At 45.0% G+C, this 139,851-nt stretch overlaps 14 protein-coding genes, 1 non-coding gene and 1 pseudogene across 19 annotated transcripts; 7 read left to right on the top strand and 9 right to left on the bottom strand.

Moving 5' to 3' along the window:
* Nucleotides 1–21,061: 21,061 nt before the first annotated feature.
* On the top strand, nt 21,062–22,589 carry LOC117897337. The gene is made up of 3 exons (XM_034806111.1): nt 21,062–21,755; nt 21,806–22,207; nt 22,468–22,589. Exons 1-3 carry the CDS (start codon nt 21,116–21,118, stop codon nt 22,566–22,568), a joined length of 1,143 nt encoding a protein of 380 aa, XP_034662002.1. The 5' UTR covers nt 21,062–21,115; the 3' UTR covers nt 22,569–22,589.
* A 10,076-nt stretch (nt 22,590–32,665) lies between these two features.
* Nucleotides 32,666–59,668, bottom strand: LOC117903057 (segmentation protein Runt). 3 transcript variants are annotated; one of them, XM_034814804.1, is made up of 5 exons: nt 59,064–59,668; nt 58,781–58,997; nt 46,863–47,063; nt 34,670–34,832; nt 32,666–33,853 (listed from the first exon to the last, which is right to left on the bottom strand). In XM_034814804.1, the coding sequence occupies exons 1-5, from the start codon at nt 59,451–59,453 to the stop codon at nt 33,532–33,534; spliced, it is 1,293 nt and encodes a 430-aa protein (XP_034670695.1). In that variant the 5' UTR covers nt 59,454–59,668; the 3' UTR covers nt 32,666–33,531. The 3 variants fall into 3 exon arrangements, with proteins under 3 accessions (XP_034670695.1, XP_034670692.1, XP_034670693.1); XM_034814801.1 differs by having other exon boundaries at nt 32,678–34,610; nt 34,674–34,832; nt 59,064–59,661; XM_034814802.1 differs by having other exon boundaries at nt 32,679–34,607; nt 34,674–34,832; nt 59,064–59,660.
* Nucleotides 59,669–75,677: 16,009 nt separating this feature from the next.
* On the bottom strand, nt 75,678–77,130 carry LOC117895132. Its single transcript, XM_034802552.1, has 3 exons — nt 76,491–77,130; nt 76,039–76,440; nt 75,678–75,778 (listed from the first exon to the last, which is right to left on the bottom strand). Exons 1-3 carry the CDS (start codon nt 77,128–77,130, stop codon nt 75,678–75,680), a joined length of 1,143 nt encoding a protein of 380 aa, XP_034658443.1.
* Nucleotides 77,131–78,446: 1,316 nt separating this feature from the next.
* LOC117894299 (mitogen-activated protein kinase kinase kinase 7) lies at nt 78,447–86,081 on the top strand. The gene is made up of 9 exons (XM_034801268.1): nt 78,447–78,941; nt 79,007–79,306; nt 79,366–79,545; nt 79,613–79,748; nt 79,814–79,995; nt 80,059–80,475; nt 80,547–80,595; nt 84,921–85,366; nt 85,430–86,081. Exons 1-9 carry the CDS (start codon nt 78,873–78,875, stop codon nt 85,673–85,675), a joined length of 2,025 nt encoding a protein of 674 aa, XP_034657159.1. The 5' UTR covers nt 78,447–78,872; the 3' UTR covers nt 85,676–86,081.
* Nucleotides 86,082–86,431: 350 nt separating this feature from the next.
* LOC117903225 (kelch-like protein 9) lies at nt 86,432–89,248 on the bottom strand. Of its 2 annotated transcripts, none has more exons than XM_034815128.1 (4): nt 88,721–89,248; nt 87,764–88,637; nt 87,353–87,718; nt 86,432–87,281 (listed from the first exon to the last, which is right to left on the bottom strand). In XM_034815128.1, the coding sequence occupies exons 1-4, from the start codon at nt 88,841–88,843 to the stop codon at nt 86,821–86,823; spliced, it is 1,824 nt and encodes a 607-aa protein (XP_034671019.1). In that variant the 5' UTR covers nt 88,844–89,248; the 3' UTR covers nt 86,432–86,820. The 2 variants fall into 2 exon arrangements, with proteins under 2 accessions (XP_034671019.1, XP_034671029.1); XM_034815138.1 differs by having other exon boundaries at nt 87,788–88,637; nt 88,721–89,247.
* An 806-nt stretch (nt 89,249–90,054) lies between these two features.
* Nucleotides 90,055–91,392, top strand: LOC117903253 (splicing factor 3B subunit 4). The gene is made up of 3 exons (XM_034815159.1): nt 90,055–90,175; nt 90,239–90,322; nt 90,389–91,392. Exons 1-3 carry the CDS (start codon nt 90,142–90,144, stop codon nt 91,294–91,296), a joined length of 1,026 nt encoding a protein of 341 aa, XP_034671050.1. The 5' UTR covers nt 90,055–90,141; the 3' UTR covers nt 91,297–91,392.
* A 1,293-nt stretch (nt 91,393–92,685) lies between these two features.
* LOC117903242 (ceramide synthase 6) lies at nt 92,686–102,164 on the bottom strand. Its single transcript, XM_034815148.1, has 6 exons — nt 101,539–102,164; nt 93,987–94,107; nt 93,698–93,919; nt 93,298–93,635; nt 93,081–93,225; nt 92,686–93,010 (listed from the first exon to the last, which is right to left on the bottom strand). Exons 1-6 carry the CDS (start codon nt 101,721–101,723, stop codon nt 92,819–92,821), a joined length of 1,203 nt encoding a protein of 400 aa, XP_034671039.1. The 5' UTR covers nt 101,724–102,164; the 3' UTR covers nt 92,686–92,818.
* On the top strand, nt 95,701–96,460 carry LOC117903264 (josephin-like protein). Its single transcript, XM_034815170.1, has one exon. The coding sequence runs from the start codon at nt 95,779–95,781 to the stop codon at nt 96,409–96,411; it is 633 nt and encodes a 210-aa protein (XP_034671061.1). The 5' UTR covers nt 95,701–95,778; the 3' UTR covers nt 96,412–96,460.
* A 1,155-nt stretch (nt 102,165–103,319) lies between the features above and the next one.
* Nucleotides 103,320–110,959, top strand: LOC117899631 (transcription elongation factor SPT6). The gene is made up of 6 exons (XM_034809831.1): nt 103,320–103,477; nt 103,661–103,745; nt 104,296–104,525; nt 104,595–104,714; nt 104,786–104,943; nt 105,024–110,959. Exons 1-6 carry the CDS (start codon nt 103,439–103,441, stop codon nt 109,966–109,968), a joined length of 5,577 nt encoding a protein of 1,858 aa, XP_034665722.1. The 5' UTR covers nt 103,320–103,438; the 3' UTR covers nt 109,969–110,959.
* Nucleotides 110,960–111,268: 309 nt separating this feature from the next.
* LOC117903686 lies at nt 111,269–112,985 on the top strand. Its single transcript, XM_034816024.1, has 3 exons — nt 111,269–111,387; nt 111,449–111,644; nt 111,708–112,985. The coding sequence occupies exons 2-3, from the start codon at nt 111,450–111,452 to the stop codon at nt 112,920–112,922; spliced, it is 1,410 nt and encodes a 469-aa protein (XP_034671915.1). The 5' UTR covers nt 111,269–111,387; nt 111,449; the 3' UTR covers nt 112,923–112,985.
* Nucleotides 112,986–114,911: 1,926 nt separating this feature from the next.
* Nucleotides 114,912–116,810, bottom strand: LOC117903687 (probable cytochrome b5). 2 transcript variants are annotated; one of them, XM_034816025.1, is made up of 4 exons: nt 116,623–116,808; nt 116,455–116,543; nt 116,306–116,374; nt 114,912–115,387 (listed from the first exon to the last, which is right to left on the bottom strand). In XM_034816025.1, the coding sequence occupies exons 1-4, from the start codon at nt 116,728–116,730 to the stop codon at nt 115,297–115,299; spliced, it is 357 nt and encodes a 118-aa protein (XP_034671916.1). In that variant the 5' UTR covers nt 116,731–116,808; the 3' UTR covers nt 114,912–115,296. The 2 variants fall into 2 exon arrangements, with proteins under 2 accessions (XP_034671916.1, XP_034671917.1); XM_034816026.1 differs by lacking the exon at nt 114,912–115,387 and adding an exon at nt 115,482–115,584 and having other exon boundaries at nt 116,623–116,810.
* Nucleotides 116,811–117,332: 522 nt separating this feature from the next.
* Nucleotides 117,333–120,982, bottom strand: LOC117903684 (annotated as a pseudogene).
* A 730-nt stretch (nt 120,983–121,712) lies between these two features.
* Nucleotides 121,713–125,069, bottom strand: LOC117903685 (DNA topoisomerase 3-beta). Its single transcript, XM_034816023.1, has 5 exons — nt 124,666–125,069; nt 123,815–124,562; nt 122,694–123,744; nt 122,227–122,620; nt 121,713–122,163 (listed from the first exon to the last, which is right to left on the bottom strand). The coding sequence occupies exons 1-5, from the start codon at nt 124,754–124,756 to the stop codon at nt 121,820–121,822; spliced, it is 2,628 nt and encodes an 875-aa protein (XP_034671914.1). The 5' UTR covers nt 124,757–125,069; the 3' UTR covers nt 121,713–121,819.
* Nucleotides 125,070–127,196: 2,127 nt separating this feature from the next.
* LOC117902433 (probable G-protein coupled receptor Mth-like 1) lies at nt 127,197–134,811 on the bottom strand. The gene is made up of 2 exons (XM_034813811.1): nt 132,637–134,811; nt 127,197–129,658 (listed from the first exon to the last, which is right to left on the bottom strand). The coding sequence occupies exon 1, from the start codon at nt 134,697–134,699 to the stop codon at nt 132,639–132,641; it is 2,061 nt and encodes a 686-aa protein (XP_034669702.1). The 5' UTR covers nt 134,700–134,811; the 3' UTR covers nt 127,197–129,658; nt 132,637–132,638.
* Nucleotides 134,812–135,861: 1,050 nt separating this feature from the next.
* LOC117902527 (60S ribosomal protein L17) lies at nt 135,862–137,737 on the top strand. Its single transcript, XM_034813957.1, has 3 exons — nt 135,862–135,909; nt 136,169–136,259; nt 137,165–137,737. Exons 2-3 carry the CDS (start codon nt 136,179–136,181, stop codon nt 137,642–137,644), a joined length of 561 nt encoding a protein of 186 aa, XP_034669848.1. The 5' UTR covers nt 135,862–135,909; nt 136,169–136,178; the 3' UTR covers nt 137,645–137,737.
* Nucleotides 137,738–138,406: 669 nt separating this feature from the next.
* Trnaf-gaa lies at nt 138,407–138,479 on the bottom strand. The gene has a single exon. It is a non-coding gene; the product is annotated as a tRNA-Phe (tRNA).
* Nucleotides 138,480–139,851: the final 1,372 nt, after the last annotated feature.

Below are 139,851 nucleotides of genomic sequence, written 5' to 3'. Positions count from 1 at the left end.
ATCTTTTCTGCCGGGGGGCTCCGATTAGAAAAGGAACGGAACCCCTTCCGTGCGGAAGACATGAATATTATACGATACTATGCAATGGCAATTAGTGTTAAGCGAATCGGTTAGAGATGTCCAAAATAGCACATTCTTTAAATATATATATACACCATATGCATTAACTAACAGAATCGAAGTAAATATGTATTTAATTGATGTATACCACGGGAAACACCAAATCCACAAGATTCAAACAAAATAACTAAATATATGTATGTATGTGTACTTATCATGTAGCAACGATGCAAAGATCTCACATACATATGATATACATCCAAAAATAAAAACTGAATTTTGTGCTGAAAGAAAAATAACAAAAAAGAAATTATTTCTTTGTAATGAAAATAAATAAATGTAATTACAAATTTTATTTGAGAAATGAACAACATTGAATCAGAGAGAAAGTCCGTAAAGATTTCAATGAACATTAAATTCAACAATTATATTAAATAAAATTATGAAAAATTAATAACAAAAATAAATCCTATGGTTTTTGGCTTGGGGAAGGAAATGGATTATTGAACTGGTGCAATAGAGTCATTTCAGTCAGCTTCAATAGTATCTTGGCAGTCAGCGGAGTACTTTTATAGCAGCCCTCTGTTTGAGTAATCCCACTCTACTAAAATGTGCTTTCTAGGATTTTGAAATTCCTGTCATTACAAACATTTGTATGTACAAAATAGTTGTGTTTGGTTTTTTGTAGCAGCAATCAAAATTTTAGTTTTTGTTAGTCTGCTCTTCATTCAAGTGCCATGGAGAGTGTTTCTGTAAACGCGAGCCCAGGGGCCTCGAAGAGATCATCGGCGCGCGAAAATGTTGCCGCATCCCTTGGAAGATCGATTTCAGCAACTTACATATCTCAGACATCTCAGACATCTTTCAACAGCGCGGCGTCCACAAGTTCTCTGTGGAACTCGTGCCAGCTATCCTCGGAAATATCTCTGCGGACGGCGTTTGCTGATTGCGCCACTTCGGACTCGGAATGTGACATTGACTTGTCGACGAAGCTGTGCCCGAATAATGGTTGCGGCAAGAAGGCGAATTGCGTCAGTAAGAAGATACGCACTGTCTTGAAATCGTTGAACTCGGGCTTAAAATGGGTTGGGCGAGTAGTCTCGACTCCTTTCTACCTGCCTGAACCTGAGCCTAGAGCGGCAAACAACGAGCGGAAGACCAGAACAAGATGCCAAGAACAGACATAATCCGTCAAGAAATACAGATTCCAAGTTCTTCGATAACATCAAATCCACAGTAAAATACATACAATATCAATAAATCAGATCCGTATCACTCGATATCGTTGCTTTTCAAAATAAATATTTAGCTCTTTATCTACGTGTGCAAATACTTAAGAGTTTTCAATGGCTTTACCATCTCTCTCTGGCCAATCAAGATTTTCCGACGCTGTTAAACACTTTAACGACACCTGAGGGGACAATGGCCAAAGCTAAAACTTAGGGCCCAATCCATATCCGTGTGCCCTGTGTACGAGTATATCTAGAGTGTGGTTTAGATTTTGCGGGAAACGTAATTTTCTGCTCAATTTATTTCACATTGTGGCATCCAATTAAGCTGCAAACCGAGTGGTGACCCGGCAAGGCGGATGGCGGGCGTACAGGCAGGAAAATATCGCAATCCAACCAGAACGTAGAGCCGTAGTTGGAGCTGGAGTTGGAGCTGGAGCTGGAACTGGAGATGGAGCAGGCAGAAGACTATTCGCGTAGTCGATAGGTGGGTTTGCTCTCACCTATCCTAGGATGGCCATAAAAATACACTAAAGTAAAAGATGAGAGCGGCACATGGAGAAGTGTGGGTAGCTCGCGTAGAGTGTTGCAGGACGCGAAGCGTAACAAATGAGTGGAGAGCAAATGGAGAGGAAGCGGTAACCGCAAAAAGGTAGCCGTAGCCGGATCCGGACAGGCACAAACGAGATTAAGCAGCAGATAAATAAGAGATCGATACCAGACTAGAGGCAGTGGCACGGCATCTCACAGATGGTGATGGAGTGGAGAAGAGAGGAAGAGTACTAAAGGGACTTCCACCCATTGGAAAAAACTTTTTAATTATTTCCCTGCTGAAGATGTTTCGCATAACAAATTAGCCCAGCCCCGAGTAACGAGTCCCGAGTCTTGGGTGCCGGGTACTGTGTACTGGGAGCCCAGCGCCCTAAAGTATGCAGCCGTGTGTGGGTAGGGGGTGAATAATTAAAAATTCTACCCATTACTTGCGATGCTTGATAACATTTCAAACAAACACCAAGACGCAAATGTATACAGAGTCATATGAGGCGGCACGGCACTCCTCGACATTGTACGAGTAGCTAAGCTAAGCGCCAGGAAGGTCTAGAGGAAACCACTTGAGACGCTGATTTAGTCCTTCGCCAGGCATTCTTTAACCTCTCCCACCCAACACCACAGCACAGAACAGAACAGCACAGCCCAGAACCCAACCCCATGGTACGTGTGCTGCCTCGCATATTAACACGTTTCACATGGGTAAAATCCAAATCCCGTGGCGACCATCGCCGGCTCAAAGAGTTAACCGGAAGAGGAGGAGCCGACTTGAGTTGAGTGGAATGGAGTGGAGTGAAGTGGGGAATGGAGTGGCGCTGGAGTTGAGTGGAATGGAGTTTTAGCTGCTGGAGCTCCTTCATTTGTTGCATGTTACTTTGCCCCACAATAAAATTCATTTTTATACCCGGTACTCGAAGAGTAAATAGGGTATATTGTATTTGTGCGGATAACGGTTGTATGTAACGCACAGAAGGAAACGTTTCCGACCCAATAAAGTATATAAATTCTTGATCAGCATCAATAGCCGAGTCGATTGAGCCATGTCTGTCTGTCCGTCCGTCCGTCTGTCCGTCTTGTTTGTCGGCTAGTTCTCAGAGACTATAAAAGCTAGAGCCACAAAATTTTGGCACCAGACTGCTGTATGCTCACACTGAAACCAGTGTATTTCAAAAATGAGCCCCGCCCCCTTCCGCCCCCGCAAAAGGGCGAAAACCTCCCAAATCTACAATTTGAAGATAACAGAAAACTAAAAATGCCATTCCGTAGGGAATGACCATATCTATCATATCACCAAATTGGGATCCGATTGGATCATTATTATAGCCACAATGAAGAAATTTTCAGTGGCCAAACCCACCCCGTCCCGCAGCTTATAGCAGCACACTCTGCTTCGCGCAGTTTATGGCCTCTGCCCCTGACACATCTCTGCCGCTGCCTCTGCCTCTGCCGCGACTCTGCAGTGTGTGTCTATAGGGGAGGGTGGCGAGCTAAAGGAGCGTGTTGGCGTGAGTAGTGTTGTTGATGTAGATGACAGATGAAGAAAAAATGTAAAATTTGACAAATAACCGCTAAGTTGCAGATGTAGTACTGAGTGCCGGGTATAAAAGTTGTGACGCGTAAGAAGCGTCTCACACGTCCCTTCTCGTTCTTATTAGTCATTTGTCGTTGCCGTTGCTGTTGCCTTTTTGCCTGGCCTTAATTAAGGTGATAAACAAGCAAACCGAATGGGATCTCGCTCTCAAGTAGAAGATGAGACGAAACAAGATGAGACATCATAAAAGTTTCAAAGTCTCATAGGGGCCGCTCAAGCAGTTTTGCGGCTAATATCGAAGGGGAAACTTTTCCCTAAGAGGCTTTCCTCCTGCCAAGAAATGTATCACAATCTCTGTTTTGAGGGCTAGGGAACTCTGAGTATCTGCTGCTATTATAACTCGTGGCATAGTTTCTGTAAAGTACTTACTCTCCTGGCGAAAATATGCCTTTGGCATATATACTTTTTGGCAATGCAAATGTTTTAGTTCTTGTTTTCTGCTTTAGATCTTTAAATTCTTTCGAAGAGTGTTGATGATACGCTCTAGCGGTTATTGAAAATAAAAGCTGGTTTCCAATTTGGATATCAATCAGTGAGCAAATAGTATTAGACAGCCTTCCAATATTCTCAGTGCCACAAAATGGCTTTATTCAATCATTATATTGGCGTTAACACAGCCATGAATGTTATCCCCATACTTGACTGTTTTCTAATGAAATCTTTATAGCTTTATACATATACGGGAGACTTATAGAGATTTATTCTGCCTGTACGTATGGTCGTATGGTGCTCAAGCAACCCTCGCTGGCCTTACGGCTTACACCTGCTGGCTTCTTTTATTGGCCCACTCATAATGGAAATAATCTTTTCAGCTCTTGCTTCATTTGCTTCACATTTGCCGCATACCTACCCCTCCGTACCCATTGGTACCCCTTTTCCGCATGTACGAGGCCATTCAAAACTTTCTCTCTCGTCTCTCAATTATGCATGACTGTTCGTGTGTGTGTGTGTGTGTGTGTGTGTGCAAATGAATATGAGTAGGTGTACGTGTGGGTGTATATTTGATTATGATGCCAATTAGAAGGTGAAAAGGAAGCGTACGAGTGTTCAGGGGCAGTGAGTGGTGGGGGTGGGGGGTTTAATATAGGAAGCCCTTTTTTTGTTGTCTTGTTCTTCGACCGGAAGGAAGTTCGCTTAATTAGCGGCGGCTTCCTTTCACCGAGAACTCTTGCTCTGTCAAATATAAACTTTCTAATTAGAAAATTTGTAACAACACCAAGAGTAGAAGCAGTAACAGGAGCAGCCATTACTGTACCACCGAACTCTCTGGCCGGCCCGCCCCGTACTGCTTTCAGTGACCATTAAAATAATGCAGTGATTTCTGAGGTTAGCACAGAATTATGCAGATCTCTGGCTCAATCCCCTGGAAATCTGTTCATGAAAATATTTAACGGCTTGTACATTCTTGCACCTCTCACTCGGGCACTGCTCACACCCATACAGCCACATCCACATGCATATATGGACATACATACATACAGTATACAGCCAAACAAAAGGTATGAAAACATTCTTCGTTGCGGTTTTCCCATTGTGCTTTTTTGTTTCAGCATTTTCCGCTTTTTGGATGTTGCCGTTGGCGTTGCACATTTTTGGCATTCGCGCTTTGACAAGGCAGCGCCACCCATGATCCTCGAACCCCCTTGAACCACCAGCCAGCCCCCCAACCCAACCGATAGCATCCTCACGGCACCCTTGCGTGGCTTTTCTGCATTATAGTTGTTGTGCTCGTATTTGTTTTCCCCCGCCAACTGACTGACTGAATCCAATTCCCTTCATTTTCCGCCCATTTTTTTTTTTTGGTGTGTTCTTCCCTGCTGCTCCTGCTCTTGCTGCTGATGCTGATGCTGCTGCTGCATTGGGTTTCTGGTCGAGCGGAAGGAATGCAGTGCAGGGCAGCTCAGTGTGGACAGGTGGCTGCTGGGGGTCAAAAGGTCAGCGCGTAAGTACAGCCAACGGGCGGCATTTCAGAGCACTCTTTGGCGTCTCTTGGGTTAAATTAATGAACAGTTTCGCTATTGACGAATACAATTAAAGTAAAGATTATCCAATACCATACTAAATCACTTTTGTTTTATTCATTGATCCCATTTAAGTATCGCGAATTCACCTTACAGATCCAAGACCACTTTCTATATACCTAATTTGTGTGTGCTTTATGGCTTTATGTACATATATTTACAAGTAGATAAATGCACATTTATGTATATGTATGTACGTATGTATGTACGTATTTATGTGGCTGGGATATTTGGCCGCAATCAACTGCGTCTAAGCCCGTGTGTCACCTACAGCAACGGCCAGCAGCAGCAGCAGTAGCTGGTAATCATCTGCCACATTTGCGTCCCATGTTGGCGTTGCACTTCTGCTGTGGTGGATTGGTATGGTACGGGATGGAATGGAATGGAATGGGATTGGCCCTTTTGGGGGGTGGCGATAGGAATGCGGATGGTCAGAGGTCTGAAACATGGGAAGCCGAACAATGTTGGACATCGGTTTAAAACTGTCAGGCAAATCAAACTGAACTCTTAACGATTCGAGCACGTATTCAATATGGTTTGTTAGTGCGGCCAGGCGCTGACGTCATGGGTAGCGGTAAAGCAATCTCCCCGTAGGACGGATACATACTACATATAAGTAGTACATATAGTAGTAGGTAGAATGGAGGCTGGGACAACGCTTCGAGCTTCGGTTTTTGGTTGGTTTTTGTGTGTCGAGCAGAGGGCAGGGAGGAGTAATGGTCCGAAATGCCGAATATTGATTTGAATCAATTAATTCGTGCGGTTGTCGCTGGAATTACTCCCTCGAATCTAATTAATTTTAATGCACGACTACACACACGTACACACACACACACTCATCCGTTGACAAAGTGAAAGAGAAGGATAAAACTAAAAATAGAGAGAGATGGCTGGAGAAAGAGAGAGCGAGAGAAACATGTCAAGCGACACTTTGGGCAACATTTTAGGCGCAAAAGCACGAAAATTTATATTGAAGTCGAATTATGCAATTTGCTACTAAATTGATTGCATTTGCACAGCTGCTTCTCACTCACTCGCTCGCTCGCTAACACTGACTGCATACAGCCTTCTCTCTCCATATGCTCCTGTATGTGCAACCGAGACAGAGAGAAGTAGAGCGAGTGCAATGGCGAATGTGCCCGGGCCCTGGCTGCCGTCTGCCGTCTGCCGTCTGCCGTCTGCCTGCTGTGCATGATTGAATTTCCTTTTAAAAATTATAAATAAATAATATACCTACACCGAAAAATTCGTAGCCATCCATTGAGTTTAGAAAACATTTTGTTTTTGCGGTTTTCGGACCGCTGCCCCTCCACAAAAATGTTCATTATGTGGTCTCTGAAGATCGAAAATGGCACTGGAATTAACTACCTCAACTGGCTGGGAGAGGACTCAAGCCTTGAGAGGATTTATAATTGTTTCTTATGAATTTTTGAATACTCGTATACCTTTCAATGCCACTGGAGGCGGTGCACATTGACCGCTCAATTTATATCTAAATTAAATCTGTATATGGGTTCGAATCTCAGGCATCTATTTTACCCACATCCAGTCCACACTGAAATCTAAGATGTCATGAACAGCTGCCATTTGTTAGAGTATTATCTAGTCGATCTCACTAGCACCGTTCTTCCACTGCTCATATTTCATTTGATATTAGATTTGGCATATTTTTTTACTAATTCTGGTATGCTCTCAATTGGGGAAATAAAATCATATTTCATGTTTAATAAAATGCATTCGCATGCATTATTTTATTCATTATATTCCAGCATATTTGTATTATTTTCTAGCCGAAAGTGGGGGCAGTGGCAACGGCAATGGCAGCAACAAAAACAGCAGCAAACAACGACAAAATTCAAACATTTGACTATTCAAAGAGTTCGAGAACGAGCCGGAGCCCATACCCTACCACACCATCCGAATCCCGATTTGACCACTCCGCACATTTTGGGCCAGCACAAAGAGCGAAACGCGCTTACCACACAAAAGGCCAACACACACATAAATGCACATTTATTTAGATATAGATGTATGTACATACATACATATACATATTGTACATACATATATTCAGACCAGAACAAATATTGTTCTGGCCATGTTTTTGGGGCACACACAATGTCGACAATGTCCAGAGCGGACAACGCCGGGAGGCATTGCAGCGGCCAGAAATGATTTTGATTTTGATTTTTCGGCAATTGCAATATAAATGCGATCATTTTAAAACAAAATGGCGTCCGCAGAAACAACAAAAACCAGACAACCAGCCATGAGAGTGTGTGTGCCTGAGTGGGTAATACCAAAAAGCAGAATGCCAAAAAAAAAAAGAACACAACAAAATTTTAATGTATGATATGATTTGAATAACATTTTTGATGCCGCGCCGGGAGACCCCAACAAGGGGCCCGACCGGCGTCCCACCCGTGCGTGCTCCACCATGAAATGATTTGAAATCGTTTTGCGGTTTTTACGAGTTGCAAATCATTTTAATTAAAATATCAAAATTAGAAAATGGAAAATGATTACATTATTCATTAGTTTTCATTACGCATGTTTATTTATTAGCAGCAAGAACAGCGCCGAAAATCGCGGCATAACAAGTGTGGAGAGTGACTGGAGGGACGGGGAACGGGGAACGAAAAAAGGCAAAGGGCTTCCAGGTTCTAGGCTGAAGGGGGAACCTTGGATACCCTACAGGGAACGATTATGAAACCTAGTAAATGGAAAAAATGTGCATAGACTGGCCAGAGAATCAATCATTCACAGCATTCGTCCTTGTGCGAGCTCCTGAAGTCAACTGAAGATCTATGTTTATATTTCGTTTCACTCCCTGTGGCTCCATCTGGCAGGCAACATCCTGCGAATCGCGAAAAAATCCAAGTAAAGAAGAAAAATATTTTAATAAGCACGCAAAGCTTGCGAAAGTTTTCTTAAGAAAAATGCCAGCGAAAAGAAAAAATCTCAAGGAACTTCGGGGTTGTCTGCTCCTTCTCAAGGAGTAAGTGTGCAGTCGCGTGTGTGTGTGTGTGTGTGTGTGGATGAGTCTGCGCAGAACCCTCTATGAACTTAGACATTCACCCCCTTGGCAGTACGCTTCCATGGGCTCCTGACTTCCAAGTGCAAGTCCAAGTCCAAGACACTGCTCCCTCAGAGGCAGAGGCGAAACTTTTTGGCGTTTTGGCGCCCGTGCCCACGTTGTTGTTGCTGTTTACAGGATATTTTTTCCTTGGATTCTCGATTTTTTTCGCAGCTGCTTCAGAGCCAAGACGCCAGATGGCGCCAGGCCAAAAGCTTTTGCGATTGCCTTCCTTTTCGCTGAGGTATTGCGTTTTTTCTTTTTCTTTATATTTCGATTGCAGCAGTAAATTACAAATAATTCTTTATTGATAGCTGACATCAATATTTTGGGCACTGGCAGAAGCACACACCCACACATACACTTACGCAGCCGCAGTCTGGCTAAGGGTAAGTCGACCCACACACTCACAAAACCCGACACACACACTCGAAGAGCGGGCAGGCAGGCGTAAGGCATTTCGACCAATTATAAGTTGTGGTTAACCGCAACATTTATTCAAGAAAATTCTCAACACGGATGGGCCTGACGTTGCGGGCGAGTGCGAGCGGGATGTGCGTATGGATATGGCCCAGTGACAGAGCGAGACAGTCAGAGGGTGGGTGGGCGAACGAGAACGAGAACGAGCCAAGTCATTGGATAGGCGATCAGGTGGTGACGCATTTCTTTTGAGGGTTGTGTGGGAGACAGCTCTAAGGACTTGCCACTGGCACTGGCATGGGCACTGGCATAGCGAGGAAAGTGGTGAAATGCCAAGAATTTCGAATGATTTCCCCTTTTTTGGGCTGGCTTTTCTTTGAGAATTTTCCAACGGAAAAACAACTCCAGATATTCTTCTTTTTTCTTAAAGTTCGAACAAATTATGCTTAAATACAGACATGTCTAAATTAGGCACTACAAGTAGAAATTATCTTGAGAAGGTCTTCGCAACGAGACTTAAAAATGTATCTACATATCTACCCCTAGTCTTAATTTTGTTTGTTCTTTGTCCCCTGATATCCTCCATCCATCTTGTTACCGACTGCTTTCCATTATTCTTCATCTTACACCATTTCTACATTAGAGTTTTCCTCTCCTTTCCCTACGCCATCTTCATCCTCACACTATCCACACCAGCAGAAGCAGCGGCAACAGCAGGGGAGCAGGAGCCTGCTTCAGAATTAATAGTTTTCCAAGCTGAAACGAATCGCCTTTCAAGTCGCTAACCGCCGACAATATGTTGGACCAACGGCAGACAACAAGGACTAAGAGGGGAAACTTTAAGTGAAGGACTTTACCATCTCTCTCTCTCTCTCTCTGTCCCGCTTGCCCTTTGTCTGCCTTTTCGCCTCTTCTCTCCGCACCACATAACCATCTAACCACATCACAGTGCTTCCAGTGAGGAGACAACAACGAAGCTGTGACATTAGTTTAACGCCAAAATCCATTAAAAATCCATACTAATATATGTCAGGCTAAGGCAGCGAGTGCCACAGCGCATAATGAGTGACGTGATGGTGGAGGGAGGGTGAGGGTAAGGGTGAGGGCTTGATGGTGGTGCAAAGCTGACAGCTTAAAAGAAGATACCACACACATGCACACACACACACAGACACACTTTGTGTGCTGTCTTTGCACTTTTCCCAACACTCTTAACTTACCCCCACACCCACCTATGTACCTTTTCCGTTTTCCGCTTTTCCGCTTTTTCCACTTTACCTTTTGGCTTAGCAAAGGAACGACGTCGATTTTTCAAAGCCATCGCATCGCACTCTGTCCCGGCTGTGGCCACGCTGCACTAATGACAACTATGTATCCAGCCCTGCCTGCGCCACCCTTTCTTCCAGCGGAACTGGAACCAAAAAATAAGAGTTCTGCAATGCTACAGTAAAATCTGCTTCAGATATAGGTAAAGGTAAAATATCATCGTCACAAATCTAATGTCTAATAATTCGAGACAGTGTTATGGAAAAGCAGAGATGAGTTTCTTCAGCCTTTGCCTTGCATTTTGCAAAAGAATTTTGTATAAATTTAAAATTCACTTAAAGCAGCTCCAAGGACAACGTTGTCTAGCTATACACACTGCAGGTTTCACTTTATCTTCTTTACTTTGTGTTGCTATTGATTTTATGAAATTTTTATTAATAAACATTCGTGGCAAATTCCAGAGCAGATTGTCTTCCGGCGAACAGCCCACCAGCTTGAATGCAGAGCGGAATTTTTTAATACAAAACGCCAAAAAGCCAGAAAGAGTGAAATCTAAAGCTGTTGCTGAAACTGAAGCGGAAGCTCATCGCACAAATACTACAACATCTAGTAGAAAAAAGGCTCCACAAATCAACGTAATTAAATGCCCAAGGAGCAGTCGTGGATCCTGGCGGTTGGTTGTTGTGAGAGCGGGGCAGTGAATTCCCGAGAAAACCGTCAGCAATTAAAATGGCGCTTGGTCCGTCAGCCAAAAGACTTCAAAAAATGCCAAAAAGTTCAAATACTAATGAATTATCCTTTATTAGGATAATGTATGATGTGGTTCCTGAAGAGTTTGCCGGCTTCGCAGTTCCGCCTTTGCCCTCGCCTCTACTCTTCATCTTGCCATCTACCATGAGGGGTGCACAAGGAAAAGACGGCCAAGAGGGGGAAATGGACGAGTCCAAAAGTCGGAAAAAGGTTCATGTCGACTTTTTGCCAGACTTTTTCTCTTGCCAAAGAGCAGAAGAGTGCAGAGTACACTCACTTATTCATTTATTTTGTAACATGTGTTTCCATTGGGAATCTTTCTTCTCTTCTAATCTTTCTTCTCACGAAATATGCTTGTTTGGTTTTTCTGTGAAGAGTTTATTGGAAATTGTTGACTCATATTTTCTTCTAGCAGTTAAAGTATCAACAATTCGTTGAGCTCGTGAGTTTTTCGCAAGAGTTTCTTGTTTAGCGGGGATCTGTTGGGCTGCTGCTGTCCTGGTGGGGTTGGGTTTTTTGTGAAAGTCCTTGGAAGAGGTGGCGCTGTAGCCGGGGCCCTAGGGTGGAGTGGGGGTGTTGTGGGGCAGGGCGCCGTTTGCCTAAGAGGCTGGCAAGCTGCGGCTGGGAGCTGTTGGCAATTTATGAAAAGAGCCAAATTAATCAGACTAATAACGAAAACACGTCGAGCCGAAGAAAAGGCGTCTAGGCAATAGAAATGGCCGAAAAGGGGAACGAGAGAGGGAGCAGCAAAGAGTACGAGAAAATAAGTGAGGGACAGAGACAGAGAGAGAGAGAGAAAAAGGGCAAGGAAGAAGAAACTGCGGGGAAAACTTATGCAAAGTTTTCTTAATGAAAAGATTTACGATGGCAATACTCAAAATTAGCAAAAACTGAGGTTGTGGTAAACAATAAACGGCCTGGGGGGTTGGACGGTTGTCAAGGGATGGATGGGGAAGGGGATGGGGAAGGGGATGGGGAAGGGAAATGCTTATAAACTTTTTACTACTTGCCAAGCGCATGGCGGTTACCAGAAAGGAAAACTTTTAAGAAATGTTTCCATCGAGAAAATATGCCAAGCAGCCGACTGGACCCCCCCGAAGCAGACATGCTGGTCAGGATCGTCATCATCGCCGCCGTCATCCTCATCGCCATGGTCCAGGAATCCAGGACTTCTGCTGAGCTCCCGCTCCTTGGGCAAACCCAATTAGTGTGTAGTCCAATTTGTGGCCTCTGGCCATACAGAAAAATGTACAATTCTTGAACAAAATCAAATTAATAAACTCTACTACTCGATTGCCATGGAAACATGGATATCAGCTCGTCCTGCTCCAGCTGTTCCAGCTGCTCATGCTTCTGCTGCTGCTGTTTGTGGCCAAGGCTTAGACATTAACAATAGGAATCCACAAGCTTCGATGTCAGTGTGGACTGAGCAGGATTGTATTGTTGTCCAGAGGTATTGAATTGTGCACAATTGATTCGCATAGATTTATTAAAATATTTCGCATGAGAGAGCCTTATGATGTGTCGATGCTGATGCTGTTGATGCTGATGCTAAGGATGAGCTGAGCAGAGCGGGTATGCTGATCAATCAAGTGGAAATTCATGCAGTTTTAATGGTGTGCCGTGTCAATTTTAGCAGCTTACTAAAAGTAAATTACATTTTGTAAGCTTGTTAAGAAATGTTCTACTTGTTCTATAATAGTTGTAGGTGTTCTCCAACGCGTGATTCGTTTAATGTCTTCGGAAAGTTCGTTTCCTCGTATTGATTCGGTGCCCAATTTTGCAGGCCGAGAACCTACGGCAGGGCTTAAACGACTGCAAACAGCCCGTTTTAGATGAAAGCCAAAACAAGAAGTCAAAGGGTTTGTTGGTCGCCACGAAAACCGACAAAAGGAAATGAGTTTGCAAAAAGAAAATATGAAAAGGACAACCGCGTCGACGACAACGACAACGACAACGGCGACGGCGACATTTAAAACGTGACGAGTCGACAATGCCATGCCCACCACCCAATGCTCATGCTCATCCGCAGTCCTCTTGTGGATCCCATATCCCGGCTTAGACTGTTGCCTGCTATGCAAATATTTGGCTGCTGCCTTCTCCTATTCTTGCCCAGGCACAGGCCCCGAGGCGCTGACTCCAGCTTCAGCTCCAGCTCCTGGGCGGGCTCCTGACTGCTGCTGCTGATGCTGTGGCTCCTTCATCATCTGCTGCTGGTGCTGGTGCTGGTGCTGCTCCTTGTCTGGCTGCTCGTTTCAGCTTTTATTTTTTTTCCGCCTCTGCTGCCGCTGCTGATGTTGTTCTTGTTCTTGTTTTTTGGTATTTTGTTCTGCTCGAGTTTTTACCGCCAACACAAGATTTAATTAAACCAAAGACTTGATTTATGAACGAAAGGATTCGATGTCCGGGGCAGCCATATTCAGCCCTTGGGTTTCTGGGGTTCGGGTTCGTGCTTGGGTTGAAAAATGTCGAGCAAATGGGGCGCACAGACGGAGGCCGAGGGCACGGCTGCTGAAAAGGAGTTTAGCCGGCCAAGGAATAAGCACGGAAGTCGCAGCAAGTCTCTCTCTTTCCCTCATATTGTTTTTGTAATAATGATTTGGCGTGCAGAATGGCGGAGTGGGTAGGGCAAGAGGAAGAGGGAAAGCACAGCAGCTGAACGGGCCGTTAAAAGCGTTCACAGCATTATACCATACAACATATAAAGAATTGTTTTCCATCCAGCACAATCCCAACGCCCAACACCCAACTCCCAACCCCCGACCACCGAACCGATCCCATCTCCATCGCTGGCAATATTTTCTATTGTTTTAACCCTTTTTTTCGGGCGTACACGAGTGCATGGGTGTACGGGTGTACGGAGTATATGGGTGGCCCCGCAATGCCCTGCTTGTTGTATTTTTTATTTTCTGCCGCCGCTGCTCGTGCGGAAGTGGAAGTGGGATTGTGGCCATTGCCTCGGGAATCGATTTAAAACAAGAACGACAACAACAGCGCAACAAATACTTTATTCAATTGAATTTACGCTGCAGAAATTTGTGAAAGCTCAGACTTAAAGCAGTCCAGGGGAAATCTGGTGGAAAGCCAGCGATGGCCATCGAAGATGAAGATCCAATTTGAGAGCCACTGAAGAACGAAATTAACTTCAATTTGTAAACTTATATTAAACGAGAAGGGACGTGTGAGACGCTTCTTACGCGTCACAACTCTTATACCCGGTACTCAGTACTACATCTGCAACTTAGCGGTTATTTGTCAAATTTTACATTTTTTCTTCATCTGTCATCTACATCAACAACACTACTCACTCCAACACGCTCCTTTAGCTCGCCACCCTCCCCTATAGACACACACTGCAGAGTCGCGGCAGAGTCAGCGGCAGAGGAAGCGGCAGAGGCAGCGGCAGAGGCAGAGGCAGTGACGTGTCAGGGGCCAGGCCATAAACAGCGCGAAGCAGAGTGTTAATGCTGCGGGACGGGGTGGGTTTGGCTACTGCAAATTAATTTCTTCATTGTAGCTATAATAATGATCCAATCGTATCCCAATTTGGTGATCTGATAGATATGGTCATTCCCTACGGAATGGCGTTTTTTAGTTTTCTGTTATCTTCAAAATTGTAGATTTGGGAGGTTTTCGCCCTTTTGCGGAGGCGGAAGGGGCGTGGCTCATTTTGAAATACACTTGTAACAGTGTGAGCATACAGAAGTCTGTATGCAAAATTTGGTGGCTCTAGCTCTTATAGTCTCTGAGTACTAGGCGCTCATCAGGACGGACAGACGGACAGACGGACAGACAGACAGACAGACAGAGACTCGGCTATTGATGCTGATCAAGAATATATATCCTTTATGGGGTCGGAAACGTTTCCTTCTGTGCGTTACATACAACCGTTATGTGCACAAATACAATATACCCTATTTACTCTTCGAGTACCGGGTATAAAAAATATACAGCTTCATGGCTGAAAAAAAACGATTAAATACATTTTATGTTGATATAAAATTTTATTAGTAGAAAACAATTAAGAGAGAACAGAAATTAAGTTCATTTACATATGTAGTACTTCAATCAAGACTTTTTTATCGTTTTTTGTTGTTGTTGACAAATACGAAAAAGCATGCCCTTTCCTGCCCAAAAAAATCTGAGTAACTCTTCTGGAAAAAGCGTAATTTTCTGATTTATTTATTTTCGGCCCGGCAAACCAAACAAGCCGGGCCTATACAAAAATTAAAATGAGGTCATAATCCACATTCAATCAAACAAATCAACGCGCGATCACGCACAACCAACCGACTATACTAGGAATCCGAAAACCTTCCATTTTACTAATTCAGGGCTTGAACCTGTTGGGAATTATTTATTTGAAAAAGAGGAGGAAGCTTAAAAAAGAAGGCAATGTCGGGCTTGCCGGAAGAGAGAGAGAGACGGATATAGAGATTGTAGCTGAAGTGCAAATTTATTTATCCATTCTGTATACATACACACACACATTTTCACATCTGCACAACTTCTCACACCACACACGCTCTTTTAGCAGCCAATCCTCCTCAGAGCCGAAAATTGCACGAGGCAGAGTGAGAGGGAATGAGCAAGCTTTGTTTTGGGTTGCCGCAGGGTGTGGGGGGTAGGCACTTCAAATTAGTTTTGTCACTCTGCCAATAATATTGATCCAATCTGTCTCTGATTCTGAGATCTGATCCTCTACGGAACTGCGATTATTCAAAATGTTGACCCATGTGGGTCAGAAGGGGGCGGCACTAATTTTCTAAATACTTACATACACTTGTATGTGTGTGTGACATCCACAGCAGTCTGGATGCAAAGCGTACTTACGGAGCCTTAGAATTCCCAACTGTTTATTTCAGATAAACAGAGTGCAGATGCAAAGGAAATACAAATAAATACATTTAAAGAAACGATTTCTGTACGCACGGTTCTTATCCGTAGTTTTTCGCAGTGCCTGCGGATTCTTGGGTTGCTGCCCACAGGAAATAATATTCAGAAAAATAGCTTCGAAAGAAGCTGAGTGTGATCGGACTTTGAACACGCACGAACATGTTTATTAATTTTTAATTTTTGCCTCAAAACGTGGTCAAATTCTCCATGCCACGTTGCTCACAGCTGAGAATAAGCTTATACAACGCTTTTTCTGCGGTCATTTCGCCGCCGGCTGTGGTGGAATGGGCTGAGGCGTTGCATGTTTGCGTCTCATGTCCTCCGGTCCCAGGTTCGATTCCTGGTGAAGGCTGCGTATATTCAAATAGTTCGGGGGGGCCAGCATGGAAGAAGAGACGATTGACACTAAGTAACAATAAAATGCAGCAGACAAAAAAATAGAAAAAAAATCAAATAAAATGTAAAAAAAATAGTAAAACTAAAAAAGAAAAAAAAAATTTTTTGTTTTCTTTTTCAAGAATATTCTAACAATAGTTATTTATTATTTCGGATAATTCTCATCATTATTTTAGTGCACATATGTACATAGGCATAAAGAAGACTTCAAAAGGTAACTTGAGTAGATATTATTACAAAATGCTACTCGAAAAAGCATCGCACATGAGTTTTAGGTTGTATTTTACTTGAAGTTTAATGTTATATTATAAAATACACTTATAAATACGAAAAATGCTTGTCTCCAGGGTAGGAAAGAAAATGGTGCATAATTAAAAATAAAATGTATTCAAGCCACAGTTCCCTGTCTGATTGTTTGGTGCTACTAACATAAATAAATGTACATATGCACATGGCTATAAGTTTACTGGGGCTTTCTTTTTCTCTCTCCTCATAATTGTATGGCTTTGTAAAAGGGAGAAAGACATATGCACATACATAATTCATTGCGTTTACTCTTAAGATTGCACTGACCCCAGCCATGACAAGTGGGCTCCTGCATAGGTGGGTGGATAAGCTGGGAGTTGTGATGGACCATGGCAGCGGGGGATGGGGGTAGGTCGACGGGGCTGACTTGTTGACCAATTGTGTGAATTATGTGCCAAGTGGCTGTCTGGCATATCAAACAAATCGTTCTGCCATCCCAAATTCGAGTTCCGAGTACAAATCGAGGCGCCAATCGCGGCCGGCAATTGAAGAAAATTAATCAAAGCGGCAAGGGCTCCCCGAAGGTGGACGAAGGCCTGCCGCAGTGGCCAGGGGGGAGCTAAAATGATTTATGTGCGAGCAAATAATTTGGACATAAAGGTAACAAATACTTTGATAATCATAAATCACAACAACACCGCTAGGCATTCATCTCACCATTCCCCCTCTGCCACTGGCACACACACACGCACAGACCGCACATTGGAGCGTAAGAAAGATAAATGATATTAAATATAGTAGCTGGAGACGCCTGTCCCCCACCGGTCCAGGCTCTGCCCTGCGAAGTAGTTGACCGGACTAATGTGTGAAACATTTCATTTCGTTGCCAGGAGTACAAACAAATTGCCTATTGAATGATTAAAGGCCCACAACGAAGGCGGTGATGGCAGCGACACTGGCAACCGATGGGCGAGAGATGGGTTTGATGTGGCCCAAAGATGGTCCAACCGGCAACTGAAAGTGAAACCATCGTGTCACGCAATCTCAGGAAATCTGTAATACTGAAGAACTGAAGAAGAAGGCTGAAGGCTGACATGTCTGGGTAGCTTGACACGTTACTTTCTGCGCGATTATATAGCTAAGTCGAAAAAAATAAAGAAAATGAAAGGACTTACATACCTCAGAAATAAATGATAAACAGGGATCATGGGTACTACGTATATTATTGTAAAAACTCCCTGCCATGTACATATGTTTTCACTTAATCTAAATCGAAAGACAATCACGAGTCAAACTCCATGCCGCAGATTCGCCTCAACTGTCGTGTCACGAGCACAACCCATGGGTCCATCCTCGATTGTGAACAGGACTTGTCCTCTATCGCCTTTCATTTTGGGATTCGCGTGCGCACATCATAAATCATCGAGACTGGCCCTAGCCTGGCCTGGCCTAGCCTGGCCTCAGAACATATGAATTAGAAATTGTTACGCAGCCCTCAGACATGGCCAAGAGAGTGGAGAGTGGTGGGGCAGGGGCAGTTGTTGGGCAGGGTTTCGGGGCCCTGAGATGCCTGTCAACGGCATTGTCGCTGCCAGGACGTGTTGACGTGCATGAAATTCTTACGGTAAAGGATTTCATTTCATTTCATTCGTCTTTCGTTTCATTTGACTCTCGCTCGCCTGCCGCACGACTGAATCCAAGGCCAAAAGGAAAGGATTGCCAGCCCCAGCCCCAGTCCCATTCCCATTCCCAGTCCCACACAGCTGCATTGACTCACGTATATATTTTATCTATAATTTTCACAACAATTTTCGGCGCACACGAACCTTTTGGGGATAAGAACTTGCCACAGTACTCCAAGCCCCAACCCCAGTTCCATTCCTTGATTTTTAATTTCCACCCCACTCTCCTTTGAGGCCTGTTTATTAGTCTGCGTTTGGCGGCTGCTCCTTGGCCATAAATCCTGCAACGTGTCTTGCATTCAATTTCTCGTTTCAGTCTCCTCTCAACATTGTTTCTTTTCCTCTCTCCTTTCGTTTGTTTTAATATCAAAGATTACGCGGGGCTTTAAGTCCTCTACGAGAGTCGCTTGGTTTGGCCTTGTCTTTGGCCTTTACACGCCAAGTTGTACCAAAATCAAGGCAAAATATGGTCCTCCATAAAAGCTCGAGTCTGTTATGAATGAATACAAGGCAGCAGCATTGGCGAATTTCTTTTTTATTGTGTTTCTGTGCGTGTTGTTGTATTTTCAATTTTCCCCAGCAATTTTTTCAAACATTTGTGGAATTGTCTGGATGTTGGGGCGTTTGGCTGGCAAACAGCTTAATGGCTCCTGTACTGAAAGAAAATGAATAAAACTTCATAAAGCAGCAAAACAAAGCCAGAATTGATATACGTACATAGTTTGATAGATATTATTGCACACGCAGGCGACTTTCACATTTGTTAAGCAAAAGCTGCACCTCAAATTCCAGCGAAAGCTTCAGGCATAAACCAATTTGGTGTAAGTAGATATCGCATATCTGGAAGCCATATACAAATATATATCCTAAATTTTCTGCATGTCTCGTAGTTTTAGCCAGTTGAAAGGTCTTCAAAGAGCAGCGGTAGCAAAATTAAATGGCCACAACATAAACAGAATGGCATGCATTAGGTGTAATATTCTGCGTTTAACAGCAAATATTTAAGTATCAGTTAAAAGTCGTTTAATTTAAGTATCAATCGAGGAGGTAAAATATGAACAATACAGTGGGAGACGGAGTGAACAGCGTACCTACTCGTTCCTCAGTCCAAAGTTCGTTTTCCTCTTTAAAAACGCGGTGGAACAGGGCGGCGTCGATGACCTCGGCGAACTCTTCGATGTTGTCAATTTGGCGATACTGGTCCTGATCCTATCGAGCAAATCCCTGTAAGCATCGAAGAGGAGCAATCCGCTGACACGGCGTGTCAGTTCAATGAGTCCAGTGACGGTGGCGACGAGCAGCCTCCCGACGAGAGCGAGTACGATGAGGCGCTCACCGAGAGTGGTGGCAATCTGGTGGCCCTCAAGCCGGAGATATACTCGCTATGCTCTGGACGACTGTACAATTACTTCACTACCAAGCTGGCAAGGGGCGAGAAGAACGATGATCCAGGCCATCGATTGGTAAGCCATGAGATGCTGACTAATAAGCCAAGGCGCGTCAGAACAGCTACTTCGGCCTGCGCGAACTACTCATCACGCTCTAGAGAAGGCCTCCGAATCGTTCGGATTGATTTTCGTCTGTGTACTGGAGAGATTTGAAGATAACGAAATCCAATGCTGTAAGCTTTATGAAGCCAATCGGCAACGACTGCACAGAGAACTCCCACACTGGCGCCAGCTCGAGGCCAGAGGACTGGTCCCGCCGACAAGTGCCGCTGCGTAGGTCTGCCTAGGCCTGTAGGTTTAAGAAATTCACCGCCACAATTGCCATAAGAGTTCCCCAACATCATGGAAGTACTCGCCGCGAGTCAACGATCGCGTCTTTCCAGTTAGTTGATTGCGTCTCCGTCGCCACAAATGCAGAATGGATCCATTTGCATGCCGTCTCTTGACCACTTGGCTATTTCCCGAGCACAATAAGCTTTGGCATGGAGAACGAACATTCACGCCTTTCACTCCGTCCTGATCTTTCAACTATTGGTGGCTACAACTTCTGGCACTGTCGAGTTTTTTTGCAATTTATTCGGGAGTATCAGAAATGCTTTTGGTTTTGATTTAGAGGTGGAAGCTTTAGATAAGCCTCTTGCGATAGTATGCATATTCACTCGATAGTTCAGATATCGAAGCGATAGCCGAATGCAATATTTAAATTAGTGTCATTAAAAAGCTGAAATGTATGGAATTTCTTCTTCTTCGGCATATCGCAGTGTATATATTTATGTATGTTAAATTTACGTTAATATATTAACAAATAAAGGAAAAATAAATCAAGTTCTTTTACAACGGAAAAGTCTTCAAAAGGTCATGTCTAAAATATGTATATAAAAAAATATTCATAAATATATAAATGTCCCGTACCTATCAGCACCCATTCTGCCCGGCCTCCGACCAGCCGCTAAAACACAAAATTAAAATCGAAGCAACGAATTTTCATTATTGCGCAGTTCAGCAGAGCAACCAATCCACATACACGCACGTGTGTACAAATGTCCAAGCGCTAAAAAGCAACAACGCTTGCACCAATTTATTTTTTTTTATTGCACGAACACTTTCAGCTGCACCAGCTGTGTGGGGTACTCTCAACGCAAAGCCAACTGAGAACGTGCGCTTGCATGAACTGAAACTTATGCATTCATGTTATTGAATGGATATTGCTGAAACCGTGAGCAGTTCATTTCTAGACTTATTATTGGGATTCCATTAAATGAAAATGATTTCGTATGCTCATTTATACTTGTTTTTCTACAAAATAGCTTTATTTTGCGCCATTTTGGCATTCCAGTAAAACCGATATCGTTAACCTATCGATAGCACAGTTTTAACATTCCCTGAAACTGTGGCGAGCCGCTTCGTTGGCTGCAAAGTGAAAAGAATTTTCATACCTTGTGTTCTTTTTCTTGAATTAACTGATACTCAACGATCAACGCAGTAATGTCGGACCATCCACCTGAACGTACTTGGGCTGAAGTGCTGAAGGAGGGCCTTGCAACACAATATGCTTCTGCCACGGCTTACTTGGCTCAGGCGTCTGAGCCGGAGGCAGGTCAGCAGGAGTCACGTGCCTCTTCTGAGTGGATCGGCGACTCAACGATGGAGCAAGCTGTGATGCCCAACCGCAACGGGGCACAGCCATCACCATCGTCGGACATTGGAGAATCTCCAGTAAGTGGCGTAGAGAGAATCCTATTCGACACACCGCAAGACGACAGTGAAATTCATTCGCTACTGGACGAGCCAAATGTGCTGCACGAGCTTGTGCAGCACACACCCATTCTACAGCTGCACGAGTTGGAGCCTCTCCGAAATATTTTCCCTAGCATAAACAACGTCACGCTGACGCAATGGCAACTGGACGCTTGGCGCATGCCCATGCCTGCCACTGAGCTGATTACGTTGCCACCACCGGGCTCAACTGTGCAACATGGGACTTGCTCCTACTGCTTGAAACCACTGCTCCTGCAGGTTCCACAGCAACCTTGCTTATTGTTTCCGGAGCCATGCTGCGCCGTGCGACTCTGCTGCTCGCCAGAAAATCCGTCGAATGGCAGCCAGGACAGTGTCGGCTCCAATGGTAAGTAGATTAAACTTAGATGGTGGCTTCTTCATCCTCTCCCCTTACAGTGCGTCCGACAAATCATGGCGGTGAAACCGGTGGCCCACAACCACAAACCTCAGTGGGACCGATACCTGCCGCAAACGTGCAAGCGGTGGCTCCGATTGGTGCCCGTTCGTCTTCGGGCCCAGCTCCAGGCGGGCAGTGGCCGCACATCGCTGAGAGCGGCTGGCACCGCGCTCGTGCACCCACCAGTGCGCCGAGACAAGTCGCCATCGTGCAGCCGATGGCTTCGATCGGTGGCTGCCCATGGTCGGGCCCAGTTCCAATCGCCAGCCAGCTCTCGTTGTCCCAGCGAGCCCGCCGACGAATGGGCCAGAATCCGTTTCTCGCAGGTCACCACGACTACAACACCCCAATGCCAATGCTCGACCCTAACGCAGACTTTCGCCGTTGCGACTACTTTTTGGGTGAGTGTCTGACGCACCTTATCAAAAGTGCAAGTCAACTAAATACATACATATATGATGCATGGAATTATCCATGTTTGGAGGAATGTCCTCTTTCCCATGGTGGCCCTGGAGAGGTGCACCGTTCCAACTAATTCATAAATAACTAGAACTACACCTGCCCCTGCTTGTGATTGTCTTTGCCAATACCGACTTCTACGAGTATATGCGTGTTATTTTACATCACTTGCTAATCCAAAAACTACTTTTCTTGCCCACAGCCGGAGACGCCAATGACGAATCCAACTCCAGCCAGTTGACGGTGACCAATGGGGGAACCGGAGATGGTTACATTGTCCGCCTAAACAATGAAAATTTGTAATCAGTTCTTATTGATTCTTAGTTTGCTAGTTTTTAAATCTATTTTTAGCTGCTGCTGCTCACAGGTCAAAATTATATCAATGAGAGAGACTTGAATTCAAGTCTTAAATCAAATTTTAACAACAATTAATATTGATATTTTTTAAACTATAGAAGAGATCTATAGAGAGAAATGTTGATCACAGCACTTACCTGAATTAATGTTCCTTAAACAGAAAGAATCAAGCACAGAATCACTTGAACAGAAACGAAATGTAATCTAATTGTAACGATTAGTTTAAAAATTGCCATTTTGGTATCCACCTAATAACAGCCTGGTGATAAATGTTCAAACAAATCTATTATATAGATAATAAAATGCATAGACTCTGTATAAAATGATAATATATTTGTATTTGGCTTAAACGAGACGATTTGTAAGAATACAAATATGTATGTACTATTTTCGTTCTAAAGGAAACATAAACCATTGAGTAATGGAATGTCTACATGTAATCCTGCCCAGACCAAATATATTTGTACATAAATATTACAAAAATGTATCATGACATTTCATGGTTATTTTTACAATATACTCATAAGTATGTATACTAATTGCCATAGTCGTTGTGGTATTTACTTGTGACTGAATAAGAAGAAATAAGTAGATGTCCGTCAAGGGCAGACGGAATACAAATCGAAAAGGAGACAAGAGAGCTTCGCTCCATTACAACTAATACATCCATACAAATATGTGTGCTTAGGCGGGAGCATATGCAAAAGGAAAAGAAGAGAGGACACAGTGAGTTCTGAATATAACAGACTGATTAGGAATCGCAATATACGTTTGCCAAGTATTCAATTAAATTGTCTTAAAGTTTGATAATATGAGAAACATCTAATAATCTTCGTAATCTACTCACACATATATTTATGTACATTTGTACATACATATAACTAATATAGGTCTTGTACCAACGGTACTACTGTCTCAAACACAACTAACCAAATCACAATCTTTGTTATCAATGCCATCAGAAATCCTATAAACATAGCTACATCCGGTAAACTTATCGACAGAAAATAGTTCCTAAAATTAAATCACAAGGAGCGTGTAAGCATAAAGGAAGTAAAAATAATAGAAATAATAATATTCACTTAAATCGCGCTATAAATAATTCTAAGTAAGCGAAGAAGAACCCCAAATGTGAAAATTGTTAGAAATGAATTCTTAACTCCCAGAAAAGATAAAAAAGATGTCTCTTAGCAAGTTTGCAGCCGTAAAGGAAACCAACTTTGACGATTCAAGCTCTAATAGCTGTGAGCATTGGTCAACATGGGGCCCCAACCACCCACGATTTACGAATGGATAGATCAGCAATTGCTCTATATCATTATTAAATATTTATGTAGTTGATCTGTACATAAATAGGTATCAACTTTTAAAACCCTGTCTTGTTTTGAGTCTGCAAGTAAATTTATTAGTTCTTGTGACAAGCGACAGGGTAAAGGTCAAGGCCAAGTGATTATAATGCCTTTAATAAATAGTAACTGTGATGGTTTCATATCAATTTGAATATCTTAAACGATATTATTGAATATCCCTCTTGAATGTAGATAGTTAAGTCTATACATATATGTATAAATATATAAATTTATGTTTGAAGCAAGGAAAGTAGTTTATTTTAATTTTTGCCATTTGTATAAGTACTTTTCGTGGTAGAAGCCTCCAATTTTTGAGCAAGGCTCATCAATCTTTTAGATTTTCGGCAATCTCCCTCCAGCTGTCCTCTAGCTACCCAAACAAATAAGAAGCTAGTTATGCATTGTAGGCATTTCAGATAATCCTCCGACTTCCGACTGCCACAACGCGGGCATTTGATTAGTCAACAGGCGACTGTCCCTCCGGCTCTGCAATGCCAAATGAAAACTGCTAAACTCCAAAAGCTATCCAATCAATACGGAAAAATCTTGAGAGCAAACTCAGCGCCAAATGAATTATTTATTTGGATTTATTTGAGGCCAAGTAAAACAAATGACCCACGACAACAACAATCGCCGGCCGCCTACCAGAAACATAAGAGTGGAAAGCCCTCCTCCTGCCACCCCTGCTACTTCTCCTCCAACTCCTATCCACCCACATATACGCTTACACAGAAAAATAATCGAGGAAAAAAGAAGAACACGGGAAAAGAAACCGGACGGAGAGTGGAGAGCTGACAACAAAGCGAAAGTGGCATAAATAAATAAAGAGCAAAACACAAAGCATATTAGGCTAAGCTACTTGCGATTTCCGTTGCACGTCCGTCCTGCTATAAAAATGCGGAAGCTGATTAGCCAGCTCGCGCCCAGAACCACCCACAAAAACCACCTCCAACCCCAACCCAAAACCCCAACCCCAACACCATAGCCAAGAAAAAATGAACTCCGTGGCAATATTGGATAGACGGCGGCGAACGAACCATTCACCAGACCCTTGGACCCCAGATCCGGGGTGGTTGGATTTTATGAGGCACGAAAATTTACAACGCCTCTGGGGTTGTCTTCAGACCCAAAACCAAGACCAAGATGAGGACCAGCACACAAGAAAACCAACAAAATAAAAAGCGAAGACTGTATAAAAAAAAGACGAAAAGAAAGAAGTTGCCAAGTCTCATAATCGAAATTGGTCACAGGTGGCCCGAGTCGGTCGAGAAGTTGACCAATACCCGGGCAAGCCCCAGGCCGGTAATGGGGCAGGAACTGGGCTTATTGAAATTAAATGTGCTGGCCAGCAGATAATACCCATTTAAGGCGTGTTTAGTTAACTGGAGTTTGATTTGGGTAACCCCTCGCTGTGCGTCCATCCTGTCCCATCGGAGGTAATTTATTGTGAAACTGAAGCGATTCTCAGGACATTCGATTAGAGATTGGCGTATGAGCGATAACAAAGGTTAAGGCTTCAATCAAAATGCCCACTCCCTGAAGTAACTGCTACTGGCCACGTAAATTAAGAAAAATTACCAAAAAATGGACAGACATCTCTCTCCTCTGTCCTGGCCTGACGAATGTGTCAACTCAAAAGACAACATGACTTCGCTGTTGGGCTTCTGTGTTCCTTTTGGACTAAATTTTTAATCAAATCAAAGGACAGAAATCATTAATTTTGCTTCAGCAAGACACTTGGATCATTTCTCAAAAAAAAGAAGAGAATAAATAAAGCAAGCAAGAAGAAACGAACCAAAAAAAAAATCCAATTTGCATGCATAAAATCTTAAAGTATTTATTGAGGCCGTGGTGGATTCTTTTCATTGGGAATTGAAGTATATTTCCCACTTTAAAGAACTGAAACCCATTATCCGAAAGACTGCAGAATATCCCGAACAAACTAATGCCGGAAAAACTTCTTGGAGGCTGAAATTCCCTCTCTAGATGGAACATAGTCATCCATCCATCATGAGCAGATAATCTGTGACAGCTGACTCATCCCGTACGGTAGTGATCCTGGCAGGGACCAGTGCTCCAGTTCTGCAGAGTCATCTATCACAGCGAGCTGATCTTTAATTATTTGAACGATTGAATTGACACTTGTAATAGTTTTTGCACTCTTCGCCCCAAGCTCCCACATCATTTTGGAGCTGGAAACATGTGTCCCTGACACAACATGGAGCTGCATGGAGTAGACCAGTAGCCCTGCCCCACGCCGAGGGCTAGTTGCGATGGACGGGGATGCTGACGAGCGGACATTGATAAATCACATATGGATGTGAGCTTGAGGTTGGGGCATGGACATGGGCCTGGTCATGGGTGCCATAGCTACATATTCATACGGACATATGTACATACGTATACGTTCCGCTGTTGTGTTATTTCTTTCCACTTTTTCTGTTGTTGTGTCCAGTGCGCTTTGCGGGAGGGGGTTTTTTGCGAAAACGCGACGTTGCAAACAAACCGGGAACTGGGAACCGGGACCGGGAACCAACCAGTCAACCAGCCCCGCCATACACCGGCCCAAAGTGCACACGCTTTTCTGCAGCGACATCAAATTACGAACTCATTATTGTTAGCGACGACAATGGGGTACCAGGGTTTTCTGGGATACATGTACCTCTGCCTCTGCCTATGCCTCTGCCTCTCTCTCTCCCTCACCCTCTTCCTATTGCTTCTCCTGTAGCTGGAGAGGAGCTCGGTTTCTGGGAGTTGGACTGGGATCCTCCTGGTTTCTGTTGGTGTTTGCATTTACCGAAAAATACTTGAATGAAAGCAGTAGGGAGCCGGGAACCGGGAACCGGGAACCCAATCCCAATCCCAATCCCAATCCCATTCCCTAGTCTGAGTCCATGGGATGAGGGTATTTGTTGACGTTGATAGCGAGCTATGCGCGAATGAGCTGGTATTTTTTGCTCTCTCTCTCTCTCTGTGCCCCCTCCCTCTATTTCTCTATTTCTCTCGCTGTGTAAGCGAGGCAAACGACACCGAGAAACGAAAACCCACATCAAACTGACCAAAATGCATGGAATGCCTATGAAAATTGTAAAGCGTTGTTGCATTGTTGGCAGCGACGTATAGAGTCCCGTACGTTCCGGTATTCGACTGCACCCAAAGAGCACCCACACCCACACCCACCCCACGCAATGCTCACACCCTTGGAGGAGCTCCACCCACACGATGACCCCTAGCGCTCATTAAATGACACTCACAGGGAAGAAGGCGAACAGAAATTGCATGCTATAATGCACACAGGGCATCAAGCTGCGAGGCCTGCATTCTGCAGAGGCAGTGGCATATCGCAAGAGGCGTGGCATTGCATAATTTTAGTTTTTCCATTGGAGGCGCTAAAAAGCCAGAGAGGCTACCCGTGGCTCCCACCGTTTGCTCCACCCACGCCACGCCACGCCACTCCACTCCGCTCACTCGCTCGTTCATCAACATATTTGCCCTGTTTCTGTTGTCACACGCAGAGCCAAGGGGGGCTCACGATTGGGGTAGGTGGCAGCTTTGTTTTACCCTCCTCCCTAAAAGCCACGCCTCCCCCCTGCACCCACTGTCTATAAGTTTTTGTGCTGTTTCGACAGCATCGTGTAGTTTATGGCATAAAATGTGCCGGCCGTAACATTTAATGGAACTTAAATATTTAAGTAAATACAAATACATAAATACTTGTGGGTAGGCTATGTTTAAATAATTGTTTATTATGTAGATCTTTAATATTTAATGGTTGTTTAATGTGTAACTCTGCCCAAACAACGGATTGACGAGAGCTCTCGGACCGGCGTCCGCTGTGTTCTGCTCTCCGTTTGAGTAGTTCTAGGAGTGCATCAATTCCATTCTGATGGATTAATCATGGAATGGATTACAGCTTAGTAATATTTCCGCCAAGCGAAACTGCGTTCCGTTCATTGTGATAGTGGGTATCATCCGCCTCCCCCCTAGTTAGGGTATTTCGCTCAGCGACCATAACTCGATTGTACTTTTACCTTATACCCGTTATAGTTTTTGTTTTTATCATGAGCGTGCGGGGTCGAGCAACAGAATGTGGGTAGAAAAGGGACGGAAAGCGGGGCAGGAGAGCATGAGGGAGTTTTCGTCTAACGTATTTCGTTTTCGTATTTGCGAAAAACCGTGAAAATTACATGCCGCTGACGCAGCGGCGCCGTCACTCATGACCTGCCTTTCCATGTCCTCCCACACCGACTCCACACCATTTGGGTGCACTTTTATTTTTCCCCGAATTTTCAGGAGGAAGCCGTGTGTTTTATTCTCTCTCTCTCTCTCTCTCCCTTTCTCTCTCCATATCTTCCCATCTCACTCTGCTGATACGGCACGAAGTTGTCGCTGACCGCAACATCGCATGTTGTAGGTGCGCCAATGACGCTGATTTTGTTCCTGCGCTCGCTGCTGGGGCTACACATTATTAACAGTTCCTGTGACAAAGCCCCACTGAAGTGGGGCTACAGCTTCAGCTACGGCTGCGGCTCGGCTCGGGTACAGCAATGGGGTGGCGCGGGGGGTCGCGCGGGTCGCATGGTCGCTGGTCGCGGGTGGTCGGGGCACGCCACCTGTCATGTTGCAGGCAAACGGGGCGACGCTGTCGTTTCGATGTCCTTTGCCGGCCGTTCGCTGTCCAACAAAATGTTTTGTGGTTCCCGTTGCCGTTACGAAGTTTGTGACGCCGCCGGCTGGTTGTTGTTTATTCTGGCTTCTAGAAAACTGCGACACTGACATCACCCACTCATTCTACATACAAATTTCTCCTTTATTACGAGCACGAGTATGGTGGGTGTGTGTGTGTGTGTGTGTAAGTGTGTGTGTTGGCGTTTAAGTGAAATTGAGAAAATCTCATGTGTTTTCACTGGCTCTCTTTGTTGTTGTTTTCAGGCGGTGTTCGGAAGTGCCCTTTAAGTGTGTGCGTGGAACCGCAGTTTTCTGGTCAGTTCTCGCCTGAAAGTCAAGAAATTGGTCAGTCCCCACCAATCCGCCAGGATTAACAATGCACAGGTGAATGTTTGCCAGCAATCGCTGGACAGGATGGCGCTCAACCAATATTGATATTGGATATTCGGATACTGTTTACCCTCTTAATTTTTTACTAGTTCTTTTGCCTGTCCATTTTCATCTGTGCAAATTGTTATTTAATTTGCACCTTAAAAACCTGTTTAAACATTCAAATACTATAGGAAGTAGCACACTCTCGCGCACTTTTCAATGTGCAACATCAATTGCCACCTACAAAGCACATGCCTTGCCCCAAAACTGTGAACACCCAATACCATTTGCATTTGCACTTCGATTTCAATTTCCATTCCACCTTGCGACATTTCTATTACATTCCCCGCAGCATCCCCAAACTGTGGAATGCGGTAATTACGGACCAGGCAGCAATTTATTAATAATAAGCAGTGCAATTAGCCCTGCAAGTGATTTCATAGCGAGGCGGCGGCGGCCTCTGAAGGAGCTCTCTCTATCTCTGAGAGGTGTTTGGGGAATATGTCAAGCCCCGTCCATGCATAAATGTACATACATACATGTGCATATGTATGTATGTAAATATGTGTGCATGTACATCCTTTGGTGTTTGTCGTTTGTGTTTTTGCGTGTGTGTGTGTGTTGCGTGTGACAGAGGCGTCATAATAAAGACACCTACCCATCCACCCAGAGATCCAAGCAATTTGCAGTAAACTGAAGTCAGACGATGATACTCCTCGTACTGGGGCACATGGCACATGGTGTGGGGGCGGCAAAGACAGTTAAATTTATTGCATGTGTGTGTACGGAAGTGTAAAGTGTGTAGGTGGGTGGACGGGACGGGGCGGGGGTCGGCGTCTCTAATGATGGCATAATTAGCAGCAAACGGTAGATTGGGCTCTGCTCTGCCCTCAAGTGTCTATATGGCTCGCTCTTCCTTCCAAGTTTTTGGCATTTGATAATGACATAAAGTCAAATTACGTGCAGGAGCTAGCGGCAGGCGGCAAGCGGCAGGCGGCAAGCGGCACGTACAACCAGTGGATGGAGGTGGCAAAGGCACGTGGTGCCGGGTGGGGAAACATGTTAATTGAAAGCCCACTTATTGAAATGAAAACGCGATTGAGAGATGCACCAGAGAGTGTGGTTGGCTCTCCATCTCCATTTTGGATACAGTCTCAGGCCGTGTCTGCTCGCGTGTGTGTGTGTGTGTGTGTGTGTGTGTGTGTGTATCTATGTGAGTGGACAATTGTGCACTTGTGTTGCCAGAACGCAACACACAGCCACACTCAGGAGTGGCCATAAAATTTTCTATTTAACGCTTGAGCAACAGTCCCACACAAAGAGGACCCAGGACAGATGCTTTAATTTCGAACCTGTTCAACCTCAAACACGATATGAAAGTTTTTGGTCTGTCCTTTGTTAAAAACAATCTGCCAGAGAGAGACAGAGAGAGAGAGAGAGAGTGGGAGATGGGTGGAAAGGTGGAGAGTCAGTGTCAATGCTGGTTGTCCTGGGCAACAGTTTATTAGGTTGAGTCCTTGCCATTTCTTAAGATTGCCAGTCGCCTGCCGCCTGCCGCCTGCCGCCCACACTTGGCCCGTGTCGCCATCGAATGCCAGTCATCATTTGAGGCAGAAAACGGGTAGCCAGGACAACGTCTCCAGACAGCGACAGCCAACATTTGATGGCAGCACACAATTCTCTGATTTTCTATACGACAGCAAAAAAAAAAAATGTAGAGGAAGAAAAGAAAGAAGAAAAAACTCAAGGAAAATAAGTGAAAGATAAGTAAAAGACCAAAACCCAGCTGGGTCTGTCATGGCCAGTGACCAGCCGGCCCAGGATGATGGGATGACAGCCAGTAGAAGTCGGTGTCAGAAAAGGTGACACGACGAGACAAGGTTGACTTGATGACGAGGGAGAGTGGAGTGGAGTGCAGAGTGGAAAGTGAAGTGAAAGGCCACCAACAGGCAGGCAGTCAGCCAGCCAGCCAGCCACCCACCCCCCAAGTGCCAGGCCTTGGCCTTTCATTTTATGTTATTCATTTTTAATTTCTTTTTCTCCTTTTTTACACACAGTTGCGTCTAAGAGTGTGTGTGCCAGAGGGGATGCATGTGTGTGTGTGTGTGTGTTTTTTGGGCTTGGGTTAAAACTCACATTTGAGTATGTTAATTTTCGTATTTTAACGACAAGGATCGGGTCAGGAGCCCGGCACGGGTCCCAGGATACGTTGACGATTTGTCAGTTCCAAGTCATAAGGCAAAGTTAATTTTCTGCCATTTGTTTCAGATTGGGGCACGGTAGATGAACCTTTTTCTTTACTTACACATGATACTCGTCGCATCCACGTAATTGGATTGAGGGGTGTTTGGTGGTGTCACATGTGGGTCCGGGATTAGTGGAGCAGTTGACAAATGAGTTGCCTGGAATTATCCTCCAGAACAAATATAGAAATTTACATACGAAATTGGTGGTGGGGGCAACAAGTAAAGAGTATTCCTTCGATACTAACTAGAAGTATAATTGGAAGTAAAAAGAATATATATTCAAAATATAACTAGAAAGTTCAAGGAAAACTGAGTTCCCATCCCATCCCAACCATTATTTATTGCGCCTTTCGCAAGAGTTTCGGCCAAGTGGTGACAAAAGGCTTACAAAGTTCCTGAGAAAATAAGAATAAGATAAATAATCTGAGCTGAAGACAAGCGATTACATTAAGACCCAAAGCTCGCAAAGAGATAATCCGTTCTTTTTTTATTTTCGTTGCCGTCTTAGAAGCCATTCGCTAATTGTTTCTATGCTTCATTAGGCGCAGGGGGAGTGGGGGAAAGTGGAGAAAAGAGCGGGTTAAAGGGAATTTACTTTCTTGGATCGCAGCCAAGCTCATTTAATATGAGCTGGGAAAACTCATTCATTATTCCCCGAGACTTAAATAAGCTGCCAGGGCAGCCAGAGCCAGAGCCAGAGCGAGTGCGAGAGCCAAAGCGAATGCCAGATTCCCCGGGAACATACTCGTATCACAAGTTGAAAGTCTTTTGCCTCTCCTCTCCCTCTCCATCACTCTTTCTCTTTCTCGTCCTTTTGGCCGAGAGACCCTTTTCCAGGATTTTTCTGTTGGCTGGTTTACTTTTAGACGCTTTTTTTCGCTTTCAAGTTTGACCATTTATTTAAACTTTTTATTTAGCGAGACTTCTATTTGCGCCAAAGTCTCTACAGCAATAAATTCAATTCTCTTTGGGCTTCCTCCCCCCTTTCGCTCACAACCTCTTGTTAACCCCTTTGATGGGTGCACCGGGTTGGGCAGAAGGTGAATTAATTTTCTTAAAAGCTTTTCTTGGCGGCGCTGATTATCCAAATCCCATTCCCCAATGCCATTCGCTCTTTATGCATCTGTATGAAGGGGATTGGACCCAGTCTACATGTATCAGCATCTGTGGCATTGCTTTCTTTCAAAGATAATGACGGAAAATGTCTCTAACATGGTAAAAATAACTTCAATCGATCGAATTCGAGTACTCTTTCCTGCTGGTTGATCAGTTTGAAATTTGTAATTGAAATTTTTATTAACGAATCTTTGGCACACTACTCGAAGTACCCTTACATATATACAAATTTGATCTCTGACTGTCTCGTGTGAGTGTGTTGCGTGTGAGTGTGTGTGTGTGAGTGTGTGTGTGTCTGAGCTTAAATTTATTTTTAATAAATTTTAAAATATTTGTATTAAGTTTTCTCTTCTTTATACTCGTATATTAGTTGTATGTGTGTATAACTATTCTCTTTTTCTTGCACAAAAAAAAATGTTACATTATATATCTTAAATGTCTATGTCTATATAATTGTTGCAAATATTTCTTTAGACTTGGAGCAATATATGTTTGTTCAATGTACACAGATCTGGTATCTACATATACGTATATGTACAACATAATATGCATACATATGTATGTATGTAGCACTATATATTAGATGTTATTTTCTTTTAAATAATTGCCCCAGCCTTGAACTATTTTTATATATTTTATTGTTATTTTTAGTTTGTATTTTTACGCTAGGGTCATGCTAATTGATTTAAATTCGATATGTGAGCCGCTTAGACTAGGGGTTGACCCAAAAAAAAAAAAAGAACAACACACAAAAAACATTACATAGAGCGAGGGTTGCTCAATGAGTTTGTCGCCGAATATGTGTGGCTTCGATTCTGCTGAGTAACTCTCAATCCCCGCACTGCCTGAACATCTTCTATTAGCTCTCTGTAATACATTGTGAGGGCAATGCGGCATGGAGTGAGTTTGCCAGAGATCTTGCCAGGGGGAGTCACAAGTCCATGGAGCAACCCTCGCCAGCTGCGATATGGCGACTATTCACACAACACCACAACCGCAGTTCGCTCTCTATCTCTATGTCTCTCTCTATAGCTCTCTCTCTCAATCTTTCTCTCCGTTTGATTTGGGTCTGGTCTCCCGTGCATCCTTCGCATCGATCCCATGCTCGCCCTGTCCTTGCGCCGCCAGGCAAGTGCCCAGCAAGGCGGCCGCCAGCCGCTAGTAGGGGCGCCACACATCCGCCGACGGCTTGGGAGTGCGCGTCCGTATGGGGCCGCCCCCACTGGATCCAGAGCCGGAAGCTGAGCCGCTGGCCGATCGAGAGGTGGTGCTGACATCATCCAGATCGATAGTCTCCACGGGCGAGGGCGAGCGGCGCGTGGAGCTGACCGGCGGCGATGAATTCGGATTGGCATTCTCCGCATCCGGTGGATTGTGCGTGATCAGTGTGACACATCGCTTGATCAGATTGACACCGTCATGGTCGCCGCCGCTCATCAGCGAAGTTGCCGAGTCCTGCTGGTGCTGCTGCTGCTGCTGGCTTTGCGACTGAGCCTGAGCCTGAGCCTGGACCTGGGCGGGAGCCGCGCTGGCTGCTGCCGCCGCTGCGGCGCTCCTTAACCATGGCAGATCGCTGTAGCTGCCGTAGAGCTGGGTGTATAGCCACTGGCTGGACTGCGGCAGGAGAGGGCTCTGCAGGAAGAGCTGGGCGGCCAGGGCCGGATTGAAGCTGTGCGAGGGGGCAAAGTGATTACCACCGGCCGCTGCAAAGCCACCAAATAGCTCCGATGGATTCTTGCTGCGTTGGATGAGGGCTGTGAATGCGCCACCCGAGCCGGGCGCTGTATCCGTCAGCGATCCGGCGACTCGTCCACTGACCGCACCCTGATTTCTGGCATCGCCACTTGGCTGTGTGCCGGGCTCCGCTTCCGCCTCTCCATCTGGTTCCGCTTCTGCCTCAGCCTCAGCCTCAGCTTCCGCTTCCTCTTCGTCGTGTGTGAGCGGAGAGCTGATGCTCTTCCGAGGCGAGCCCGTCACCGAAATGCTGTCGCTCTCGAATCCCGCATCGATGTTGCTGCTGTTGTTGTTATTGTCGTGCTGCAGCGAGGTCAGGATCGTGGGTGGAGATCGCGGAGAGCCCAGGGGACAGTGGATGGGTGGCTGGACAAACGCACTCAACGTGCCACTGGTCGTTGTGGTGGGTGATCCCTCCGGACTGGTGGTACTGTGTGCGGCACCCACTGTTGCCAATTGCTGCTGCTGCTGCTGTTGGTGCTGCTGCTGCTGCTGAGCGTCTGCTGGAGGGAATGGAAATAGTGAGATTGATGTATATTAAATGGCGTATTTTTCACAGCACTCACCGCTCAATCCTCTCAAGCCGCTGGCTGCCGGAAATGCCGCATGATGGCCAAAGAATGGGCCTGCTGGAAAACCCGCCGAACGTCCACCCAAGGCCATGTGCGCACGCCAATCGGGCGCATGCAGATGACTGTGCATCCCCACCAAATGGTGTGCGAAGCCTGGAATGGGAAAACGACCACATTGAGATTAAATCAATTAAGCAATGGAATTGTAGGGCATTCGAAAGATCTGATCCATAAAATTGATCAAAGTCCTATTCCCATAAGAACTGGAGATAACCGCAGTTATCTCAACTCAACTTAATGGGTTCAACCATTTAAAAAAAAACCCTCTATATCTTCTCAAATACCTAACCAACTTCGATGGAATAATCGTTAGTCTAAAGATTCATAAATTTGTAATTAAACAATAATGTTTGCGCTATCTTGGCAGCATATTTAAATATATTAATTTACTTTCAAGACGAATATCTTCAAGTGCCACATTTCAGATTGCCGTCGTTGACTAACGTTGAATTTTTGCGAATTGGATCGCGGAAAGCATTTGAAGGACTTAAAAAAAGTGTAAATTCAAGGCTACATCAGTTCCTGCCTAAAAGCCGCTCGAAATGGCCCAACAAGTCGGACGCAGGCAACTATCCAACCGTCCAACGAACACTTTATCCGGAAAGAAATACAGCGCTCAATGAGTGGCTAGCATTTTAGCATCACTTTGCATATTTGAAGGCCTTTTCAGATCATACATATGTGCACGCCCCCTTGCTGTACCCAACTGGTGCTTGGCTTTAAGCACACTTCAAGGGTATGAATAGGAGCATGAAGGTTATGCCAACTACATAAATCATTCGAGAGACTGCCAAGTGCAATGCCAAGACCAAGACCAAGACCAATAACCAAAATCTCAAAACCAAAAAGAAAAACAAATAAAAAATAGAGAGAAGCAACAACAAAACCAGGACAAGACCCAGACCCAGAAGCAGAAGCAGAAGCAGAGTCTCTCTGCTTGCAAAGCCGTCTCGACCACATATAGCCCACTGTGCAAGACCAAAAATGTTGCCGCACATTTTGGTTGCTGCAAAACAACATTGGCAAAGGCCTCCATGGCGGATGGATCCGGATCCCTCCACCCTCCACCCTCCACTCTGCAATGCTCACAGGCAGCCATTGCTGCTTGCTGCTTGCTGCTTTCTCCTGCTGCTTCTTTGTGTGCATGTATAGGGCTGTGTATTGTGTGTGCGTATGCAAGTATGTTTGTATGTATAGATGAGTGTGTCCAATGGGGAGCGCCACCTGCCGCTGGCCGCCTTCCGTCATGGGAGTCGAGACCAAGACAAACTCCTAAATAAATTCATTAAAATTATCCCCCAAGCAGGGCGCCGTCCCACTCGCTCGCTCTCTCTTTCTCTCTGGAAATGTATTTCCCTATCTCCGTCTCGCCCAAGGCTGGCTGGCTAGCTGGCTGGCTGGCTGTGTCCATGCGGCCGCCATCAAGTGGCAGCCCACATTTGTGGGCAAGTGGAAGGAAGCCAGTGCACTTCTGCCATTGCAGCAGCCTCCTTCTAAGAGGCAGGCTCACACACAAACACAAACACAGGCAGTGGCAGTGGCAGTGGCAGTGGCAGTTTCAGTAGCAAAACGCGACTGTGACGCTGGCTGAGACTGCGGCAGTGGCAGAGGCAGAGCCAAAGACGTTCGAAAGGAAGGGTCTTGGTTTGGGGTAAGGACAAATGCCGAAGCTTAAGAAAACCGTCAAGGCAGCTGACAAAACAGCTCTGAGAATTTCTACTCTCTGAGACGCAGACCGACCACAATACACTCACATGCTTTTGTGCTCTCTCTTCTCTCTTTCTCTTTCTCGGTCTCCGTCTCTATTTCTCTTTCTAAAGGCTAGGTGGCTCTATCGGTGACTCGCTAGCGTTGTCTCGCTTTAACACACTTGAGGCCAAATACTTGGCCAAGTTTTGCCAAAGTTTGCAAACCAAAATTTCACCGAAAATGTGACACCAACGAACCAACCAAACGAACCAAACAGTCAGCTACAGTGGGGGTGCCCAAATAAATAGGGATGTGGGGGGATAGGCTGAGAGCAAAGGCCAGAGCCCCCTCCCTCCCACCACTACTCACGGCCAGTGCAGTGTCTGCTGAGGCAACGTTTGGTAGGGCATCATCATCTTCATCATCGTTTACGCCTGCCGCCCCCAAATGTCTTCAGCAGAGCAGTTTCTTCTGCTGCATTACTTGATTGGCATGGCTGCATTACGATTTCCATTCTTCCATCTATACAATTCCCCACACACACTCACACACACACACACACGAGCGCATATATAGTCATTGATATCTGTACAATAGATGCAAAACTAGGTCAAGACGGTAGTCGATTTATCCCTCTAGCCCTTCTAGCCCTTTGCCACTCTGTGTCAGACGAAAACTTTTATTCAGAGTCAAAACAATACTGTGGAAACGTTTGATGGAACATTCTGCAGTAATGGGTAGACGGAGGGAAGTCGGTGCCAATAAGATTTTTAGCAACTGTTCACTGACTTCGAACATGGTGAACAGGAGAGCAACTCTGTGTAGCACGTGATAAGTCCCACGTTCATACCTGGAACGAGCTGGACAAAAATTCCAAGGAGCGGAAAGCTGGGTAGAAAGTGAGGAGCGACTCGACTCAGTCGAATCCCGCGGTTGGTGCTGCCAAAAAATGCAATGAGATAAATTTTAACTGCAAAGATGATCAAAAGTTGATGCGCTGATTCGAAGTGTGTAAATTAGTTGTAAGCTTGAACCAGTTGAGAATTTCTCGGTGCCGAAGATGCCAGCCAGCTGTGCAAGGTATAACTGATATGAGGTCAGGCCGTCAAGCTTGCAGCACAGCTTCGTCACACACAGCCTACCTTACCTAAAACTAATGGGCCATGTGGCTTTTTCTCGATGTCGTTTCGAAGCAAATTTAATTTAGCGGCAAATCTGCGAGCAAATGTAGGTAAGCAGAATGTACATATGCACCTTTGTATTATTTTTTGGCAAAGCTACAAGTCCCTATTGGGCTTATTCCTTTTTGAAACCAGTTGGGAGCAAGCTAACTTAGCAGGGTACAATGATAAAAAGGTACTTCAGGGGAGCTGGTGTCCACCTTACCTGGCAATTGTAAATTCCTCTTATTGGTGGAGAATAATCGTGCATCTGTTTGTCATAACTACATACATACATACATATGTACATGTGCATGTACCGCATTTATAAATTTATAAATTGTGTAGAATGGGATTTCATGTGAGCGTTACTAACATTTGACCAGTCTTAGGGTCATTCGATTAAGATTACGCTGCTGATAACTCGAATCTTTCTCCGTCCCTAATTATAGTTGGCGTCCAAGTGGCACTGACCATATCATTATGTGCCCTTCTTCCATATGTAAAATACGCAGTATGTATCTATTTATGTAAATATCTCTATGTATTTATTTATGTATAGTGTAGATTCTGCTCGTGTGTGTGTGCCTCTACATACACATGTAGATACATATTTACATATGTTTATAAATATATCCCAGATGGGACACTATTTTATAGTTGGGTTTTAGTTTTGTGTCACACAAAATGGCAGCAGTTACAGCCCACAGAAGTACGACGATCTGGGGCTGTGGGCCCAGGAGTGTCCTGTCCCCTTGTCGCTCCCCTCTCTCCCAGTGCACAGCAGCCATCCCCTACCCTGCTGTCACGCCTCCCTCGCACACAGACAGAGATCTGAGTAGTGCCCGCCCACGATGTCGAGTGCTACTTAAAGTTGGCAGCGGCTCCTCTGGCGACGGCTTCGCAGCAGCAGCAGCGCTCTGGCAGTGTTAGTGGCAGCGCAGCGGCAGACCATTGAGCAAATTGTGTTGCCATATAATATAGCATCATGTCGATTTTGGGTAACCCAAAACTATGTACATATACATACATATGTACAGAAGTATGTATGCATGTATGTATGCCACTGCTGTGTGGGCAATGGCCAAGCCCCTGAACACACAGACACAGAGGGCACTAGCAGAGACGCCGACAGTGGGAACACCATAACAAAAACCTAAATATGCGGTCCTGTAAGGGAAACCCTATGTGCGATAAAGGGTTAGCCGCGCTTGGTGTCAGTTTTGGGTTTGCCATTTCTACAGGTTTTTTTTTCCTCTCGTTTTTTCCTCTTTTTTTTTTGGGGTCGGGCTTTCTTCGGCACACCACGTGACGGTATTCGTCGATGCTGCTGCCTCTGCGTGGAGTATATTCCCATTTGGGGCAGGTGCCACCCACTCTCTAGTAACCCTCTCCTACGGCATTTCGATGGCTCTGTGTGTGTGTGTGTGTGTGTGTGTGTGTGTGTGTGTGTGTGTGTGTGTGTGTGTGTCGGAGCATAACGCGGTGCCATTGGTGCGCCACAAAAAGCTTTCATGAGCCCCAACGTCCTATGCTTGTGTTTCTCTTCTCTTCTCTTCTCTTTTTCGTTTGTTCTTTTTTGTTTTGTTTTTTGGGTCCTTGCTTTCGCTTCTTCTTCTTATCCTATTTCTTCACTTCGTTTTTTTTGGGTACCGCAATGTGGGGAGATATTCTGGTTGGTGGGTATGGTCAGGGGGTGGTAACTAGGGGCTTAGAAGCGCCCATTGTTGTAGGAGCGGTGGGTGTAGATATGGAATACCGAAAGTTGAGCCATTTTCCATCTGTAGAAAAGCGTGGGCTAAATTTTGCGCTGGTTCCAATGCGGTTCAGGCCTTATAAAAATATACTTAAAATATATTTAATTTAGGTACATATATTTAATGATAGTACCTCGTAATACGCGGTATTTTCGATGATCCCCAGGCCGATTGTTGGGCAAGGAGATCACGTCACGTCGAATCATGTCTACAACTGCCGCTCAGAATAATAATTTAATTGAATAACAAAAATGAATAATTAATATGAAATATTACAAATTACAATATAACCTCTTTTTTAAGAAAATCCTTTAACGAGTAAAAACAAATCAATTCACGAGAAACTAAAAAGTTAGCTGAAGTCTAAGGCTTAAGAATGTCTTTAAATCAATTCAACAAAATTGTAAAGTAAAATAAATCTTTAGTCAATATCACAACACACCAAAATATAATTCAATAAAATAATTAGAGTCCAATACCAGTGCAAAATCAACATCTTTTCAAATCCCTTCTTGGTACTGTCGGCATCTTTAGCGGTTTGCCGACGGCAAATGCAGCGTTTTCCCTGCCGCCGACGGCATTTCGACGGGGTCCCGTACGGCATGGCGCCCGGCCGAAGAGAGCGAGAGGAAGAGAGCTAGCCAAAGACCCACCCACTACTGCACCCGCCCACACCCGCAATGAAAACGAAAGGCGCGCCCAAAAAGAAACCCAAAGCAAAGGCAAAGGCAAAAACAAAACAAAAGAAAGAAAAAAACTCGACGGCGCGCAACAATTTCTCACCACAAGACGTTGCCTTGGAAAAAAGACAACAACAAAAAAGTTGGTGAGCAGATAAAAAATCAAACCCACTCGGTCTCAAACCGATGCTCTAACTCACCACATGGTCACGGAGCAGGGGACTGTGGGCGTACGGTGTGGGTTGCTACTGTACTTTGCTGCTGCTGCTTGCCAACACCAACAAACCCATTCCTCTGCCCCAACGGATTTGAGCCAGTCCGACGAATCAGGGGAAATCTCCGACGGCAGTACATGGCCCGAAAGTCACTCAAAGCTCGCGACTCACTCAAAGTGCGAGAGCGAGAGCGAGAGAGCGCCTGCGCCCGACACACACAACACACACACATTCGCGCTCGCACGGTAGCCGCGACGCCGGCAGCGGCTGGCTGAGTGGAGAGCGCAGCGAAGGAGTTTCGAGCTCGTTTTCTCTGTTTCTGTTTCGCGGCGGATGCTGCCGCTGCTGCTATTGCTATTTTTTGGCTACCGATATTTTTGGTTACTGTCGGGCGCACTTTGCGGTAAATTCTATTGTTTTTTTCATTTGTTTATTATTCCACGTTCGTTTGTTCCACCGTTGGCTATTTTTTTTTCCCATTTTATTGTGATTAACACATATTTTACAAAGTTGTTGGTTTTGTGCTCTGAGAAATGGTCAGGATTTATTCGATAATGAAGAATAAAGACGGATATGGCATAATGAAAATGTAATTGCTAATAAAGGGCTGACGTTGAGCATAAACGAATTAAGAACAGACACGGAAGAGTGGTATGGAGAATTAAGAGATGATCTTTTGCAGCGACTAAAATATAAAACGAGAATAAATTAAACACTTTGAATGCCAAAAAGAAGGGGATACCAGCAACGTTTCGGACTTATCATGGTGATAGCTGTTGATTTATTGTATACATTTTATAAGTACCAGCAAAACTATTTTTAGTCACTCAAATTTGTAGCGATATAAATTAATAACTGAGAGATCCTGTAACTATGTCTGGATAATGAAAATGATTTCATAAATAAGATCAAACACTATAGAAACCCTTTCCTGAGAAACTATATGTGAGCTTGACACCAGCAGAGGTTAATCACCCATCAGCGCATTCGCAAATATTCCCACATCAGATCACATCTTGGGCACCAAATAATTCAGCAATTTGAAGACATTTCACAAAGTACTCAATAGGCCACCCCTGCTGGCGTGGCAACACTGGAACTAACAGGACGAAAAATTGGGAGCAAGTTAATAAAGACTTTGCGACAGGCAGCTGTTGCCAATCACTTATCAGTGGCATTCGCCACAGGTGAGAGCTCAGTTGGATGTCCTTTCCCCGTCTCCGTGTTAGCAGCTCGAGCAATGCCACCCACAAGAGAGCCTCCCCCTACCCTTTGGGGGGTGGGTGTGTTTTGTCAAGTGTCTGTCATATCAGTATTTACATGTATTTGTTGTAGATTTGCAAATTGTTTTGGCAAATTTGTTGCTATTTTGTGTTCTGTCAGGAATCCCCTGGAAACGGCGGCCCCATCCATCTCTATATTCTCCTCCTCAATTTCTCCCGCCCTACACCCAACACACGCACAATACGCACAAATTTACCGTTACACAAGTGTTGTCAACACATGCGTTCGGTACCAGATTGTGGATGGAGGCGGAGAAGGAGAAGGAGAAGGAGAAGAAGGTTGAAGGCGGTAGAGGTGGAGGCGAAAGAACCAGATTGGGATGAAGAAGGGAGGGAGGCGATACCCTGATTGGGGTGGTGTGGAAGATGTGTGGTGGCCGGGTGAGTGTGATGCCCTGGCATACCAATCTAACCCACACACACACACACACACACACAACCACGCACCCACACGCGGGTTGCCAAGGCCAAGGCGTAACAGGCCGCAAGTTATTACCGAGACGCAGGGCTGCGAAAAAAAAAACATTTCATTCTTTTTTTTAGGGCAGCCTGAAAAACGAGCAAAATTTCATTGCTTCTGCCAGCCTGCTTCTGCCTCTGTGCTCTTTGGCATTTGGCAAACATATTTTCGCAAATGTTGTAAATAATTTTAAATGCACACCTTGTTGCCCCAGCGCCAGTCCTCCTGCTCCTGCGTCTGCCTTTTCGAAGAGGCATGTAAGGGGGAAAGAAGAGGCCAGGCGATAGGCCGGGTACAGGACTCTTGGGCGGAGTCCACGACCCTTGGCGTATTAGTGTCGCATTGACACGTAAATTGACATGAAATTGAATCAATGCTGTAATATGTCCTTGGGGGACGACAACCCCCCACACAGCCAGAGGGGCAGACAGAGACAGCGAGAGAGAGATGGCCCTGGGGCTCTTTAGACCTACAAGGACAATGACTTTAAAATATCTCCCTCTCCGTGTACATATTTATACATATATATTTTGCTCTTGTCAGCCAAATTGAGCTGTAGGCCTTTGGGCCTTTGCCCTACCCTCTCGGCCTCTCACCGAACTGTGACTGTGCAAATTTTGTGTGTCTGTCTGCATGTTTGATTATATGTACTAAATCATCTCATTCTTTCTTTCACTCCCTTTTTTTGGTGTCTTGCTTTGGGCGGGTGGGAGCTGCGCGTTTATTAACTTGTTTAAAGACTGCAACGTTTAACCCTTTTAAAGCCACCCCCCAAACAGCAAACAAAATAAAGCAAGGATAAAATGGAGAAGAGAAACGTGTTGAAATGGACAAAGAACATGAAAGAAACTGTTCACTTTTTGTGATTCTCCGTGACTGAGGGGGCCATAAAAAATAATGTTCATGTTTAGAGTTTTAAAGCATGGAGAATATAAAGATTTAGAAGTTCTTCCTTTATACATTTATTCTTATGCGAAATTAATATACAAATCACTAATAAACAAAAAAAAACAAGTACAGGTAAAATTTAGTGGCATTCGGATAGTTATCACCGGCATCCATATCCGCACAACTGAGTAACATTTGAAGAACCATCATAATCATTTTATTTAAATATAATTATATGACTCTTTGAGGGAGTTTTCAATTACGCATCTAGTTGCATTATCTAGCAATCTTCCACTGGTTTTTGGGGCATTCTCTTGGCTTCAGAAACAACAAGCGACTTGAAGTTGAAATAATTGATTTGATCTTCTGTCGATTGGCATTCTTTGGCTTTGAAGCAGACCTCAACACAAAGTGCCCGGACCCACAATCCCCTTACTTCTCAAAGGATAAACCAAATGTGGTGCAGTCGCTTTACAAGTGTGTGTTCGTCTGAGTGTGTGTGTGTGTGTGTGTGTATCTGTGAGTGCGTGCATGCATGTGTGTCTGTGTGTGTGGGTGTGCCAGGGTGAAGTCAACAGACTTTGATCTTTGCCCGGCGCCTTTGCCTTTGACAGCAGCCCAAACAACAGCCAGGACCAAAAAAAGGGGTTTTAAATAAATAATCTTAAATGAGGAAAAAATATACATATATTTAAACACACATACATACATACATACATACACACACACAATGCTGTGTGGGTGGGAAGGATGCTGCTCTCCGTCTGCCATTTTCTTGGAACGTTTTGGGGAAATTAATTCGAGCAGAAAATTCATTTACAACATTAGCGAGACACACACACACACACACACATAAAAACGTACACACATAGAGTGGAGTTCTCCTGCTGTTTAGGGTTTTATGACATAAATTACATCAAGCGCAAAATTTTAATATAATTTTCACTAAAAACGCAACGTGAAACTTTTTTAGTTACACTTCGTGCCCGTCAAAGGATGGGCCAAGGGCATGCGGCACGGGGAAGGTGTAATGCGGGAGGCAGCGCGTGTGTGAAACAGGATATCCGCTGCGGAAGCTACAAATTTTCCACTTTTCCACACAGAAAGTGAGTGAGTGAGGAAGAGGGTACCCAGGCACCTTCCGAGAGATGTGTATGAGAGAGGGGGCGAGAAAATGGGTAAAATTTAAGGAGATGTGGAGTGTGAGGGGGGGTGGGACTCCTCACTCTGGTGGCACTCTGTGTGTGGAAGCTTGTCACTAATGTGCTTCTGCTTACAACGCCATTTTATATTTATTTCGTTGCAACGTCTCAGGGGCGAGAAAGGGCTCAACTACTACATATTTGCCGAGTCCTTTTAATCATTTGGCAAACTTTCTCTGACACGCAGCAGCAGCAGCAGCAGCGGCGACACAAGCAGCAGAACCTTTTCGTATGCCAAAAAACGACACACATAAGTAAGCACTTACACATACATGCACATGTACACACATACACACAGACACACATGGGCGTGCAGAAGCACAAAGTCCTTTTAGTTTTTAATGTAATTTTGAGACTTTTTCAGCTGCTGTGTCACTTTGCACTGTCGTGGATAGATAGTGTACGAGCAGTGCTCTGCTCTCCTCCACTCAGCCCTAACGTCGCTCTCTCTTCTTTTTATTGTAGCTTCCCCTCGGGTACGTACGTGTACCCCTCTCTCCGTCGCACACACACACACACATAATTCTCTTAGTTCACTAGTTGTTAGCAAAAAGTTTTCTTAGTTTTAAATGATTTGCCAGGACAGTAGGAGAATGGCCAAAGGTTTCAAGAACGACAAGCGGAACTTCGCAAATTTTAAACATTTTCAAATCAATCTCTATAAGAATGATCATTTAGTGTATCGCCATTTAGTGTACTTCCATTAAATAAAATCTAGCGCATTGTGTGGTACATTTTGACGTCAATAACCAATATGTAAAAGGTTACTAGTTCAGAGCCGCTTTCAACATCTGAATATTAAGCCTAATTGCACCACTGAAGCTCTGACAACTTTCAACTGATGAAGAGGAAAAAAGAGAGCACATAAATGATGCAACATCTGAAACAAGTGAATACGCAAGCCTTTTGGTGAGATTCTCCAGCCCCTAGCACCGCTTCTAACCCCGGAAAAAAAGCAAAGGAATCGTATTGAATCGAACCAATGCGAACGTAACCACCCGCAGAGCTCTAGAGGCATCAACAGTGGCAGGCCTCATAAATTTCATGGTGAAATTGTTAAATTTTAATAAAATCAAAGCGTATCAAACGCGATTTGTTCACCAGGCGACGACTGTTTCTGTTTCTGTTTCTGTTTCAGTTTCAGTTCCTTGGTATCCCCATCCAAAAACCCAGTCACAGTCGTCCTTGCCATCGTTATCCTTGTTCGCAGTCTGGTTATATCGCGTGTTTATAGTTGCAACAGTCGCGCGGGGCTCTTTAAAATAATTTAAGGCTATGCCTGCTGCTGCTGCTGCCGCTCCTGCTGCCACTGCCCTGAGGGGTTGGCTTGGGTTCGAGGATGGTTTCGGGTACGGGTGCAGCGTACAGCGTACAGCATACGGATTCGGGTTCAAGTAATATCCAAGAGGATATTACCATCCCCCGCGAGACGATGCGCATTTGAACAGCAGCGATATCCACGAGAACATCGAAGTCAGCAAGCAGCCTTCGCGAACTGCTGCCGGGGCTGGCGCTTTTTGTGACTCGTTAAAGGATTAAAATCATTTTAATGGATTTTTCAAGCTGTTGTTTTGTTGTATAATTGTCGCCTCTATTGTGTCTCCCAGTGTTGCCATAAATAGGGCACACACACAGAGAGAACGACAGGGAACGACAGGGTGGTGGTTGTGCATTGCAAACTCGTCTCCAGTCTCTAACTGAAGGCTGACGACTTGTCCGCCCTGATCCATTTGTCATCATCTTTATGCTAATGGCTGGAGGTGTTAATGAAGCACAAGCCGGAGACAGCAACGATTGCTGGGTCTGAACATGCTGGCTGCGCCACACAGCACATGGAAGCTGTTGAAGAACCGAATAAAGACGCAAATCATGGTAGCTGTTGGTTGCTTATAAATAATATAATATCCCTATCGTTCGATAATACAAAACTTGCAAGCACTTTCCATAGATGCTTACAGCTGCAATGGATTTGTGAGTCTCCGCGAAATGTTAGCCAATCTTTTAGGGTACTCAGGAAATGAAGTTTGGCCAAGCTACCAATAACAACGATTTGCCATGGACTTCAGCGGTTTATCTGTAGTCATTAATCCTTTCTCTGCTAGTCAAATGAATAGCCAAAAATCCAAGAAAATGTCCAAGAACTCACTCCAGCAGGGGCTCATCTCATTAGTGGATATTGAGAGGCCAGAGGCCAGCGGCCAGAGGCAGAGGCTGGGATGAGTCAAATGGCCCTTCCAGGCATTTGCATGGAATTGGAAACTCTGCCATATAACGGGGGATATTCGCTTGGCAAGTCATCCAATCGGGTTATATACACAAATCTCTAATTAACCCATAAGCCAATCCAGATGGAACTCCTCCCCCTCTCTCCCTGTTGCCCTCTGCATGGCCCATAGCCTTTGGCATTGGCATTTTGGGCTTCGGTTCGTTTAACCCCTTAAAAAGGTATATTTATTTACAGCTAATTTCGCGTGCGGCCCCGCGGCTAAAATAGACAAGCAATAAGCCTGCAACACCCCCTCCCCCATCTCCCAATGCCACTGCCACTGCCTGGCTACCTGCCCTACCCCCTCTCGCCATCGCATGCCACCTGACATTGATACGTGTGGTTCGGTGTCTAACGAGCGACAAGCCCTTGAGGCCATTTGACAAAGCCGCTTAGTTCCGTTCGGGCCAGGATCCCATCCGCCCCATCGCCACCGAGTACCAAGTGGTAATGCTATCGTTTAAGTCGGGGTTTTCTCGTAGCCCTTGTTGCCGTCGTTCCTTTTGCTGTTGTTGGTGCTTACCTGGCAACTTGAAGGGCAATCCGGCCATAAGTGGATCCGGTCCAAAGCGCTGCGGCCCAAAGGCGAACGGATGGAAGCCCTGATGGCGCACCTTGGAGCGTGGCTCCCGTGGTCCATCCACGGTCACTTTGATGGCCTTCGTGTATGTGGCTATCTGTATGGGATTCGTCGAGATGACAATTGTCAGCGTGAAGCTTTTGCCTGTCAATTAGAGAATGAGAACACGAGTAGATTATCAGCATTAGTTTTAATATCAAATTTGGATATTTTCACAGATTTATTCAACGATCAATGACCAAGAGACCAAGAATCTCTTTTCTAACACTCTACAAGTCCCACCAATTTCCCTATCTTACTCATAGAGACGATGCGTTGCTGTTTGGTTAATTTGTTGGCGACCATACCAATGCAATCAATGGGGACACAAATTGCAGCTGCAACAGCAGCCGCGCCAGTCATGCCCCACGAGTTCCAGCAGCTGCCAAATTATGCTGTGAATTTATAGATTTTCCATGACCCTATGGATTGCCATGACCCGTAGATGAGTTAGCAGAGATAGAGACAGGGGAAAGGGATTGGGAGTGGGTTTGGGTATGCACACATGGAAATTAAAGTGCGGAATTTCGCGAAAATTAACCCCCGACGGGAGTTGTGAAAGCTTCATAAAAACACACAAACACACAACACAAATGCAGCCTGGCATGCAGACACCAAGCGAAAACGAATGAATGAATGAATGAATGAATGAATGGGTGGATGTGTGAGTGGGGGAGGGTCCTGGCGCTAGGGTCCTGGACAGGAATCGGACCTGCAAACATTTCTTTTCGCTTCCAATGTAATATTAAGCACCGTGCGGCGACTTGAACAGGGCAACTACTCGCATTGTGGCTGGACAGGATCCTCATTCATTCCCCCACCCATGGTCATTGCATCCTGCCGCTGCTCCCCTCACAAAACAGAACTCTCGGCATTTTTGAAATATCCATAAAGTGGAACTGCCAGACAATGCGAGAGTCGCAGGGGTGCGAATATAAAATTCATTTGCCAAACATTTTGAATGCCAAAATGCTTGAGTTAATCAACAAACGGTGAGAGGGTGCCCACGGCAGCCCAGGGGATGGCACGCAAGGAGAGAATTTTGAGGCTTTGTTTGAGGCAAAAGGGTGGCGTCTCAATTGAATATGGGATTGACCCCGATTAACCCAATGCTAAGATGAATTCATGATGAGTAAACTCATCCAACTACTTGTCAAACTTTCAGCCAAACTAAACATAAAACTCAACACAATTCACATTCATATTTTGAGCATATTCATCTCCCTCTGCGTTCCACCATCACATCATATTATCTCATATTCATTTCACTTAACGGCTGGCCACCAAAGTCATTTGCAGCTTTTGGGTCTGCACACAGCCAGACCCAGCCAAAAGAACATGTAAAAAACAAACAAACTTCTTAGATTAATATTAAATTAAACGAAGCATGCAAAAAACGCAAGAAGGCGGTAATCATTAAGACAAAAGGCAACAAACAAACTGTGAACCGACGACAGTTTTTGGGGCAAGGGCATGGGCCCACACAAATTTGAAGGGCTGCAAAATGGCGAAGAGGTGGAAGAGAACCTGGGGGTAGCCCAGAAACCCCAGAAACCTACAGAAGAAAACAAATGAACATAAACAGGCGAAACGAACCAAGAAACCCAAGAAAATGAAATGAAACTTTTTTAATTATGCGCCCTCAGATACTTGGGGCACACTGCGGGGTGCGGAGGGGGGCTTTAAGAGTAGTGAGAGAGTGGGGAAAGTGGAGAGTGGGTGGAAGAAAGAGAGTCCTGGAAAGAGTGGTAGCAGAGGATGTAACCAAAGAAGGCTCACAAAGTGGCTAAAGACAAAGGACTTGGGCATCTATTTATTTTCACTTCTTTCCAGTTCGCTTTGTGTGTGTTTTGCCAAATGAGCAAAAATTGCAAATAAATCTGTAGCCTGTGTTGGCCATCTTGCACCACCAACCAGCAGCCCTCTGGCTGTGTGTGTGGGCGTGGCATGGAAAGCAACGGCGACAAAGAACTTTTCCCTGCTAATAAGATGAAAAACCATTAAAAGTCGACACAAGTCGCGTCCATTGCAAGTTGAGACCTTCAAAAGTGGTGTAGGAATGTGGTGGTGTGGGGGGTATGGGCGGTAGGTGGGGGGAAGGGGGCAGCTGGGGCAGCTTGTGTGGGTAAATGGGTGACTATGGGTTGGGTGGGTGGGTGTTGGTGCTGCTGTTGTGCCGGGTTAAAATGTTGTCATTTTCGCAACAAAGCAGAAATTATCACCACTTTGCAAAAGGCGACGACAACGACAACGACGACGCCGCTGGGGGGGGATGGGGGAACAGGGAGAACAGTCTGCACCCTTTTCGTAGAGCTCAACACTGACTTCATGTGCGTGTGTGTGTGTGTGAGTACAGTGGAAACTAATTAAAAAGAAACCCCAAAAGATATAAGGGTTATAGCCCAAATAATTATACCAAAAGGGGATTTCTGGTAGATTCTCTACGAATTCAAGGCCGAATTCAAATTAAATTCTACAGTAAAACCTATTGAAATGGGATGGCAATGCCTTACGAGTAGTTTGCTCAATTCAGCTGTGTTGAAACCATTCCGAAATGCATATTTAATCCTCTTCCATTCACAATCTTGCACTTCGTTCTGGACGCACTGCAAAAAGCTTCACTGTATCCACATAAACATTTCTATATGTATACGTGTACACTTACTTCTGTATCTGTGTGTGTGTGTGTGTTTGTGTCTGTGTCTGCAAGTGTATTTCAGGCGCTAAGTGATGTTAAAACAAAGTTTTTGAAACGTTTAACCTTACACAGCAGCAGCAGCAGCAGCAGCAGCAGCAGCAGCCTTTGCCTGCATTTTAACTTTCGATGCTGATAATGAAGGCGAGCCAGGACCAGGACGACGGACAGCACCAAGAACAGGACCAGAGCAGTGTGGGCAGCACTGGCTACAGAGCAGAGCGGCGCAAGGACAACAGGGACACCCAACAAGGGTTCGTATGCTTAGGCAATTTAATGGCTGCTGCTGCTGCTGCTGCTGCTGCTGTTGGGTCGGGTATTCGGGAGCTGTTAATGTCGTTAGTAGCATGGCGCCATAATTATAATTTGACATAAGACAAGAAGTCTGAGGTTGACAACAAAATGACATTTTAAATACACAGGCAGCGGCAGCAGAAGGACCAGAATCAACCCTCTAGGCCCAAGGCACACAAGGCCTAAACCCCTCCCCTCCCCCACATCCTTGTATCCGTTCTGTTCTGACGACTGTGCTCGTATTTAGACACTTAACAGATCATAATTTTAACACTTTGCCTTAATGCCAAGAGCATTTGCTTAATGGCCATGGCTTGGCGAGGCTTTTCTAAAGGGTCTGGAGAACGGCACCCAAAACGCCGCCTGTCCCTGCACATATGTACGTATTCTGTGTACACATGTAGGGTAATGTAATGGCAGTCGAAAAAAGTTCCTTAGGCCGCTCTAATCCTCACACAAACTTGCATCTTGGCATTCCAGTCATTTGTAAATTTCTTAGCCATAGCTTAGACTGAAGTCTTTCGGGATCTTTAACAAAAACTCGTCCAGCCAACACCCCTCAGACGGCAACAATATCGTAAGAGTTTATTTGCATAAACTTACTTAAACTACCACTCCAGCTTGGTTGCCAAAGTGCCACTCCCTGCCCCCTTCGTTGTAGAGCCAGAGATAGATTCCTTTGCCCGGCATAAATATTCATATGTTTATTTCATGGCAAACAACTCGCAAACAATGGGCAGCGGGAACGTAGCTGAAGATGGAGCTTCTTTTTGGGGGTAGACTTGCTCCGTCTCTGAGATGATTGGGGTGCACGAATATCGCATGATTTTTGCTCTTCCTTATGTATTTTCTTGTGCAAATATAAAATCTTTTGAGTACTCTAAATGGTTTTAAATGTTTTTAGTTTTGAATGCAAGTATTCGAAAAAGGCAACACCTTTGATTTGCCTTTGCAAATAGGCCGCCAAAATATTAGCAAAACAAAAAGACAGGAAAAACGCAAATAGTCCCATTGCTATAAATAAATCCAAGCTTGCTTCTGAACATCAAAAGTAGAGTAGATCTCCCTTTAGTTAAGTGAAAAGCAACGGGAACTTATAATAATGCGCTATAAATATTTGAAGTCTTTGTACGAATTCTCTTCAGAAGACAACGATTAAGCAGTGAAGTACTGAAGGCGGAAGGCTTGCTTCGTTTTCAGTTCAATCTCTGAGAAAATTAGGCTTTAGATTCATTAAATTTTGGATCAATCAGTGCACCAATCAATAGCGGGATAGTGGCTAATGGTTATTAATATTTTTGTATATTTATATTCCTATCCCTATATCTTTCTATTATATCTTTTCCCCATCTTTATTCATCCTGTTGGCCTTTTAAGGTATTCGATTTCACTGCTAATATCACTTTCAGGAGCTGAGACTCGTTTCGATTTCACTTGCTTTAGCTTCAGCTTCAGCTCCAGCTCCAGTTTAATAATCATATACTTTTACCCTTTTAGCTGTTGGCTCTTGCTGCTGCTGTCTTGTACGTGTAGCTGTTGCCACTGTGTTGACATCCGTTTTTTTGTTGTAGCTGGCAGACGCCATAACCGATTCTGTGTTGTATGGCCATGGCCCCGGGGCAAGTGTCAGTATCAGTGGATGATGCGGCTGATGATGCTGCTGCTGGGAAAACTTTCCCACATGCCAGCAGAAAGGCAAAGTCAGAGAAGCGACAGAGAAAAAAGAAGGAAATTAAATTTCCAGCAAAGTCAAAAATTATATTGGCAATAAATGAAGACACAGCCGGCGAGTCATAGCCGTGGCTGGAGACTGGAGACGGAGTCTGGCTGTATAGCCAGACGTAACGCGCCCTGCAATTACGACTTCTCATTTGCGGGGGTGGCTGCCTCGGGGCATGGGCACGGTGGCTAGATGGGCAAATGGTAGGGGCTGCTGGGGGGCACGCAACGTTGCCAAACAGGAAGCCGGAATCGACGTTTATTAAAACGGAAACTCGAGACAACTGTGCGGCGACGGCGGCGAAGGCGGCATCAACATCAGCAGAAAAAAAAACAAAATCAAACCAGAACCGGGACCAGAAAAAAGGAAAAGGAAAGAGAACCGTGAGTAGCACGGAAGAAGGAAAATAAACGCGACAAAGACGATGGCGACAAGGACATAATTCTGTCCTTGGGGCTAGCTGATAAGCACAAAGACCACCCCTCGCCCAAAGAACAACAGCCAGCCCCCCGCACAAGTGATTCACAAAGACACAGAGCCAGAGCCCATTCCGCCGGATTCTTACAGCAGCAAATGACCAAAGCGGAAAGTGTCCCCCTCCCCGAGCCCAAAGCCAAGGCAAAGGCCGCTAAATTGCAATTTTCTAGATTTAAGCGTGAACAATAAATGTCACATAATCTGTAAGTAGCCAAATAAAAGGCCAGAGGCCGCCGGCACCCCCTCCTGCTGGACGGCCTAAGCTATTTAATTTAATTTATCGCATTTTAAACATCCAGCCTAAACAATCGAGAGCACAAAGGCAATGCCCAAAAAGGCACACAAAAATGGTAAAAATGGTAAAAAAAAATTAATATGTCTGCATATACAGCAGATTTATTGATTGCGGTTGCAGGGGTGGTGGGATGGAGGGGTGGAGGGATGAAGGGAGGGGTGCAGATCGGAGCCATGACTTTTAAATCTTTTCAGTGTTCGTTCCATAGAAATCCAATTTGTCGGAGCGGCGTGTCATGGGATAAGGCGACAGAGTAGCTGTCCCGATAAGTAGGAAACACACAAATCTCATTGGGGCAATTTATTGGCAGTGTAATTGGGTTTGGGTTTGGGGTTCATCTTAATTTATAGAAAAACTCTCGAGCTGCTCTTCCTGTCTGCTTTCCTGTAGCCAAACCTCCAGCTACCATCTCCCCACAGAGAGCACACTCCTGCCGCCACAAAAACTGAACCTTCCTCCAAGCCTCCGCCATTCATGAATGATGCGGGCAAGAAAGTCCTATGACACATTTCATTATACAAATATCAATTAAGCACACAGCAAATACTAATTGTAAGTGTGTATGCATGTGTGTGTGTGTGTGTGTGTGTGCCACCACCAACCGGAAACAAGCAACCCACACGGATCCAACCCCCAACCCCCAAAGCCATTCACTGGACTCTCATAAGGGCTGCTGTTGGCTTGGAAGGCGGGCAAATGTTAATGAAAATTAAAAATTCAACATCAAAAGCAAGAAAAATGTAAGGAAGGCAAACGCCGACCAAAAAAGTACTCCCTCCCCATCCCATTTCCCTTCCCATCCTCCAGGCTCCCACAAAAGAAGTGTTAATGTGTTATCTGATTTATTTATGTATAAGCCAGGCCCCACCGCCATCCTTCCTAATTTCCAACGCATGTGCGTGTGTGTGAGTGTGTGCGTGTGTGCATGGGAAATTGCTTGAATTTGTGTAAAATTTCGTGACTTCAATTAAATTCCATTCGATACTCAAGGAATTTGGAGAGATCTGATGGTGCGCAAGTAATTTCCGAAATTGGATACTGTATGAGAGAGAGTGTGCCACCAGCAAACAGACAAACAAATACGTGGAGTACTCATGTACAAATGCAAACACATGTCTGTCTGTCTGTCTGTCTGTCTGTCTGTCTTTCCGTATACATCGGGTGTCTGTACATTTGTATTAAATCAAATTTTAATTGCGCATACTTGTCCCTCGGCAAATATTTGCAACGCTCGCTCGCCACCGCCTTTGACTCTGGTCTCTGCCACTGCCACTGCCACGAGTATCTCCCTGTGCGTGTGTCCCTGTGTATCTTTGATTCTCCCTCTACTGACTTGCTGCTGAGACTTGCTGAGGTCTGTTCGACTTTGGCCAAGCCAAAATATTTTAGCGACAAGGAATTTAAGGCCAGCAAACAACAAACCAGACAACCGAGCCACACAGAGCTCGCCAATGCTTGGCAAACAAACATTATGAGCAAACAGACAAACAAAGAACAAAGAACATTATATAGCCAACAAAAAATGAAGCCAAAGAGACGGCAACAAATTAAGCTTTGAGACATTCTACAAAATGAGCGAATATATTAAGGAACGAACGTAGCTGAGCAATTTTAAATTTAGGACATCAAATATCTGAGGGGAGACCCTCTTTGATCCAAGCAACGATCAGTAGAAGAACGTTAATAAATTCAGAGTCTTAGAATTTAATTGAAGAATCCAAACTAATTTCCAAGGTGAGGGCAAAGCCTCCTTCTTTGGTGTGGTTTCGTTCCCAATTGGTAACAGACCAAACCGAAATGGAAAATACTCTAACTTTGGTTAGTGAGGCCGAAAGGGTGGGGCGACTTCCATCCAACATTTGCCCCCAAACTCCAAGTCTTAAAAGCATCTTGCCGCACAGCGAGGGCAGGTTGGATGGGTGGGTGACTTCTTGCCCTGGCTTATGCCTGCCCAACTTCTGTTAATGCCTAAATAAGTAGAAAATTCTGCCCCAACCCCCTGGTTCTGGTGCTCAGGGGTCGCACACAAAAGTATCTAAGCGGCTGCCTCCTAGGAAATCTGTCAAATGTCAGTGGCAGCAGGGCGCGCGCGGCAACGTTGACGTTGGCTCATTAAAAAACGAACTTGTCCTTCGACTCCCATCCAAATCCACAGACGCCTGCCGCTTGCCGCTTGCCGCTTTAGGGGCTGTAGTTGACACCTGGCCAAAAGTTTTGCTCTCTGTCTGTGTCTGTGTCTGTGTCTGTGCCTCCTCGTGGCTCCTGGTTTGGTTTTAGCCTAGCACAAAATGGCGACTTGGGCTGCGACCATTTTGGGCTCTACTGTGCTGGGTGTTTATCACATTGCTGCTATTAATTAAGCTTAACGAGGTTACCGTTCGCAACCACACCCCTACCCTACCCAACTAGGCATCACGGCGATAAAGGAGGAGGCAAAGGTGAAGGCGGAGGGGAGGGGAGACCTGACATCTTAGTGCGGCAAACTTCATAATGAAATTTCACCTTCATCTCATTAAAAGTCTTGAGTATTTTTCGGGCCGCCAAGAGCTAGTAAATTGATGCGTGTCCGTGGCAAAAGGGTTTCCAGCAGCTCTCAACTCTCAACTCTCAATTCAGAACTGAGCCACGCCCAGTTCCGCCAAGAGCCAGAGACAGATCCCGAGACATGACCCCGCAGAGTGGGCTGGCTGGCTGGCTGGCTGGCTGGCTGGTTTGCCTGTTGCCAACGCTGGGGCGCATATTTAATTTTTAATGAAGTTTAATGGAAGCCGGAAGCTTTAAAGAAAAACCAACTGAACAACTCACGAGCTCATGAACTGAGCAACTCAGGAACTAAGCAGATGCGAAGGCCACCAGGCACCAGGCACCAGGCAACGGGCGAGTCGAAGCGGAGCAAAGCTTGAAGTCAGCTAGTGTCCGCCCTGAAAAATATGCTAAAACATTTACTTCAAGAAGTAGATTCTGGGATGCTTCAGCGGATATAACTGCTCCCCCCTGTTGCTGCTGCTGCTTTTGTTGCAGTTCTTTGGCTCATGTCTGCGTAGCTGTGGTTGGGGTAGTTCCTTATTTTATTTCTAATTTAACAATTGCAAAAATAGGCAAATATTTTTGATACTTGATTCTACATTTTGATGCTGCTGGAGCAATTTTGCTAGAGTTTGTCATTAAGGGTGGGGAAATTCGGCGACTTGTGATGATCAGGAATAAGCAAAAACTTGATCGGGCTAGAATTCCATTTGTCGACACACAGCTCAAGGAAGTATTACAATCCAATGCCAATTCAAAGAACAAAAATGCAAGTAAATGTCTACGGCAGAGTGTCCAACTGCACTTCTGATTCCACATAACTCTCCCTTGCCCTTGCCCATGCCCTGAGCAGTGTCTCCACTTGTTCAGGGGGTTTTGGGGGCTGAACTGGGCAATAAGCAGGCAATAATCACTTGCAGTTAATTAACATATTATGGCAAATGCAGCAGCAACTGCAGCAGCAACAATTGCAACAAGAAGGCTTAGATGTTGCTGCTGCTGCTGCTGATGCTGCTGCTGCTGCTGCTGATGCACTTTGGTAATGCACTTCAAAGTGCTTACACATCAATGCAATGGGCAGCCTCTCATTTACATGCATATAGCAAATACAGCAACAATAATTACATGTGCCGGGTCCCACCTCGTCCCACAGCCTTCGCCTGCGCCCACACCCCCCTTTAAGCAATCTCTTTCAGGCCCATGCCGAGTGCCCCATGCCCCATGCCCCCTGCTCCGATGGTGGCAGTATCCAAGTGATTGTAATTCATTAGTAGACAACAACCAAATGCATTTCCCATGTGCCTGCATCTGTATCTGTGTATCTGTGCCTGCATCTGTGTCTGTGTGTGGATTATGCAGTTTCCGCTTCAATGCAGCTGCAGTTGCAGTTCCACACTCCCACTGTTGCACGATTGTACGGTTGCACGGTGCACGGTGCACGGTGCACGGTGCACGGTGCAGTGTTGCAATTGCAGCTGCTGATGCCGCCATTTTATCTAATTGCGTTGCCATCACTCCCACTCCCACTCCCACTCGCACTCCCACTCGCACTCCCTCTCCCAGTGCCACTCCCATTCCCTAGCTCTCCTCCAACTCCCTCTTTAATACGCATACGCCGCGTGGTCCATATCATTAAAATTACGAGTGCTGTGCACCTAAACAAAAAAAAAAGAAGAACAATTTTGTGTAGCCAAGGAACAGCGAGGGTGGGCCCAGAAGTTTACCGAAGGCAGTAAGAAATTTCATAATAGATCAAAATCATTTCAAGCAATGGAAAATATTCAATACCGAACTGAAAGTAAGACCAGCAAATAATATGCAAGTTTAGGGGGATTTTCAAAGAGGTAAACACTGTTGGCAACTTTCTATTGTGCACATATCTTTCCAGCTGTCCTCGTAGACACTCATCTGTAACGCTTCCTTACTGATCGGCCCTCATAAATTTGTTGCACAGCGCAGCGCAGCGCCCTGGAGTGTCTGCAGCCTTGACAACTGCAAGTGGCATTAGTTGTAGCAGCCAACGGCCAGTGCCAATGGGCAACAATGGACAACAATTACAATTGCAGGCTTTGCATTACTTTTTCCTAGTACAAGGGATTTGCATTTGTTTGCTAATTGAAATTAAGCAAATAATGCAGAAAGAGGGCAGCACCCCCAAGTCCTAGAGATGGAGAGAAAGAGAGCAAAAATGGAGGGGGACTTGACCCACGTAATCCTTTTGTAGCGCATTAAAACAAGAAGGGTCCCCAAAAATAGGAACAAAAAAACCAGAAAATAAAATAGAAAGGGTTTGCCTCGCTGGGTTAAATAATTTAAATCCATTTGTAGAACATTTGATGCTGCCTTTTGGCAATTGTCACGCCGCCCTTTTATATATATATTTTTTGTTCCCTCTTCGCTATTTTCTGTGTGCTTTTGAACCCCCCAGATAATTAGTAAGGAAAAAGCAACGAAACCCAAAGAGAGATCCCCATAATCAAATGTTTAAAAAAAGATTTGCCAAAGTAAATCCCAAGGAATTATTTGCCACTTGAAACGTTTAAAAATGTCAAACAAGTTTCATGGATAGACGGTCGGATGGTCGGATGGTCGGATGGATGGATGCGAGGCAAAGTCGATGCTGTTGCTGATGAGGGTGCCCCAAAAAAAGACGACTGTGACCCTCCAGCTCCCAAAAAGCAATCTCTCGCCTTTTGAGGGGTCAGACAAACTTAATGAGCAAATTGTCAAATGCCGCGGCAAAGCGAGCACTTAGACATGCCCGGGAACACCCTACCATCCCCCCGCAACGGTACAGTCTGCGGAAAAGAAAAATAACTTGGCGAAAGCGGAGACCCTGATAAAGTTGCGTAGCAAGAGGAAAAAGTACAAAGTTGTCGCTGTTGTTAGCCATGTTTTGTTGGGGATTTGAATAAACAGTTACGCTGATTTAATTTGGCCAGCAACAACAACAAAAGTCTAAGAAAAAAAGAAGAAGGAAAACCGAAAAGCGAGAAAAATGAAGAAAGGGGGTGGGGGGAGGGGGGCAGAATTCTATCACAGTATGTTGTCTGTCACCCTCGATTTGATTTTTAAATTGCGTTCGTGATAAATTGACGAAATGAACAGCAATAACGCCCTGAGAGCCCCCAACAGCAACAGCAACAGCCACACCAACCCCACTCCCAAACACGAAAAAAATCTCAAACAAAATTGACAACTGTCAAGACTGTCTGCCGCCGCCAATCCACAGAGGCATCGCCGATCCGCCACTCCCCACCCCCAATAGACACATAAAAATTAACTACAGACTACTTATCTTATTTGTTGATGCCAGTGTGGAGTCATGAGCCGCAGTCGCAGACGCAGTCGGCCGAGGACATTGCAGGACAGCGAACAGGGAGAATATACAGACATATATGAAATGCGGAGGAATCCCCAGGCGCTCCAGCAAAAAGTTTGTCAGCGGCTTTTGATGTGTCTCGCTCTCTTTTTATGAGAGAGTGTATGAGTGCGTGTGTGGGTGTGTGGGTGTGTGGGTGTGACAATATGCGTAGATAACATGCGATGACAGGGCAGGAAGCACGCAATCAACTCCAACTGATATTCTGAATGGTAATGACCAAAAACCGAAGGAGGCAAAAGCTAAAGAAAAGGGTCTTGAGGTGGCTAAAGACAGGCCACAAAATACAGAAAGTTCCTATGACCCTTACTATCTTAGATCAAAGCAAAGTTACTAAAAGATTTCTATAGATTTCGCTATCGATACTCTGAATAGGCCTTTGGGGGAAATATCATTTCAAGAAGCATTTTTCTTGGTTTTCCTTATGACTCACCTCTTCCACTCCTGCCCACAAATCGCAGATCATTGAACTTTGCCACCTGATTCTTCATCACCGCCGTACAGTTGCGCAGCTCACCACAGAAGTTCTCATCGTTGCCCGCCCGAATGGTGACTATTGTCCCATCCATGACCTCGCCCAAGGCCAGCACCTTGAAGGCAATCGGCAGCGTTTTGTTTGATCGCCAGTGCGTGGGCAATGTGGTGCAGACCTGAATCAATATTAATTAACATATTAATTATTTAGATCACATATTAATTAGCTTATGGCCACTTACCACATGGGGTGAGCCCGTCTTGACCAACTCGCCGGGATGTTCGGCGAGCAGGACGTCGACGGTGCGCTCAATGAGATTCTCTGGTGTCAGATATGGGCTTGTATCCACGGGTTTTGACTTGGCATTGTTACTACTACTATTGTTGTTGTTGTTGGTGGTACTATTGTTGTTGTTGTTGTTGTTGTTATTATTGTTATTATTGGAGGATGACTCTGCATTGCGTCGCTTCGTGGTGCTGCCCGTTGTGGTCGTCGCTGTTGGAGTCGTTTGCTGTTGGTGTTGTTGCTGCTGTTGTTGTTGGTGCAACTGTTGGTGAAGCTGTTGGTGTTGCTGCTGCTGCTGCTGTATTTGATTTGAGGTGGTCGAACTGACCTCGGCAGAAATGTGCATTATTGCAGCTGCTATAGTTGGTTCAAGGTATTCAGTTCTGCTCTGGTTTCAGCTTTGACTCCGTCCTTTCCGACTGTACACTGCTGCTGTTGTGCTCCGCTGCTGCTGCTGTTTCTGATGGTTTTTGGTTTTTGGTTTGATTTCAATGTTGCCTCAAAGAGTCGACGCTTTCAATCCGATCATTGTCAACTCATTTGGTCAATCTGGAAGATTAATGTGGATTTCGGATGAAATTCGTATGGAAAGCGATTCGTGTGGTCTGTTCTTTGAAAGAAAATTTACTGGAAAAATATCTTTCATTATTTTTTTGACACTAAGATATTATCCTGATGGAACTATTTTTTTGTTTTAGCTGGAACAAAATTAATTACAAAATAAAAATGTATTGCTCCAGCGACTAGTAGGTCTCATCAATAAAAATAAGGAATACAAATCATCATCAAAAGATCCTCTGTGCCATTTTCACTATTGACAAACTTCACACTTCACACTCAGTTTTGAAGAAACCTTTTTTCGGAACACGCTCAGTGAGAATATTAATTTTGTTTGCTCTGTAAAATCCTCTTTCGTTAATATTCCTCTTTGTTTCCAGATTCGCTGCCCGCATAAGTATGCTGAACTATTTTTGTTTTTTGTGCTGTTCTGTTTATTCATTGACAGAAAATCAATTATTATTTCACTTTAAACAGATCCAGAATCGGTGGCCGAAACTGTATCTCTGTATCTGTTTCTGCATCTGCAACTCCACCTGCATTTGTCTCTGAATATGTCCAAAAGCGAACAGGACTGGAACGAAACCGATACCAAAAACCAAAAACCAAACCAAACCGAACCGAACCGCACACCTTTGCGCACAATTTGCATTTAAGCCGACATCGGCGGGAGCAGCTCAATTAAATATTAAAAAATCATAACCAATAATGATGAAGAGCTGAATGGGAGTAAAACAAAAAACAAATAAAACAAAAATGAGTATGAGTCTGACGATGACGATGACGATGAAATGGAGTCAGCTGAGCCGTAGGCCATGGCATAAACTAAGATGTGTGACGGCAACTGTGCCCTGCCGCATGCGAAACAAAAAAAAGTTCATTTCATGTTCGTCAAATGGGGGAAAAAGAGAGAAAAATTATCGAAAGCGCCAGATGTTGCCGGCCTGTGTTTGGCCACCAAAAAAATCAACAATGCTCTCTGTCCCCCATACACACAGATCCCATGCACTCCTCGTACACATAGAGGTGGGTTGGTGGGCTCTTGTATAAATAAAAATCATTTTCAGTACCCAACCAGTCGCGTTTGGTTTTCGCTACGTTATTTTTTACCAACTACTTTTCGGATTACCTCGTTTAAGGGCATTAAAACTTTGCTCTGGCGTTTGTCAGTTGAAGATTGCAATTGGAGAAGTACGCAAAAATCTTTTATTTTGGAAAGTTTTTCAATGCCTAAAGGCAAAAATAAAGAATTTAAACGGTGCAATAGATTTATACACATTGATTTATACACATATTTATGCGCATATGGGTGTATTCTCTGCACAATCAAAAAATCTTATCATATTCATAAATATAAATTTATAAATATCTGCAAGTGTGATTTTTCTTAATTTATTTTTATAGAACGCTTGGGTCGGCTCGATCAAATGGCTGCTGGGCAAATGATCGTTTAATAGCTTATAATAAGGAAGGTAAAAACCAACGAGCAAGTTCTAATGGGGGAAAACACTTCTTACTACTCGTAATCGTGAAGTAAAAGCTAGATAAACTTTTCTTCTGGCTAGGTAAATATATTTTGCATACATAGATAAAAGATCATCTGCAGTTTAAGTAAATTTCGTCATAGATCACTTGAACCTTAGTTAATCGGGGAACTTTTGGTTAATGGATCTAAATATATGGAAATGGGTCTTCAAGAGTATTTAAAACTTCGCACCGTTGGAAAGCAGGCCTTTCCCTCGTGTTTTGTGTTGTAGAACCAAGTGTTGCCTGTCCATATGCTCACACACAGGCACACACATTTGCAATCTGTAGTTCATATGTATTCCCTTTTTTACAACTTCCGCTTTGAAATGTATAAAAATATGCTGTACATATTTTCATACATACAAATATATTATATGCATTTTTTTCTGCAGTTGAATCCGGCCAAATGAGCTGGCCAAGCGACTATGTGGCGACATATGTGGCCACAGATACGAGAGACAATGGCAGCGGGCCGGGCCATTGGAGCGAAGGAGGGAGGGAGGACAGCTGCAGAAGGTGGTCTATATAATTGGTTAACAAACAAGTTGGTTGGCGGGGCTAGCCACACAATTAGATCAACAAATGCAAATGAACTTTTGTGGGGAAATAACCGAATTAGTCAGTCAGGTTAAAGCACAGAAGACACAAAAAAATAACAAACGATAGTATAAATAACTTAATATAAATAATTTTGAATTGCAGCGAAATAATAGTCGAATAGCCTTCAATCAAAACTTTTAATGATTTTAGCTTGAAACTGATTCTAGCTGAATCTTTGTAGAGTCAATCCATCAGGCGTGCACGCAGATCTTCAATTGGTTTTAAAAATGGTTAAAATATACAAATAAGGCATGGCCTTCAAGCTGTGCATGAGCCTGGCATATTTAGAGCGGCTTACCACTCTTATCGTTGGTAAGATATTTATCATTCGGGTTGCGATCAGTCTCCGATGTATCGGAGGGACAAGAACAATAAATAATAACACTAAATAATAGAGCGTTTCCTGCGCATAATTCCGGTGATCCTTGGATTAAGACCAATCGAATGACAAGTGATCGATATGAAAACTTCTGAGAAAGATAAAATGGCAAAACCAATCAGAATTTAAGCGATTGCTCAATTGTTACCATATTTCTTTCTAAGCATATCTCCTACACTAATTATTGCTGATCCCGCTGATTGTACACATAAACGTTCACATTGATTCAGATTTTAAGCTCTTAAATATTTCCCTTGATCTGCCATTGATCACACTTTTTGTTGTATTCGTTGCTCCAACTTACATTTTTTTCTTTTTTGTATATCTTTTGGATCTTTCACTTGTCCGCAGCACTTGCTAATGGTTTAGAGTGTATTTTACTTTATAAAAATTCCTCTCTAGAGATTTTGATGAGGTTTCCCCTTCGGCAGGGACACAAGAAACACTTGAAAAAAATGATTTAATTTTGTGGAACTTTTAAAATATTAATTTCCAGAAATTATTATGAGCTATGGGATTTACACTAACACAGAAGACACTAGAACGCGCACACACACACACACACACACACGCGTCCACACACAGTGTGAGAGAGAGAGAGAGGAGCGGGCGAGCGAGTGAGCGAGCGAGAGCGGAAAATTGTGGCTGAGATTGAGACTCTGGATCTGAGGCTAAGGCTGAGAGACTGGCAACTCTGGCGATCGAATCAAACGACACGGAGATATTAAACTATTTTTTGCGGTAACCATGAACGCGACCACTACGAGCGGTTGGCAACGCCGACCACGGCGTCGCAGCGACGCCAGCAGCGCCAGTGGCAGTGGCAGAGGCAGAGAGCGACGACGCAGCAGCCAACGATGACGACGAGGACGAGGACGAGGACGAACGAGCTGGGGGCAGAATGTTAGCGACGCCTCATCATAATCATGGACGAAGGGTCCTGGGTCCGGGTCCGGGTCCAGCCACCCACTCCCGCTCCCACTCCAAAGCGCTACGGCGACATTACCCCGCCCCCAAAATTGACTGGAGCAGCGGCCGCCGCCTTCGACTGCTTCTTCGTTTATGTTTATTTTTTTTGTTCCTCTTGCTCTTGCTCTTGGGGTATATAATTCTTTCTTTCGCTTTTGGCTTAACATTTACCGCGAGAACCAGTAGCAGTGGTTTCTCCAAGGCAGCGACGCTGGCGCAGAAGTCAGCTGCGCTGCCAGCGCTGGCAGCGAGGCAGTCGACGACGAGGGGGGACAATGGAAAACCGAAAAAGAAGAGCTTGGGCCAAGGCAAACGAAAAACCGAAAACCAAAACCAGAAAACGTCAACTACACCACAAGCAGAAAGGCCGCAACGACATCTTCAAGTTGGTCCACCTCAGCATTCACCACACCACCCAGCCCCTCCCACCACAGACCCAGCAAGCAGCGAGCAGCAAGCACTCACTCCACCATAGCCCAAGGAGGAAGCCCACCATAGAACTCAAGCTCAATTCGCGGCATAGAAAAATTGTGCTCAATTTTTTGGCGCACCTTTCGACCAAGCAGCCAAGCAGCCAAGCACTGCGCCCAAAGACTGGAAAAAATCTTCGAGAATGAGAACAGACAGAGCTCCAGAGGGTGAGTCCTGTCTTGAGTTGAGTTTTCTGCAGCCATGGAAGGCGTTTCGGCGTGGTGAACTTTCTGTGTCTGTGTGAGGGGAGGTGGTCCCGGTCCCGGTCCCGGTCTCGGTCCCCCCTTTTTTTGTTGCTGCTTATGAATTTCCATTAGGATTTTTTCTTAGCTCGCTTGCTGCGAGCAACCCCCATAAGAATCTTGTCTTGGAATTGACTCAAGCAGTGCAAAAAAATCTCAAACTGTGTCGCAAAGAAAAAAGAAATGAAGGCAGGAAAGAAAGGAAAGCAAGTGGAAGGCAAAAGCGAAACGAGACGAGTCGAGACGAGACGAAGCCAAGCCAAGCCAACGCGGCTTTGCGGCAAGCCTCTAGCTAACCAGGAAATGCCGGGACCAGGAAAGAGAGAGAGAGCCGAGCCGAGCCCCAGTGTGACAGAAAGAGAGCGTCGGTGTTGGGGCTGGCCGCACAAGAGCGAGTGAGAGAGGTGAAATCTTGCGGCTGCCATTTGCAGCCAAGAAGACGCAGCAATAGAGCCCCCAACCCCTCCAACCCGCAAACCGAACCCACACCTTCCCCTGTGCCCCACCTAACCTTGAGTGAAAAATTGCAACCACATGAGGGTGGGGCAGAGGCCAGCACCGTGGTGCCCATGCCCCTCTCAGGGCGGAGTTTCCTTTTCGGTTCTTGACATTTCTTTTCGGATTCGGGAATTACTTGATTTTTATTTTTTTGTTTCTGCTCTGCTCCTTTCGGTCGCACAGCATATTAAGGATTCAACCCTCCTCCATTTTGCGGTTTTCTTCGCACCACGCGAAATATCCAAAAGATGCAAGAGGGAGGCGGGCGGGCTACTGTGGTGGTGGTCCTGGTGGTGGTGGATGTGGATGTGTGTGTGCTTGTGTTTGTGTTTCTGTTTGTGTCAGTCGACGGTTGCGCAGCAGCTGAAGGGTGTCCTGTGCCTGTGCCTGTGCCTGTGCCCGCCTGTGGTTGGGCATTATGAAACCGCAAGAATTATCATACGCTGCGGTCGATTACTATATCAAAACCCCTCTAATCAGGCAGCTCTGATGCTGACAGGGCAGCCGAGGCAGCGCCGCGCCGCAACCACTATTTCGGGCGGGTAACCGCAAGAGAGCCCCGCGGCCATAGACTTCTGGCCAACCAAAACTACGCGTTCCGCTCGAATTCTGGCAGCCAATGGGCGGATCTTGAGCTGTTCGAAAGACGCGCTGCTCCAAAGTAATTGCGAAAACCCACTGAGCCATGTAAAAATGGTGGAAAACGTGGGCAAAGAGGTGCAGACGGCAGAACTGTTCCACCCAAAAAGAAACACATTAAGTCTGGGCGAAAGTTGTATTACTTCTTCAGTCCGTAACAATCGTTTCTTTCCTATATTCTTATTAAGTTGGATAATGGATAAGTGGATATATTGATCCTCCTATTAATTGGTACAATTGCCTTCCATTTCTATAAATATGTTTATGGGCAATGCGAGTATCGGAACCAGGACAAGGCATTTAGAATATAAATCTCAAACCAATTTGAATACCAATTGGATATGACCAATTTGCCTATTTAAATGTAATAATTTGGTAGTAATTTTGAGTAAGGGCATTCGCTGTGGAATTAAATTGTAACCATAATCTTCGCAATGTATTCATAATCATATTCTTAGAGCGTAACCACCACCTCTATTGAGTATCAATTGGTTGGTTTATTTATCCCCCCAAATTGACTCGTCCCAATTAAGACATTTCTGCATACGAGTATATGAGTCTATGAGGAGGTTGTATGTAGGTTTGTGTGCTTATCATTAGCCAAACACTCATGCACACTGACACACACACGCACACACAGGCACGGGGCTTATCGATAACATCCTTTCACAGACCATACCCCCAAAGCTGCCACTCGCCCAGGACCTACAAAGGCAGAGTACACCAAGCCAATTAAAACGATAAACCAAAAATGCCCAGAGGCGTCACCCAAGAGGGCAAATAATAATGAGAGCTGCAAGCGTCTGAGCCAGCGCCAAGAAGTTAACGAGATATTTTTAGGGCCGAAGCTCTAGATACCCTTGCGTATCCATAAGCCCAACCATTAAATTTCTATGGAATTTAGCCACGAATTAAATGGCAAAAGAGGTATCTTCGATATTTATTTATTGTTGTGGAAGGAATTTTCTGTCTTTGTTCCTTGCCAACATCTGTTGAAAATCATAAAACCGTCGGCAAGTGTATACAAGAACTTTGCAGTGTGACGAGTTATTAGAGTCGTCGTCATCGTTCCCCCTCTAGCCGCTATGCAACGCCTCTTCCTGCAGTTTATTCCCCCACCTTCCGTCACCCAGCGCTCAAGTGCCCGTAGTTAGAGGCAACAAAAGGCGTTCAAGTTGCAAGACCGCTAAGCAACGATTCACCAACAACCACTGTACCCCACCCCAACCATCCATCCCCCCCCCCCCTCTGCGGAGAGGGCCAGGGGCAGGACAATTATGAAGCAAGTTGGTCCGCACTTCAAGGCAAAGAATGAGATTTTGTGCAAATAATTCCAAAGTGGAACGACAATGGATGGAAAGCGGCGACAAGTGGAATTCAAGTGTTGCAGGCAGGTGGGTGTGTGGGTGTGGGTGTGGGTGTGCTCGGTGTGCTCGGTGTGTTGGGCGGGGTGGTGCCACTTTTTTAATGGCCTTCGGCTCTCCACCATCCATCCACCCATCCACCCCTCTCTTGCCCCTTCCGTCGGGCTCTGTGTGTTGATTTTTCTTTTAATTGTTGCGGATTTGCATTCTGACACATTTGTCAACCTCAACGTCGGTGGCACAAAAGGATGCCCTAGGAGGGCGGAGGAACCGGGGCCCAGGAAGGAACCCTGGATGAGGCAAGGTTGGTTTATTATTTATTAACCCAAAGACACGCAAAGGGGTACGACATGTGTGAGTGTGAGTGTGTGCGTGTGTGCACGTGGAACACCGACTCAGGTCCGTTGGGATAATAATAAACGCCAACCAGTCGGCCAGAGAGTGCCCATCCCACCCACCACTCAAGCCATTTGTCAACGAGGGAATAAGACCCAACAATTCAGACACTCGCACAAAAAGTTTAGACCTTAAAGCCATGCTATCTGATTTATAAAAAATGTTTAGCCTATATTTTAGCCATATTAAAAGCACAGGAGCCTGAAGCTCATCGGGATACCTTTAGCTTAGTTTTCCATGTACCGAAATCTATTTTTGATGAGCCTCTAGCATGACTTTTTCTTTCAGTGCATATGTGTGTCATTCGCGCGACTATGAGAATGTGTGTCTGTGTGTTGAGTTTGAGTGACATGTGTCAAAACTGAAAAACTACGCGAATTTGTGTCAAATACCCTTGTCAGCACGTTTCAAGTGCTGCAACACTTTGTCCGCCCCAAACACCAACACAATGCTCTTTGCCCATTCCTTGAGAGCCATCCCACCACTGCCCTAAGCCCCATCATAAAAAAAAACAAAGATAAATACTCGCCAGGTGGGCAAGCGTAGGGGAGGAGGTGGGCAACGTTGTCGTAGTATGTGTCTGTGTGTGAAAAGTAGAGTATTCTATGCAGAACATACAGAAACAGCTCGAATGGGGGGTGAGGGTGGTATTGAAAAGTTTCGGATGTACAATATAACAATTTTCGGAATCAGATAAGTGTCCGTAAGGCTATCTTCTATTTGACTAGTCTGTATGGGCCACGCCTAGCCCAAGATGGACGTCTTCGCCGCGTTTGCAAGTGCATGTTTAGCCCATACGGACTGGTCCATGTTTGGTCTGTACGGACTAGTCCAGTGTTATTATTAGTTATATTATTAGGAGCTCTTTACCATGAGGGCTGTCCTTAAGGCTCGAAAGCATTTGCTCTGGCAATTCACTCGGATCCCCGTAAAGATTTTGTAATGCCCTCTAGCGACAATCCATCGACCATGAGGTCCATTGTGATCTCGTCCATTTATATGTTTTCAGAATTTGTAAATGTGTACACATGGAGCTGGAAACTTTGCCGTCTTGTTTTCACACACGCTGCAACTGCTATGACAATCAGAAAACTTAAAATTGTTACCCTAATAGCTCCCAAGGAGCGTCTTTTTTTTACAGTTGCCCGCGGTCACATTTTTAAAATGGACTGGAAAAGACAGCTCAGCTTATTTTTTCTCAGCGCGCTCTTTGATCAACCAACGAAAGTATTTTGTCGCTCATTTCCCGCATTCGGAATACACAATTTCAATGCTGAACCTTGAACTGTCGCAGACGGCAGTTCTTTCTGGTCAGCCATGATTTCACACCAGTTAAGGTTTCATGGGATTATGATAATGGTTGCAATGAGTTTGTTTCTTTTAAGTTACCCGCGGATCTGTACAGTGACGTTGGCCACGTCCAACAAAAATATCGATATATTGAATGGAAAAAAATGGGCTTGGCGGAGAAAAATGGGTGGACAAACACCACATTACTGGATAAGTCCGTTTCGGCAACACAGACATGCAATAAACATGTGTATTTTATAATATTTATTCTATGATGTCGATAGCTATAAACAATCTCAAAACAGTGTAACCCTAGAGCTAGCACTTTGCCCACTATGGTAACTCTGGGCTCTAAAGCGAAAAAAATTGCAATTGTAAAGTTGTCGACAGAAAATAATTCCGAAAATAAAAGCCCAAGGAGCGTGTAAGCAAAGCAGAACTAAAACCAATAAAAAAAATAATATTCACGTAAGTCGAGAAATAAATAATTGTAAGCAAGCGAAGAAGAATCCCAAATGTGAAAATTGTTAGAAATGAATTCTTAACTCTCAGAAAAGATAAAAAAGATGTCTCTTAGCAAGTTTGCAGCCGTAAAGGAAACCAACTTTGACGATTCAAGCTCTAATAGCTGTGAGCATTGGTCAACATGGGGCCCCTACGGTAAGCCACGCAGCTGTGGCCCATATCCATATGTTAAGAGTGAGCAAGCCGACAAAGAAAACCCCGAGAGCACCAGCATGGAGGAGAACTCAGACGAACTAAATTCAACTAGCTCAGACAATTCATGGATCTCCATGGGGAGAACTGTTTATCTGCCTAACACGAAAATTCCTGCGCCTGTGGCCCTGGACCGCCAGGTGAATCCAAGGAAATATAGAATGTGCTTTCCCCGGGACTTCTCCTGTTGGATGTTAACTTTCTTTCGTTTAATGTTAATGTTTATCTGAAAGTTTTTATTTTTTTTGTTTGATATTTAATCGCTACAGCGAAATTGGTTGGTCGCAGAGATGAGTCCGCATTGACCAGGTACTTCAGAAAATGTTGAACTCAAAAAGAGTTGTTAGTGTTAGATTGTTTGTTGACTTTTTGAAGTTTTTATTTTCCAAATTTTCAAACAATATTTTGCTTAGCTCCTGCAAATGATGGTATCGAATATAATAAAATTTTAATAAATGCTGTAATAAATGAAGTTATTTTCAGTTGGATATATTGCTCCCCCACCCGCTTTCTTTCAGGGTAGAAATAAATGCATATTTATGGCTTGTAAGTAGCTTCATCTGTAACTAAAAACTTCCCAAAATATTTGCAGTCCTCGGAGGTTGTCAAGTGCCACAAACACCATTCACCCCTGCCCTGCATCCCCCACATCCAATCAACCACCAAAGGCCATACACCATATCCAATCATAAATAGAAAATATAAATGGCAAAACTGCAATTCCACAATTTTCGCAATGTTCACATTAAGCGTTAGCCTGTTTCTTTTTTCTTTTTAGCAGAGTGCGTGATCTGCTTGGAGTCTATAAAGCGGGCGGGTCCATAAAAAACAAAAATCGCACTCACATCTATCGGATCGGTTGCAAAAACAAATCATAAAACGCGGTTTACAGCTCCCATGTGTGTAATCGGCGACGTTTAACGTGGGTCTGGCGACGTCTATGAGGGTTGCACTCGCTCAAATAAAGGCATCGCCTGGTTGGGGGAGAGAACGACTGAGACAGAGCCTTTTCCAATACACATACTCACATAACTTTACAATATGGATATGTATGCAGCACACTGGCGGGTCTGTCGCCCTGGGAATATTCTGCAAAGTTGCAGGTTACAAATTTTAAAGGATACAACAAAAAATGTAAAACGGATTTAAATCTTATTTTGATTCCTTCAATCACAATTTGTATATGAGAATAATGGACATGGTGGAAGGAATAAAACAGGCAGAGATATCGATACAGCCAATTTCTACTGATCTACGGGCTATTGTTGCAGTTTCTGAAAGTTTTTGGTGTGACACCTCAACACTTCTTCCTCCTTCTCAAGAAGCAATTCCAAACACCGAAGTGGACATACGTATATCTTCCCTCTCTTTGTCTGTATCCACACAAATGTACATACATATGTACATACAAGGGTCCAAGCGAGCCATAAAAAAGTGCCGAGCTGTTGGTGCGTGCTAAGCATAGTTAAAATCGAAATCCATATTTGTTTTAATGGTCGCCGACAACAGGAAGACCTAGCCGGCAGTAAGGCTGGAGACTGGCTCGAAGGATGACAATAACCATAAGGCCAGGGTATAATAATAAGCGACTAAGTGAGTGCTTGAGTGGGTGACAGTGAGCATGGGCATGGGCATGGGGATGGGGATGGGAATGAGGATGGGCCTCAATAATGACCAGAAGCGTTCAAGAAATGCTGGCCAAACGTGCTCGATATTCAATAACCACACAGGATGGCAGGGGTATGCCAGGGGGTGCGGGTCAGGACATAAAAAATTGAATTGAACATTTCCTGGGTACGAAAAGTTGGAGCGCTTATGGCAACCATGTGGGCAACCGGACAACGGCCCATGACTGACCCATTCAATTAAGCATGAAAAAAAGCGAAGATGTAAAAGGGCGAGTGTGTTTGTGTGGGGGGACAGTGGACGTGCCATGGATAGTCCATAAAAAAAGGACATCACTTAAGGAGGTTCAGAGCTTCGGTATTCGGGGGGAACACTCTGGTCTCTGGTCTCTGGTCTCTGGTCGCCGGACTCTCTCCAGGCCGCAACAAAACACGCATCACTTGTCACACATACTTAGCAGGCTAAGAGGGGGGGAATGCGAGCCTGGAGACTGGAGGGCAGAGGCCAGCCAATGGCATGGACACGACTCAGCCAAGCAAGCGCCAGTGCCCCTCATTGTCATGTCCTGGTGTTGTTATTGAGGTGTAATACAATTTTTTGCCATGATACCCCTTAACAATGGCAGAAGCGCGCGACACACGCAGCGACAGCGGAGAAACGCAATCGGAAAAGGATAACGAGGACGGTCACATATGGCGGCATAAGTTTCCCAAAGTGTGAGTGTGTGTGTGTGTGTGTGTTTGTGTGTGTGGGCTTGGGGGCAGGGCACATCAGGGTGTTGGGGTGTGGGTTTGGGTTTAGGTGTAAAGGGACACAACGCATAAACTTGCAATTGAGCCAATTTGTAAAAGTGCGGCAAGCCCATTAACAAGAGTCACGACACAGTGTCCTGCAGCATCATTGGACGGAAGCTGTCTGTTGTCCAGGGCTAAAATCGAACGGAAGCCGGAACACCTGCTCCACTCCACTCCACTCCTCTCCACCCTCCACTACACACTCCCACTCCTCTACGAATCCAGACCCGACCCAGACTTAGACGCCCCAACCTCATGGCCATCATTGAAAGGCTTTTGGCTTGGGGTTGGCAGCAGAAGCAGCAGCAGCAGCATCTACTTTGCATTACAAGCGCCCACATTAAAATTAAAATAAAGTTTTCCACTCTTCCACGAGTGGTGCGGGAGTGGGGGATAATATCCCTTTCAGTCCTTTCCTCTGGCTCGTATTTTTTGTATTTTTCGTAGGAACTACTCGTACAAATAAATCTAAAACTCGCACATTTCTGATGGATATGGACCAAGTCCAGGACTTTCAGAGCGACAGAGAGAGAGAGTGAGGCTGCGGGGGGCGGTGGTGGGCGGGTGCCCGGGTTTGGGGTCAGTGTTGCATGGTTGAGATATGCCAGGATACGGGTCCAGCCGCAGTTGGCAATTCGCAGTTTTACTCGTATTTTTGCATTTACATCAGCCCACATGCATTATGCATATATACTTACACATATGTATAGAGGAATCTACATACATACATACATACATATGTACATACATACATTTGTATATATTTACATACATATTTATATCTATCTGCGTCTGCTGTTGTGCGTGCGTGGTGCTTATGGGGTCCTTTGAATACACTCTCCCACATTGAAGTTGAGCAACGATTTAAGATGATTTTAAGTCGAAAAGTAATTTTTTTATTTTCGGTACAAACAAATGTTTCAAATTTCACATTTTATTCCAGTTTAAATATTTTTGAAAAGGTCTAATAAATACAGCTAAAATGTATGTATATTAATATACAAATTAATCATTTAAATGAATTACAGATTTTGTTCAATGCATAATTTATTATCATATTAAAATGTTACTAATTCCTGTTCGAAGCCCCTTTGCTTGAATTTCTGTCTACCCTCCAGGGTATAACATATGCCATCATATCTGCAAACAAACGAGAATGTACATATATTATCCGTGAGCTTTACTTTACATTTTCTTGTTGAATTTTCTGTTCAGTTGCTTTTTCTTTGTCCCTTTTTCTTCTTCGTTGTTGCTGTTTTTGGCTTCGCTTTGGACTTTAAAACAAAGCACAGGACACAATAAGAGGATGGCGTATAAGGGGCAAAAAAAAGCAGAGAAATGGGAAAAAAAAATAAAGTATGCAAAAAGAGTGAAACAAAAATGCTTGGGGCACAAAGGATGCAAGGGATAAAATAATATCCTTAAGCTGCAAATGCAACATGAATTTGTCTTTGCTGGACCATTTCCACATCCCCCATCCTTATCGCCCTTTCACATGCCCTCCTACACACGACCATGCTGTTGCTCTTTCTTCGAAAAATAAAAAAAGGAAAGCCATACATACTTTCGTTCATATGTACACATGTATGTATGTATATCCCCTGGAACGAGATGAGAAAATAAGCCAAGATATCTAAGAAAAGACTGTAAGATATCTTTCACAAGAAGGCGAACTAAAAATAAAGGATTCTCTTATTTTAATTAGATTAAATTCATTTTTTTTGGTCTATTATATTGATTAAGAAATAGTCAAGCGCAAAGATGTTAATTAGATTGGCAGGCACTTATTATCTATGAATTTTAAGCCTAAGGACATCAATATTTTTCGTTCACAATTAATTAAATGATTAATTCATTTAATTTGTATGATTTTAATCTACTCCAATTTATATTTTTATATAGTTTCCACTTTTCTTGCATATTATTTGAATGAATTCAATTAAGTCGTAAACTCCACGTCTAAAGGGTATCAAAAGGATACTCGAACTTTACAAATGCATGCACATTAGAGAGATTTTCGTGTGCGTGTGTGAGAGCTTTACTTTGCCCACACTCACACACACACACAAAATACATAAAGCCAGCGACTTTGGCGTCCGTTGGTCCTTTTTTGGCTTTGCCTTTTGCTTCGACACTTATTTTAATTTATTTCATTTTCATTCATGTACACCGCTTCAAATGTCCTCCTGTTCTCCTTTACATGTGAAATGTTCCTCTCTATCGGTCTGTCTGTTTGTAATTAAATAAAAACAACCTTAATGCACGGCCCACCCCCGATGGGTGTAAATTCTTCAGCAGTCTTTTAGTTTAATTGCCCTCCAGCAATGGGTACGATAATTCCAAGGTTATCCAGAAAAACAGTCCATAAATTACGGAAAAGCTAAAATATACACCAGAAAAATTTCCATGTTATTAAAGTTAATGAATAAAAAGTAAATTCGAATCTCACCTCTCAGAACTCAATTTACCCAGAGATGGGATAAATTCGAATGGGTTTGCAATTGTTGCAGAATTTAGTTTGTATAAAAAGAAAAACTAATTACACTGCCGGACACAATTTTTCCCCTTTAAACCAAGCCAACTTTTTTTAATAGATTTAGGGCTTCAACAAATTTGTTGCCTCGAAAACTCAGATAAAGTCGAAAAAAAATTATATCATCCGTCCTTAAAACTTTAAAGTGTTAAAGGTTCCTTGATAACCTCAAACCAACAGGAATGAACTAGCGACGACAAATTTTAACTCACAATGAGTGAATAAACATTAATAATAACTAATTAATTATGAAATTCTCATTTGGTATCTGGGCAGTCTTTGGTGGTTGATTGGGTGTGAGAGAGGGCAGGGGTGAATGGTGTTTATGCCAACAGGAGAATTTTAAAAGGCAAATGTCCAATTATTGTCCCGGGGAAAGCACATTCTATATTTCCTTGGATTCACCTGGCAGCCCAAGGCCACAGGCGCAGGAATTTTCGTGTTAGGCAGATAAACAGTTCTCCCCATGGGGATCCATGAATTATCTGAGCTAGTTGAATTTAGTTCGTCTGAGTTCTCCTCCATGCTGGTGCTCTCGGGGTTTTCTTTATCGGCTTGCTCACTCTTAACATATGGATATGGGCCACAGCTGCGTGGCTTACCGTAGGGGCCCCATGTTGACCAATGCTCACAGCTATTAGAGCTTGAATCGTCAAAGTTGGTTTCCTTTACGGCTGCAAACTTGCTAAGAGACATCTTTTTTATCTTTTCTGAGAGTTAAGAATTCCTTTATAACCATTTTCACATTTGGGGTTCTTCTTCGCTTACTTTCAATTATTTATAGAGCGATTTAAGTGAATATTATTATTTCTATTGTGATTATCTCCTTGCGATTTTATTTTAGGAACTATTTTCTGTCGATAAGTTTACCAGATGTAGCTATGTTAATAGTATTTCTGTAAGCATTGATAACAAAGATTGTGATTTGGTTAGTTGTGTTTGAGACAGTAGTACCGTTGGTACAAGACCTATATTAGTTATATGTATGTACAAATGTACATAAATATATGTGTAAGTAGATTACGAAGATTATTAGATGTTTCTCATATTATCAAACTTTAAGACAATTTAATTGAATACTTGGTAAACGTATATTGCGATCCCTAATCAGTCTGTTAACTTATAACTTCCATTTATCGGATTTAATATAAAACAAACCAAATCTGTTATAAATATATGCCCAAAGACGAATAGATTTAGAACTCTCTGTGTCCTCTCTTCTTTTCCTTTTGCATATGCTCCCGCCTAAGCACACATATTTGTATGGATGTATTAGTTGTAATGGAGCGAAGCTCTCTTGTCTCCTTTTTGATTTGTATTCCGTGTGCCTTTGACGGACATCTACTTATTTCTTCTTATTCAGTCACAAGTAAATACCACAACGACTATGGCAATTAGTATACATATGAGTATATTGTAAAAATAACCATGAAATGTCATGATAAATATTTGTAATATTTATGTACAAATATATTTGGTCTGGGCAGGATTACATGTAGACATTCCATTACTCAATGGTTTATGTTTATAGTAAATACATATTTGTATTCTTACAAATCGCCTCGTTTAAGCCAAATACAAATATATTGTCATTTTATACAGAGTCTATGCATTTTATTATCTATATAATAGATTTGTTTGAACATTTATCACCAGGCTGTTATTAGGTGGATACCAAAGTGGCAATTTTTAAACTAATCGTTACAATTAGATTACATTTCGTTTCTGTTCAAGTGATTCTGTGCTTGATTCTTTCTTTTAAGGAACATTAATTCAGGTAAGTGCTGTGATCAACAGGTCTCTCTATAGATCTCTTCTATAGTTTAAAAAATATCAATGTTAATTGTTGTTAAAATTTGATTTAAGACTTGCATTCAAGTCTCTCTCATTGATATAATTTTGACCTGTGAGCAGCAGCAGCTAAAAATAGATTTAAAAACTAGCAATTATGAATCAATAAGAACTGATTACAAATTTTCATTGTTTAAGCGGACAATGTAACCATCTCCGGTTCCCCCATTGGTCACCGTCAACTGGCTGGAGTTGGATTCGTCATTGGCGTCTCCGGCTGTGGGCAAGAAAAGTAGTTTTTGGATTAGCAAGTGATGTAAAATAACACGCATATACTCGTAGAAGTCGGTATTGGCAAAGACAATCACAAGCAGGGGCAGGTGTAGTTCTAGTTATTTATGAATTAGTTGGAACGGTGCACCTCTCCAGGGCCACCATGGGAAAGAGGACATTCCTCCAAACATGGATAATTCCATGCATCATATATGTATGTATTTAGTTGACTTGCACTTTTGATAAGGTGCGTCAGACACTCACCCAAAAAGTAGTCGCAACGGCGAAAGTCTGCGTTAGGGTCGAGCATTGGCATTGGGGTGTTGTAGTCGTGGTGACCTGCGAGAAACGGATTCTGGCCCATTCGTCGGCGGGCTCGCTGGGACAACGAGAGCTGGCTGGCGATTGGAACTGGGCCCGACCATGGGCAGCCACCGATCGAAGCCATCGGCTGCACGATGGCGACTTGTCTCGGCGCACTGGTGGGTGCACGAGCGCGGTGCCAGCCGCTCTCAGCGATGTGCGGCCACTGCCCGCCTGGAGCTGGGCCCGAAGACGAACGGGCACCAATCGGAGCCACCGCTTGCACGTTTGCGGCAGGTATCGGTCCCACTGAGGTTTGTGGTTGTGGGCCACCGGTTTCACCGCCATGATTTGTCGGACGCACTGTAAGGGGAGAGGATGAAGAAGCCACCATCTAAGTTTAATCTACTTACCATTGGAGCCGACACTGTTCTGGCTGCCATTCGACGGATTTTCTGGCGAGCAGCAGAGTCGCACGGCGCAGCATGGCTCCGGAAACAATAAGCAAGGTTGCTGTGGAACCTGCAGGAGCAGTGGTTTCAAGCAGTAGGAGCAAGTCCCATGTTGCACAGTTGAGCCCGGTGGTGGCAACGTAATCAGCTCAGTGGCAGGCATGGGCATGCGCCAAGCGTCCAGTTGCCATTGCGTCAGCGTGACGTTGTTTATGCTAGGGAAAATATTTCGGAGAGGCTCCAACTCGTGCAGCTGTAGAATGGGTGTGTGCTGCACAAGCTCGTGCAGCACATTTGGCTCGTCCAGTAGCGAATGAATTTCACTGTCGTCTTGCGGTGTGTCGAATAGGATTCTCTCTACGCCACTTACTGGAGATTCTCCAATGTCCGACGATGGTGATGGCTGTGCCCCGTTGCGGTTGGGCATCACAGCTTGCTCCATCGTTGAGTCGCCGATCCACTCAGAAGAGGCACGTGACTCCTGCTGACCTGCCTCCGGCTCAGACGCCTGAGCCAAGTAAGCCGTGGCAGAAGCATATTGTGTTGCAAGGCCCTCCTTCAGCACTTCAGCCCAAGTACGTTCAGGTGGATGGTCCGACATTATGGCGTTGATCGTTGTTTACGACAAGAAACAGCACACACAAAAAATTCTTTCGCCTCGTTAGAGTTTTAGGGATGATCGAAAAGAGCTATCGATAGGTTTGGAGATCCGTTTTTTCAAAATGGCGGTTGGCTTGCCTAATAGTGTTAGTTAGGATCTAGTGTAAACAAACAGTTTTGTGACTTCGAATTTGAATTTATTTCGTGTACTGGAAATTTTTTGTTTGAAATCTCTAATAGAATGTTGCGGGAGAATGGCTACAGTTACAGCACCATGAGGCTGCCCAAGTCTCTGAGTTCGTCAAATTCAGTGATGAATCGCAAGCTTTTGACGCCAGCAGCCGCCTATGCCAAGTGGGCCAGTCGCGAGTCGACAACGCCGAAGAGATGCACGGAAACCAGCAGAATCCATAATTCTAAACCAATACAGAAGTCTGCGGCAAAGGTGAAAAAGCCGAAACTGGAGCGTCTGGCGGCTCCAGAACGGTTTGAATGGGAGGACAGCTCACCAACGCCAAGTGCCCTTTTCTTGCCCAAGTCGGAATTGTGGCCGGAGGAGATGCCGGAAAATCCTAAGCAGCCTGAAGGACAAGTTGGCAACGAACCGCCTCTGGTGCGGGCGCCACCACCCTCTCCGCGTCCACGTCAGCTGCACTTCAATCAGAAGGTATTCTCACGACTCTTTGACGAGGCTGTGGCCACCAGCAAGCGGCGTCAGCAGCAAGCCAAGGCAAAACTTGCCGACGGCTTGAATCAGCGCTGCTAGCAAAGATAACCCCGACGTGGACACAGATCGCAGCATCTGATCCTTATTATTCACATTCAAACAATCAAATCTAACTTGTTTTAAGCTTAGTTTGAATGTATTGTTTAACACTGCATTGAGTATCGATGCAATTATATCGGCTCATCGGCTGCCACATTGCCATCGCTGTGGGAGTGTGGTTATTTTCACATTTGTGCATTAGCATTTAAATCTTATAGTACATGTTTTGGACTAAATTTCTTGTTCTCTTTGCAACAGTTTAAGTTCAAAATCGAAATCGATGTATGAAAGCGCACTGCTGCATTCAAATCGCGCCATTTATTTTCTGCCAGTGCTGCCATCTAGCGAGCATCCATAAATCACTTTTTATGTCATTCAAACGTTTAAATATCAACAACAGATGGCGTCAAAGTGCAAAGAAAAGGTTTTATTTAGTTAATTTAATTAATTTAACAATTTAATAATCTTTCACTACGAGCATTTAAAATAATGTACATGCGTATCGATAACTTATGCGATTTTGTAAGGCGACGTCTTCGGTTGGTCACTTTGCCAACACAGCAAACGGTCACACTGCGAAGCCAAAATCGAAAAATGAGAATTAAATTTTATTAAAAATTTGTACTAAAACGCTGCCCAAATACAAACAAACCACTCAAGTGCATCCATTACCCGCCCCATGCTGATGCGTTCCATGTGACTGTAGAGGTGAGGCCAGCCAGCTGTTGTGTGTAGTCCGCAGGCAGGCACACACGTTCCCTCCCAGACCCCGTTCGGATGTGAAGGATGTGCGCACTCGCGTTCCGTGCGAATCTCTGCTGGTCGATATAAAACTCTGTGCCTGCTCCGCCTCTACGCCATCAATGTCTGCAGGCCCCAAACAAGTCTGACTGCAAGCAAATAAACACACACAAGACTCCAGCCAGCAATCCCCAAGCATCCGGGCGGGCCAGCAGAATCAACAGCCAGGCAGCGGCATGGCCACCGCATCGTTGAATGCACTGCAGGCATTCTATGTGGACTTTAGCGAGCTAACGCTGCGAGAGGTGAAACATTGCATTACATCAATTAATAATTAAATACAATTCAACTAATTATTGGCCTTACACAGAAAGTTGGACACGGCTCCTATGGGGTGGTCTGTAAGGCCGTTTGGCGCGAAAAACTGGTGGCCGTGAAGGAGTTCTTTGCCAGTGCCGAGCAGAAGGACATCGAGAAGGAGGTGAAACAGTTGTCGCGCGTTAAGCATGTCAACATCATTGCCCTCCATGGCATCTCATCGTACCAGCAGGCCACATATCTGATTATGGAATATGCCGAAGGTGGCTCACTGCATAACTTTCTGCATGGCAAGGTCAAGCCGGCCTACTCGCTGGCCCATGCCATGAGTTGGGCGCGTCAATGTGCGGAGGTAATCCATAATATCCATGCTGCTCCTAGCCGTTGCTTCATTCTCTTTCTTTCCTTCAGGGCTTGGCCTATCTGCACGCTATGACGCCAAAGCCATTGATACATCGCGATGTCAAGCCTCTGAACTTGCTGCTGACCAACAAGGGACGCAATCTGAAGATATGTGATTTCGGCACTGTGGCCGATAAGTCCACCATGATGACCAATAATCGTGGCAGCGCTGCCTGGATGGCACCCGAGGTGAGTTCACGCTAAAAAGAGCTGAAACGTACACATCTCTTATTAATCTTTTATGAATCTTTTTAAGGTATTCGAGGGCTCAAAATATACGGAAAAATGCGATATATTCAGCTGGGCCATTGTACTCTGGGAGGTGCTGTCGCGAAAGCAGCCCTTCAAGGACATTGACAATGCCTACACCATACAATGGAAGATATACAAGGGTACGGGCAGGGGTGGACGGACTCCTTTAATCATTTCAAATCATTAAATACATTTTTCTTTGCAGGCGAACGTCCGCCGCTATTGACGACCTGCCCCAAGCATATTGAAAATCTAATGACAGCTTGCTGGAAAACAGCACCCGAGGATCGCCCATCCATGCAGTATATTGTGGGCGTTATGAATGAGATTGTCAAAGACTATACGGGCGCTGACAAGGCCCTAGAATATACATTTGTAAATCAACAGGTGAGCCTCTAAATTGAAACCACCAATTTCTTTCACTAATTCCTTGCTTGTTGTTGATCCCAGATTGTCACCAAAGAGAGCGACGGCACTGTGGCCGCTCAATATGATAGTAGTCTCAGTTCCACAACGGATCTGAGTCTCTCGTCCACACAGTTAACACCGACAACGGCGGCCAATGCCAATGCCAATGCAAATGCAACAACGACTAGCTCAACGACCGAAAATACTACCTCATCATCAACATCATCAGCAGATAGAACGCCAACGAATTCGGGGCATCTTGACAATAATCCTCAATTCCAAATGAGCAGCAATCGTTGGGACGCCATACTCGAGGAGGAGAGCAATGAGAGTCAGACGAACGATAGCTTCAATCTAACCTCATCTGTGGAGGCCACCCAGAGGCTCGAGACCATACGCAATGGCATGATCCAAATGGCCTGCACACCCATGGAACAGCTCACACTCGACGTAGATGCGGTGCGTGATTTAAATTGAAAAACTTACCCTTTATCTGCTTGATTTTTCACTCTCTCCGTTCTTCTCCTTAGAATGGATTCGATTTGAGTCGCAGCGAGAGCAGCAGCAGCAGCACGCATGGTGAGTCCACAAACCCAACTAGTGGTATTTGTTGTCGATCTTCGTCGTCGTTGTCGTCTGATTGTCTCCCATGAATCACACGCATATTGGACGCTGCATGCGATTTTGTGGCACTTGCTTTTGTTTGCGGTAAACAGAAGACCGGGAAAGTCTACCTGTAAATAGTTACATGAAAGGATTCTACAGAGAATCTCTGTTATATTTTATTCTATTATTATTTTACAGCGTTCCAGTAAGTTCAGAGTATCAGAGTTTAGACATTGCACAGCTTTCCGTTTTCTGCAATAGATTCCTTAACAAATGCCTAGAATTTGGCTACTATTTGTTATAGCCTAGAAGGCTTTCTTGCGACTTCCCAGATACAAGATTTCCGCACTTAAAAGGGTATTTAAACCTCTATCAGCCACTCGGATCGATCAGCTATAATTCTAAATGGTTTTTTGTTGTTGCACATGGCTTGGCGCATTGTCAGCTCTGGTGGTTGGTGGCACAGGCAGCTGGTGGCTGATGGCTCGTTGCTGGTTGCTGTGTAGGTGACGCATTTTGTAAACAATGCACTAGCCCCATCTCTTTCTGATTTGCCATCTCTTTTACGCACCGTGTACTCAATGAATGTTTGGTTAATTAGCCGCTGCGGTGTCTCTGCCTAATGCATAGAAAGTCTTTTTGAACATTATTCAATTGTCAATGTCTCTACTCTTGGTGTATTTGTGGCTGTATTTTTTGCTATGGCTGTGCCTGAGCTGCATAAATTATAAATATTTAGTGCACTCATTCGCAACGAGGGGTCACTATCGGCCTCCAAATGCTCTAGGAGGTTTCAACCTACCTACCGGTATGATGTTGTTCAATATTTTTGCTTGAAAGAATGATATATGTACATATGTACATTTGGGATAATTATTCAAGGTGTAAGAATTACGAAATTAATATTAGTCTTAAACAATCTATGCCATCTTTTCAGGTAAGTGTAAAGTGAGAGAGTATCCGATTCCCATTTAAGAGTTTACAGATAGCTCAGTAAATAAGGGACAATTTATAAGCAATTCATTCATTCCATCTTTATGGACATTTCATTTTAAAAGAAATCCCATTATAAAATTCCCAAATATTCTGAAAAATGATTTAATAGTCTAAATGAGACAAAAAACATTAAGATTCGATTATTTTGATACTTGTTGCTACCCATAAAATGTTCCACTTCTACCCTTTCTGGCTTACATTTGAACAAAAAAAGTAATGGACGGAAATCCCTAACTGAACACATTTTAACTGAAGTCAAGAGACATCTCAAAGTAGGTATACCTCGTTGTGGATCCCAGGGCAAAATCCGAGGCACAACCAAATAGTTGCACGAAAATTTTGCTGCACAATTAAATAATTTGTAATTTGTTAGCTAGCCTGGCAATTTCGGGACAGATTTATAGCCAAAGGCATGCTCCGTCGCTGAACAGCGCAGAGAGCACCAGGGTGGTGAACGGGGGGAGGAAGGTGGTGGGGCAGCTATATTGTACAGAACGCACACATGACGATGCCTCAGCTTCAGTCTCCACAGTCCCGCCGCCATGACGTGACTCACTCGGCAATAATCTCACTTTTATTTTGATTTCGTCTAAATGGCGCATACATATGGGCACACACACAAACGTATATATATAGATCACATACACTGTAGAGATCTACACAGATATGTATGCGGGGATATATAAGAGTCCGAAGGAGAACGTGAGGTAGCAGAGCCAAATCGTTTGGCTCTTCTTTGACACAGCCAGACCGCGGTCCCAGAGGCAATCTTACCACTCAATGCCTGCCCCCCCACACCACTAAATACGATGTATACTATGTAATATAGCATAGATATGTATAGAGTACACTTTGCAATGTGTAAATAGTAAATGCATCAACAGCCAAGTGGCCGAGGATACTTTTGAGATACTTTTTTTTCTTTTTGTACCGTAGAGTTCACTTCGCTCACTGACTGGCTAGCTGGCTGGCTGCTGCGTCAGTGCTACGAGCTACATATAGGAAAATGATTTCCATTTTATTATCCCATACCAACCGTCTCTCTCTTTTGTCTCTCCCTGTCGCTCCCTCTCTTTGGGGCGATCTGTTTGAGATTTCCCAATTGCAGATGCCAACTGCATTAATCATCGAATTTGATCAATGTTCGGGGCCTGGCATCGGAATGAATTTGAATGAATCTTCATCAGGTTTTGGTTCGTCATGGAAAATGCTTCGAGCTTCTACACGGTGTGCTGTGGGAGGATCCCCCACATCTGCTCAGAAATTGTTCATGGAAATATTAAACCCCTTTTGGAGGTTTTATGTGATCATCCATGCTGTATTTTTTTAAATTTTACTATCGAATTTTCATTATTGTCTAATCAATGTATAGTGATTATAAATATTAAAAGTACTTTACATTCTTCGGTTCCTATTCGAAATAATTTATAATATTTGTTTGAAAATTTTATTTATTAAGAAAAGTTTGTAATCCAAAGTTTAGTTTAATTTGTGAACCCTTTTTGGATCCTTTGTTTGAGCTATTTTTTAATAGCTCTGTAAATATTGCAACTATTTTATTTTCTTCGGTTAATATTTTGTCGGTATTATTGATTTTTTTAAGAATAATTTGAATTATTCTGAATAAGTCAGTATTTTTAGAAGTCGTAATTTTGTGGCCCTTCATCCATATAGGCCCATCCTTAGGCCATAAACCATGGATCAATGATGGAATCCCTTTCTTCTTATGAGAATTAAATGAGAGGGAGCGGCAACTGTCTGGATATGGAATCATAATAATCATATAATTTCATATTAAATAGATTCCACCCCTCCCTCAGATGAGTGATGCCATTTAGCGCGGCAATCTTTCTGCGGACAAAGCACATCCACTTAAGCCACCCCCAGCCGCCAATCATCGTGCGATTTTCCACCCCATGGGCTGGTGGGGGGGAATGGTGCCACAGTATACTCATTCTGGGAGCGTCATAGGCAGCCGCAGCAGTGATCCGTACCGTCTCTGCCTCTGTCTCTGCCCCATCTCGGCACCATCTTGCCACGTCTGCCGAAACGCGACGGCGTTCAGGCGCAGGCAGAAGATCCCCGGCGAGAGTCGTCTGTTTGCTTGGATGCCTCCGTCTCGGTCTCGGCATCGGTCTCTGTGTGCCTCAGTCTGCGTCCGAGCGCCGTGAGGTCTTGAGTGCTCTACGAGATGTTACAGAATTGTCGGGCGACGCACCGAAACGCGCGAAACTTCGTCAATTGCTGCCGGACTCTGGCCGGAATCGAGTTTGCGAATAACACACGCCCCAAACAGATTCATATCTGACCAAAAAAACCCCAAAACCACCCAAAGAAAGAAAAAATCAAGTGAAATTTCCAACAGTTTTACTATTTGTTTGTGGTTTGTTTTCCCCAAAAAGCGATTCAGTGGAAAATCAACAAGCACATAGAGACCGACCGACTATCTGGCGGTGTGTGCGCTCTTGTGTCTGTGTGTGTTCGTCGGAGAAACACGTCATCGGAAAATAATACAAAAAAATATAGAAAAGCAGACATTGGGAGGGAGAGATCGATCGATCTTTCAGTTGGAAACAATGTGAAGGATTTCCTACGCGTGACACATACAACAGCGCAGCCCTCTAGCTTTCGAGTGTGCTCTTTACAATATTTGTGAGAATGAAAATGATCTAGAACCAGGGTATAGACGTTGTTTAGTCAAGCCCTGAAGGGAATCGAAACGAACATTTGCCAGCCACCACAGGAATCCGAAATGTGCGACACGCGGGCTCTGATCAACACCAAACAGACCAACGATCTGCACAGTTGTTGGATCATATATAGTAGGTTATAGCCCCCCAGCCCCCATACGATTTTTGAGCTATAAATTTAATTACACATTTTATGAGTAACAGTTATAGTGGTTAAAAAGGAGTTTCTCTTCAAGTATAATTTATTAAACAATTTTATTTAATGCTTCTAGTATTGTTATACAAATTGATACAAAATTCTGGGCAATTTTAAGACCTTAAATGTTTTTGCACAATTTGCCGCATTCCTTTTTGGAATTGAAACTGATTTAGTGAACAATTGCCTTTAAATAAATAATGATTTTGAATTGAATTAATTATAAAACTGAAATTAAACATAAATATTAAAGCATTGCACATTTTTGTTCACATTTTTTTCATAATTGTATAGAACGTTTTATTTGAATCGACGGAAGGGCTATTGCTTTTCTAGGACAGATCCTCCATGCATAAGTTAGGCATCTGTTTTCCATGAAAATTCATCCGTTGTGATTTGTGTCACTCCAATTACAGCCAAAAGCGATGGCCGCGAGCGACTCACGGTGACGGACACCAAGCCGGTGATCATGACCAGCACCGATCTGACCAACAACAACGATGCCCACAGCCATGGCCATACGAATGGATTGCTGAGCCATGCCCAGGCACAGCAGGACCAGGATCTCGAGCAGGAGGAGATCATTAATTCACAGGACGTGGACGTAGATACGGATGAGAATGACGGCACCGAGCAGTCGCTGGCAGAAATACTCGATCCCGAGCTGCAGCCAGAGCCCCCCATACCGAATAATGCCGAATCGCAGTCCATCTACCGTGAGCACCGCCACATGGCCAAGGAGTACCTGAGCGTGGACACGAACCTCTACTATGCGCAGGACTTTAAGGATAAGCTCATCCTCCAGATGGATCTCGCCGAGCGCGACCAGAAACAGGAGCTGTTGCGCAAGATCAAGGACAAAGTAAAATTGCCTTTTAATATTCATGTCGAGCTTTTTATTTATTAATGTTTTATTTTTCCGCAGGAGGGACTCCAGAGTTTGTACAACAATCTGCAGCAGCAGTGGGAGAAGCTGCCCGCCTCGCGACAACTGCAGGCCAGCCACCACCCGCACTTGCATCCACAGCCCCATCCACTGACAGGCGCCTCTGTCCAGGCATGGGGCCCCAACGGTGGCCAGGAGGTGACAGCAGCAGGTGGAAACATAAGCGGCGTAGACACAGTCGAGAACGATGGCTGGGTAGTCATACCGCCACATCCCAACGCGTAGTGCCAGTGCCAGTGCCAGTGCCAGTTGAAGCCGAAACCCATTCAAATCGCATATGACTCTCTAAACAAAATAAGTTAAAGCTGTAATATCTGTAAACCGTAATTTAATCTGTAACTCTAGCTATAGAACTATCTGTGTATGTGTGTGTGTGTATTATTGTTTTCTGCTACGTTTTGTGAATCGTTTTAAGCGTTTTTTGTTAATCTTAAGTCTTAAGGTGAGCTTCGAGCTTCATGTGTTTATTTCCTTGTACGAACCGACAACTTTCTCCCGAAGGCATTCTCCGAACACTTAAATATTTTTAGGCTTAAACTATTTTATTATATGCATTATATAAGCACACACACCCGACACACATACACACACACACCAGCCACAGACATCTGTCCCAGGACAAAGATGCCAAGGAGTAGACCAAAAACCAAAATAAAATACATCAAAACACAAAAGACAAAACAAAATAATCATGTTTCTTGATCTTGGGATCATCTTTGGTATACATAAAGAGCCCACGATCTTCTTGAATGTATTTGACAGAAAAAAAGGCAGCGAAACGTTGATCGAGCCTCGTCTCCTTTGAAAACTCTTTAAAATTATGAAACTTAAATCACTGAAAAGGTCTGAAAATGAAAATCGGGCAATCATTTTAGGCCGTTCTCAGGGTCTCCAGGTCAAATGAAAATTGGTACTTAAATACCCCAAAGGGTTCTCTGTCAAAGGGTTTTCTGTTCCGTAAAGCATGGCAGCTGGAATCGGTTTAAAGATAAACTTCGTGCGAGTAAAAGTGTAAGTATTCTATGTGATATGCACTATTTTGAGCCGGTGCTTGGCACATTTATTTGTCTGTACAGGCAGCCGTCGTAACCGCAGATTGCAGGTTGCGCGTTCTTGCATACATAATTGTATAACTATTCTAGTTTTAAGTACATGTTTTTTTGTTTGTAAATATTAATGCTACAATTAATGTATGTTTTGAGAATCGTTAAATTCGTTTAGGTGTAAAGTTCTGTCAGGGATTGCCGTGAAAGAAAGCGCTGAGAGGTACGCTCATTGAGTGGGTATAGCGTCTAGTGTAGTCTGTAGTCTATAGTCTTCTGTAGTAGAGTGTACAAAATAGTAGAACGAATCAAAAAGGACGAGTACATTTAGGAATCACAGATGGGTACATAGAGGGCGGCGCATGTTGACTCCCAGACATCGGAGGGCGTGTCCCACGAATCCTTTCGATGCCACCAACACTTTCTATCCACGTTGTAGGCCATTGTCGCCGAGCTGGCCCGATCGATGGTCTCCGTGGAGTCGAGGCCGCCCACAAAGAAGATGGTGCGGCCCATCATCGTAATGCCGGAGTAGAATTTGGGCGCTGGTATGCGAGTCTCCACCTGCCAGGTATTGGTCTTGATGCTGTACGCATATATGTGCTGCACAAGCACACGGGTCTCGGCTTGGTTTTCGTGCCAGCCGCCGCAGGCATAGATGAGGTCATCGCAGGCCACCAGGACATGATCACAGCATTCGGTGGGCATTGATGCGAGCTCCAGCCAGGTATCAACCTTTGTGTCAAAGCACCAAAAGCTGGACAAAATGACGGCCATATATATGCCACCTGGAACACACACACACACACAAAAATAAATAAACAAATGCCCATCATGCAACGTGCGCGTGCAAACTCACCAGAGATGTACAGCTTATCGCCCACAACAACGCCGGCATGCTGGCTTCGATTCTCCTGTAGACAGGGCATGTACGTCCACTTGTTGTCGGCCAGCGAGTAGCGTTCCACATTCGAGGCACGGCGCATACCCTCCTCGGTGGTGTCATCGTTCTCCACAATGCCACCGACCGCATACAGATACTGATTGCCGACGGCATTCAGCGAGAAACGGCAACGGTCCAACTGTATGGGTGCTATGGTCACCCAGGAGTTTCGCAAGGGGCAATAGCGGAAACCAAATGGATGGATATACTCCTTCAGGTACACATCATAAGCACCGCCGACAATGAACAGCTCGTTGTTGAGCACGGCAGTGCCAAAGTTGCCTGCAAAGGTAGAGCACAGATATTTAGGGTAAGGATTCCAGACACATACAAAGGGACGGACCGACTCACATTGGTCAATATGTGGTATGGTTGTAAGTTCATACCACTTCATTTTGGATGGGGAAAAGCACATAATTTCATTGGTAAGACCCTTCCACTCGAAGCCACCGATCTTGAGGAGACTCAGCTCCATGCCACGCAAATTGGTGGGCAAATCCCTCACCGTCTGATCCTCCAGAGCCAGCTCGCCCTTGAGTAGACGCGACAGATACAATTCGCGTATGCGATCAAAGTATTTGGCTGGCAGCGGACGCTGCACTTTGTCGTCAATCGAACAGTTCATGGCCTCCACCACGTGCAGCTGCGTGTAGTTGATGTGCGGCCAGTTGATGAGGCGCAACAGGTCAAAGGCAACCTCATTCTCCAGCCGCTGGTCCAGGCAGTATGCGCACACCAAACGCGCCAGCTCCTGCTCACTGACATCAATCGGATAGTTGCTGCTCAGTATGAAGCGCATCTGATCAACGCTCATCTCCTTGAAGTCCGGCCCCGCCGAAAACTCCTTAAAGTGGCAGCACATGTAGCGAAAGGCACGCGCCGATAGTCCCAGCTGGCCATAGATCTCCGCCATGGTAGCCACAGCCAAACAATTGTCCAGCCCAATGCGATGCTGCAGAAAGAACGTGCAGCGATCAATCACATCCCGCACCTGGACAATGCTGGCGGCGGCCAGTGTCTCCTCGATATTGTCTATGTTGAGCTCTAGGCGAGAGGTGTATATGTAGTCTAGGATGGAGCCCAGGGCTCGCCCTGTGATGCCGTGCAGGGAAATCTTCTTCTTGCGCGTCTCGATCATGGCACTGTCGGCGAACATGGCGCAAAAGTAATCGCTGCTGGCAGCCAGTACCACGCGATGGGCCTGCAATGGAAGATGGGCTTGAGCATTGCAACTCTTTTGGGTACCACAGAGAGAGAGAGCGAGAGATAGGGCAGACCACGCACCTGGTAGCTTATTCCATCTGCAATGAGTGTGACATCGGTGAGCTTCTCTTCGAGACGCAGCTTGTTTAGCCCGCTCAGTAGGCTGTCCTCCTCGCCGCTGGTTTGTGTCTGGGCCGATGACATGGTGTACCCAGAACAGAACCTTACTCACTGTGGGTCCCCGTCACTCCCAAGGTTGGGGAAGCCCGTACGACACCCAGCTGCTGCTGCTGCTGCTTCTGCCGGTTCTGGCGATAAGAATGCGAATGCCTTGCTATAATTAAAAGTTTGTTATTGATAGCAGAAGCGCGACGGAGTCGTTCGCCAAAGGCCCTGGGGCGTCGCTGGAAGGGGGGAGAGAGAGAGTGCTGTTGCACAGTCTAACTGCTTTTTGGTTTTAGATCCCTTTCTTTTTCGGTTTCTTTGAGCACAGAATTGGCATCTTATTAATTATTATGTGTGCCTCAATTGATTTTCCTTGGAATCTTCTGGCCAAATCATTGAAGTCTTTTCTTTTTCCCCTTTTCCCCGACGTTTTTTGGATGTTAAAAATATATTGTGAATATGTCAATATATCGATATATGTACATAAAAATTTTAAAATTTTTTGTTCATAATTTTGAAATAATATTAATACGATGGCAAAATTGTGTAAAATGTGTAAATTTCATGAGAAAACAATCTAATTGATGAAACATTTCACCGATATACCATTAATCAGAAATTAGTAAACTATCTTAACCCACTTAAGCCCCCTCTATTTAAACTGGTGAACAAATTGAGATAAGCCTCGGAAATGAGCTAAAACATACTACTTGCCAATTCTCCATTAATCCATCTTTACTCACAAATTTACCACCATTTTTCCCACCCGAACTCCTTAACAATTCTTCAAGTTTCAAAATACTCGTGGGAGCATCAATTCGGGGGGCACGAAAATGGGCTAACGTTATTTTTGAATGCTGGAAAAACGAATTTTCTCGATTTTAATACTCTCAGCACTAAAAACGTAGTTTTATCCGATTGATGACTCAATTTACCAGAACATTGGCAACTTTAAAGATACGAAATCCGTTCCATGTTGCCAACATTGCCAGCCATTGAAAAAATGTTGAACGTAAACATTCCCCAATCAAGTTGAAGTGGTGTGTATCGCGCAAAAATACCAATGCAACTCTCTGTGCATCGATACTAAGAGTCGACATTCGCAGCTGCTCAGTAAACAACATTTTAACATACAATTAACAAAATAGGGAAATAAGAATTTCCTCGGTATATCTATGGTATGTTTTAATAATGAGAAGGTATATTTTGGTATATTTCTGGGGGTCACGCGGTATATTTTATTGATAAATCTCACACTGTTTAGCATCCCTAGCTTGAAATCGCCAAATTAAATCTGCATTTATATAGTGAGTTATTGTAAGTAAAATAGTACAAAAATGGCAGCGGGCCCCATTGCGGAACGTAATCAAGGTGCGTAAATAAAATCAACCTAGCACAACTGCTTCTGACACAGATTTTCACTCATATCCGCAGATGCCACAATTTACGCCGGCGGTCTGGACGACAAGGTGTCCGAGTCCCTCTTGTGGGAGCTGTTTGTCCAGGCCGGACCCGTGGGTAAGCATTGAGCATTGTTGTGATTGAACCGGCTCATCATGCATGCCCTATTTGTATTGCTTCCAGTAAACGTACACATGCCCAAAGATCGCGTCACACAAATGCATCAGGGTTATGGATTCGTGGAGTTCCTCAGCGAAGAAGATGCCGACTATGCAATCAAGATTATGAACATGATCAAGCTATATGGCAAGCCGATAAGGGTGAACAAGGCGTCGGCTCATCAGAAGAACCTGGATGTCGGCGCCAACATCTTCATTGGCAATCTGGATGTGGAGGTGGACGAGAAGCTGCTGTACGACACATTCTCCGCATTTGGCGTAATCCTGCAAACTCCTAAGATCATGCGCGACCCGGAGACGGGGAAGTCCAAGAGTTTCGCGTTCATCAACTTTGCCAGCTTCGAGGCCAGTGACGCCGCCATGGACGCCATGAACGGACAATATCTCTGCAATCGCCCCATTTCCGTTTCCTATGCATTCAAGAAGGACCACAAGGGCGAACGCCATGGCTCGGCGGCCGAGCGTCTGCTTGCCGCCCAGAATCCCTCTGCCCATGCCGATCGTCCGCATCAGCTGTTCGCCGATGCACCCGTGCAGAACATGATGACTGGACAGATGATGCCGGGCCAAATGATGCCGCCACCGATGATGGCGCCTCCACCGCCCGTGGTGCCCGTCTCGCAGAACAACATGGGCATGATAGCACCGCCGCCGCCAGTGCCGCAACCCACACCGTTCCCAGCCACAATACCGCCTCCACCACTGCCACCGATGGCGGGCGGACAACCACCACTACCTCCGGCAATGGGCATTCCGCCGCCACCGCGCATGATGCAACAAAACTCATGGGCACCGCCGGGCATGCCAGCGCCGCCACCGCGCCCACCGCCAACGAATTGGCGGCCTCCACCCGGTGCCTTTGCTCCAGGCCCCTTCGCCCGGCCCTACCAGCCCGATGGCTATCAGTACTAGCCCCCTAAGTCCTGTGTAGCCTTGAGCCCCTGTAGTTATAAAATACTTGATGAATCAGACGAAATACATTTTGTAGGCTTTTACACAGAAATGGAATACAAGCGTGACTACGATTTGAAATTGGAAGGAGCACATGCACATGGCTTTTATTGGGAATGGGCATTTTCTTGGATTACTGTGAAAACGTGCTAAAAGGAGTTCAAATCCGTAGATCGGACTGAGATGGAACTACTTGCACCCCTGCACAAGCACCGCTACACGCGATGTCTGCATTAAACTTTACGTTACGTTACGCTGCGCATGCTTACGTAGACGCAAGGGACACTGCCAATCCACAAGCCAGAGTGAGATGCCAAAACAATGCGGGAATGTTCCCCCGCGCAGCAACAGCAGAACCTCTACTTTCAATATTGTGCTTGTGTGTGTGTGTACTGCTATCTCTTTCGTTCGTTGTGGAAAAACACGTGTCGTGACGGATTCGTGTAATTTATTTTTGCATAAGTTTTATTTAATATATTGGAAACGTACAAGTACGATATTTACAATAGTTTTTTGTTTCATATTTTTTTCTGCTTTCACCAAACGAGTTTTGGTTTAGTCTCGCGACCGTGGGTGTGTGTGGGGTGGTGTTTTTTTGTTTGTTTGGTTATTGGTGCTACCTCTCTCCATTTCTTCCATATCATTCAGTTTATTTAGTTTGATTTTATTTTTAAAATAATCCTAACTTCAATTTAATTTAATTGTATGTATATATTATTATGTTTTCTATTTTTAGACCTCGATTTCTTGTTTTAGTTTTTCTTTTCTTTTGGTTTAACAAAATAGGCAGAAAAACATTGAGTAGGAAATATGTATAATAATAATAGTGGTTGGTCCTTCCGTCCAAAAAGGTTTTCTGATTTGATTTTTTAATGTCGAAAATTGATTTCCAAGAACTGAACAGAACAGATCATAAAAAGTTCGAAAATATGGAATGGAAAACTGCAATAAATATATACAAACATTCCCTACAAATTACTGGATTGTTTCTTAATGCACACGTAAGTCTTGATTGAAATTACTGAAAACGAAAGACTATTTCAAAATAGGAACAGGCAAAGGAATTCCATCACTTTAAACTTAATTAATAATTGTAAAGTAAAACTGTGCTGTTCTCTTTGGAATCAATTTTCGTATCAATATCAAATTTCTGGGACCCCATCGTCATTATTTTTGATCACTCTGTTATTTTTTCTCGCATTTATTTTGAAATTTGTTTTGGTTTTCGTATTTTATATTTTTATCTTTTCGAACTTAAAAAAAATTGTTATATTTAAAAATAATAATTAACATAAAAACGTTCTGAACTGGTTTGGTGTTTTTTTGTATGCGTTGTGTGTGTATGTGTTGTTGTGTTGTGTTTTTCTTTTATTTATATTTTCTGTTTTGTTTTTTTTTTATTTGTTGCTGTTGCTTCGTACGTCCTCCTTCACTGGGGGATTTCTTGGGGTTCCTTGGGGGAGCTCTCTCTTCTCTCCACCCTTTATTTACTTATCGCTTTCTCTTCCGTGTCCGCCGTGTGATTGCTGGCACTATGGGACTTTCGCTGGCTGACTCCACCACTGTTCGTCGATGACTTGCTCTTTGAACGAGACGACCCCCCATTGGCCTGGCGCACATTCTCGGAACTATCTGTGAGATCCTCACTATCACTGGAACGTATATCACCGGACATCTGTAACATCCGAAAGAGAATTGAAGTCATTGTCGTAATCTTCGCATTGTTTCGTTTCGTTGCAACTTACCAGACCCTTCTGCAGAGAGTCGACAACTATCTTGAGAATCATATATGTCCAGATGACGTGCAGGACCAGCAGCATCAACAGCAATGAATTGAAGATATAGTATGCTGGGAACATGGGCAGGATTTGTGGTGCTTCCACCGAAGAGCTACCATAAAGGAGAGGATAATGACAAGCGATTAGAAGGATGCTCATAAAGAGTTTATTCTCTCATCTTTACCTGTAGATAATGCGCGGAAAGAAGCCTAACCGCGTCACAATCCATACCACTGTGAAAATGGCAAAGATGGCATCGCATAGCTTTTGATAATTGGCATACTTTGTTAATTTTGCCGCCTCCAGAAAGATGTCGGCACAATCGTGGACGACCAGTACCAGAGAGCCAACGCGATGCAGATTGCACACCCAGGACAGGGACATCAGCAGCAGCGTAACCATATGATGGATAAACATTTGCCAGAAGTCCTTTCGCTTCACATCAAAGAACTGTGTTCCAGTCAGCGACCAATAGAAGGACATCGATATCATATAGTACCACCAGATGTCATTGCTAATCGACTAGTATGGATCAGAAGCATTAATAATATATTCTCAGAGTTTTTTGCAATTGCAGAACCCACCTGATGGGGATAGCCGTACCAACAGCTCTTCACATTCCAGAACCAGGGCTTGTCCCACAGCACAATCACGCCAAAGATAAAGGAATACGAATAGTAGATGCATCGCCAGGTATTCTCACAGAATTTCACCAATGTCGATGGTTTATCCTGAGCGCGACGCAGTCTCCACCACCTCTCGATCTGTCGCTCGCTCATGTCCGTCTGCTTGGACAATGGACCCAGCTTAAATGGAGAAGAAACGGAATCGTAATTTCTTTTATATTTCGCATCATTTTGTTTAATATCTTACCCATTTGTTATCCAATCTTGTGGACTTTGCATAGGCATTCTCCAGTATAGGAACATTTGCTGCTTTCTTAGGCCTAGAACTTCGAATACCCATGGACTTGCCAACCGGCGATATCCAAAACCTGTAATAGAAATTTTTAATGAGAACCATTTTTATTTATCATGAGAATTAAATATATATTAGCAATACTTAAAGAATAGTGACTGTAAGGCATCCCCAATCCCGTAAATGTTATCCGCATTCAATATTCGATCTTAATTCAAAAAATCCTTTGAAAGATCCCTGCAGTTCAGTTAAAGATTTGCACCCCCTACCAATGCGGAACCATTTTTGATATTTTTGTTGTTTTCCGATTCATTTGAATTCTGGAAAGAATCAAAATAAGTATGGCCGGTCCGTCGTCTTCACCTGTCGTCTGGCACGTGTAAAGCATTGGAAAGAAGGCACAACAGTGGAATGGGTTGGGATGGGGATGTACGACATGCATAAATAATTAGACGACAGCGCCCCCAGGGGCACCCTTCATTCTCCATCTAGAAATACTTAGTTTGGTTTTTTCGGAAGTTAATTTGCTAATGAAAACGAAACGTCCCGGCTCCAGCTCTTTTGGCACATCTCTGGGTTCCCCCCCTCTCTAGTGATGGCGATTGCGATTGGCATTTTAAACAGTTGCTTTCGATTCGTTTTCGATTGGTATGCAAAGCACAAGCCTCCGAGCCGAAAAGAGCAGCAGCAGCAGCAGGCAACAGTGAGTAAGATGATGGGGACGAGGAGAAGAAGGAATTCAAAGTTACGTTTTATTTTCGCTATGTGCTATTCTCATTCTTTCATTCCTCTGTTTATTGTCTTTGTTTTTACGAGTGTTCCAGACAATCACTAGGGCCAGAGCCATATAAATTATAACAATTAATTTGAATTTATGCGATGCTGAAACGCACACAAAAGTCCATCCACATCGAGAGAGTCGTTCGTCACTCACTTCATTCATTCAATAGACGACATTTGAATGCTCTCTGTATTTGCAAATTTATGCACCAAAATTCTTGAGTATAAGTAGGGAAAGAGAGATCAGTTGCATTGCTATGGGAACCAGTGAAAGAAAAAGCCCTTGAAAAACAAACAATTATTAATTCATTGAATCTAAACTGCGACAATGCACAACAAAACACTCCCAGATAAAATCAATTCTAGACTTTATTCTGGTTCATTGATTAATAAATTCAATTTGTGCACCACAAAATGTCACATAAATAAGCGAGGGCCATGCCATGACCTCTGTAATGCTTGCTTAGGAGGAGCGAGAGTTCGTTACAATTAATGCAATAACAAGGATTTCTGGGTGGAGTGTCTGCTGCGTGTGGGAGCCCGCATATGGTGTCACTCACGATATTGATTAATTCTCCATCATTGCCAAGCGTCTCCCTAATGCGGTGACAGGCCATGAATTGTTAATGCTCCCACTAGTTATAGGAAATAAGTTTGTAATTGGTTAGAATCTGAGGGTATGTCAGTCTCCCCCTTTTGGCGGATGCCTGCCATGTGCGTGTTACTCGATTGGATATCAATTGAATTATTTAAATTTAAGCAACGAACACACAGACAAACAACAATGGAAAAGGGCGAAGGGAAGGGGCTCACTCCCTGGCAAAAGGCAGCAATAGCAGCAAAAGCACTCTCTCAATTTGTTGTGCGTCAAGTGTCACATGTGCCCTGCTGCCACATGCCGCCGCCGCCACATATTCAAAATCAAAATTCAAGTTCAATTCTAAGTAAAATTGTATAAATAGCAAAAATGTCCGTTTCGTGTGGAATTTATCATGAGCGCCAGAGCCGGCAATTGTGCGCTTTGCATGCCCTAAACAATCTGTTTCAGGGCAGGGATCCCTACACCAAATCGGAGCTGGACGAATACTGTTATAGCCTGACGCCCCGATCCTGGCTGAATCCCCATCGATCGTGGTTCGGTTGGGGCAACTACGATGTGAATGTCATCATGTATGCCCTGCAGCAGCACCACTGTGAGACGGTGTGGTTCGACAAGCGTCGCGATCCCAAATGCCTCAATCTTGACCAGATTATGGGCTTCATTTTGAACGTGCGTAGCCCGCTGACCCAACTCTTGCCACCGCCCTTCAGAATGCGCCACTGGCTGGCCCTGCGCTGCATCAATGGCCGCTACTACAATCTCGACTCCAAGCTCCGGCAGCCCACGTGCCTCGGGAATGAGGCAAATTTCTTGAATTACCTACGCGAACAGCTGCGGCCGCACACCGATCAAGAGCTCTTCATTGTCATGACCAACGATCCGACGAAGCGAGACGAAGGCGATGATGCCACCACCAGCGCGGATTCGGAGCAGATAAGGGCCAAAGCTAAGGATAATGACCAGCGCTGGCTAAAGCCACAATTCCGAAATGCCAAGTGAAATAATACAAATTAAAAGTTGACACTTTCTATCTCAGGGTTTGGATTTTTAATCTGCTTGGGGGGTAATTTTCTGGCAGGACTTAAAGCGCATTCTAAAACAGCTTTCCATGGGATGAACCCATACTTAATCCGAACTATTCCACATTTTTGCAAGACAACAAACCAGCAATTTGGATAAATCCCAATCCATTTAGTTAGCTGTTTAGTTATCAAATCGGATAACCATTATAGAACAGCCTCCTTTTAGACGACTGACATTAAGTATACAAAATAAGTGAGTATCTCCTGGCGTGCGGTTAATGATTGTGTTTTCGGATTTTGCGCTTTCGAAAATAATGATCGGTGGTTCAGTCGTTCGATTGGCACTTTGTGATAAGTAAAATTATTTGACTGAATTTTGGATTGTAATTTAATGTGCACTCCTTCCTCCCTCCACAACTAGGGGTCCAAAGTGGCAGAGATGTTTGTATTTTTGCTCATCGAGTGCATTGACAGTGCGATTGGCGATCGCTGAATTTTATATTTTGTTATCAGTGGAGCCAACAACTAAATGTATACATATGTATATACTTTTATATACATATATAATGAATAATGTCTGTGGAATTACAGACTTGTGTGTGGTATGTGGACATGTCGTATTGTGTCGTATGTTGTGTTTTTGGGCGTATTATTCACTCGCGCTTGTCAACCGATAATACTGCCAGCACGCAATCCCTGATTAGTGGGGGTCTAAATATATACATTTATATAGATATCTTGGGAGATTGGCAAATCGGTATACTAGGGCATGGCATGTTCGATGATGAATGAGTCACACGTTCCCCCCGTATTCCTTACTTTTAGAATTTAGCATAAGTAGTCGTGAGTCAGCGTTTGGGAGTGCAATTTTCGACTTTATTAATCTTTATTAATCATTCTTTTGCTGGATTTATGGCTGGTTACTCCACTCACACAAACTTTGGACCTGCAAATGAAAGACAAGAGTTTCCATAGGCAATCGAAATTGTTTCCGTGCGGTCAGGAATCCCCAGAATTACATATTGTAGGCGTTGGTTAAGCTCGCTTATGCTTCTGCTTCCTCACGTTTTGGGTGTGGAGCAGTGGAAACGCTTTAATTCCTTCCATCGTTATCGATTCTGAGTGCTTCTGCGCTTTCGATAAACTCGCACCGACAGCAACAGCAAAAGCAACATAGGTGATAATTGGGGGGCCTTTAACAAATTGCACTTGGAATGGGGGCGCCTCCTCGTACCCTCCCCCCCTAACAAGCTGTTTCTGTTTTCCTATTGGTTCTCTGTTTTCTCTACGACAGCCGCCAGTCGTCAGGTATTTCAGGTGCGTAAAGCACGTGCTTTTCCTTCTTCCCTTTCATTGCTTTTCGTTCTTCTGAGTTCCAGTTCGCACTCGCATGCGACGACGAGTATTCCGTTGGGCAATCGGCGATAAGCCATAAAAAACTGACCGACTTTTGTGTGCCTTTGAAAAGGCAAAGGTATGGAAAACCTCATGGAAACGGGTTATGGGTTATGGGGATTTAAGATTTGGCTGCTTAACACCTGGGCTGTTCTTCTTCTTATTTTCTTCGTTTTTTTTTTAAAAGCCTTAATCTAGAGTTTCCAAATGATAAAGAGAAATCATTATTCCAGCAGAAAAAGCTAAAAAAAAAATAGCCTGCCACTGCCACACACACACATTGTACACATCATGGTTTGGTACTATTTCTCACATTTTGTCAGAGATTAGTGTTTATTTTTTGTGGAGAGAAAAAGAGAGAGATGTTGGGGGGGCAGGAGGTCGGGGTTCTGACGTGTGCGATTCGTTGTGTGTGCATGTGAGCCATTAAAATAATTAACCTGAAATTTTATCGCACTATAAGAGCACATAGCACAGAGCACATAGCCCCGAGGGTCGACTCTCTAGTGATTACGTATCAAAAAACTAAAAAAACAAAAGACCTTAAACACAACACAGCGGAAGGGTAAAAACAGGGGCCAAATGTTCGACTGAACAAAAATCTCATAAGCGAACGGACACATACTTCACTTGCTGCATTACTGTTCCCAAAAACAAACGGTCAAAATGTTTTCAAAAAAACGTTTGGGTTTTAAGTGAAGTACAAATAGAAATATGTAAATATTAATACAAACAGTCGATACAATTTACAAGTAATACGATTTGGTAGAGCTCTTTTCTGGACACAAATAATAATTCAGACTTCTCAAAAGTCACACAGTAAGGGCAGGGGGGCATTGCCCTCCGACTAGAGCGGGCGGATCGATTGGCAAGTACTACTATTTCATTGGAGTCACATTTTTATAAAATTGATATCCCACTTTTTGGTAGTCACTTAAAAAGTGATTTCTCTTTGCTTATCTTTTGAAATCCAAGAAGTATACGCTGCTCATGTGTGTTCAGATTGTGTTTAATTTTGTTATTCTATTATTTATCGTTTTTTTTAATGTATGAATCAACAAAACGGCAAACCACTTGATCTATTTATTCGCCGCATGACGTTGACTTTGGTGAACAATTTTCCCATAAGGCAATCGAAGAAAATAATAAAAATTCTTAAGAAGTAATGTAGTTTGCAAATACTCCAATACAATAGGAAAATGTACAAGCCATTGATTAATATACAGTAAACAGATATAAGACAGAACAAACTTCAAACGTTTGGTGTGGATTTTCAGTGTGAAATATAATGGTTCAAGTAATGAAGAAAATGGGAGTGGAATCGGCGTACCCACCACCGTACAGTGTACATTGCATTGGGGCGTCGAGTGGATCCAAAGGGAGGGCCTTTCACCCTTAATATGTATATGTAAGTGCACAACAGTAGTACACGATACAATGTGTTCTGTGTGGTCGTCTTTTTCTAAAATATTTCAGGCATCAAATAATGTTTAAACACACACATTCCAAAGTGTGAGCACCATTAAGGGAGGTCCCCCCCCACAATATTTTGCATTACATATTTGGGAAAAACTTCTAAGTTGCGCGACTCGGACATGACTCACTCTTTCAACACACACACACACATAGTATGTACACAAAAAAAAACATAAAGCAACGATGATGAAACACCAAACACACACACACCCACCCACATTCACTGGGGGAGGCGTTCCGTCCGTTCGGGCACAGTCATTCGCTAGTTCGTCGTAAAGCAATCTACAAACCGGGGCATTATCAACCTTTTTTGTTTTTGCTTTATACGTAAATCTTTGGACGCAAATCTTATCAGGTGGCGAATGCGCGAGTGCTACGATGGTGTGGTGCGACGTTACCGGTGCTGGTGCTGGTGCCGGTCCCGGTGCCGGTGCGCCCCATGCTTCAAGGTGGTTGTCCGTTCCGTTTCGTTGATTAGAAGGCCGGACTGACTGCAGCCGTATCGAATCTCCCGTATCGACGCTCGACATTTGCCATTCAATAACAAAATGCCAAAAAAAACAAAAACCACTAAAATAAAATTCCAAATCCGATACGACCTTGAAGGCCAATATTCTCCAATTCTAGTTTTTGAGTAGAGATCGAACAGCACAGAAGAAGCGAAAAAGAAACAAGAAAAAAGCAACGACAAGAAGTGGTCTGCCATGAAACAAATTTTGTGTTCGTTTCGTTAATTTTTTTATGTTTCGACAAACGCCAAGCGGAAAAAAAAAAAAAAAAGGAAACGAAAACTATTGTCCACTTGGAAAAACTTTCCTGCTGTCGCCTTTCTGACAGCGCGTGCTGGTTAAAAACAACAAAATTCATGAATATTACTATTATTTTACATGCAAATTTAAAATGCAACTGCTGCACGCAACCTGCAACTGCAACAAACACAGACACAACGATAGCATACAAAAACATACAGACGTACACTCGTACACTAATTGTTGCCGCGTTTACCCGTCGTAGTCGTACCATCTAAATGTCAGAGTCAGAGCCAGAGCCAGGCACACGGGTTAATTGGCCGGAAAAGTGGACTCTCTTGGCCCCCGTACTGTGGGACCATTTCCGAAACTGCAGCGTTATATTTTTTTTTTTTCGAATATCAGAGCAGAAAGATGGTCAAAAATTTCCATTAGTAGATTTCTAAAGTTCTACATATTCGAAGCTTCCCAATTGATTGTAGAATTTATGAATTAAGATGTCAGATATTATTTTTTGACTATTTGAACCCTTTTCAATGAACATTTATTTTACACCCCCAAGGAGAAGAGTTATGACTTCTTAAGAGGGTTAAATCCCTTCACAAACTACGGGCATGGTTTTTTACATGGCTAATAAATCTTTAGGCCTGCTACTTATCGGCCTGAACACTTGGCCTCAATCTGACAGGGCAAACTTAATAAATTTAATGCTTGAACTTTGATTTGACACGCATTCGGTGAATATACTACATATGTACATACATAATTATATTGCGATTTCATGTTTATTTCTGATATTTATATCATAAAGATCATTATTATCATAAAGAAAGCCATTTGCACTTTTTGGCTGCATTCATCCCACTGTGCACGCACACCCATTCACACAGCCACAGTGGATTTATGCAAGTGTTGATTTTATAAACAAATACATTTTATGTTTGTTTTCTAGTAAACAATCTGTGAGAATCAAAAGAGCAGGCGGCATGCAACCCACAATACTGTGGGAAATTCTGTATTTTCATTGATGCCGCCAGTGCGGTGTGATTGCAATTGGAGCCGGCAGCAGCGCTTGCGTTTGCAAAGGGAAAACATAGGAGTAGCAGAGGTGGCAGCAACAACACCAAAAACAAAAACATGCGTGTGCGGCATGCTTAACTCACACATCCATGGCAAAGAACGCATGCATACACATACATACATATGTACATAAAATGTTGGGCGTTTCCACGTGAGGTTATGTTTGGCCCAAAAAGCGGGAGAGAGGACACAGAAAGCGAACGAGAGAGAGCAAAGAGAAATATGAATAAAAATGGCATTTGCTTACTGTACATTGTGCAGCAACAGCAGCAGCAGCATATATATGTGGGTGTGACTCTCAGTGACCACAAAGTGGCCCTCAATGGGAATTTACAGTAATATGGAAGGTACCGGGCACAGTGGGCATAAAATGGCAAATGAATGGTAATGGGATATACACTTACCGCTCCAGTGTATAGCGCACCAGCATGACAACCGCTGCCAACGGAATGGGCCAGATAAGATCCTTATAATTGGCATGCACCACATCGGGCCGCGAGCCAGGCGCTATATCCGCCCATGTTACATTTGGCGGCAGCCAAATGTCCGTACTCCAGAATGCACTGCTAAACTTATTGATTATATCCATGCTCCAGGTAGTTTTTTACTTCTTTTCCGTTTTGGCGGCTTCAATGGTGAATTCTTTTCTCCGTTTGCACTCGACTTCTGCTGCTGCTGCTGATGATGTTGTTGTTCACTCTGCGTTTGATGAATTTGTTGTTTGTCGTCATGAACGTTTTCAGATACATATATATATATATCCGCTATTCTCTGGATTGGTTGGGCATTTGGAGCAGAGCAGAGCTGGGAATTATGGTACAACAACAAGGCAGCACGCCGCGGAAACGAACCCGAGAGCTAGGCGGTCACACACATTCACACTCTTCCTCAAACACTTTGGCAAAGAAAACAAGCCGCCGGAATGGGTTATTTTCTTTTGCGGTTTTCCTATGTGCCGCTTAACAGAAAAAAAAACAGGAATCAGGCGCCGAACCAAATACGAATTTTCCGAGAGGAGCGAGCGACAGTGTGGCCGCGGGCTTATCGATAAGATATGCAGTCAGACCCTCAAACATATACGTTGTAATTTTCAAAATATACCGTAAATATACCGAGGAAAGTCATATTTCTCAATTCTGTTATTCTATTTAACATTGCAATTTAGTTAGGACTCTCAACACTCAACTGGTAGTTTTATCTAGTTTTATAGGCCATGCACACCATTATAAACCGCTCAAACTCATTTTTGCGTTTCCAGCTTGAGCCCAAAAATACCCCAGGCATATAATAAAATATACCTTCTGATTTCTTAAATTAAAATCTAATGCTATCCATAGCATTGAACCTAATATTTTATACGGCAATTAAACAATTTTCTGCAAGATTGGCTAAGGCACGTAATTTGCAGTACTTTTAAAATATTCAGATTATCGTTACAAAGGCTGCATCCATAGACAGAATGAACTAGTTCACCAAATGTGTACTGTACTGCCTCCAATGCGCTGCGGACGTTTGTTATCGTTTGCAACATAAATTGTATGGGCCAGCCACATGCTGCGAGCAACATTATGCTACCCTTGGGGGTAAAGATATCCTCGAATTGGGGAAGTTTTTTAGTTTTTTAAATTCAAAAACAAGTCATTTGTGTTTGAGATCCATCTCAACCAAATTTTGCAGATTAAATATACCGATAATGTATTTAGATCGATATATACAAAGAAAACATATGAAACGGTTAAAAAAATGTCAGTCCAAGATATAGACATTGTTAAAGCTTAAGAGCAGATTGGAAAACATAGTTGTAATATTAATAAATGAAATTAGGGTATACAAAGGAGCATAGCATACCATACCACCGTTTGACATGCAACAAGTTGTTAAATTACGCAATATTCCATTCCCACTTTAGTTTTTATTTTGATTCATATATTTTAAACAATTCGATAAAAGAAGGTCATAAAAAGTAGCCAATCTGGTTAAAAATGTTTTCATAAATCGGTACTGAGTTGTAGTTTTAGTGCTAAGAGTCCAAACCAGCTAATAAAATTAAATATAACATCAAATTCGAGGAAAATTATTTAAGATTTACGGTATATTTGATGTGCCGGTATACATAGTTATATTTCGGTATAGTTTTGAGGGTCGTGTGGTATATTTGATCGATAAACGGGCACACTCCACTTCTGCGTCTAGTAGTTTTTTTTTATGTGACAATTGTGACACTGAAAATAAGTTTTTGCTTTACTTAGTCATATTCGTTTTTAAGCAACTAGAAAACTAGTTTAATTTTTAATTTTGTTCAGAATGTCGGAATTTTTGGACTCTGAGGCGGAGGAATCAGAGGTAAGCAATGCATTCCGGCTAATTCGGCACATCATTTGTGGCGTTTTGCACGCCTCGCGTTTTGTGTTGTAGCCGCCGCGCTTAAATGTATATAGGCTCATTTATATACATTTCTACTATATAAATGCGTGCATGCGAGTGGGCACATATTAATAAATTGCTTTTCCATGTTTTTTTTTACAGGAAGAAGAGGAACTGGATATAACTGAAAGGAAGAAGCTAAAAAAGCTGAAAGCCGTTGTATCTGACAGCAGTGAAGAGGAGGAAGGTGCGTCTCTCTATCCCTCTCTATCTCACTAGATACCCCAACACACAAAGCCAACACACACAGCCGCAAACCACCCGCCATATCTATAGAGTTGGGCCACCGTAAAAACAAAAACAAATTGTGATGCATGTAATGCACCCGCACACCCCCCCTTCATGCATCTTTGCATCTGCAGGAGAAGACAGCCTTCAGCTTCTTAATAGAATATCCAATGGAATCATGCATCCCCCCTCACTGAAAACAGTTTTATGTTTTTGGTTTCTCTTTTCGTTGATTTGCATTTGTTTACAACATTGAGGTTAGGTTGTGTATGGCTTAATCGCACTTTGCAGTGAGAGAAGGGAAATCTTTGGACGAATGTAACTTGAAGATGTAAACAATTCTACTGGCTTTACTTACATATGTTTCTGCATATTCTAGTATTTATTGGGGCATACCCAAATCACAAGGAAGCCCCATATTGTTAGGAATATACCCAGAGCTACATATGTATGTCCCCATGTTGTGTTGAGCTATTTTCAACCGTTCTATTCTCTTTTTATTTGATTAGATGACGAAGAACGGCTGCGAGAGGAGCTTAAAGATTTAATCGATGACAGACCCATTGAGGAGGAGGACGGCAGCGGCGATTCCGACACTGCCAGCGGCGGCGATGATGACGAAGGCGGTGGCAGTGGCAAGAAGCGAAAGAAACATCAGGATGATGATCTTGATGATCGCCTCGAGGATGATGATTACGATCTGATTGAAGAGAATCTAGGGGTCAAGGTTGAGAGACGTGTAAGTAGCAAATATTCTATATTCGTATAGGATCTTTTTTAATATATAAATTCCATATTCCATATATAGAAACGTTTCAAGCGTCTGAGACGCATTCATGACAACGAAAGCGATGGCGAGGAGCAGCATGTGGACGAGGGTTTGGCCCGCGAACAGATTGCCGAACAGTTGTTTGATGAAAACGATGAGGTACGACACACAACCAATTCTCCACTCCACTGAGACCTTCCAAGCAAATACCTCTATTCATTTTCTTGTAGAGCGTTGAGCATCGCAGCGAGCGCAGTCCTCGGCATGGCGAGGCGGATGCCTTTGATGAAGAGGATACCGAGTCAGATGCCGATGATTTTATTGTGGATGACAATGGCCGTCCGATTGCCGAGAAAAAGAAGAAGAGGCGTCCCATATTTACAGATGCGTAAGTAGTACACACCCAAGAGAGGGTCTCTCCAAAGAGATTTTGATGGTAATTCTGTATTCTGTTTGTCCCACAACCAGATCACTGCAAGAGGGTCAGGATATTTTTGGTGTGGACTTTGATTATGATGATTTCTCCAAATACGAGGAGGATGAGTACGAGGATGACTCCGAGGGAGATGAGTACGACGAGGAAATGGCCGGCGGCGATGATCATCGTGTGAAAAAGAAGAAGGCCCTTAAAAAGAAGGTCGCCAAGAAGACAATCTTCGACATTTACGAACCGAGCGAACTGAAGCGCGGCCACTTCACAGATCTCGACAATGAGATACGCAAAACAGACATACCCGAGCGCATGCAGCTGCGACAGGTGCCCGTAACGCCCGTACCCGAGGGTTCAATGGAGCTGGACGACGAGGCCGAATGGATCTATCAGTATGCGTTCTGCAAGAATACCGTCTCCGAGCAGGAGAAGGCGGACAATCGTGAGAAGATGCGCAAGCCACCCACGGCCATAAAGAAGATCAAGCAGACCCTTGAGTTTATACGTAACCAGCAGCTGGAGGTGCCATTCATTGCCTTCTATCGGAAGGAGTACGTGAAGCCCGAACTGAATATCGATGATCTGTGGAAAGTCTACTACTTTGATGAGCGCTGGTGCCAGCTGAATGAGCGCAAGCGGAAGCTGAAAGTGCTCTTCGAGAAGATGCGACAGTTCCAGTTGGACACGCTCTGTGCGGACACGGATAAGCCACTGCCAGACGATGTACGGCTCATGCTGGACAGCGACTTTGAGCGGCTCAACGATGTCCAGTCCATGGAGGAGCTGAAGGACGTGCACATGTACTTTCTGCTCAACTATTCACACGAACTGCCCAAAATGCAGGCCGAACAGCGGCGTAAACTGCTGCAGGAGCGGCGTGAGAACCGCGCCAGGCGAAAGGCAGCCGCAGCTGAGAATGGCGATGATGTGGATGCTGTGCCCGTCGAAGTGGACGACGACGATGATCCGGAACTGATGCTTCAGGACGAACAGCTAAAGCAGGCGCCCAACAGCAGTCCCTATGCGGTGTTCCGCAAGGCTGGAATCTGTGGCTTTGCCAAACACTTTGGCCTCACGCCCGAACAGTTTGCGGAGAATCTGCGCGACAATTATCAGCGTAACGAGGTCACACAGGAGAGCTTGGGACCTCTGGAGCTGGCCAAGCAGTATCTTTCGCCGCGCTTCATGACCACCGATGAGGTGATGCATGCGGCCAAGTATGTGGTCGCCCGACAGCTAGCCCAAGAGCCACTGCTTCGCAAGACCATGCGCGAGGTGTACTTTGATCGAGCGCGTATCAACATCAGGCCCACAAAGCATGGCATGACCCAGATTGATGAGAACTCTCCGGTGTATTCGATGAAATATGTGGCCAAGAAGCCGGTGGGCGATCTCTTTGGCGATCAGTTCATCAAGCTGATGATGGCCGAGGAGGAGAAGCTGCTGGAGATCACCTTCCTCGAGGAGTTTGAGGGCAATGCCAATGCCAATGGCCCACCCGGTGACTATGTGGAGGAGGCGAAGGCCCTCTACAATCTCGATCAGTTCTCCAAGCATGTCCTCGAATGGAATGCCCTGCGCGCGGAGTGCGTACAGCTGGCCCTACAAAAATGGGTGATCCCTGACCTCATCAAAGAGCTGAGAGCCACCCTGCACGAGGAGGCGCAACAGTTTGTGCTGCGCTCTTGCACCGCCAAGCTGTACAAATGGATCAAGGTGGCCCCCTACAAGCCAGAGCTGCCGCAGGACTACAAATACGATGACTGGAGCACATTGAGGGGCATCCGAGTGCTCGGATTGGCCTACGATCCGGATCAAGCGGTGGCCGCCTTCTGTGCAGTGACCACGGTCGAGGGGGATATCTCCGATTATCTGCGTCTACCGAACATCCTCAAGCGCAAGAACTCGCACAATGCCGAGGAGAAGGCCCTGAAGCTCGCGGATCTCCGCAAGCTGTCGGATTTCATCAAATTAAAGAAGCCCCACATTGTGGTGATTGGTGCGGAGTCGAGGGAAGCCCAAATGATCCAGGCGGACATCAAGGAAATACTCAAAGACCTGGAGACCACCGAGCAGTTTCCGCCCATCGAGGTGGAGATCATCGACAACGAACTGGCCAAAATCTATGCAAACTCGAAGAAGGGTGAGTCGGACTTTAAGGAGTATCCGCCACAGCTGAAGCAGGCCGTTTCGCTGGCCCGCAAAATGCAGGATCCGCTGGTGGAATACTCGCAGCTGTGCGATGCCGATGATGAGATTTTGTGCCTGCGCTACCATCCGCTGCAGGAGCGTGTGCCACGCGATATGCTGCTGGAGTATCTTAGCCTGGAGTTTATCAATCGCACGAGCGAGGTGGGCCTGGACATCAATATGATGGTCCAGAATTCGCGCACCGTCAACCTTCTGCAGTACACGTGCGGTCTGGGGCCGCGCAAGGGCCAGGCGCTGCTGAAACTACTGAAGCAGAGCAATCAGCGGCTGGAGAATCGCACGCAGCTGGTCACCGTCTGCCATTTGGGGCCGAAGGTGTTCATCAACTGCAGCGGCTTCATCAAGATCGACACCAGTTCGCTGGGCGACAGCACGGAGGCGTATGTGGAGGTGTTGGATGGCTCGCGCGTCCATCCGGAGACGTACGAGTGGGCCCGAAAAATGGCCATTGATGCGATGGAGTACGATGATGAGGAGACCAATCCGGCGGGTGCCCTCGAGGAGATACTCGAGTCGCCGGAGCGTCTCAAGGATCTCGATCTGGATGCATTTGCCGTCGAACTGGAGCGTCAGGGCTTCGGCAGCAAGAGCATCACACTGTATGACATCCGAAACGAGCTGAGTTGCCTGTACAAGGACTATCGCTCGCCATACCAGAAGCCCAGCGCCGAGGAGCTCTTCGATCTCCTCACCAAGGAGACGCCCGATTCCTTTTACGTCGGCAAATGCGTATTGGCCAAGGTCTCGGGCTTCACCTATCGCCGGCCCCAGGGCGAGCAGCTGGACAATGCCAATCCCGTGCGCATTGAGAACACGGGCAGCTGGCAGTGCCCCTTCTGCCACAAGGACGACTTCCCCGAGTTGTCGGAAGTGTGGAATCACTTCGATGCCAACTCCTGTCCCGGCCAGGCCTCGGGAGTGCGAGTACGGCTGGATAATCACCTCCCCGGCTTCATACACATCAAGAATCTGTCCGACAAGCCAGTACGCAACCCCGAGGAGCGTGTCCGTGTTTCCCAGATGATCCATGTGCGGATAATCAAGATCGATATTGATCGCTTCTCCGTCGACTGCTCCTCAAAGACGGCGGACCTCAAGGACGTGAATAACGAGTGGCGGCCGCGACGCGATGCCTTCTATGATTTTGTCACAGAGGAGCTGGACAATCGCAAGGTGACGGATGCCAAGGAAAAGGCTCTCAAGCGCAAGACGTATGCGCGACGTGTGATTGCCCATCCGTGCTTCTTCAACAAGTCCTATGCAGAGGTCATTGCCATGCTGGCGGAGGCCGATCAGGGCGAGGTGGCGATGCGTCCCAGCAGCAAATCGGCGGCACACTTGACAGCCACATGGAAGGTGACCGATGACATTTACCAGCACATCGATGTCCGAGAAGAGGGCAAGGAGAACGACTACAGCCTGGGGCGCAGCCTCTATATCGGCACCGATGAGTATGAAGATCTCGATGAGATAATTGCCCGCTACATCAATCCCATGGCCGCTGCGGCCCGTGAGCTCATCCAGTATAAATACTACAAGAAGAATGCCACGCCAGCGAATGGCAATGAGCGTGAGTTTATGGAGCAGCTGCTGCGCGACGAGAAGGCCAAGGATCCCAAAAAGATTCACTATTTCTTTACCGCCTCGAAGAGCATACCGGGGAAGTTCCTGCTCTCGTATCTGCCCAAGACCAAGGTGCGCACCGAGTATGTGACGGTGATGCCCGAGGGCTATCGCTTTCGCGGCCAGGTCTTTGATTCCGTCAACAGTCTGTTGCGTTGGTTCAAGGAGCATTGGCTGGATCCCACCGCGTCGCCGGCAATCAACACACCCATGCATGGCATGCGACCGCCTTCGGCCACACACAACTCTGGCGGAGGAGGATCATCTGCCGGGCCCTACAGCATATCGGGCAGCATTGCGGGCAGCGTGTCCGGGGGCACACCGCGCAGCGGCATGAGCAGCTCGGACATACGTGGCAGTGGCGGCGGCGGTGGCGGCTCCAGTGCCTACTCCATATCGCATTCCATTGGCGGCGGTGGCGGTTACGGCTCCTCTGCTGCAGCGGCCGCTGCACACTATGGCACCTCAGCGACGCCATCGTTTGGCGGCGCCGCGATCAACACCCCTTACACGCCCAGCAGCCAGACGCCGTTCATGACGCCGTACACGCCGCATGCCTCACAGACGCCACGCTACGGCCACAATGTACCCAGCCCAAGTTCACAGTCATCGAGCAGCCAGCAGATGCGCCATCATCATGGACACTATGGGAGTGGCAGTGGGAGTGGCGGCACCCCAAGGAACTATTATGATATGGGTGGTGCTGCTGCTGGCGGAGGCTACAACAGTGGCCAGCCGCAACAGCAGCAGCAGCATCAACATCAGCAGCAACGTGCCAAAGAGAGCCTCGACTGGCAGCTGGCCAACGATTCCTGGGCCCGCCGTAGGCCTCCACAACAGCAGCAACAGCCACCACATCAGCAGCAGCAGGCGCAGCAAACGGCGATGGGAATGGGCATGAACATGGGCTTGGGTATGAATATGGGTCTAGGAATAAACCTCGGGTACAGCGTCTCTGGGACGACGCCCACCAATGAGTACTCGACGGGCACCAGGAATGCTGGTGCTGCCGCTGGTATTGGCGGTGCTGGTGCTGGTGCCGCCATATCCTCGTCCAAAGCAGCATCGGTGCGTAGCACGCCGCGCACAAATACCTCGCCGCACTCCATGAATCTGGGCGACTCGACGCCGCTCTACGATGAAAACTAATGAGATCCTGTGTGGCGGCTCCTAAATGCCAATGCTACAACAACAACAAAACAACAACAACTACTACACTCTACAGTCAACACTCAAAAGGGCATGGGAAGGGGATTCGGACCAGCCTGTTGTCCCACTGTCCCACCATAAATTCCGCAAAACTCTTAAACTATTTGTAGAACATAAACAAACAAAAACAAAAACCAAGGACAGATAATTCATCTCACCTGAAGAAGTGAAATTAACTAAAATTAATATAAAAATTCGCGATAGACTATCGTTTAAGCGCGATCTACTTATCGATCATTGATCGATATTCAACGAACATTTTGATCGCGACTGCAATTTGTCAACTGAAATGAAATTCTAAGATGATGTTTAAGACGATGGGCGGACAAAAATAAATTACAATTTTTTTCTGACCAGAAAATAAATACAAACCGAATATTTAGAATTATACATACACTTTGGATTAGATTTTAAGGGTCTTGCAGCATCCCCAAAACCATAAGAGGCCACAGTTAACCTTTGGCAATTGATATTTTCCCCTAAGTATTTCTTAACTGGAAAACGATGTACTGTAGGCGCGCTAGAAAGATTTATTTGTGTGTGTTTGACCAAAGAAAAGGCTTCCCCAAAAGAGTATTTGAAGAACGTTTTTTGGTTACCATTCTGATGGTAGGATACTGATACCCCCCGGCACGGACCATAGAAATATGCCATGGACATGGGCTATAAGGATAGGGATGGAGCAATAACTAAATAAGTAGATTGTCTGTTAACAAAAGCAGCCATTTAGTAAATGTTCCTCTCAATTTATTTGTCTTTACGCCAAACGATGTTGCAATAAATATACATACATACATAAGATTAAGACAATTTCTTTGAATTTTTCATTGATTTGTAAATACTGATTATGTCAGGTACAGAAAGAACCACTCTATTTCTCTCTTGCAGTGTGGCTTGGCTTCTAAGAGTGACAAATACAAAGTTAAGAATATTCCATTGGCTTGTTTTTACTCAATATACTGTCTTTCTTCCAGCGTGGCTTAGCCGTAAGGTTGTCTGTTTATGTCCCGAATCAGTAAATAAGTGCAAAACACATCTAAAAGGGTTAAGAAGGAAAGTGATGATACAAAGGAGAGAAAGGGAGTCAGTAACATAAAGTATAACTATCTAAAATAAGAATACCTATAAAAGACAGATCCTAAATGGTTTATGCTAAGAATAATTTGATCTAAAAAGCGGAGGTGTACAGACGATTGCTGGTACGACAACTTTTTTTGGGTAAATCTAGTTAGTTTTGTGGAACAGATCAGTGTCTCGGTTTGTGGAAAACTTCAGTCCAAGACTGACTCTGTGCTGGAAACAATTATTGCTATAGTAAACATTTTATATAAATACATATCCCATATCCCAGTCAATCAGGTAAGTGCGAAGTGCTTTCCCCATTGATATTTTTCGGCTATGCTAAGCCATACTATTGCAGCATGTACGAGTGCACCATATGTGGAGAGACGAAGGAATCTGTTAACAATCCGGAGTACGACTTCCGTCGTCCAAGTACCAGCCCAGAGGAGCGTACCGTAGTGGGTTCCTCCGACTATTGCAGCAAATGTCAACAGCTCAGCTTCTTTGTCAACCTGGAGGATAGTGATGATGAAAATAATGATGAAAAGAATGCGGTAAGCCATCAGCAAACACCAAGAAGTTTCAAATCAAACCCAACTCACTCCCTCCATCCGCAGCCCGACTGGGTCCACCAAGGCTTCAAGCAGACCGTTGAGGGTACTTCCACTTGGGATTCTCAACATGCCTATCCGAGTCGACCGCCAGAGGTGCCGGTCCTGCAGAAACGCCATTATATGCGGCAGAAGAAGGCTCCATTGACTACACCAACTCGATGCGAGAAGCAGCAACACCCTGAGCTGGCGAAGAAGACTTCTTTGACCGATTTAGCACAGGGGAAGCAGCTTGCCCGGACAGAAAGCGGCACGACCAGAAAGCGGCGCGACCAGTCGAACTCCCCGACTTTGGAGCAATTGCAGCGTAAAATCAAGAGGAAGCGCAAGCTAATGAAGAAACTGCTCAAGATTCAACAGCTCATGGTGCATCTCGGGTGGCAGAGTCGTATGGAGTGGCGCCGCAAGAAGCGTCAGCCTGTTGGTGCTCTCCACGTTCTTCACCAAAAACGGAAGAAATCAGAAGGAGATGTGGATGTGGATGCCGGCAAAGGCATCACTTCAAGATGCATTCAACAGCAAAAAGGCCACAAAGTGGAGGCCGACCTGCCCAAGTCCATCGTGCAACGTTGCAACTACGAGCTAAGCTTCCCGAATCCACGCCTAGCCACAGGCATGCCAGCATGGCCAGCCAAATCCCAATTCCGCACGGTTCTCAATGACCAGGAGATCCAGCAGGCACTTAAGGAGATGTTGCAGAAGGTTGCCCACTCGTTACAGAAAGCGAAGAAGAATCCCGATGCGGATAGCCAGGGCCCAGTCTTTGTTTCGGGCATACTCAGCCATATACTGAAATATTATAGCGCGTTGCCCATCGATCGGATGCGCTTGCGGCAGAGCATGACCTTCTTCTTGGACCCAAACGAGATGCGGCGCAATCATGCCAAGTGCCAACAGACTGTCGGTGTACAGCGAAAGGGCGACCAGCTGCAGCAACTGATAGCCGTTGGGCCCCGCCGGACCGGCAGCTCTTTGGGACAGGGCGATCAAAAGGATGAGGACTCGAAGGAGATGCTACTCCTATGGCTGACCACCTTGAATCCAACTGATAAGCGCATCTTTGGCACACTCGCTGTACGTGCCACAGACCGCCCCGACTCCATAATGATGGTCACTGCCCGCACCTACGACTGTCTCGATTTGGGCGCTCTCTTTGACGTTCTAGAGCGCCCACCCAAGAAACGCAATGAATTGATAGCAATTCAAATTCAATTCCATTAGAAAAATGGAATCTTCTTGCATCTGTTGTGCCGATACACCAAATATTTTCAGACTCAAAATTGTATGTGTTCTTTTATGGAAACATATATAAAGATCTTTTGTTCACTTTTAGTCCAAATATATGTAAAATCTAGGTGTTGAATGCACAACCAGGTGATGCAGGTCATAATTCATATATTTTTCATCTAGGAAACCACCAAGAAGTTGGTTATCGGTCACGGTGCTCACCCAAAGACAATTTCAACGCTCTTCCAGTGGGGCTTGGCCTCTCTAGCTCTTTACCTCCATATCCCACTTTTCCACTCGATTTGTTTTGAAACTCAATCACACACTCTAGGGCATTTCAGTTTTCTCACACTTTTGGCACAAGCTAGAACTCGTTTTTGTAGAAATTCCCACCAGTTTTTTACCCTTAAGAAAGCAACATGTACGAGTGCACCAGATGTGGCCACAAAAAGGGGGCACTCAGCTCTATGGCTGATTACGACTTTCGTCGCTGGAGGACACATGGCTCTGCAGAGTGTCCCATTGAGGTACTTGGGCGGGAGGACATTTGCGGTGTCTGCCGTTGCCTCTGTTTCTTTGCCATCGTCGACGACTGCGAGCTGGAACCTCTGCATGGGCAGGTGTCCCCCGGTACTCTGGATGCGGATGCCATCGCCGTTGATCAAATGAAAACGGACTCAGAAACGAACACAATGGATCCAAGAGACGAGATGGTAGGCGAAATGGGCACTCCCCAGGTCATTCGTTCGGCGAGACGACTGGACAATTGGGCCATTCACTGCATGGATCCGCATGATAATTTCTGCTGCAGTGCTGCAAAAACGGAACCCAGTAGCAATCTGCAACAGCAGACACATTGCCAGCTCGGCACGCAGGTGGGACGATGTTTGGATTCCGATTCAGATACCGATTCAGAGGACTCGGACGACGTGCTGGGTGAGAAGATCGTGCGTTGTTGCAGGAACTTCCAGCTGGGCACAATAACGGAGAAGGAACTGCCCAGAGGACTAACCTTTGCTGACTTCAGGCATGTGCAATGCGGTCCTGGTCCAGCTCCCATTGACGAAATAGAAATCGACGGCGACGACAACGATAACCGGCCGGAGACTTCTTCCCAGGCCATGAGACGAAATCCTGGCCGCTTCCAGCTAGATGCCTCTAAGGGCTACATGGAGGCAATCAATCTGCCTTCCGAAGCAAAAAAGGAGACGACCCTGAAGGACAAGCACAGCTTCGTTGAAAGTGGCTTGGACGAACTGCAGGAGCCGCCCGGCGGCTCATTCGCAGCTCTCTCTGATTCTGAGCACACTGCCGAAATCGAGCGTCAGGTTGAGCATGCCATATCGTCGCAGCTACAAGACGTTCCAGATCAGTCATACAAGGCGGAGGATGATCAGGAGGCAGCCACTCCTGGACCTGAATCTGCATCTGCATCTGGATCCACACAAGGTCAGAATTAATTTTGAAAAAACAGAAAGCTGTCTGAAGTTCTGTCTGAACTACCTAAAAACTATATCTATAACCATTATTCCTGGATAAAATTAAGCCGTACAATATTAAAAACATTTATTATATATAAATTCGGAAGACAAAGTCGAAGAAACTGTACAAGATTTCTCGTATCAATATATATTCCGAAATTTTTGAATATTTAAAGGCAGAATACAATTTCTCATGCCACAGCGCACGCGGTCTCTGGCTCAGTCTCTCACAGAGCACACTCTTCCCCGTTCAGTAAAGCAGCCACTGCAGTGGCGAAGAGAGTGAGATATAACGGATGTTACTTCGTTGGTGCGAAGAGGGAGAGAGAGGTACAGAGATGCTGCTTGGGTATTTGTCATTAGGTGAAGAGATGATAGGCGAAAGTGCAGTAATATTTGTACATTTATACTGACTGAGCACCAGTTATCGAGGTGTTATTACATTTCGAGTAACGTAACCACCTCTGCGTTAAAGCACAATAGAAAGAAGAGAAGAAGAATGTGCGTGGCTTACCCTTTGTGTACAAAACGAGTACATGGTTTATTGAATGAAACATTGAACATTTTTGTACTAAAGAAAGAACTTTGACTATAGACACTTATAGATGGAGAGATAGACAGATAGAAAGGTAGTTGTTAAGATAGATAGATATCTTGCTCTCCCTCTCTCTCACTTGGACTTGCGATGGCTTTATAGAGTTATATTAAATCTCAAAAATTAATGCTATGTATGCATACACGGGTACTTGTTGAGTTTTTTTCTTTGCAAACGACACAAAAATAATGACATTATTGTACAATATCCAAAATGCGGGCATTAAAACTCCCAATTGTTCCAATGGCGGCGGAATGAAAGGAGCATTAGAGCTATCAGACAGTAAGGATGGTTACTGCTTGGGTCCTCCTCCTCGCTTGATCACATAGATAAGTGCAAAGCCCAGAATAATAGCACCCAGCGCCAGTCCCACGTGTGCGCATCTGTTTGAATTGGCAAATAGGAAATATGTTTACACAGTTTAGGAAATATAATTTTTAAATATGGTAAGTATAGGCTTTGGGGTGGGACTCTAAGGACTCTTGTGGTGGGTTAATGCAGGATGCAACATTGCTTGGGCGCGGTGGGAAGAGCATTACTGGAACTGCCTTCACCAGTTTCTGTGGGCGTGGCACTAGTGCTGTGTTTGTAGTGGCGGAGAAACAAAAGAAAAGGCAAAAGAGAGTAGAAACACTTCGGACCTCGAAAGTTAAGTGATTAGTCAGAAAGTCAGTCGAAGTGATTTTGTGTTAGTAAATCAAGAATATAACTGATTACAAGTGCTCTGTTTGTGCTATAATTTAGTGTTACATAAATACACATGCAAAACTTACAGGTCCCTCTTCAATTTGTTAAAGTTTCGTTAGCTTTTGTAGAACTTTACTTTGGAGCATGAGAATGACTTAAATCTTGGGGAAAGAGCAAGCGATTTGTTATCAAATTTGTGAAAAATATAGAACCAAAACAAGCGCATTTCAGATCAACTAATAGGGCATACAGTACATGGTAAAGGAATGGGAAATGATTCTAATAGATCAAATAGTTTCTCAAGCGCCCTGTGGTGTGTGTTACATACAAATGCTGTAAGAAGGATTGGGAATATTACTGGCCACAGAATCTGTTACACAAGCATCTTCAATGGAATACTTTTAGAGACTATTGATTATATGCCAAAGACATGACAAGCCATCCGTTCGTGGACTGCGTCATGCAAGAAGATTAGTAAGGAGGGGGGAAGGCTGATGACGATGATGCTATTGCAAATGGGAATGAGGTTCTTGGTTTTATGGGTTTCTTCTACACATAATGAGCTGGCAGGCGTTCTTTTAGTTATCCTTGTTAAACTGCAGCTCGTTTCTCACCTTACTGGACTTTTCTTTTTGATATCAGCAGCTGCCAAATCGCCAATATAAAACTTCTTCAATATCTCCCTAAAAGAACAAAAAATCAAGAGACGCAAATTAGTGGGAGGAAATCGCTTGAAAGTGGTTGCATTTGGGTGCGTGCAGACCTGGCCTCTAGGCTGTGGCCCACCTCGATGAACTCCTTGGTGCCATCACGACCAGCCACATCGTCGAGGGTGTCCTCGCCACCGGGATGCTGAAAATTACATATAAATCAAAGTACATTTTGCTTTACTCCAATCAGCCAGCAAAAAAAAAACAATCTCCGCTTTTACCTCAGACCGAAACTTGGTGACGTCATAGACTTTATTTTCGATAACTATCCAGAGATCATCAGACTTGTTGTGCTCCTTGACTGTAGCCAATGAAATTTCTTTTGCCATGTTTTAACACTTATTTAACTTGCTTCGCGAACCTGTTGACTTTTTCGTCTCGAATGGAAGGTCGAACAGCTGAGCCTATCCAGGGCTGGAGAGTGGTTGAATTTTCTGGACACCAGGGCCTCCGTGCACCATTCCAGATGAATCAGCAGTTTTCAGCCCAACTGACATATCAAATGTCTTTTTTTGAAAGAAAGATGGCATTAGCAGCAGTATAATCATAATTAATAGCCTTATTATTGAGTGCCACCACATTTAGACTCTTTATATGAAAGTTACAATGCATTAATCAAATTACACAAAACGATAACTTCAATTATCCAGCCCTCGACTGATATTTCACAAATCGATAATCAATTCCAAAGTTGCAACGCCTTGGCCGCCATTTCCGTCACCACAAATTGAACAGCTCGATCTCCCAGCGACTGCCTTTTCTCGGAATTGACCATGCCCAGGTACTTCCCATTACCCCACCAAAGAAAAACATCAGAACCTTACTCTTGAACACACAGATTTAACATTTTTTAATTGGTGGATATTACTTATACAGAATACATTCTTTACTGTTTCAAAGCCAATAACATAAACTACACGAATACAAGATCTTTTTTTTGAGATTATGCTGAGAAAATTTATTGAGCGCCACCGCGAAGACGCAGTACCAAATGCAAAGTAGACTCCTTCTGGATGTTGTAGTCGGACAAAGTACGTCCGTCCTCCAGCTGCTTGCCGGCGAAGATCAAACGCTGCTGATCTGGGGGAATGCCCTCCTTGTCCTGGATCTTAGCCTTGACATTCTCGATGGTGTCCGAGGGCTCAACCTCGAGGGTGATGGTCTTGCCAGTCAGGGTCTTCACGAAGATCTGCATGCCACCGCGCAGGCGGAGCACCAAATGCAAAGTAGACTCCTTCTGGATGTTGTAGTCGGACAAAGTACGTCCGTCCTCCAGCTGCTTGCCGGCGAAGATCAAACGCTGCTGATCTGGGGGAATGCCCTCCTTGTCCTGGATCTTAGCCTTGACATTCTCGATGGTGTCCGAGGGCTCAACCTCGAGGGTGATGGTCTTGCCAGTCAGGGTCTTCACGAAGATCTGCATGCCACCGCGCAGGCGGAGCACCAAATGCAAAGTAGACTCCTTCTGGATGTTGTAGTCGGACAAAGTACGTCCGTCCTCCAGCTGCTTGCCGGCGAAGATCAAACGCTGCTGATCTGGGGAATGCCCTCCTTGTCCTGGATCTTAGCCTTGACATTCTCGATGGTGTCTGATGGCTCAACCTCAAGGGTGATGGTCTTGCCAGTCAGGGTCTTCACGAAGATCTGCATGCCACCGCGCAGGCGGAGCACCAAATGCAAAGTAGACTCCTTCTGGATGTTGTAGTCGGACAAAGTACGTCCGTCCTCCAGCTGCTTGCCGGCGAAGATCAAACGCTGCTGATCTGGGGAATGCCCTCCTTGTCCTGGATCTTAGCCTTGACATTCTCGATGGTGTCTGATGGCTCAACCTCAAGGGTGATGGTCTTGCCAGTCAGGGTCTTCACGAAGATCTGCATGCCACCGCGCAGGCGGAGCACCAAATGCAAAGTAGACTCCTTCTGGATGTTGTAGTCGGACAAAGTACGTCCGTCCTCCAGCTGCTTGCCGGCGAAGATCAAACGCTGCTGATCTGGGGAATGCCCTCCTTGTCCTGGATCTTAGCCTTGACATTCTCGATGGTGTCTGATGGCTCAACCTCAAGGGTGATGGTCTTGCCAGTCAGGGTCTTCACGAAGATCTGCATGCCACCGCGCAGGCGGAGCACCAAATGCAAAGTAGACTCCTTCTGGATGTTGTAGTCGGACAAAGTACGTCCGTCCTCCAGCTGCTTGCCGGCGAAGATCAAACGCTGCTGATCTGGGGGAATGCCCTCCTTGTCCTGGATCTTAGCCTTGACATTCTCGATGGTGTCTGATGGCTCAACCTCAAGGGTGATGGTCTTGCCAGTCAGGGTCTTCACGAAGATCTGCATGCCACCGCGCAGGCGGAGCACCAAATGCAAAGTAGACTCCTTCTGGATGTTGTAGTCGGACAAAGTACGTCCGTCCTCCAGCTGCTTGCCGGCGAAGATCAAACGCTGCTGATCTGGGGAATGCCCTCCTTGTCCTGGATCTTAGCCTTGACATTCTCGATGGTGTCTGATGGCTCAACCTCAAGGGTGATGGTCTTGCCAGTCAGGGTCTTCACGAAGATCTGCATGCCACCGCGCAGGCGGAGCACCAAATGCAAAGTAGACTCCTTCTGGATGTTGTAGTCGGACAAAGTACGTCCGTCCTCCAGCTGCTTGCCGGCGAAGATCAAACGCTGCTGATCTGGGGAATGCCCTCCTTGTCCTGGATCTTAGCCTTGACATTCTCGATGGTGTCTGATGGCTCAACCTCAAGGGTGATGGTCTTGCCAGTCAGGGTCTTCACGAAGATCTGCATGCCACCGCGCAGGCGGAGCACCAAATGCAAAGTAGACTCCTTCTGGATGTTGTAGTCGGACAAAGTACGTCCGTCCTCCAGCTGCTTGCCGGCGAAGATCAAACGCTGCTGATCTGGGGAATGCCCTCCTTGTCCTGGATCTTAGCCTTGACGTTCTCGATGGTGTCTGATGGCTCAACCTCAAGGGTGATGGTCTTGCCAGTCAGGGTCTTCACGAAGATCTGCATGCCACCGCGCAGGCGGAGCACCAAATGCAAAGTAGACTCCTTCTGGATGTTGTAGTCGGACAAAGTACGTCCGTCCTCCAGCTGCTTGCCGGCGAAGATCAAACGCTGCTGATCTGGGGGAATGCCCTCCTTGTCCTGGATCTTAGCCTTGACATTCTCGATGGTGTCTGATGGCTCAACCTCAAGGGTGATGGTCTTGCCAGTCAGGGTCTTCACGAAGATCTGCATGCCACCGCGCAGGCGGAGCACCAAATGCAAAGTAGACTCCTTCTGGATGTTGTAGTCGGACAAAGTACGTCCGTCCTCCAGCTGCTTGCCGGCGAAGATCAAACGCTGCTGATCTGGGGAATGCCCTCCTTGTCCTGGATCTTAGCCTTGACATTCTCGATGGTGTCTGATGGCTCAACCTCAAGGGTGATGGTCTTGCCAGTCAGGGTCTTCACGAAGATCTGCATGCCACCGCGCAGGCGGAGCACCAAATGCAAAGTAGACTCCTTCTGGATGTTGTAGTCGGACAAAGTACGTCCGTCCTCCAGCTGCTTGCCGGCGAAGATCAAACGCTGCTGATCTGGGGGAATGCCCTCCTTGTCCTGGATCTTAGCCTTGACGTTCTCGATGGTGTCTGATGGCTCAACCTCAAGGGTGATGGTCTTGCCAGTCAGGGTCTTCACGAAGATCTGCATGCCACCGCGCAGGCGGAGCACCAAATGCAAAGTAGACTCCTTCTGGATGTTGTAGTCGGACAAAGTACGTCCGTCCTCCAGCTGCTTGCCGGCGAAGATCAAACGCTGCTGATCTGGGGGAATGCCCTCCTTGTCCTGGATCTTAGCCTTGACATTCTCGATGGTGTCTGATGGCTCAACCTCTAGGGTGATGGTCTTGCCAGTCAAAGTCTTCACGAAGATTTGCATGTTGGCTAAATGAGTGCGAGAAATTAAGAAAAGAAAATTGTAAGTGTATTTCTTTGTATAAATGGATACACACATATGCATTTATGTATGTATGTATGTATGTATGCTTTTCTGTGCAAGCAATGGCGCAGTTAGTTTTCTGCGCTGTGACCCAATTTACCGTTTACACAAAATAAAGCTGTCTAGTCTGGCAATCACACACACACACAATGACCGAGGGGTAATTTCCAATTTCTTTTTGTTTCGGATTTGAAGATACAAAATTATTTCACAATGATATATGTACAATAATTTCTAAGAATGACTAATCTAACTACAAAACAGACCCCACGTAAGGCGTACACACACACACACACACACACACACACACACACACACACACAGTTATACACAGGCGCAGTTTTTTTTTCTCTGCTGCACTTTGTACATATTCTTTGGCGAGGCCATTTTGATTGATTGCAGTTAAACGAACGAAAAAAAACCCATTAATTGACTTGCTTCTTCATATTGCTTTACTTACCTAATTTACGTTTGCAGCACAATTTATATTAATAACTATATTTCTTTTATTTTCCTTTTAATTAAATAGTCTTGCACTTTTTGAAATAATTACAAAAACTTGCTTAGGTCTGCGCTCTTCACAAAAATTTTCAGCTTTGAACCGTTTCTTGGCAAGTCAGTCGTATTTATACAGTGCAGCAAAAATGAATTGAATCGTGCTAGCTCGCTCACTCTCGGGCAATTTATTCTTTTGCTTATGCGTTGTTTGGCTATTGCTGGACTTTTATACTGCATGAAAATGTGATAAAAAGTTATCTGTTTTCAGGACTTTTGTGCGGGATGAAGGCCAATTAAATTGTTTTGCTAAATGTGTTGTATTAGCCATTTAAAATAAAATGCGTTGTGCATCAGCGCAGTCTAGTTGTCTCGCTCGCACCACTGCGTTGGTAGTTTACAACACTGACACAAGAATGACAGCTGCTGCTGCGCGTGCATATGTGGTTGTGGAAAATATGTATACATATATTTATATTATTTCTATATTTCCTTGTATTAGCAGATATGTAGTACATATGTACATACTTATGTACATCTGATGACGCCTCTTTGTTTGGCAAGTTAAATGACCTTTGTCTGTTTTGACGCCGCATGGGAGAGTTTGTCTTCGCTTTGGTCAACAGCCTCACCGACAAAAACATACACTTGTACTTAAACAAACACATTTGTACGTACATATGTATGTATGTATAAGCAGACGGCCATTTCCCCATAGCTCACACTATAAGTAATCAATAATGCGCCTGTGTCTGTGTGTGACTAACTGCATCTGGAAAGTTCCAGGGAACCAGCTTCCAGGCTGATGAAACCCCATACAACCAAATCGTCATTAATGTATACAAATTTCGCTTCATTTATTCGGGTTTCTTTTGTGGTAAATGCAATCTAGAGTCCCTTTCCGTTTCGCTGCTCTATTCCCACAGATGAGCAATCGACTTAAACGAAATACGCCGCCAGTTGGGCCATTTTGTCCTTGGGCGGTCCACGTCCACGTCCGCCGCGCCCACCACCCCCACCTCTGCCGCCAGCAGCCGCTTCCCCGCCAGCAGCAACAGCCCCAGCCACACCAGCGACACCACCGCGTCCACCCTTGCCACCGCGCGGTCCACCGCTGCGCACGGGCCTGGAGGCCACCGCCCGATGCTTCTCCACCAGATGCGAAAAGTCGCTGGAGCAGAAGACGCAGCCGATCTTCTCCTCGGTGCCATCCTTGAACTTTGACTTGTCCGATTTGTACACGACATTCACCTGCTGGGCGCCACACTCCGCGCACTTGGCCTCTGCAAGATAATAGATAGAAGTCAGGATGAGGATAACGATGTACGCTTGCCGCAGAGACTCACCTTCCACTGTGATCTTTGTGGCTCCCTTGAAGCAATTGATGATCACATCGCAGCGATTGCAGCCCAGCTTCCAGGTGGGTGCCAGGGTGCTGTCCAGTACAAGGATACCAGTGGGACATTCCACGCACCCTGAAATGCCCAGCGTGTTGAGGGAGTGGGGACAGGTGGCATGGGTGCAGGTGTTGCACCCACCCAGAGATGGCATATCGCTGAACGGCGGATGGTTGTAGCAGTAGGGGCAGAAGGGGAACGACTTCCCCTTGACGCCCGTCGAGAAGGCCAGCAGCTCGAAGTCATCCAGCGGGCACTTGAACTCGCGATACACCTTCACATTGCCATTGGGCAGGGCGTAGGTCTCATCGCAGTGCGAGCAGTACAGGCGAGCGGGTTTCGTCTGATGGGAGGCACAGAAGATGCAGCAAGATTATATGTATATTCTAGAGTCCACGGGCAGGGCAGCAACTCACCTGAATATACTTCATGTAGCGACGACATTTGCCACAACGTGAGTGTGCCTTCCCCGACTCGGCCAGCGGCGAGAAGGACACCTCAAAGAGGGCATCCATGCTGGCTATATTCTTCACATAAAACATAAACTTGAGCTTGAATATGGTGATGGCATGCCGCAGTACATCCTGAAAGTCGGCCGTGCCCTTGGCAATCAGCGTCAGCATGCGCTCCACCTCCGAGCGCATTGTCGGCAGCACCAGCTCCGGATCGATCTTTGTATAGCCATGGACCAGCACAATACCCAGCGTGGTGGGTATCAGCTTGCGTCCGTTCTCGATTCGCACATAATTGCGCTGGCAAATGTTATTAATGTGCACCGGTATGGATGCGTCCGTGCCGATGCCGTGCTGCTCCATGAGGGTGATCAGTTCTGCCTCGGTTAGGTAATCGGGCGGACCCGTTTGACTCTCGGCCAGCCGGACATCGTTGATGGCCACCTGGGTGCCCTGGACGAAGGGCGGCATTGGCTCGTCGCGTCCAAAGGCTAGCCAGGTCATCACCTTGGTGTAGCCCTGATCGAGCAGAACATTGGCCGTGCACGAAAACGTCTCCATGCCCACCTTCAGCTTGGCCGTTGTCGTGCGGTACTTCAGGTCACGCGATAAGGTGCCCATGAAATGGCGACAGATGAACTCGTAGACACGCCAGGTGTCGCGATCAAAGTCGCTGCGGTTGGCCAGCTTCATGGGCGTGATCGGTGGATGGTCGCCGGCATCTTTGCCCTTGCGCGGCGCCTGGATGTCACCCAGAATCAAGCGGGCCTCATCCCCAAAGTCACCAGATGGCTGCAGCACGCGCAGCACTGCGGGCAAATCAAAGTTCTCCGGATACTGATTGGTCTCCGTACGTGGATAACTGACATATCCCTGGGTGTACAGACGTTCGGCTATTTGCATCGCCTGAAAGGGACCAATGCCCAGGCCCGAGCTGCAAATTCGCATCAGTTCGACGGTATTGAGGGCCAGCGGTTTGCTTTTGAACGCCTCCTTGCTGCTGACGCTCTCCACGCTGAGATAGTGGGAAAAAAGAAAGTAATGAATGGATGGAGCTATAGTGGCATAGCTGATGGCGCTCTTACGTGGCCTCCTTGTGCTCCTTGACGCGATTAAGCAGCATGATGGCAATGTCCTTCTTGAAAACACGTCCACGGCCCCACTCCAGCGTGAACTCGGGCTGGCCGGCGAGCATCTGCAAGTACCAGAAGCTCTCCGGCTTAAAGGTCTGTATATCGTCGTGCCGCTTCACACAGAAGCCCAGGGTGGGCGTCTGACAGGGGCCGTACGAGATGAGCGAGGAGTCCAGGTCGCCGTAGCGATCCTGAAAGAACCTCGTTTGGAACCGCGTGAAGGCACAGCCGATGCGCAGATCCAGCTCCTGGCGGGCATCCACAGACTTGGCCTCGTTCTCGTTGGGATGGCCCAGCGTCTCCATGGCGCCCTTGATATCCTTGTCGGTGATGGCCGAGAAGTGAGCCCGATATGTAACCTGCTTGCTATACACGTTACTAATGACACCCTGGACAGCGTCCATCACCTCAAAGCAAATGTTCTCGCCCTCCTTGTCGCAATCGAGCCAGAGGACCAGATATTCGCAGCCGCGCGCCTCATGCGCCAGGAACGTGCGCATGTGCTGCTTGGGGCTGGTCTCTTTCTTCTCGGTGGGACAACCGAAGAGCTCCACGGGATCCACCTTGTCCCAGGAGTTGTATTTGCTTGTGAAATCCAATGACATCACATGCCCGCACACCGACGTCATGCGAAAATGGACGGTGCCCTCGTTGCGGAAGGTGCCGGTCCACTCGTGGGTGGAGCAGCCATTGCCAGTGCCTGCAAAAACACAGCAGAAACGTTAGGGAGTGGCGGACAAGGACTAGGACCGGGACCGGGACCAGGCCACGCCACGCCAGCCGGTAAACTTTTGATAACGAACCTCTTTTCACCGTACAGCGTCCGTTGGAGAGGATCGTGGCCAAAGAGGCGGCCAGCGAGGGCTTCTCCGCCACCATCAGCACATTCTTCATGGCCTAAATATAATTGATGACTTTTTCGTGAGCTGCGAAGATTCCTCTATTTCCTTCTCTGTCTCGCGCATGGGATGAACCTGGTTGAGCAGCCGTTTGCCGGTTCGGTTCGGTTCGTTTCGTTTCGGACGTCGTTTCCGTCTTTCGTTGCCTTCGTTTGTGGGACTTGATTGACCAAGAGCGGAGTTGTGCGTGGTTGCTTTAGGAACGCCCACTCATGAGATTTGTTTATGATCAATATTGCCGTTTAACCAAATGTTTTCGCAAAAAAAAAATAAATTTCGGATACGCTTAGAGATGTGCAATGCCTCGATAAATTTGTTTGTTTAGATAGATTTGTTTATTATCGAAATTATCGATAAATATACCGTCAGAGCCTCGTAAATATTCCAAAATATACGGTTGCATTTTCAAAATATACTGTAAATTAACCTTAGTCTTAAATGCAATTCCTCGACTTTGATGTTCCATTTGATATTACCAGCTAGTTAGGAGTCTCCGCGCTTAAACTATAATTTTATCCGATTTATCGATCAATTCTCCAGAAGAGTGGCTAGTTTTCACGACTTCCTTTTATTGGAATGTTTCCAAATTATGTTTAAAACTAAAAAGGTCAACGAGGTGGGAACGGAATGCAACGTCATTTGACAATTTGTTGCTTGTCACCAGGTAAGTATAATATAGTATGGGCATTTGTATACCCTATTTCCATAAATTAATATTAACATTTAATTTTCAAAGCTGCTCTCAAACAATAATAATGACTTTATCTTAGACTGACATGTTTTAACCTTTTCATATGTCTTCTATGTATATACATATGTAATTTTGTCTTTGAGTTTGAGTCTAGGCTTTGGCCAGCCAAGTCCAAGTAAATCCTAAGTAAACATGGAAAGTACTCGAGCACGCAGGTTGCTATTGATCTGTTTGACCTTAACAGCATTGCATTGTACAACATGCAATATAGCATATATAGGATTTACCAAACATCCCAACCATAAGGGGACATGCATTCATTTATTCTAAATATTTAAAAAAGTCTTTTGATCTGCATTAACTAACCCGATGCCATTTCAAAAACCGATACTTCGATAAATATAAAATTATTCTCCCATTGGCGCCACCTGTTCACTCTTTTCCAACTATCTGGCACGCTTATTACATGACGATCTGGCAAATCTGCTCGGGGCGTTATTTTTTTATTTGAATCTGTGTTTGCCAATACGTGCAATTTTTCGAATTCCATTGTCTTGCGTGAGGTGTTTCGTTATTTATAGAGTTGATAAAGTTATTGAATGCCGGCGCATTTGAAATACTCAACCGGTTTTTGCTCTTTTTTTCGCACTGCCTCAAAGGTTAATTACACCACAAACTGTAAATAAAAGCCACACCTGCGGCACTGTGGAAATAAGTTGGAGATCTGGACACAAACCCAAAAGTTCTTTGCACGATTCAAATGATGGCAAATATTTGATCAGAATCACTTTTTGAGTAGCTACCGCTTCCCAGGGTGACCCACGCAGCAGCCAGAGAAGCAAAAAGTCAAGAAATCCATTAATTTCTGCACAATAATTCGCCTTGAACTCCCATTGTGCCTGTGGGCTCATTTGCATACAAAAGAGTAAGAGTTGACAAACCGCTGGAGGAGGGCAATAGAAGACGTGGTCCGGTATTGTGTGGCCTCATTGTGGGAAAGGCTTAAGCCATTCAGAGCGAAGTGGAATCCGTGATCTGATCTGATGTGGGTCAGCTGGCAGAGGAACTCGCGGTAGACTCGATCCCTGACGCTCCGCGCCGGATAATTGAGACACTTTCGTGGGTAATTTTGTTCTATTTGGTTTCATTAATGTTTGCCAAAAAGCTTTGTTTTATTGTACGATAAGTATAAATAGTTTAGTTGTTGTTTTTAGTCAATGACAATTGCAAACATCCTTTAGATGTTTGTATAAAGTATATATTGTAATATATGTATATTTGCTTGTGTATATACAGTTGATATACATATGTACATACATATATCTATTTCTATATATTTTTGTATGTACATACATATGTAGCTGCACATGAATGCCAAGTTCTGGCGAGTTTTTCAGTTTCAGTTTCGGTTTCATTTAATTGCCATTTCAGACAATTTCGTTCCGCATGTTTATCTATAAAAATGTTCTCTTTGTGGGCCATAAATTAATAGAATTCAAGCAGGGAATGGAGGGGTGGGGAAAGGGGAACGAGGAACGGGTACGGGAAGGGGAAGGGGGAGGGGGCCAGTCGCAGTCGCACGCCTCCAAAAGCGATTATTATTGATATATTCCTTATGAATGGCATACCCCATACATTATATGATAATTATCGTTAAAATACTCTTCTCTTTTCTTCCCCTCCCCTCTCTGGGGGAATACAATTTTCAATAATTTGCCTTGAAGCTGTTCGGTTCGGGTATAAGTATGAGGACTATGTGCAGACTTGTATGCGTTTGTTTTAGTTAATAACACTTTATCGTAAAGACTTAGCATCGATGTAGAGGATAAATCTTAGCAACTACATAGATATTGTTGATTCGTTGTTTGGTTACAGGTTACGGGTTGCAGGGATTCGAGTCAAATGGAAATATGTAGAGATATCTCAGGGCAGGGCAATGCGTAAAATAATAATTATGTCGGGCTAGTCTTAGGCTAGTCAATTGTATAGGATATGCTTATCATATGTACAATAGTCGTTAGTATCAAAAATATGCTCTAGATATAAAGTATTCGCTGCCTTTATCAGTCATTGGATAGTATCATCATAATTTCAATTTCAATTCGTTGTTTTGATCCAAGATACTTGAATACGTTTCCAAGAAGACATATTTTCTCGTTTAGTAGGTACTATATACAATTAAACATACACAAATAAACAATTGAATTTTACAAATATATGTATATATAGGTTTTATAGGGATCCTTATCCTGGGATCGCCATGTGGGAGCGGGAAACTAACTTTTGGCCTGAACACTTTGGAAGTTCTATTACATAATACATGCGTGTGTGCCTACGCTATTCGATAGGTATTCGATAATTACGCACGTTAGACGCGCCAACTAAATATTGTATGCACAAATTCAGATATAAGTTACAATTAATTAATGGAAAAAAAAATTAAATTAAATACAATAATAATAAAATAAAAAAAATTGTACTGCTTTTAGTTTCTGTGTTTTCAGGGATTTAAAATATACATATGTAAAAATACGTGCGGGGAGGAAGTTGAATACATTCTGAATTGGGCGCCTCAAAAGGATATAAATAAATCGATATCGATAGCAGGCCGCCCAGAAACATAACGGAACAATGCGTTTATAGAGTGTGTGAGTACGTGCGTGATGGATGGGCCGATCATTGTTTAATTAAACGCGCTTTCCTTTTTGGCATCTGCTGCGCCCACTTTTTTTTTTACTTCTACCATTTAACCTTGATCGATCAGTATCGTTGAACTTTTGATGATAAATTTGATTGTGCGCGCGCGCACGCATGTGTGTGTGTGTTTGTCTTTGTACCCAAGAGGAAAACAACTATTAGGGAAACAATCAGACACACACACACATGTACCTATGTAGATATTTTTTTGTTTATGCCTGCGCGAGTAAATAAATTCCTGTTTGTTTGGCTTACAAAAAACAAACGAACTCCCAGAAGAACAAAATATAAGAAATGTTTAATTTAAAACAGATTTCTGCCACACAACACACTTAAAAATAGTGCCAGAATCCACTTGGAAGATTGTAAAAGAATGCAAGAATCAAATTATTGAGCAATGCCGAATGACAAACACACACACACACTCATACACTAATCTAATACTGGTCTCTGGGAGAGAGAGAGTGAGTGAGAACACGTGAGGAAGCGGGTACGTGTGACGCAGCACGTCTAAATCAAATGCCAGCAGCTTTTTTTTTTTTTTGGTGCAATCTTCTCAATGGGAATCGAAATGGGATTCCAAATTCAAATTAGAGCCCAGCATCCAGAATCGACTAATTTAAATGTTAAACAATCTACATGTGTTCATGTATTTTTATACGTATAGTATGTGTGTGTGTTTGTTTGTTCTATCTGCTGGCGGCTGCTGGTTTTCTCACACTTGAGATTTTTGTTAGGATAGAACGGCCAAAGCAGAATATCACGAGAATACAACAAAAATGCCTCAACAATAAATTCCTTGTGGTTGTGCGCTGCATTCAGCAGCAGCGGCAACGGCAGCTGTTCAAGTTCTATTGGAAAATCTCCCTGGAACGAAAACCCCCATCATTAACAATTGCACTGCTTTGTCTATTGTGCATTCCTGTTTGCGGTATATGTACATATGTATGTACGTATACACATACATATACTCTACTGCGTTTTGCAACACTTACCCATGTCTGGGCTCAATTCAATTAAAACGTGTTAATCTGACCCTGTCCTGCCCTGCTATCCCCCATCTATCCTACCGTTATGTTGTGCTCAAGTTACATACGTACATCCATATGTACATATCCATATGAATAAAATACTCTTACATTTCTTTTGTGTTTTGCTCAAATTGAAGATTGAAGTTGAATACTGAATTACTGTCGGCCATTGTCCGCTGCCGCTGCCTGCCCCTACTTCTGCTTCCCCTTGTTGGCCGATTTCAAAATCACGCGCAAGACGGTCTCACACACATGCACTCACTTTTACACACACTCTCAAACACATAGACAATTAGCTGGGCCGGTCAATGCGCGTGCTTGAATGTTGGTTGCGCTGCTGCTGCTGCTGTTTACTGCTATTGCGCAAGTGTGCCTCGGATACTCCAGTCCCCCAGCTCCAATGCCATTATTTTCGTGTGGACGGAGGGAGGGACAGAGGGCTTACTTTCGCATTGTCGCTCGTCTCGTCTCCAGTTTTCTGCAAGAGAAATATGAAAGAAAGAAAAAGGGCAAATATACATAAATACAAATCCAATTACAAGTATGTGTTTCTATATGTGCACATATACAATAATGCGTCGTATGTCTCCTTCTCACTCTGACGGAATCAGATGACGGCGACCGCAACTGCAACGGCGACGTTGGAGTCGCAAATTAAAAAAAAATAATGCCTTTGCGTAAAATTTAAATGGGCCACATTGTAATTATAAAATAACTTGAAAAAAGAAACAGCAAAAAAAAAACAAAAACTGCAGAACGCTCAAATTAAAAATTGCCGCTAAACTTAATTAATGGCAGAAATGTCTGTGTGTGTGCGTTTGCACTTTTATGAAACTTTTGATAATTTGTAAAAATTGAAGCAGGAAAGAATTCATTAGGCGCACACAGACAGATGTACATACAACTTCTGTGTGTGTCAAACGATGCGCTGCCCCCACCCTTTCATCCATCTCCATGCCATTGCTTTCTCTTTTCCCTGCGCATCCTGCCGCCCCAGCAAACTACATTGGAAGCAATTCAGCATTTCCAATGTGGACCGGGAGAGCCGTGGCCGGGGCTGGAATGAGCGTGACGGGGACACGTTGCCTGGGGATTATGCAAAAGAAAAGAAATTGCATAGCAGCTGCAATTTCCACACGCACGCAAAATACATACACATATGTACATACATACATACATATGTACATGCCTCCATGCAAGCAGTCCACAGTTTGAGAGACACTGCGGTCGTCAGGTCACAGGCATCAGCAGCGCAGTGTGAGCCACAGTTTTGAGGGACTGTTGTCCGAATTATTCGATTGCATAACCACCTCTAAATGGGCCCATGGGCCCAAAAACCCAACGCCCGTCCGTTTTGTTTGTTTTGTTTTCTCTTTCGATCTTTCGGTCCGGGGCAAAACCTCAGCGAGACCCGGACACAACAGTCATCGACGGACGGCATTGGCATCTGTTTCTTAAAGCCAGATCACTAAAAAGTGACGTGAGACGAAAAAATACTCGACAAAAAAGAGGGAACACACATGTATTATGATCGCGTGCATAAAGACGACGCTATACCCTCTACCTTCAATTTTATGCACTACCATGTGGTGCAGAAACAATGGATTTAATTAAGTGCAACTGCTAGAAAGGATTAGGGCTCATGTGAGTGTTCGAAAACATCGTTTTGGCTCAAATAGTGACACAGCTCTGCGACTGATGCCACTTATCTCATGCCGTCTTTGGAATTCCAATTCTTTCACTAGCTTTTAACATGTGTTTTTTACATTTTTCTGCATAATGTATGTGTTGTTTCTCTGACTCTTACATACTTAGTGCCTCCTGGCAATATGTTCTTCCTCAAGTATTTTTTATAATCTCTGCAAAATGTGTTTTGCTTCTATTTTTTTTCCTCTTTTTTGTATAGTTTCTGGAAAACGTGTTGTTTCTGGTTTGTTTTTTATGATTGTACTATGTGGCAGACTAGCTGCAAAAGGTAATTTCTCCAGAATTTATAGTATCTTGGAAACATGTGGTTCTTGTAGTCCGTTCTAATAGTCTCCAACCAAATATGGTTGTACTTCAGCTCTTTTCAGTATCTTCCCAATGTGGTTCTGCCTATCACATGGTTCGGAACGAACCGAAAAATACTCTTACCTCTGAGTACTGAAATGGGATGGGATGGGATGGAATGAATGGCGTTTACTTTGGCTCATTTGCGATGTGTCAAGACCACTTGAGGCGGCGGCCGGCGTCCGACGTCCGACGAAGCGGTGCTTATCACATGTTCGTCGCCCGACGTCGCCGCCGGTGAGTCCAATTTAAACTCAATTTTCAATTTTCCCTTTCCTCCAGATGCAGATACCCACTGGTGGGCATTATCTCAATGCGCCTGTGGCTATGTGTGTGTGTCAAGGGTTGCGCTGCGCGTTGATTATTTTATTGTTTTATGGCCATGTGGAAATCTTCTACAGGAAACTGGGAACCTGAACTCGAAAACTCTGACCCAATCGCTGTTTGCCTTCGTTTTTCCAAAATTTCCACCGAACAAAACGTGGCTACGTTTTCATTTTATGGCCATTTCTCAAGTGCCCAGAAACGACGCTAAATCGTAAACTTGGCGCATGGTTGTAAAGCAGCCAGTCAGTCAACCAGTGGAAAATGCGGGGAAATGGCAGGCCAAAGAGAAAGACCCGAACTATAACCCTGGCGCAATAGTAGGTTTCCCAAAAGGAATAATAAAACCCAACACACAAACAAAAAGCAAAAAGCAAAAAGAATGAATGACAAAGACAACGTGTTGGACTTTTTCTCTCTGGCAGGCGCCGGCCGCTCTCCGCTCTCCGCTGTGCCTGTGCTGCGGCATGCTGAGCGATAAACTGGGTAAATCTTGTGCGAATCTCATCTAGGAATCTTGAAACACACACACATACATATGTACATATGTATGTATGGTAGGCAGGACGATGAATAATCGTGTAAAAGTCGCATGAAATTGTAATAAAGTAGACGACTGATTTGGTGGATTTGAATTAATTGTGGATTTTCTGCCATAATTAGACGGCTTGTTCCTTTCTCTATTTTCATTCATAATAAATATTTTTCTAAATATTTGAACAGCATAACGATTGAGGGAATGGTCTTTCAACTGATTATATTTGTAGGTATTGCCTGTCCATAAAGGATCAAAGGAAGCAGCGACTTGGCAAACCAAAAGATCCAGAACCAATGCCACCATAGCATCATTCTTCCCTCTTTTTATGTACATTTTACGTGGATTATCTACTGAAAGTTCTCCAGTCTAAGATTTTGAGTCAATAGAAAGCGGAACAAGAGACAAATACGAGTAAAACCCATCAGCATAATGCATGTTTACATGGTCTGTATGGATGTACCTCTGTTTGCTCCCACCAAAAATGTCTCTGCCTTAATTTTATTTGGCTGTGCTATCTGCTGCTTATCGGTCGCTCCACTTACCTTTAGCAAACAGTTTCCATCTTTGCAGTGGGGGGAAGGGCTGCCGCTGTGCTCGTCGTTGTTGGTGGGGTTGCGGTGGTATCAGCCACAGTTGGGGACACACTGCTGGGCGCTGAGCTCTGCATTGTGGTGTTTTGCGTGAACTCTGTGCCACAGCCGGCCATCGAGGGCAGGCCCTGGGAGCTGCTCGAGTGCTGGACTCCATTGGTGGTGTTGGTGATGTCGTGACGGAGCCGTGGACAGCAGATGCGCCTGCAGGCGGTCCACACCTGCGGCTGGCATCCGACCACAATGAAAATGAAGACGCCCTGCAGGGCATTGATCAGATCGGTGACGAACCAGGCGCCATGGGGCCCGCCCACCAGCCACGACATGATGTCCGCTATCCATGTGACGCCCATCACGACGACCAGCTTGAGGCAGACCTTGCCGAGGGCCGACTTTTCCGTGGACGACTTGACATCGTCCCGCTTCCACAGGCCGCACGTCAGCTGGTGGGTGGTGGAGATGAACAGGGCAATATTGGCGCAGAGCAGCAGCCCAATGGGGCCGTAGAAGTAGGCAAAAATGGACACCGATCGATTGTCGAACCAGCAATAGAGCTGCCCGAAGCCCGGCCGCAGCAGCGTCGTCTCCGGCAGCTGGTCCACGCAGGCGGCTATCGTTGAGATCAGCAGGGGCACGCCCCAGGCGTACACGGAATAGAGGAGCAGTCGCAGCGCCTCCTGATTCCGCTCGAGGGAGCTCGGTCGAAAGTCCCGGAACGTCCACCAGATATTGAAGCACATCGTGTTGAGCCAGAAGAAGGCCGACAGGAAGAAGAACTGCATGCCAATGGCCAGCAGCAGACAGGCCACGGAGCCCGGCAGTATCGATGTGTTCAGCTCCTCGATGGCCAGCAGCACCTTGCCCACCAGCAGGCAGAAGACGTAGCAGATCTGGCAGCGCCAGTGTAGAGCATGATGGACGGCGGGCAGCATAAAGCCGGCAACGAGTGTGGCCGCCAGGAACACCACCGAAACGAGTATGCCGCCGGTTAGGACGGCCTTCTGCAGCCGCATACCCGAGCTTTGGCCATCCTCGTCCAGTGCGCCGGAGCCCCCATTCTGACCGTCGCCGTGTGTGGCGTGTGAAAAGTGATGCGAACAGGCAATGATCTTCACCTCTCCCTCGCGTTGCGTGTGCTCCAGACAGTACTGGCTGGCACTGAGATTGGTGTGATGCGACAGCCGGATCTCGCCGGAAGATCGATTTAGCTGGGCTTCGTGCCAGTCGCCGGCAATGGCATAGCCGATATTTGTATTTGCATTTGTGGCCACGCACTCGGGCAGGCCGTAGCTGGTCTGATAGCTGCCCTCCGGTAGTTGTGGGCCCAGCCGTAGCTGGCCGTCGGTGGGGGGACTGGGCTGCAGGTTGCAGGTCTTCAGGCTGGTGTCGTAGCTGCCCCACTTGCCGCAGCATTTGCGCATGCGCAGCGTTGCAGGCGGCGTCACCAGGGATGCCATTCCCGTTTCGGTTCCCCGTTCGGGTGCAGTCTCTCGGTTACCTGCTGTTGCTGCTGCGGGTGCTTCCAGGCAGACCAATGCCACATCCCGATCGACGCAATAGTTGTGCGGCTCCACCAGAATCAGGCGCTCGCGCACCGACAGTGTGCCATTAGGGAAAATGATGACATTGCCCGGCCTACTGCTGAACAGCTCCAGCTGCTGCTCCTGGCAGACGGGTCGTACGTGGGCGGTGAACTTCATGAAGCGCGGACTGGCGCCAATGGGCTTAAAGAAGCGCTGCTGCTGTATGAGGTACACCATGGGCACCCACAGCTCCGAGTTGCCCGCTATGCAGGAGCGGGTGGTGCCATTGAGATACTCGCCCAAATGGCAGCATTTGTTGAGCGTCACCCGTGGCGGCGGTCGTGCCGAACCAGGTGCGCTTGTGGAGGAGGGAGCGGAGGTGTCGCCGCTGCTGCTGCTGCTAGTCTCGTCGTTGGGCAACTGCTGGCCAAGCAGGGCTCCGATGAGCATTAATGTGATTAGCAGTTGTCTGCTTAAGTCTTTGATGGCCATGATGAGGCGATGACGATGTGTTTGTGGATTGTCGGGTTGGTGGTCAGTGTCGAGTGTCGAGTGTCTCGCTTAACTTGTCTTACTGGCTAGCACGCACATCCACATCTAGTTCTTCATCGTTTTTGCATGGCTTCTGCGGGGGCGCAGAGCGCAGCCGATTCACAGATCGGACCAGATATTCGGATTCAAGTACGCGACGGATTCACACACACACTCTCATTTATACGTCGTCTCCGTTTCGCTTCGTCAAAGAACAATTTTCACTTTTCTTCTCCTTTTCTGCTGTTTCTTTGGTTTTTCTTTTGGCCCAGCGTAAACAAAATGAAATTTCACTTCTGCAATGTAAATATCACGCTAGTTGAACAAAAAAATTACGAGCCAGGCAGATGAGATGCTGCTTGTGGCTGGTCGCTGGTTTGATTTGCTTTGCCTGGTTGCGTTCAAGATAAAACTAATAACAACAATCCGCGAAGAATAAATAAATAGGTAGCGTTGCTTCGCGTCGTTCACTAATATCGATATATCGATTGCTGATGATATATTTTTAAGTGACATTCATTTGTACTGCACTGCAGAAAAAGCTGTTGGAAATATTATTGTGAATTGGATATACCATCGGCGGAATTATTTTCCTCATACTGGGTAAGTCAACACTTTTATTATGTTGTTTCGACTTCTGCATCGATGAACAGGGAAGCTATACAAAAATATCGGTAGTTTTGTGCGATAAGATGCAGGATTTCGGCGGTTACATGTGGCTTTTTTAAAATAATATTAGAAAATACCATTTTCCGGCATAAATTCCAAAATTGCTGAGGTGTGTACCTATTAAGCTTATATATCCTATCTGTCGTACAACAATTTAAGATCTTATTGGGGTTGATTGTTATATGAAAGTTGATAAAAGAGTCAGCGGTATATTTATTTGCGTATCGGTATCGGTATATCGGTATATAATGGTATATTCAATTAATTTTTCCATGGCAACGTGTGAGAGAGAAACGCCAATCTGGTAAATAGAGTAATTTTTTATGATTCTTCTTTATCGGTCTCTTATATTTTCAACACCGGGTATCAGTATATTTACGGTATATTTTGACAGCGACAAGGTATATTTCGGTATTTTATGATGACCCGAATTCGATTCGGTCACACTCGCAACCAATCGCATGTCAAAAGTTCTTTTCCGGTTTCGTTCACCAACTAGGAGGTACTGATATAATTTTGTGCCTAACTTATTTTATAAACATCGCCGGCATGTAAATAGATTGTTTCGTAAAACGCGCAAAATCGCCAAGCGAATGAATTGCGTTACTCAATGTGCACAAAATATCATACAGAACTCAATCGCATTGGCCGAAAATTCGCTGGCGAAACTTGTGTTTTATTTTTTTCTGTGCAATACCATTTTTTTTGTTGGTTAAAGTGTTTGTGTCTTTACTAATGTTGATATTTGCTATATCTTGCAGATATTGAACAATGGGCCGCTACTCCCGTGAATCAGACAACGTCACCAAGTCGTGCAAGGCGCGCGGACCCAATCTACGTGTGCATTTCAAGGTGAGCATACCCCAAGACGCCGCTCCTGCCCATTGTTGTTATTGTTGAGAGACAGAGAGAGAAGTGTGGTTATGTGTATATCTGTAGATATGGCAACTTAAATCAGTGAATGCCTGCCCGCAAGCAGCATCTCGCTTTTGCATCGTTGCTAGAGTAATTTGATGGACAAGTTCATCAGCTGAGCGTAGTCTCCATCCATGACGCGCTCTTCCAAAATCTTGTCCACATCTCTAGAACTCCTCAGTACGCTGGCATCAGCATCTTTACTAACGGTTGTGCCTCCGATGCTCCACATGCAGCTCAGGCGCAACTGTTTTCATCTCTGGGTGCCCAAGTCAAAGAGGACGGCATCAAGAGAAGATGAAGCGTGCCGCTATATGAGTCTCGGCACAGTGCCTGAATACCCTTGTGGGCACAACGACTAACTACAGTGGTTGCTACACATGCAACCATCAAAATAGTTGTGCCCAAAGTGAACTCCAACCATTGCTAAAACAGCGGCGTGCTGGCCCTCAATGCTCGCGTCTCTACCTGAACTCTGGCACAATGCCTCTCTTTGCTCTAATAGTGTGACTGAGCAGCACATGGAGCCTTGGCTTCTTTGTAGCTCTGCAGTTACTCTCTATAAGCGCTAGCCTCTAGCCTAATTCTATGAACCCACTTCAGTGACTCTCCTGTCAGGCACAACGACTAACTACAGTGGTTGCTACACATGCAACCATCCAAATAGTTGTGCCCAAAGTGAACTCCAGCCATTGCTAAAACAGCGGCGTGCTGGCCCTCAATGCTCGCGTCTCTACCTGAACTCTGGCACAACCCTCTCTTAAGAAGAATTTGACTCGAGGCTTACCCATTGCCTTGAAATTGTGTGTTTAATCATACTAATGTGTAATTTTTGTCCACAGAACACACATGAGACTGCTCAGGCCATCAAGCGCATGCCCCTGCGCCGTGCCCAGCGTTTCCTGAAGGCTGTGATCGACCAGAAGGAGTGTGTGCCCTTCCGTCGTTTCAATGGCGGCGTTGGACGTTGCGCCCAGGCCAAGCAGTGGAAGACCACACAGGGTCGCTGGCCCAAGAAGTCTGCGGAATTCCTGCTGCAGTTGCTGCGCAACGCTGAGGCCAATGCTGACTGCAAGGGACTCGATGCCGATCGCATGGTCGTCCACCACATCCAGGTGAACCGCGCCCAGTGCCTGCGTCGCCGCACATACCGTGCCCACGGTCGCATCAATCCCTACATGTCATCGCCGTGCCACGTCGAGGTGATTCTCACCGAGAAGGAGGAGGTCGTCTCAAAGGCCACCGACGACGAGCCCGCAAAGAAGAAGCTCTCCAAGAAGAAGCTGCAGCGCCAGAAGGAGAAGATGTTGCGTTCTGAATAAAATGTGTTCTGGGCCAGCCGCCCAAGCCGGTGTCAACAATTGAAAGAATTCATCTTTTTTTTTTATTAATATTATAACTTAATGAAAGTTAAATGTGCGACCGTGTGTGTATATTAATGTTGTCAAGGATGTGGCCGGTGCGCTGTTGATAAGGATGATAGAAATTACAACGCAAGCGGTTGACTTGCTAACTTGGAAATGTGATGCGTTTGGCTTTTACCTCAAACATTCTTTGTTTTTTTTTTTTTGCTAGACTAGGAAAGCGTGTTGCAACGCAATAAAGTAAAACATTTTTGTACTACACTACTTGGACTCGAAATGTAGGGATCCCCAGATGGGTTACGTTCATTTTACGCAGTGCTGCTAGGGTTTTCTGCATTTGATTGATTGGACCTAATAGTTGTCAGACATGAGGAGATGGCTGCCAGAGCTTAATTTTTCGTGTATCAGTCTTCAAGTGTGCTGGAATTAAGCCAAATATGGATTTTTCTAATCAAATATTTGACAAGTAGACCACATGTTTTGAATTTGAACTGAGCATGTAAATTTGAATTTTCGCAATTCGCCGTCCTAATTTTTTTGACAGTCCGGCAGCACTGTTTTTGTATTATAGATGGCGCCACCAGCTTTTCGGAGGCTTGAATTAAAAATTTCAAAAGAATTGTGTTATCAAATTACCTATTTAATGCGCAATCAAAGTAAATGATGTTCTAGGAAAGCAACAAACTGATGGATGAAAGCGAACCAAAAAAGCATTCTGAATGCCGAAACCCGGGATTGAACCGGGGACCTTTAGATCTTCAGTCTAACGCTCTCCCAACTGAGCTATTTCGGCACATGGAGAGGTCGTGGACCAAGGGGCTGGTTGGTGGGGAGGGATAAAAATAACTGTGGGTTTCTAAGCTTTTGTTTATTTTATGAATAATGTTTTGCCTTTTCTAGGAAGAACTCCTCCAAGGCCGACGCATCGACGGAACCAACTGGATTGTGGTTTTGAGTTTAAAAAATGAAAACAAAATATGTTCCTGGGTTCAATGGATTTTAATTAAGGGGAGTTTCGGAGATAAAAGCCATCCAGTTCGCTGGACACTGGACACTAACCGCAGTGTCCCTTTTCTGTTAGTCATTTATTAGCGTGTTCGTTCTGGACATGACCGTAAAATTTCTGTTGCTAATCAGAAAAGGTGAAGTTCGGTTGGCCAAAAAACAAAAAAATTAAAACAAAGCAAGAAAATAATGGAAGGAACGCCATGGTGGGGCGGTACTGAGTGCTGAACCTTGCCGGTTCGGTTCCTTGACCACGAAAACCGGTCGTGGATGCACCAAACAACCAAAAGCGAACTCCTTCACCGCTTCGTTCTTTGGCTGCCAGCAACAAGGAATGTTTATTGTTGTAACTTTCTGAATTTAATACGAGTATAGTATAGTATACCGGGTCGTTTATGCATGTATTTTTAGAGCACTCTTTGTGTGTTCAATTTATTCATGATTCATGCATAATTGCAGGTGTTTATTTTCCGCGCATGCCCGGATAACCGATCTCCAACGGAAGATACCCAAACGCCACCAGGCGTTCCCTGGAGGTCAAGTGTCGGGGAACTGCTCTTCCTCCGCTGTCGCTGTTGGGGCATTCCACAAAAGTGCACACGTGCTCGTGTCACCGTCGTCGCTCGCTGTCTTGGAGTCCACATCAGTCAAGGATCCGGTTCTAACGAAAAAGCAAAAACAAAAGGAAAAACACTTAACTGGAGCTGCCAACCGAATGCTGCCTTGAAAGCAGCGACTTACCGCTTGCGGCCCGTGGCTCGTGGGCGTTCAAGCAAAACCGAAAAGAACTGAAAAGAACATCCAAGAAGCACACCAAAGCAAACGATACAAAACACCGACGCCCAAGCCCATGCCCCCACCCACCCACAAGAGCTTGGCCCGTACTTGACACTCCCCATGGTAGGCATGTAGCTCCAATACCCCATACATAGCGCTGTCCAGTTCTCTCCACTGACGTCACATGAGCGGTGGTGTCCAAGACTCCACATCTCGGCAAATTAGCAGCAGCAAACAAACAACAACGAAAATACCCAAAGACCAACACCTGCGGCGGACAGAAACAACAACTTCTGAGCGGCGACAAAAAAATCACCACTGAAACTGGTTCCGAGGGGAAGCTGCGACCCGTGAGTCAGCCGTAAACGGGGTACCGGTACCTC

This window comes from Drosophila subobscura, chromosome A (assembly GCF_008121235.1).
Source record: "Drosophila subobscura isolate 14011-0131.10 chromosome A, UCBerk_Dsub_1.0, whole genome shotgun sequence".
Lineage (NCBI taxonomy): Eukaryota > Metazoa > Arthropoda > Insecta > Diptera > Drosophilidae > Drosophila > Drosophila subobscura.
This window is presented reverse-complemented; position numbering and strand designations above follow the sequence as displayed.

Coding starts and splice junctions, on each gene's coding strand:
- LOC117897337 (XM_034806111.1), top strand. CDS start 21,116: ATGTCGGACCATCCACCTGAACGTACTTGGGCTGAAGTGCTGAAGGAG. Junction 21,756..21,805: donor GGACAGTGTCGGCTCCAATG/GTAAGTAGATTA, acceptor CTCCCCTTACAG/TGCGTCCGACAAATCATGGC. Junction 22,208..22,467: donor CCGTTGCGACTACTTTTTGG/GTGAGTGTCTGA, acceptor TCTTGCCCACAG/CCGGAGACGCCAATGACGAA.
- LOC117903057 (XM_034814801.1), bottom strand. CDS start 59,453: ATGCACATTTCTGCCGAGGTCAGTTCGACCACCTCAAATCAAATACAG. Junction 58,998..59,063: donor AGACGGGCTCACCCCATGTG/GTAAGTGGCCAT, acceptor ATATTGATTCAG/GTCTGCACCACATTGCCCAC. Junction 34,611..34,673: donor CGGCTTGAGAGGATTGAGCG/GTGAGTGCTGTG, acceptor CATTCCCTCCAG/CAGACGCTCAGCAGCAGCAG.
- LOC117895132 (XM_034802552.1), bottom strand. CDS start 77,130: ATGTCGGACCATCCACCTGAACGTACTTGGGCTGAAGTGCTGAAGGAG. Junction 76,441..76,490: donor GAACAGTGTCGGCTCCAATG/GTAAGTAGATTA, acceptor CTCCCCTTACAG/TGCGTCCGACAAATCATGGC. Junction 75,779..76,038: donor CCGTTGCGACTACTTTTTGG/GTGAGTGTCTGA, acceptor TCTTGCCCACAG/CCGGAGACGCCAATGACGAA.
- LOC117894299 (XM_034801268.1), top strand. CDS start 78,873: ATGGCCACCGCATCGTTGAATGCACTGCAGGCATTCTATGTGGACTTT. Junction 79,749..79,813: donor ACAATGGAAGATATACAAGG/GTACGGGCAGGG, acceptor TTTTCTTTGCAG/GCGAACGTCCGCCGCTATTG. Junction 80,596..84,920: donor CAGCAGCAGCAGCACGCATG/GTGAGTCCACAA, acceptor CTCCAATTACAG/CCAAAAGCGATGGCCGCGAG.
- LOC117903225 (XM_034815128.1), bottom strand. CDS start 88,843: ATGTCATCGGCCCAGACACAAACCAGCGGCGAGGAGGACAGCCTACTG. Junction 87,719..87,763: donor GTCGGTCCGTCCCTTTGTAT/GTGTCTGGAATC, acceptor CTACCTTTGCAG/GCAACTTTGGCACTGCCGTG. Junction 87,282..87,352: donor CGATAAGCTGTACATCTCTG/GTGAGTTTGCAC, acceptor TGTGTGTTCCAG/GTGGCATATATATGGCCGTC.
- LOC117903253 (XM_034815159.1), top strand. CDS start 90,142: ATGGCAGCGGGCCCCATTGCGGAACGTAATCAAG. Junction 90,176..90,238: donor CATTGCGGAACGTAATCAAG/GTGCGTAAATAA, acceptor TCATATCCGCAG/ATGCCACAATTTACGCCGGC. Junction 90,323..90,388: donor TGTCCAGGCCGGACCCGTGG/GTAAGCATTGAG, acceptor TATTGCTTCCAG/TAAACGTACACATGCCCAAA.
- LOC117903264 (XM_034815170.1), top strand. CDS start 95,779: ATGTCCGTTTCGTGTGGAATTTATCATGAGCGCCAGAGCCGGCAATTG.
- LOC117903242 (XM_034815148.1), bottom strand. CDS start 101,723: ATGGATATAATCAATAAGTTTAGCAGTGCATTCTGGAGTACGGACATT. Junction 93,636..93,697: donor GGTACGGCTATCCCCATCAG/GTGGGTTCTGCA, acceptor GATCCATACTAG/TCGATTAGCAATGACATCTG. Junction 93,226..93,297: donor TTTCCGCGCATTATCTACAG/GTAAAGATGAGA, acceptor CCTTTATGGTAG/CTCTTCGGTGGAAGCACCAC.
- LOC117899631 (XM_034809831.1), top strand. CDS start 103,439: ATGTCGGAATTTTTGGACTCTGAGGCGGAGGAATCAGAG. Junction 103,746..104,295: donor CAGCAGTGAAGAGGAGGAAG/GTGCGTCTCTCT, acceptor TTATTTGATTAG/ATGACGAAGAACGGCTGCGA. Junction 104,526..104,594: donor GGGTCAAGGTTGAGAGACGT/GTAAGTAGCAAA, acceptor TTCCATATATAG/AAACGTTTCAAGCGTCTGAG.
- LOC117903686 (XM_034816024.1), top strand. CDS start 111,450: ATGTACGAGTGCACCATATGTGGAGAGACGAAGGAATCTGTTAACAAT. Junction 111,645..111,707: donor ATAATGATGAAAAGAATGCG/GTAAGCCATCAG, acceptor CTCCATCCGCAG/CCCGACTGGGTCCACCAAGG.
- LOC117903687 (XM_034816025.1), bottom strand. CDS start 116,730: ATGGCAAAAGAAATTTCATTGGCTACAGTCAAGGAGCACAACAAGTCT. Junction 116,375..116,454: donor GGCCACAGCCTAGAGGCCAG/GTCTGCACGCAC, acceptor TTGTTCTTTTAG/GGAGATATTGAAGAAGTTTT. Junction 115,388..116,305: donor AAAAAGAAAAGTCCAGTAAG/GTGAGAAACGAG, acceptor CAATTCAAACAG/ATGCGCACACGTGGGACTGG.
- LOC117903685 (XM_034816023.1), bottom strand. CDS start 124,756: ATGAAGAATGTGCTGATGGTGGCGGAGAAGCCCTCGCTGGCCGCCTCT. Junction 124,563..124,665: donor ACGCTGTACGGTGAAAAGAG/GTTCGTTATCAA, acceptor GTGTTTTTGCAG/GCACTGGCAATGGCTGCTCC. Junction 122,621..122,693: donor GCTACATGAAGTATATTCAG/GTGAGTTGCTGC, acceptor GCCTCCCATCAG/ACGAAACCCGCTCGCCTGTA.
- LOC117902433 (XM_034813811.1), bottom strand. CDS start 134,699: ATGGCCATCAAAGACTTAAGCAGACAACTGCTAATCACATTAATGCTC.
- LOC117902527 (XM_034813957.1), top strand. CDS start 136,179: ATGGGCCGCTACTCCCGTGAATCAGACAACGTCACCAAGTCGTGCAAG. Junction 136,260..137,164: donor ATCTACGTGTGCATTTCAAG/GTGAGCATACCC, acceptor TTTTGTCCACAG/AACACACATGAGACTGCTCA.